At 43.4% G+C, this 144,179-nt stretch overlaps 1 protein-coding gene across 2 annotated transcripts; it reads left to right on the forward strand.

The window, feature by feature from the left end:
* Positions 1–30,615: 30,615 nt before the first annotated feature.
* LOC147455634 (Translation initiation factor SUI1 family protein) lies at positions 30,616–112,306 on the forward strand. 2 transcript variants are annotated; one of them, XM_086514369.1, is made up of 8 exons: positions 30,616–30,773; positions 64,314–64,418; positions 64,496–64,564; positions 111,253–111,320; positions 111,455–111,536; positions 111,613–111,680; positions 111,758–111,841; positions 112,026–112,306. In XM_086514369.1, exons 1-8 carry the CDS (start codon positions 30,731–30,733, stop codon positions 112,080–112,082), a joined length of 576 nt encoding a protein of 191 aa, XP_086370495.1. In that variant the 5' UTR covers positions 30,616–30,730; the 3' UTR covers positions 112,083–112,306. The 2 variants fall into 2 exon arrangements, with proteins under 2 accessions (XP_086370495.1, XP_086370496.1); XM_086514370.1 differs by having other exon boundaries at positions 64,499–64,564.
* Positions 112,307–144,179: the final 31,873 nt, after the last annotated feature.

The raw sequence follows: 144,179 nt of genomic DNA on the forward strand, positions 1-144,179 counted from the left end.
TTTTGTAGGATTAACATACTATGGATCTATTGCTTTTACAAAGTGTGAGGACTTAAAGTGGGGTGATTAACAGGTTTTGTAGGATTAACAGACTATGGATCTATTGCTTTTACAAAGTGTGAGGACTTAAAGTGGGGTGATTGAAAACATTTAAATAGTGTACAGAAGGATTTGAGGACCAATGGATTGATAGAAGTTGATGAATGCATTGCAGGTGTGTTTGATGAGTGTTCGTTTGTGGATGCTATGCAAGACTTGGAGTCTTTAGTGGATTGTAATTTGTATATGGGAAGTGACATTGAGGATTTCAAAAATGCTCAAGGTGTTGACATATGAGTAGAGACCAAGTACAAGTCTATGGCAAATAAAGTGAAATCAACGGCATTACCTCTACCAAAAGATTGCACAGATAAGATGGATCAAGCTGCTTTGCAACTAGTCTTCATTACCCAAGCAAGATTAGGCATAAGTTTACCTAGGATTCTTCGAAGGAGTTAAAGATTGGCTACCAGGACAGTTTGATAGAGGTTGAAAGAATATTCTTTGAAGAAATTCTTGCCAAACATGGAAAGGCTTTTGCATTTGAGCCGCATGGAATAGGGTTTGTTGATCCATCCATTGTTGCTCCTATGGTGATCTTCATTGTCCCTCATGTACCTTGGAGCTTGCAGCTTATTCCAGTTCCAAAGGCTCATTTGCCAAACTCATTGAGTTGCTTAATGAAAAGATCAAGATGGGTATTTTGGAGCCTTCTTGCTCTCCATATTCAAATAGATGGTTCAAAATTTCAAAGAAAAATGGTTCGTTACGCTTTATTCAGGATATGAAACCTGTGAATAAGGTGACAATCAAAAATGTGGTTGCAGTGCCAGTTGTAGATGAGTTTACACAAGCATTTGTAGGAAGGGCAATATATTCTATGGGGGATTTGTACTCAGGTTCCAACTAGCTATGGAAAGCACGGGCTTGACTACCATGAGAACACGTTTGGGCTTGGTAAGGATGTATACCTTACCTCAGGGAGAAACTAATTCAGTTGCACATATGATAAATGGTATGAACAAAGTCCTATGTGACTTCATACCTCAAACTACAATGCCCTTTCTTGGTGATGTGCCAATTAAAGGATGTGATGTAAGTTTTATAGATGTGGCTCTAGACTTGAGTGGGTGCCGCAAGTATGTGGAAAATCATATCAATGATTGTGATGAGATCTTGTCAAGGTTGGAAGAAGTGAACCTTACCTTGTCTAGGAAAAAGTCAGTGTTTGGTGTGAACAAAGTACTTATTGTGGGACATATGTGTGGGCCATATGGTAGAAGGCCTTGTCCAACAAAGATTGATGTGATTCAAAGAATGAAAGAGACATGTATTAATGTAAGTGAGGTTCGAAGGCTCTTGGGTGCATGCATGTTCTATGTTATCTAGATTCCACATTATGCGCATGTGGTAGAACATTTGTATCAACTTTTGAGAAAGAACCAGAAGTTTCAATGGGAATAAATGCATACCCATGCCATGAGAAAACTAAAGAAGTTGTTGTTTATGTCTCCAACTTTGAGGAAAGTAAACTATGAATGTGGAAGACATGTAAATGTGATAGTGGATACTATCCCCATAGGAATTGGATGAGCGAGTGGGCAAGATAAAGAATTTGTTGTTTCTCTAACTTTGAGGAAAGTAAACTATGAATGTGGAAGACATGTAAATGTGATAGTGGATATTAGCCCCAAAGGAATTGGATGGGCAAGTGGGAAAGATGATGATGATGGCAAGCGATATGTGGTGAGATTTGGAGCAAAGGTCCTAAGTGCTCATCAACGCAACTATTCACAGGTAAAACAGAGTTATGGGGAGTAGTCACAACATTGAAATGTGATAAAGAGTATATGATAGGAGAAAATGTAATAGTGGAGACAGATTGTCTACCCCTTCTTGGAATGATCACAAGCTGCTTAACTCCCGACATTACTATGTTGAGATGGATTTCCTACATAAAGTCCTTATATCCAAATTTTAAGTATCTTGCAGGGAAAGATAATCAAGTTGCAAATATGCTTTCAAGAGCAAGGTATGAAAATGAAGAAGACATGGTTGTCGAGGGCGATGATGTAAGCACAAGGTTCTATACTATCTTTCATGGCAAAGGTGATCACGTTTGCCTATAAAATGCACTTGAGTCATTTAAAGAGGGACTTATCAAGGTGATTGGTTGCTCATTGGACACTCTCTGAGCACTTTGAGAAGGCAAGAAGGGTGGATTGATCAAGAGTTCAAAAGAATACGGAGAAAGGCCTATGGATACCTTTTGAAAGATGGGTACTTATGGAAGTGTCCGAAACAAAGAAATGGAATGCCGTTGAGAGTCGTGAAGGATAAGGACTCTCAAAATGATCTTATGAAAAGTTTCATGAGAGTCTTTATGCTAGATATAGAGGTGTATGGTCCATCTTTACTAAAATGAAAGAGACGTATTGGTGGAAAGGTATGTATGTGGAGTCTTGTGAAACCTATCAAATGTATTCAAATGTACATCATCCTAATGAGTTGCACCCTACTTACCCATTGGCCATGCACTATAAGTGGGTAGTAGGTATGGCTACAATGCGATTGGGCTTATGGAAAATGAGATACATACTTCTTCCATGGGAAGATTTAACCAACCAAGTTGAAGGTCGTGCTCTAACAACAAAAAGCACAGAAGGGATATATAAGTTCCTCTTGGATGATGTAATTAGCCGTTATGGCTGTGTTGGAAAAATAACAGCGGACCAAGGTGAGTTGGATGATGACAAAGTAAGGGATTTTTACCCTAGATTGAGCATTAAACTTGTTCTCACCACTGCATACAATCCTGAGGAAAATGGTAAATCAGAGCGTGGGCATCCTCCTACCATTAAAGCTTTTGCAAGGTAAAATGGGAGAGTGGCCTAGGTTATTTCCTTATGCTTTATGGGCTGATTGTACAACTCATAGCTCAATTACCAGTTATATGCCTTTTCACTTGATATACGATCAAAAACCTATAATGCCAATTGAGGATGTAATTCCCACATGGAATGTATTGCCTTGGGAGGATGGAATGAGTAGGGATGACCTTCTTGCTTTGCACATATAGCAAATAGAAAGAAGGCCTCAAGATATTGAGATTGCAGTAGCACAATTGAAAGAAGCAAGGTTAAAGAATAAGGACCAATTTGGCAAGAGGCATAGGCTTAGACCTAGAGCTATTAAAGAAGGTGATTGGGTGTTGGTGTATGACAGTAGTCTTCACAACCAACATTCAACAATAAGAAAGCCTTCAAAGAGATGGTTTGGTCCCTATGTGGTTCAGCATGTACATGGGAATGCAACTTATACCTTGTATGAATTGGACGGGACATAAATGAAGATTCCCATTGCAAGGAAAAGAATCAAGTTGTTCAAAAGAGTAGGTGATGTAGATCCCTTTGATTCACAGGAAAGTCAAAATGAAGGCTCTAATGAAAATTTTACGGATGTGGATGAAGAAATAGAGGATGATGCGTTAGATTTAGTTGAAAGCAATGATGAAATTGACATGTATGTGGGCTTAAATGAAGCCTGAACATGTTTGCAAAAAGATATGTGTGGCACATGCCACGGACGATGGGCAAGTTTAGAGGGGGTGGATGTCCTGCCGTGGCATGTGCATAATTTGAAAATAAAAATATATACCTCATTCTTAATGTTTTTGATGTGTGGGACCAAATGCTACAATGTACATAGTGTGATATATGTGAAAACGCATGCCATGGTTGCAGGCGTGTACATACCTTGTCTGGCAGGCGACACCACGGATGTGGCATTGTTGCATGTTTTACCACATTAAAGCATGTTTATTTAGGAATGTACAAATGTCCATTGTTTTGAAGTGTCCCGCTTGTTTTGCCTAGAAAGTTCAATGCGGTCGATCTTGGCCAAAAATAGCAGGTTTCATGCAGCACATGCGTAAAAGACGTGTCCAAAGTGCTTTTCAAGTGGAAAAAATGAGTTTCAATATTAAATTTGAGCCTAATGGTATTTTTTCACAAAATTAGGGATTTTCCCCATCTCATTTGGGCATTTTATGGACAAAAAGGGGCATTTTTCGGCTAGAAAGGGCTAAAAATGGCCCTAAAATGGTCAAATACAGTTCAAAAATAGCAAAAAGGGATCCAAATTCCACATCAACAATGGTACCATCGTTTCCAAGCTGAGGGAAAAGTTTTAGATCCAAGAATGAGCTCATTTGGGCATATGAGCAAGGAGATACAGCCATTACAATCTAGGGTGTTAGTGCAGTCCCGTGCTGCTTCCACTACGTATTCGAGGTTCTTAGGCTACCAATCAGGGTTCCCCCTCATCAAATAACTATTTGGGCTTCTCCAATGAAGTTCTGAAGCTTCCATGAAATGGTCATGACGGAGAATCGAAGCGTCCATTTAGGGTTTTTAACAAGTCGAATGAGCACCGCATCTGTGCAATTGGAAGCAAGGGAACACCTAATCTTCACACACAAAAGAGTTTTGAGTTAATCTTTGATCTTTTCCAAAGTGAATCTTTCATGGCTGGAGTTTTGTTCTTTTTGAGTGCGTTTTTAGCTTCAAATCATCTAGGACTTGCTTGATTTTGCTACGAATCCTCAAAGTCAAACTAAAAGAAGGACATTTTGCAAATGGTTTTATTCAATCAATGGCAAAAAAGTAACCTACATGGAAGTGGTGGATAATGAATGGTGGTGAACATTACTCAACTCTACCTCCACTTGTAATGAAAGTTTTGGTGCAATGTGCAACAAATTTGAGCTCTGAGAGAAATTGGAGTATGTATAAGTATGTTCATAGCACAATTCAAAATCAGTTCTTAGCAAACAGAGCTGAAAAATTAGTATACATGTTTTGCAAATGAAAAGATACTCTATCATATCAAAAGTGTTGGCTAGGAGGAAGAAATGCCTACTTGGGTCTATGACTGTCAAGCAAAAGATGATTTGAGTTCACCGTTGGCATATCTCAATGTACAAAAGATGATTTGAGTTCACCGTTGGCATATCTCAATGTATAATAGTTGAGATTGAAGAGAATCTCATGATATATGTAGACAATTCAGGAAAGTATAATAGACAATTGGACAAACACAAGGCAAACAATGATTGCACAGACTCGGCATAAGATGTCACAAGTTTACAAGACGTGAAAGTATAATTGACTTTTATGTTCTTTAACAAGCTTTGAATGTTTACGGTTTTACTTTAAGTCAAAACTACAATGTCTATTTTTGTGAGGCTAATAGTGGCCACACACCAATGTGTAGAAACCACTCCATCCATAAAAAGTTTTGTAGCACATTGGGCATTGAGAGGATGAAGATGCATCTGAGTTTGATGTGGGGGCTAACTCTAGATGGACAACCATGTGACTCATGTGTGTCCCTTGGACAAGCGAGGAATTTACTCGCTATGTTAAGTTTTGAACATCTTGGCTTAGATAATCAAGACTTTTTTCCATTCTTGCTTCTGATGTTGGAGGTATTTGGGATACTTGAAGGAACCATATGAGTTGTGCATTCTTCTCCACCAATAGTGTTGTCAAAATTTCTTTCTCCTTTTTCAAGTTTATATTTGCACCTTCAACTATTAGCACCAACTCCTCTCGTGTGAATGTCACACAACTCTCCTCTTATATTGTGTGTGGCCACAATGGTCTCTTTTGAAGAGAATTCTACCAGACTTTGCTAGACAAATTGTGCATATAACATCTTTGAAAAATATAAAACATAATAAGTGTTGTTCAATGGACGTCCAAATACTTCCAGGTAGATCTTTTTGGCATTTTCTCTAATCTCTTGATGCTGACACTTCGACACTTTCCATTTTTCTTTCTTGATTTCTACGTCTTCACATGGCTATATTGTTTATATCGAATTTTTTGTTATTTTTTTATTGATATCCTTCCATTGCGCATGGTTTGGGTTTGCCCATTTGGATAGCCGATGAGTTGTGTGCATCAATTGTGCATTGAAATGCTTTAATAGCTGCCTGGTGATGATCTATTGGGACAGGTTATGCATCACATTCTTGTTCCTACTCAGCCATGGTGCCTCAAAATTTCAATCCACAAATATACAAATATTAAACATCTTGGCCGAATGTTGCTCTCTTGAACATGTACTATTTTACTCTTGAGTTCACAATGTTTATCAAACATGACAAGGCCACATCATACCAAAGAAATCAAAATGCTTAAATAGAGTAAGCAACACGATTATAGATAGGTTGTGTAGATTAAAAAACCATTCAAAAATAAAGTAATCAACACAATTATAGATAGTTGACACATATGACAAATTATTTACAATAGACATTGGTAATTTTAAGTGACTAAGGCAAATAAAAATCTGACGTAAGTTCATTGAGAGGCCGCTGAATAGGGCTAGGATCTACCTTGAAATTCTCTTTAAAAAATAGCAAAATATCATAAGCATTCCTTATGGCCATATGCTCTCTCATCCATGTGTCCACTTTTTTCTATATGTCTTCAAGAGTATCGTGGTCAGGGTGAAAAAACATTTCATCTTTAAAGAATACTCTTCTAGCTGTATTCCAGAAATCTATCATCATCCCATACTTAAAACCGAGAGCATATATGTCACTAGCCTTTGTGTATGTATCATTACATTGTGGATCATAGATTTCTAGAGTAATCTAGGGCTGCTTTGTTAGTTCCTATTATCCTGCACTCTTTGCTTCCTATGGAAAATTCAATTATATTATATATATAGTTATTTGGCACTCGCTTGGTTGGGGTACTGAGCATCATGCCCCAATTGATAATGTTGATGCAAGATTGATTTGCTCATGTAAAATCTAACATTACATTGTATGGATATAGGTCAAAATGTACAATGCCAGTTGAGTGAGCAGCTGCAATGCCCTCCACCAATGCATGCAAAATGTTTGTCATGCGTTGTATCACCATTGTGCAAGGATTTAATATTTACGTAATTACCTAAAATTCCATGTGATCACAAGGTTTTATTAACATATTTACATAATCGCACTTAAGATGATCACAAACAAGCCAGTTGAGAGCAACCTGGAAACCCACAAAAAGACCGTCTGGCTTTCAGTTTTTCCCTACGGGCCCATCGGGGAAACCCTAAAGCTAGGCGGGCTCGCAACTAAATATATTGAGGGCCCCGATTGGGCCCACTAGGTGTTATTTGTTGTTGAGCCACTGAGAGAGAGAGAGAGAGAGAGAGAGAGAGAGAGAGAGAGAGAGAGACACACACAGAGCCACCTTCATAGGTACATCAAGAGGAGAGAGGGAGAGAGGGGGTCATGTGAGAGCGTGCACTACGTCGCAGTGTGCAGCAGTAGTGGAGTACTTGACCACACGACCCGGGTGTGTGTGTTGTGTGTGTCTGTGTGTGTGCGCGCGCATACGTGCAGGGTATGGCAACGTGCCTTTTGTCGTATTGCAAGGAAGTCATAAGGTACCTTACCACACAATGTGAGTGTGTGTGTGTAAGCTATTCTATGGAATAGTGCTTACCACGGGGGCATCACCTCGGTGACGCGGGGAATATAGTGTCCTTGTGGTAAGTATTGGCTCATTGTTTAGGTACTACGTCAGTAACGTGTCGAAATTAGTATCCTCATGGTGAGTCAACTTCCCTTACCCTTGCCAAAAAAACATATGGGCATCGATCGATAACACGGCCATATGATGCTCGTATGCAAACCATTATTGCTCTTTAGATTTGGATAGCAGCCGGTCGGTAAAGCGGCTATAGAGTGTCGTTTGTTAAAAGCAGTTGTTTTTGCATAAATGTGGCCTTCAGGTTGTTAACTCGGTTGTATAAACGCCATATAATTTGTATGTGCATGTGTAGTTCATTTTTTTAAGTATTAAGTATATGAAATACTTGGTCGGTAACGCAGCCATGAAGAGTATTTCATATACAAATGATTGAACTATTTGAAATTGTCGCTTTTAAGTGTTCTTGTGAAAATATATACTATCTAATCATATTCAAAAGAAATTTTTATTCATCAATCATCATTGCTATTCTAAATGCTACATTTACAAAAGTCGTAAAAATTATAACATGTACGATATCACTTTTATACAACCTCAACAATGTCTACACTAATGAATAACATCCTTCCAAAATCAAATGCTATAATTTCACTAAAATTCACACTATGCTATTTCTCTATATCTACAAATAGCTAATATACTTTCAATTTAAAAAGGTATATGCACACATTTTGCATGTAAGACATTCTATTTAATCTTTTTAAAGAGCAAGATGTTCACCATATAAGTTAAAGACATGTAACACGTCAAAAAACTATGCTAAACCATAATACATTGGTTCAAATTTTGATTTCTAGCACTAGTTCTATCCAAAGTAGAAAAAATATGGTATAAAGCTAAGTAAAAGTATAAAGTTGTCTTTCCATGGTCATTTTTTACAGATAATTTGTAAAAACATACAATTTTTTTAAAATTTTATTTTAAAAAAGAATCAGATCTTTCAAAGGCTATTGATATTTTTAACTCCTCCAAGTTAATTAGTAAAGCTCAATTTTATAAATAATTTATCAAATTTAGAGAAGTAAAATTTTTATTTTTGAGCTTTTCATGTAAATTCTAAGATGTTTCATGAGCTTTTGATGTTATATACAAAAGTAGTGTCTCATTTACTAAAATCTATTATCTAAGCAATTTTTGTGGCTCAAGTCAGTTTTGTGAATCATTATAAGTTTTTGAGAGATCCCTATCCCCGAGAAAATACTTTCGAGCGAACAAGAAACCGAGAAAATATATACAATAGAAAAGGGCAGTTCAACATTGCAATACTTCATATATTGATTATAGAGTAGCAAAATGAACAGGTCACATCTTCATTTTTCCAAACAAAAGAACCTTACGCCCACATCTAATTCATTGGCACATACTCAGAAACCTACTCAAAACCTACAATATTCTTCCGCATAGTAGGGCTCATCATAGGACCAAAAAACACATAAAACCCAAAACCTTCACACCCAAAGGCATGGTTATAGGGGGGTCTATGCCCCCTGCGTGAACAAAAAACCCTTCTCCACAACGACAATTCGAACGGCATACAAAACCTTCACATAGAGCGTGTGAATTGTGAGGAGGGTTTTTCATTGTGCATGCGGGGGGCATAGACCCACAACGACCATTCACATGGCATACAAAAACTTCACGTAGAATGAAAAACTTGATGTCCTGCTGCATGTTTGGTCGTACTCCACCGAGAGCTTGAAAGAGCTCCACCTTTGTCAAAGTCACTTGGTGCATGAACTCATGAGCATGAGAGTCCAAACCCAGACTTAGAGAAACACATAGTATATATGCTTGCACGGCACATATGTTAGCATCTTGGACTCTCTCTTCTGAAAATCTTCACAAGTGCACCTTCAAAATTTTGATAATGTCATAGAGTATGAAACTCCGTTTGTCCTTGTGCCGTCTGTGCCAACATAAAAAACACGTGTTTCATTGCACACAATAATAACCACTTTAATTAATTATGCTACCAAGCATGTCCCTAAATCAATTCTCCTCGGAAATTCCTTTGTTAGTTTGGATTGCCACTTGACAACCTTGCCATCCCTATATCTTGGCTAAAAGGCACTCAAAACTCTGTTTGCATCTCAAATCACCCCATTCAGAACTACACCTCTTGCTCCATGTTGCTAATGAATCACAAATCCATTAGCTTGTAATTGTTCTACCTCATATGGTAGAAGATTAGTGCCCTTAACAACACTCCAGACGCGTTTTGCATTGCAAAACCAAACATAACCCTCTACTATCCCCCCAAGATTCACCTTGACGAGGGATATTTTCTCCTACCCCAAAACAAGGTGCAGCAACCCCTCTCTTAATGTCATTAGAGCCTTCATTAATGAATCTTCCACATCTCTTTTTTTGATCCTGCAGTTATCCTAATCACCCATACTTGTCTTTGCAACGTTCACCTCTAGCCAATATTTTGTATCCCCTTGTACGTTCGCACGCCTTTTTCCACTAATGTGTTCAATAATTCTCCCCAATGGAAAACTTTGACATCCCACCATATGAATCGGTTTGGGTTTTTTGGATAGTCGGGGATCAAGTGAATGATTCCATAGTCAAGACAGTAGGCATTTACTTGAGTGATCTCCATCTAAGGACATTGTTTGACCAAGCGGTTGTCACATCTTTTGTGACAATCTGTCTCTGGTTGAGGAGCTTTGTCTTCATTTCCTCTTGGCTGTAAGCAGGCTCTGACCTAGCTAAGCCGATGTTGCAATGAATCACAATGTCCTTTTTGTCCATCTCATACCTTCTTTGTACCAGCCTCATCAATCCATGTATATCTCTCATTTGTTGTTGCTTTCAAGGGTAATATTGGCTTTGGTAATTATAATACATTATAGTTGATACTAGTGTTTGTTTATTAGATGCTTCCATCATCTTTGTGTATCTCATGTCTTCAGGCATTCTAGCACCTGGCAACGGAGGTTGTTGTCCTAAGACAGGTTGTGGCCTTGAAACTCCTACTAGACCTGGTGCATTCTTTATACCGTATCTAGGTGGAGTAGGTGCTACTGGAACAGGTGTGCATACCTCTCCCTAGCTTATTCCTTTCTATAGTATCACACTTCCATTGTATGGTTCTTCCGTTTTCTCTCAATTTCACACCACTTAGGCTCCCTCGGATTAGACTTTACAAGAGGAGTTAACCTCTTGACTATGTCATTGATAAACTTTTCTTGATCGATAGGCGCCGCTGGTTTTGGATTGGACTCAGTCATTTGTGAATCCTTGTGTTGAGAGGATGTGTCGTTCTCTTGATTCTTACAATCCTTTTCTTTATATACCTCACAGTTATCCAATAGATAAAGAGCTTCTTTGATCAATTTGTTTAGTGTCAGGCTCCTTATCCTATGCAGATCCTTTTGAAGACCCGCGTGTCTCATACCCTAGATAAACATCAGCATCAATCATGCATGTGTAGGTAGTTTTGCTCTAGGATAGAACTTGACATATCTCTTGAGCTGTAATGCCGCCTTCTATACTGAATCACCCTCTTTCTGCTTGAATCTGTGAATTTGTGAAACCGTATTGTGAGCTATGCCTTTCTGCAAGAATTTTTTGATGAATTCTTCAAATAGCTCGTCTAGAATCTCAAAATTCATCTTTCCACAGAGTCAAACCCTGTAGCCGCGTCATTTTCTAGAGTCAATCCGAATCCTGCAAACTGTGTCGCAAAATGCAAAACTTCCTCTGCTTTGATCACTCTTGAGAATCCCGCCATGTGATCTCTCGGATCTTTATCTCCGATGTATTTTCTATTTACCCATTTCTGGACTTGGGACAGCCTAATCCATCAATAGTCCACTAAACTGTAGCATTTGGTCTTCAAGCCCTTATCTAGCTTGCGATCTATGGGCTGCTAAGGAATCTACTTCCACAAGATCTCCTAAGTTGTAGTCCCTATGATGTCGTACAACATGTAGATCTCCTAAGGGATCTTGTTTTGCTCTAGCTTTCTTCATCTCTAACATACCTCTGGCTGTTAGATCTGACATCCATACTTTATTCTCTCCCTTATGCCATTGTGAGAGTGAAGGTGGTGGTGTGTGTAGCCTTGTTTCGGCTTGATGTCACCCGTTACATAACCGTGTTCTATTGTTGTCTCTTTGTGAAACTCGGATGACATCCATACTTTATTCTAGCCCTTATGCCATTGTGAGAGTGAAGGTGGTGGTGTGTGTAGCCTTGTTTCGGCTTGATGTCACCCGTTACATAACCGTGTTCTAATGTTGTCTCTTTGTGAAACTCAGATTGCAATGTTCGTTGAGCTATGGTTTTTGTATTTATGGTTTTCCTCTAGAATGTTCTTGGCATAGCAACTTGTGCTACACCTCCTTTGGATCTATGGGTTTGTATTCACGTCCGTAGTTATCAACATATATTACATCACTTCCTAGGACTGTGTCAAATGTGAACAGATACAAGATCTTTTCAGTTTTCAACGTGCTTGAGTAGGGTTCCAAACACTGGAAGTAAGATGTAGCTCCTCCAAATGTGTGCTCATATATCCATAACTCACCATGATTCATTGCTATTTTCATTACCTTCTTGTTGTAGATACACATGGCTCAAGGAAGGTCTAGTTGCAGTGGTGCTTATACTATTTTGGAGACTATTTTCCTGCTCATTACATATTCACCATACTGATTATAATGTTTCGTATTTTGAACAATTAGGTAATTTGTACCTTCATTATCTTGAAATCTGTCTCCCTCATCATGCACTTGGACTAATTTTGATGGTTGAGCAGGTGTTTCCTTAATGCACGCACATTTTGTCCCTCACCCAAAGGAGGTAGCACAAGTTGCTATGCTAGGAACAAACCCTCCGTGAGAGTTTGTTCCCTCTAGATATATTGTCATGTATTTCCTAGTTGAGTACATGTCTTGTGTACCGCTTATGTTCTCGACACTGATAGTGTCATAATAATCAATATCTAATTCTCCTAAATGATTTTCTCATGTTAAACTAATCATTTAATATGGGGAAGTGCCAGGGGAGAAAAAGCTAGAATATTGGTTAAGCTAGCAGACCGGCCACAGTAGGGATCCAAAGGAGGGAAAATAGGGATCCAAAGGGGGGGCCATCTGCAAAAGAGCCATATGAAACAATGGGCTAAAAAGACCCTAAGGTTCATCCCATTAAGACTTCCAAAATGCTAAGGTTCCAAAATTCAAAGGTTGTGTCCAAAGGTCAACCTTAAGGGAATTGGATGCTTTGTGTGTGTACAAAAAAGTCTTTACAAATCCCTACATAGGAGGGGGCGAGCCTTGGGAGTAGGGGATGAGAGAGAAAGTCACACACACACACACAGAAGCTCCCTTTACACAAAGGGAATGAGGGACACATGTCAGCTCCCTAGCCCAGATGCCCACAAGGTGTACCCAATTCCTATTGGATGGCCTTGGAGGTGGACCAATGAGAATTAGGCTAGAGTAAATCTAGTTTAATTAATTTAAAAGCACTTAATAAAAAGAACCAATGAAAATTAAGTCTCGTGGAAGACTATTGGACAGTCTCCCAAGGGGTCCAATGAGCATTCAGCAGCCCAATGGCTTGCCTGATTCCTATTGGCCAGGAGGCAAAGGGGTCCAATGAGAGTTTAGTTGAATTATTAATTTACCTAAAGCTCTCACAAAAGGGGAAAGGGGGACACATGTCAGAAGGCTATCACTTATGCTGCTTGATTGTCATTGGCTTGACTTGGGGAGGTCCAATGAGGGTAGAGCAAGAGCAAATAGCAAGAGGGCTCGCCCAAGAGAGAGAGGGGGCTGATTTTTGCAAGGCATTATCACACACACACTCACACAATCTCATGTGTGAAGAAAGAGAAGACTATCTCTTCCCAAGCTTTAATGGAGAGCTCATCACCTACTCCAAGCTTGTGAGATAGAAGCCTACATCGACACACTCTTGGCATGTGGATGCAAATCCAACCAAGAGCCAAGCTTCAATGCATGCTCATCTCCTCTACCATGCTAATTACTAAGCTAAGGTATGCTAATATGAGTGATTATGTGAGGAGATGTACATCTTTCTCGTAAGATACTCCTTCTTCCTCTCAATCTACTCTCATACCTTGCTAGCTCTCACAATCTTCGAAGGTGTGTGAGGTCTTGGGTCTGATCGGGGATAATTGATGTTGTGTTTGCTAAGTGTTTTGCTTAGTGCATGAAGCTTTCATCTTCATTGCACTAGCTAGTCTTGAAGGAACACAAAGAATTGTATTGTACAATGTCTCTCTTGATGGGAGAAACCATAATACAGAGCCTTTTGGAGGGGGGATCGGCTCCATGAAAATCCGGTCCTCAACTGTTGTCAATAGTTTAATTTCTCTCTCTTTTGAAAGTATTGTTGATGCTATCTAACTAGGTGTTATGCTTTTTGTTGCTCTCTCCACCCAAGAACTCTTGTAATTCTCATTAGGAATCTATTCTAATGAAATGCCCACTATGTTCATCCTAATTTCCGCTACACACAAGTTTTTAGGCCATTAAATGTTACATTAGTATCAGAGCACAAGTTTTTCCGCTACACACAAGTTTTTCTGCTACACACAAGTTTTTAGGCCATTAAATGTTACATTGGTATCAGAGCACAAGGTTTCTCTTTTCTTGCTCAAGAAGGGAGGTCCTCAAGCTAGCTATAAATGGTTGGTATTATTAATTGCCTGTGAATAAGTAGAATAGGGATTTTTCAGCCTTATAGTGCGCCTGCCTTCGTGCAGTTAACGGGGCATCACCGTCAAGAGCTATGGTTTTAATAGTGGAGTCCTACGGGGCTTGCCTACGGCTTAACCACTATTGAGCTATTAAAAGCTTGACAGGAGCCGTTGCTGTTTTGGTGTTGAAAGACCCTCTCTTCTATTCCTTGCAATTAATGGTATTCGAGCCGCGGGTACAGTAGCTTGAGTGATTTTTCTAAAGGGGTAAAGAGGAGTAGCAACTAGGGCTTGAAGTGCCAAAGTACACCTAAAAAGTTTACACCTAAAAGTTGTTAGAATGGGTGACAATAGTAAAGAGAGTGAAATTAATGTTGATAACTTTGATTTTGCTAATGAGCAAGCTACTAATGATGCTTCCATGCTTGTTAACTATCTTGTTTCTAGGCTTCAACAAGCCATGGGCAATCCATCTCTCCAAAGTGAAGTGCAACGGTAGCTCCATGCTCACGGGATTCTCCAAGCTCATCACCATGACGAGAGAACACCTAGGAAGCCTCCTTGTGAGACTCCCAAAAGAGGTCTCTCTCCGATTCGGGAAGAAGAAGAGAATCCATACGAAGGGCTCAAGAATTTACATGCATCTCCTTCCCAAAGGAGAACTCAAGAGCCTCCACCGAAGGAACGAGAAAGAAGTGAGTCTCCCACCACCTCGACGGAGATGGCTCCACGAAGACGGCGGGCTAAACGCTCTCCATCACCACCAAAGCGGAGAAGACCATCGCACCCTTCTCCACATGGCTCAAGGAAGGTCTAGTTGCGGTGGTGCTTATACTATTTTGGAGACTATTTTCCTGCTCATTACATATTCACCATACTGATTATAATGTTTCGTATTTTGAACAATTAGGTAATTTGTACCTTCATTATCTTGAAATCTGTCTCCCTCATCATGCACTTGGACTAATTTTGATGGTTGAGCAGGTGTTTCCTTAATGCACGCACATTTTGTCCCTCACCCAAAGGAGGTAGCACAAGTTGCTATGCTAGGAACAAACCCTCCGTGAGCATGATGCCACATATCATGGTTGGTGACACTTATAGAATTTTTCTCATGTGAGTGTTGCCTGAGCTCCCCTATCACATGCATGTTCTTTTGATGCTATGTGCACTTCCAAATGATGGTTTTCTTGCAAGATATGGTCAATTGTGTCCTGAAAGACCTAGTCAAAGACGCACACACTTACCTAACCTGCAAAGCTCAAGTCATGTGACAACAAAAACACTGCAATCATCTTAAGTATGGTCTTGAGCAAGTGTATGACCAAAATTTTTGGATTTCCCGCTCTGATTCACTTAATAGAGTTCAAACATGTGTTCTTGGCAGTTTTTTTTGCCTTAAATTCAAAACACAGCAATATGGTCAATATTTGACACCCAAATCAGTACATATAACCTATCTAGTGCTAGTACAAGTGTATAAGCAAAAAATTGCAGATTTAGCACCTCAAATGATCACTTACACATCCATATATGCTCTAGGTCAACTCTGAATCTGAAAAACCACAATGCAAAAACCGCAAAGTCAAATCAAGCTCTCAAATGCAATCTTTTATGCATGCGACAACACTAAAACCATATTTTAAACTAGATTCTACTCCTAAAAGAAAATCAAAAGAAAAATCTACACTAAAAATTGAAAGAAATACTCAAAAAATAGATGAGTGAGGTGGGTGGTGATCTAACCTACTCTGCTCACTCTCTAACACCAAATCTAACTTAATTATGCTAAACCACAACAACTCAAGCATGGACTCGATGCCAAGCACCAAAACCATCAACTTGATATCCTAGCTAATAAGACCAAGGGGAACCCAAAAAGGTGACCAAAACTCAATTCTAAGAATCTGGCTGGGATGAGATACCGTGATCATCACCACTGCCCACCTGCACCAAAAGTGACGAATGAGGGGTCCTATGGATCCTCTCTAGTCCTAGCTACCTCTGTCCAAGCTTAGAAACACATGAATACTTATAATTACCTCTAAAAATCAAGATTAGTATACGGAGAAACCTCGAGCTAAAACCACTCGATGCGTCGCACATACACACTCATACACAGCACAAAAGACATGTACTTAAGCTAAGAGCATGTAGAAGCAACGCATGAAGTTTCATTGCAATTCCATAACCATACATGGAGATAAAAGTGCGCAAGCATAGGCCAAAATCGTATGTACACCTTTTAGTTCACAGTAATTGATCATTCTAATAACTACAACCTTTGGCTTATACACCTAGGGCTCTAAATAGGTATTTGGGCTAAAAGAGGTAATTATTACAACATTGGGTGCACCAAGCTCTGTGGCCTCTTTCATCATTACACAACTTTCTCAGGATTAGGAGCTACAAAGTCGTCTTCAAGTGAAAAAAGTGAAAGAATAATTAATGTGCCTTCGTTAACCCATCGGATTTGATGTGTGTTGGTCAACTGCTTCAACAAACCCTAGGAGAGGAGAACTAAAATCTCAAAATCCCCAGAATAGATTTGCTTTCCTATCTTAGCTAAGACCATAAAAACTTGCCAAAACCAATTAGAGCTTAACTTCCTAAAAGATCTAGACCTTTTGGCTAAAAGTGGCAAAACCTTCAGGGCAGGACATTCAAAATCTAAGCCATCAAAGAGAGACTGGCTGGACCAGATCTCTGGAAATTTTACGGAGATTCAAGGGCTGAAGCTTTTGACATAATAAGTCAAGACCCAAAGCCTGATCAAAGACCGTTGGTAAGTTAAGGTAAATCCCAGAGCCAGAATCATGGAGGAGACTCACTCTATCAGTGTAAAGAACATAAGCGGTACAGAAGACATGTACTCAACTAGGAAATACACGACAATCTATTTGGAAGGAACAAACTATCATGGAGCTTTAGTTTATGCCAATGCTCAGGGACAAAAATATGTGTGCATTGAGGAAACACCAGCTCAACCATCAGAATTAGTACAAGTGCATGATGACGGAGACAAATTTCGAGATAATGAAGGTACAACTTACCTAATTGTAAAAAATCCATAACACTATAATTGCTATGTGGTGAATATGTGATGAACGGGAAAATAATTTCTAAAATAGTAGAAACATTGCCTCAATTAGACCTTCCTAGAGAAATGTGTATCTACAACAAGACAATGATAAAAATAGTGACGAATCATGGTGAGTTAGGGATATATGAGCACATGGTTGGAGGAGTTACATCCTACTTCCAATGTTCAAAACCCTACTCAAGCGAGTTGAGTACTGAAAAGATCTTGTATCTGTTCACATTGACACAGTCCTAGGAAGTGATGTAATATATGCTGATAAGTATGGATGTGAATACAAACCCATAGATTCTGAGAAGGTAGCACAAGTTGCTATGTTGGGGACATTCTAGAGGCAAACCATAAATACAAAAATTGCAGCTCAACAGACATTGCAATTTGGGTTTCACAGAGAGACAACACCAGAACACAATTATGTAACGGGTGAACATCAAGCCATAACAGGGCTACCAACACCACCAGCATCACCCACACAATGACATACGGGAGAGAATAAAGTATGGTTGTCAAATCTGACAGCCAGAGAAATGCCAAACATTAAGAGAGTTAGAGCGGAACGAGATCCCTTAGGAGCTCTAAGGCTTACAACTCTTCCGCAAATACAACAAGCTTTCCACTTAGCAACAATCTAAGTCCATGGATTCTACAAGGACTTGAGTCATTCATTCAACCATCAAGAGTAGCAGTGGGCATTTCAACCTCTCCACAAGTCAGCAAGATCAACATCTCCACCCACCACAACTAAATAACCGAGACAAGGGAGGAGGGATGTACGTCAAGCCGCACGAAGGTAATTCACACACGCACGAGAGAAAAAAAGATACACAAACCAAATGATGGACCAAGAGATAAAGTGAATGCACAGGAAAAGCTTGGAAGCAAAGAAACAGAGGTCAACATATGGTCATCACTATGTTGGAAATCAAGATATGATCAGAGCTCAATATATGGAGTATCCGAAGTCCAAAAGTTGGAATAGGAGACCTGCATGGTATGGACTCTAGACACATCACAAAGACTTCTGATCACTACATACACATAAGGTGTCCAAATGAAGCATGCATAGTACCAAAATGACCATCAAAGGGCCATGAACCTAAAGATATGGTCACAACTCACCAAAGTGTCAAGTGGTAGCAACCATGGTTGGTGCCACCTAACTCCGAAACTCAGGCAAGTGATACCCATAGATAGCCCCAATGAAGAGGAGTCTAGGGACATTACCCAAAGTCAATTTGGACATGTAAATCACACTCAACCAAGCAGGGACGCCAGTGAGAGAAAAAGTCAGATCTACGAAGATCCATTAACCCAAATAACCGGTGCATAGGCTCAAAAGAATCAGTAAGACATAGTGAACACATCCATATGAAGATTTAAAAAAAAAAAACCACAAGTGGCAGCAACCATGGTTGGTGCCACCCATCACCAAGTACCTACATGTTCACCATGATGAGAGGAGTCCCCAAGTACCACCCAAAGTAAAAATGACAACCCAGAACTCACCCAATCATGCAAAAAGATCCCACAAGTTCTAGACTGAAAATCTCAAATCTACAAGGATCCAGAGCTTCAAATCAGGCATGCATAGGCTTAAAAGAACCAGAAAAGCAAGGGGAATCCAACCATGTAAAAAGTTTCCAAAAAAATCTCAAGATAGAAGCAACTGCGTTTGGTGCCCCCCCTACCAAACTGGGAAATAATGATATGGTTAGCTTCCCCTAGCCTAGAGCAATCCACAAGTACCACCCAAAGTCATAATGGATGAGAAAATAGGTCACATGAGCAAAGACAGTCAAGTTAGAGTACCAACTAAAAACAGGTTGAAACAACTAAAAAAGAATGGTTTCTTCAAGAATTTTGAGTCTTATAGTTCAATGATAATGAGATGAAGCTATCCTAACAAGAAACCATGCAAAAAAGCATCACAAATTTCAAGTTACGTCGAGATATGCAAAACCGCGGTATTTTTCACAAATACTCCTGTGAACACCTAAAAAGGAGTGCAAAATGCATGAATTTCCTCCTGGATAACTCAAAAATGTCCATATGAAGCTCTAGGGAAGATTTGGAGATGAACAAAAAACCATCACCGGACCATAACTAGTTGAAGGCTTGTTTGACAACATAAAAAAATTATGTATAATGTCCATGGAAGGCATAATGTCATGGAATGCATAATTGGACTCTACTCATCAAGGGGAACCCAACCATACCACTTTAACCAGTTTGGCCACAGTTGGCAGCAACCACAATTGGCGCCACACCTACAGACTTTCGTCTTTTCAAGCATAGAAGTCAATAAAGTGGATAAAAGTATGGAATGTGGGTACTCTACAAATCAAAAATTTGAAGAGGAACCCAAATGTAGTTTCAAATTCGGTAAAAAAGTGGCTGGATTAAAAAACTACCCTTGCAACCCAAGTTATCTGACAGGAGCCAACACTTTTTTGCCTAGGTTTGAAGATTTTGAGCTTCAAATTCATCAAGCATAGCCTAGATGGAAAGAGCATGAGATGAATATACAAGATATATGACCAAAATAAAAAATTGACACAGTTAGAAGCAACCACAAATGTTGTCACTCCAACAATAATTTTTCTTTTTCAAGCATAAAAGTCAGTACGATGGACAAAAGTATGGCATATGGATACTCTATAGGTCAAAAATCGAATGAGGAAGCCAAATATGGGGTCAAAGTGATAAAAACTGATCGGGATAAAAATTGACCATTGAAGATCCATGTCACCTGACCGGGACAAGATAGCTTTTGGGCATTAAATGAAGATTCAAGGATCCAAATGGACCAAGCATGACATAAAGAGAGGAGCATATACCAAATCTATGAACAAAAGCCAAAAATGATATCAATAGCAGTGACGGCGGTTACTGCCACCAAGCTCAGGTATATATATTGGTTGACAAGCAGAGAGCTCTTGTCAAGAGGATTCTACCAGGACTTTAAATGAGTCCCCAGGTACCAAACATGACAAATTTGGATCAAAAAATGTTCACATAGGGACAAATCTTGTCCATTTCAATCTGAAAAACAAAAAATTGACCCCAAAATTACAAAAAGCAGTGCAAAGTTGGGAATTTTCACATCTAAAGCTTAAACACACTTAGTAGGACCTAGTGTGACAGAAAGTTAAGCAAAAAGTTGATCAGATTTCAAGATAGGTTAAAATATGCGTTTTTGCGCGTTTTTTACCAAACAAGTCATGAACATGTGAATCTTAGGTCTGCGACTTTGAATTTTTCCACAAAAAGCTCAAGATAGACCACATAGACCTTCTAGAGCAGTTTCAAGCTCATCAGAAAACCCTAGATAACCATAACTTGGCCGAATGCCTTTTTACAGGAGTGATGTACTCATCAAGGGGAAGCTATAGGCACCACTCTTAGGTCAAACTGGCAAAAAAGCCACCAACCGCTTTTGCTGCCACCTGGCAAAAGCACTTTACCCAAGAGCTCAAATGACAAAATCGCCCTAGCATGTGGGCAGTCTATAGTAAGCTCTTGAAGAGTTGAGTCCAGAAATGAAGAGACATCAAGCAAAAAGTGCAAAGATTCAGGAGTCGATCATAAGTGACCCATCAAAACACAAAAATGGTCATAACTTGAGATTGAATGATCCAAATTGGACATAGCATAGATAGGATGAGGACATCATAAGGAACAAGATGGTATCAATAGATCTGGAAGAAGCCAAAAAAGTCACCAACCACTTCTGTTGCCACGACTACAGGCATTTTACCCAACAACCCAGATGGCAAAAACACCCTAACAAGTGGGCAGTCTACAGAAAGCTCTTGGAAAGGAGAAACCAAATATGGAGTCAAATCAAGAGAAAAGTGTACAAAGTTATGAGTTGACCCCAGGAAGCCCAACGAAATCGTAAAAGGGCCATAACAATATCCAAAATAACCAAACCACCAAAAGCAAGCCTAGGAAGCCACAATGCTATGCGGATGAGGACATCAAAACGAACAAGAAGAGATTTAAAGAGTAGAACTCAATGTTAAAGAAGTAGGAAAATCTAAAGTATGCTAAATTATTGGACAAAATGGTGGCATCTAATGATCAACACAATGGTAAAGGCCTAAATCTCCAGAACCTCAATGGGATTTTGGCCTTGAAATAGGTAATTCCAAGTCGCCATTAAAAATACATGGCACCAAATGAGCAAGGCATTAGTCCCAAAGCTTCAAGTAATATTTTATGTGGTCTAAGAGTCTTAGCTATCATAGGTACTGCTTGAGCTTGAAGAGTTGAGCATATTTACATTGTGTCGCTCATGCTGGTATAGGTGAGCATAGGTGTCAAAGTTCTTATCTATTTAAGTCAAGAGAAGAGAAAGAAGAAGTCCAAAAGACACTCACGCATTGAGCACAGTGAGGAATGAGTGGAGAAATTTCTACATCAAAAACCCTTCTAGGAAAGTGGAAGCTATTGAGATGTCATTGGATATCACATGTGCTATGTTCTTTCCTTGAAGTATCCATCAACTCCATTTCTCACACCGCATGCTTTTCTTGAAAAAATCTCTCATGTGCATATACAGTGTCCCATAATTGACACATGCATTTGGCACTCTTTCTTTGTTTCTCCAAGGCACTCACCTTGCATGAGCAGGTACTCAATTTCCAACAGCTCAACTCCAATAAGAGCATACACCAAAGGCATTTTTTCCCACTGGGTTTTTCCCTTTGCTCATTCAAGTTTCAGACCCTAATCTAGAAACGACATTAATAACATATTGTACATACTTCTTCTACAAGAGGAATCAGCAGCACAATGAAGAACATGCTACCCAATGTTCAAAATGGACAAAGCAAGGCCAATCTAATTGTACAAATGTGTTACCAAGAACAGTTTTTCAAAGATATCAACCAAAATACAAGCTTCAACAAAAATATCACAAGAAGCAAAGTACTTAAAGTTGCAGGTATCAACCACCATCAACATCTTCACTTGCAAAAGAGACAAAGCAGAAACTACAAATAGATACACACATGCTTCGCCATCAAAAGCTGATTTAAAAACCACACGAGACGGATCAGCTCCAACAAATGACTATGACCTTCCAACAAAGAAAGGGCAGTCCTACTAAAGACAATGAAGTCTTGTTGGGGACGATAAGAATACAGGAGGGGGGAGTGTTGAAGCGGTTGATAAACACATGTCGAATCCGACTGGTCAACAAAGGCACATTAATTATTCTTTCACTTTTTTGCCTAAAGCCTGCTTTGTAATAATGAAAAAGGCTAGAGAGCCTAGTGCACCCACTGTTGTAATAATTGTCTCTTTTTAGCCCAAATACCTACTTTAGAGCCCGAGGTATATAAGCGAAAGGTCATAATTAATAAGGGAGATCAATTATTGTGAGCAAAAGAGTATACGTTCGATATCGGCCTATGCTTGCATGCTCACATCTCCTTGTATGGGTGGCATTGTAATGAAACTTCAGGTGTTGCTTCTACATGCTCTTAGCTTCATGTACATGTATTTTGTGTTGTGTTTGAGTGTGTATGTGTGACGCATCGAGTGGTTTTAGCCCAAGGTTTCTCCGTGTACTAATCTAGATTTTCAAAGGTAATTAGAGGTTTAAACTTGTTTCTAAGCTTGGACAGAGGTAGCTAGGACTAGAGAGGATCCATAGGACCCCTCATTCTTCACTTTGTGTAGGTGGGTAGTGGTGACAATCGCGGTTACTCATCTTAGCTAGAATTTTGGAATTGAATTTTGGTCACATTTTTGGGTTCCCCTTGGTCTTATTAGCTAGGATATCAAGTTTCATCAAGTTTGGAGTCCATTTGGGTCCTCTACGGCCTTTAGGAGTCTTGGTTAACTCGCACGCAATTTCTCTATTTGCTAGATCTACCTTGTATAGAGAGCAGTGACACCTTTCTCCTTAGTGCATTGTTGCTTAGGGCATTGCATTTGAAGTTTCCATGCACCAATCGGGTCGGCTACGTCCTTGGATTGACATAATTATGTTTGTTTGAGTTCTATCATCCGATTGCGGCGATCTGCCAACATCCATCCCCCTCTACATCCCATCTGCAACCAAGCTCCCCTCTCTCTCTCTCTCTCTCTTACTATGTGCCTTGCATGGCCCTTTCTTGCATTCATCTAACCCTTGCATGTGTTGTTGTGGCTCTCTATCACCGTCTCTGCCCTAGCAAGAAACTATAACTAGTTGCTATGCTCTGCAATGTTGTGCCTTACATGCATATTAGAAGATGATGGTTCATAGAGGTGGAAACCTTAAGAATTGGCATGGTCCCTTTTGAGTGTGAAAGTAATGACCTCATACACCTCCTTTACTTTGCACAATTTCGTGATGTACCTCTACCAAATGCTTTGCCTTCCCTTATCTAGACTAAATTTCATGAGAGAAGCGCACATGACTCCTATGATGGAGTCAAGGAGAAGGATCCCAATAGGCCTTTGCAAGAAAGTGATTTGAATGTCAAAAGATAGGTGACTTTGATTGACAACAATGCCAGCATTGCGTAAGCTACATTAGGACTTGAATGACCGTTATCTATTAGGCTTCATTATCACGTTGGAGAGGGGGAAAGGGGAACACACCGGGCAAACAACACATTGCCTCACTATAGCCCAGGGTATACACAGCGCCCCAATCCACTAGAGTTCACCTTCAAAACTCGACACTACCTGCAAGCAAACCACCGCTTGCACACAACCATATGCACACACACCTTGCACTGCACTAGATAGACTGAATCACTCCGCTCCACTCAATTCATAGCCTTCCACACGCACACCGCCTCTCTCTATCTCTCTTTGCATGACAAACCTCGGGGGGGGCACACACGCCGACACACACCCGAAACCACACGCACACAAGCAGAGAAGAGAAAGGGGAAGGGGGAATGACACCCAGAGATAGCAATGAATGTCCTCTTGCAGAAACAACACCATGTACAACCAATACCGTCTCGGCACAACCCTCAACAGCAAGACAATGACTCAAAAGCCTATACAGGCCAAACAGCATAATGGCAAAAAGGCCCAAAAAAATCACGTTTACATCCTTTTATAGGGGTGTCTCTAGGAGACCTAAAGAAAAAATGGGTGAGCTCTTATCTCATACAGTTCTCTTTCTGCTCTTTTTAGAATTAGCTTTGCATTGCTTGCACTTGGCACATTTTAGTTTTGGTAATTTTTGCATGGTATCTTTCTCTGCCCAATTTGGCCCTTGTCCGCAAAACTCGGCATTTGAATTCACCCCTTTGGCCCGTCCTCAGAATGGCCTCTTGGTTCTAACCCTTTGGGTTCTCTCTTGCTCTTTCCCGGCTCCATTCACTGCGAGATCCCTCCCCTTGACATCTTTGAACTCTGTCTCTCACTCCTACTGTGGGATTCTCCCCTTGACTTGGCTTTGGGACTCTCGTTCCCTCTCTTCTGTCATTGGCCGCAGGATAAGCCCCTTGTATTGCCCTTGATTGGCCTCGGGCTGTTTCACACCATCGTGTTTCACTCCAACGCGGGACCCCTCCCCTAAGCAAGCAATAGCGACATCGCTATTGGGGGGGGTGGGGGGGTACCCCTTCAAAAGATTGGCTCATGGGCGCGGGCACGAGCCCTTACGGGATGCCACGTCATCACTACAACATCAACTGCGACTGCCGCCACGCCAGTGCGCACCACCAATGCAAGACGCCGACCTCCCTCGACCAAAACAGATGCAAGTCGCCGCCTGTACAGGCTCACACAGCGCCACCCGACATCCACCAGCGCCAGAGAGCTCACGCTCGCCTCACACATCTCCAAAGGGCACCACATTGCAGCCCTTATACCCCACGACACTGCTTCATGGCAACACATATGGGATTGCCCCCTTGCCACGTGGCGGCTCCCAGCTCATCCACCTCCAAAGCCTCCAAAAAAATCAATTTTATGAGAAAAAAAACCCCTTTTGTGGGTGCCCTTCAACTTCAAGTTCTGCCATCTCTGGCCCTGAGTTCCGGCTCCCAATCCGCAAAGCCTAGCTACAAACACACTATGTCAACTTGAAACCCCCCGGTCCTTTCCGCACTTTGAGAGTCTCCAAGACCCCGAACCGAGGTTGCAAAAACCGAGGAAATCATCTGTGGCCAACTCCGGACAAATGCACCCAATCTTCAGACTTCTGTAACTTCTTGCTCCAAGCTTCGTTTGACGTGCAATCAATTCCTGCTAGCTCCATACATTGCACAGCACCTCCTCGCACTCTGTCGCAGTCCAAAAAATGCCAGATGGCACACTGCCCCATGTGGCAGGTGGGCACCTACCTAGCCCCCGACAAAACTTCAACTGGCTATAAACTGCAATCCGTGGCTTGGATCTGCAATCTGCAAAGACAAGTAGGCTCCATAAATTGAGCACTACACACCTGTACTCTGACATCCACTTGGGCCACTTGTCCCCAGCTGCCCTGTCCGGCAAAAATCTGCAACACACTGAACCTTCATCCTTCAATATCTTGGGCTCCATAGCTCTGTTTGATGAGCCGTTTGGACCTACTCCTTCAGAACTTCAAGCTCTACATTCTTGGACCCAAAAGCTGCATCTCGCATCTCCTTCATCTGCTCCTCAACTTAGCCCCTTCTGGAGCCTTTCTTGGCCTAAAAACCGCATCAATCATACATCTCCCACTGCTACATATCAGCCCATGATCTTTATAGTTGCTCCAGCCCTTTGCCATGCTTCTGCTAGCATGCACATATCTGCCCACGCCATCTTCTATGGTCGACACACTTTGGTTGTACCAACGTCATGACCTCCCAATGCAAACCTCTCACATCAAGATGCCCTGTCAGCCAAGGGTAGCCGAGTAGGACCCAAATGAGAACGTGGCACCGAGGCTGAAGTCTAGCCAATGGGCTATATAGGGAAGAGGTAGGATGAGAAGATCATGGATGTTCCCAGTTTCCCTTGATCCTTTCATTAGTATAAAAGCCAACCGATTTTTTGGGAGGAGGGGGTCATGGACCCCATCACAAGTTTAACAAACTGAATCATGGCTTCTACCCCATGTCAAAGCCCTACTTTCTACATTTGGATCTACAACAAGGCACCAAGGGTTGGGGATTGGGCATTTTTGAGATACAAGTTGACATTTATGTACGACAAGGTTGAATTGCACTTGAGTGTATCAACTTCAGTTTTGGATAGTGCAAGGCACTTAAAGGTATCAGATAAAACCATTGAGGCAATCATTGTAGCCATGGGCTTATCAATCTATTTATTTTGAGTAATTGCATGCAAGGTGTGCCTATTACGATTTAATTCCACACAAGTTATTTTTACGCTTCCACTACGATGCAAGATACTCAATCAAAGATATTATACTCCAACTAATAGTCGATTATTTGCTTGATAATTGACAAGATGGATTTTATTTCAAATGGTATCCGTAGAATGGTCAATAGACATTGCGGCTAGTATACTTGCTTGTCTCCATTGCATAGGAATGCCCCTAGATGTTGTTGGTGCCTACTAGTCAGTTACTAAGATGGATTCAACTTAAGGTGGTATCCACATGCACTGGGGGTTCTATGCACATGGTGCATGCACTACATATGATTTTTTTTCTGTAGCAAAGTAGGCATGGCCTAACTGTCACTTAGCTTATTCATGTGACAACTTGGATCTTCTACACGAACCTCAAGGCATGCAAATTCTTATAATCAAAAGCATATCTTAAACAAAACACCAAAGAATACCTAGTAGGGCTACTTTCTTTTAGGTTTTTCGAATCTTTCTCTTCTTTCAATAGGGAAATATGATTGTTTAAATATCCGGTTGTGGAATAAGATTCTAGCTTGAGAGGATCTCTTGCTTAGTTTGTAAAATGGGTTGTGTCTATAAGAGCACCATTTTTTGGGTGTATGACTTAACTTATGAATGACAGCTCACTCAATGAGTGTTGATGATCACTTATTGGACTCTTCACACATGCTTTCAAGGAAAGGATCTCTCAACCACCAAGGGGTAGCATATAAGTTCACTACACTATTGGTAGCAAGGTAGCTTTGATGGTACCCATCTACCTACTGTTTAAGTGGTCTACTTTTGGAACCTGAATAAGGGTTTCAAGTTTCCAAGACATGACTAAGAGTTCTTAGACAAAATAAAACCAAGGGTCTTTTCCAGTTGCGCAACAATGTTTCACAACTTGTTTCGATGCAATTGACGGGGTCATGCATAGCCACATGGTAGTTGTTATGGGAAGGGTTAGAGGTAAGTGTATCGGGTACCTCCTTTGCTAGCCTTTTCTTGTCCATGTGAATTCTCCTTATGATGGAATCGGGGGTCCACTCTTGGCATTATATACTCTTTTAGTGGTCAAATCTCTTATGAAGGTCATCAACATGCAAGGTAGGGATTGTTTTTGGCACATGTTGTTAGTCACAAGGTGTACAACATGGTCTAAGAACTAATGAAGTTTGTTTTAGCCAATGTGGAGCAAGGTTTATGAGGGTCCCTCTCACTCATATCCCTAAGTGTTTCCAATTACCTCCAAAGCAGTTACCTCCACGCACAAGCTCTTCTTGTACTTGACGAATGTCACATCTACTAACATCACTTTATGAGACATATTCCACATGTGGAGAATATGAGTCTATGAGACTAACACTGGCACCTTCTATTAATTTTGTGTTGTGAGAGAGTTCCCACGTGCTAGTCAAATTTATTTCTTAGACCACTTCTAGCATGCGATATTGGGAACAATTTCAGAGACCAAAAATTGTTGGGTATTTAGTTAAACTTGTTAATGTCACAAGTACTGTAAAAAACATTAACAGATGGTTGTTTCAACTTTTTATGTTGCAATTTTGCATACCTATTATGCACACATAGCAAGGCTATTTCATGCTAATGAATATTTTTTATTTTTTGTACCTAGGTTGAGTTTCAAAAGCCTTAAATTCAACTCCCAGAACATCTAATTCATTATAGATAGCATACATCCCTTTGCCTCTTTCTGATAACCATGACTTGCTTACAAAACTTTAAGAGAAAGCAATAGCCTTATACCATGCTTTGGCAGGAGACCTATGTACTTTAAAGGCCTCTCTCCAAATGTAATCAAGTTTCTCTTTGCCTCGTGGAGGGCGAGTCCATATAGAAACATAGTCCATGTAGAAACATTTTTGGCTTTGAGGGGATGAGAAATTCCCTTGATATTCCTAGATAAAATTTTCATTTACTAGAGCGCTTGTCCTTTTTTCTTAAGATTGATCCGTTCGGGGGAGTTGACAACTTATTAGAGCGATTTCTCTTGTAGTCTTTTAATGCTTCTATTGGCGAGTGCCTTGTAGGCTCTTGGTCTAGGGGATTAGGGCATGTCGAATTGTTTTCTTTGTATAGATCGATCATCATTTTTGTATCCAGATTGTTTGTAATTCCCATCTAATGTCATTTGAAGGTAAATCTTTGATACTACAAGATCTAAACCCTTCACACAAATCGACTCAAATTTATTAGCTCTCACATTTTTCTATCAAGGATTACCTAATTACTACTTGTTTTTTCTTCTCTCTTATGGTGTTAGGGTTAGTTGAGGCTTAAGAATAAAAGAACAACCCCAATCAAGATACATTGATGTAAACTAATGCTCATAAAACACAAAAGAGAGTTTCACTACACAACAGATTGAGTCATAGTGTGTTTTCAAAGAACCATACCAAACCTTATATATAAGATAGGATATAAAAAAATTTCTTATTTTAAGTTTTATAAACGTAAGAAGGAGGGTCATAATAACCATATATTGTCATACAGAGGGGGGTTTTTGAAGACTCTTTGCTTGTAGGTGGCATGTCCTTTTTTTAATAGTGTGTTTTCAAAGAACCATACCAAACCTTATATATAAGATAGGATATAAGAATTTTTTTTATTTTAAGTTTTATAAACGTAAGAAGGAGGGTCATAATAACCATATACTAGTCATACAGAGGGGGTTTTTGAAGACTCTTTGCTTGTAGGTGGCATGCCCTTTTTTGTAAAGAGTTGATCCCCCAAGGACTAAGTATTAGGAGACCTTAAGATCCTTGTGTTGGGTCAAAAGAATACATTGCTATAAGATAGCAAACCTATTGCGGGTGTTAGGGGGAAAATTGTTCCAATTATCAAACCTCTTACTAGGAGGATCTTTGGGGGTGGCAATGTCTATTGAGCAAGACCTTCAGAAGAGGTCGCTTCCTGAGAAGAGGAGGAGGGGGGAAAAGGAGATGGAGGAGGGGAGGTTGAGGGACTAGAGGAGGAGGGGGGTTCCTGATGGGGCATCCTTTTACCAAATTCCCTTCTTTACCACAGAGAAAGAATGCTTGAGGAAAACATCTGTATTCTATTGGTTGCTCCATCAGCTCCCCGTCATTGATTGGCATGTCTATAGCCACATGCATATCTTAAGACATGTTCATTTCTACCAAAACTAGGCAGGGTTATAAAAGTCTCTTTTAGGTTGACCACCTAGCACCTTGCCGAGCTTGGCCAAGATGACCCCTAAATGTTAATAAAAGTGCATAGAAATCTTGGGAAGCTTAACCCATAATGGGTAGTTTTTAATAGCTAAGACTTCATGATTGAATTCTTTATTCCACCGAATAAACAAAGGGGAGTTCTGATAAGCCATTATCTTGCATTGAGGATGCTGAAAGCCATCTAAAGGGTCTTGAAGACAAACAAAAAGTGATTCTTTGGTATTGACCATATTGACTAAACCTTGGTCCCCTTAGGAAGCCATCTTGTCCTTGACTCGAGGGTAGAGAGAAGGATGAACGAAGAAAACCCTAAGTCATTACTATGAGCTTAGAGTATAGAGTTGCCAGCCCCATTTCTTTATGAGATGGTCTTGCAATGCTAAATCTTGAGATTGAAGAAATTAAGAATAGGTATATATTGTGCTTGAGGCTTGCACTCATTTCTTCAAACTTTCTCTCTCTCTCTCTCTCTCTCTCCCCCCTCCCTTAGAAAGAGCCGCTCCGTGTGTGGAGTCTGAACGTCACACTCCCAAGGGCGCAAAGATCTATAAAGTTTTTTTTTTTTGAAATGCTCATTTGAGCTAGATTGAATTACCTCAAAATCATACATGAAAAAACCCTGGCTTATCCTTTGCGCTGGGACATGATAAAGTTTTGACCTAAAGATTTACTCTCGTCTACATTTTTTTCTCTCTCTACACACGCACACGGATAATTTATTGCGTAGTTGCGGAGAGAGAGACGGAGGAGAAGAAGAAAAGTTTCGACGTTGAGTGAGTGAGAGAGAGAGAGAGAGAGAGAGAGAGTATTTTATAAACTTCACGAAATTGGAGTTTGCAAGAGCATTGGTATGGCAGAAAAGCTCAGACCTGCGGTGGTCCTGTACTGTGCTGGTATCTCTCTCTCTCTCTCTCTCTCTCTCTCTCTCTCTCTCTCAATCAACTGCTATGAGTAACAAGCGATTGACACAATGCGTAAGGACCTTAGGATCCTGAAATGAAAACCCACGAATGATTTATTGTCTTGAACCAGTATATATATATATGGGCGTATACGTTTGATTGAGAGCATGTACCGTTGCTAGTTCTACCCTGTAAGTGCTGGTGGCTATCAATGACCTTATGGGGATGTCTTAGCATAAGCTTTTTAGTCTTGTGGGATGCATTTTCTTCTAAAAAATGGGTCTGGCCATGATGCTCCAAACAGAGGGATAATTAGTAGCTCCAGAAATACAGACCCTTACTTGAATAAATGCAGATCTTCACATAATATTCGTGTATAAGTTACTAGTAGATCTTCATTGGTTCGTGCTGCGAATATTTTCCATCAATAAATTGCTTGTCGCTGAGACCCCAAGATCAAAGGACATTAGTAGGCTGGTTGCAAAGAAAGGGGTACGATGAAATACAATTAAAAAAACTATCCAAGCAAGCGCTTGGATTTTAATCCTTGAGACTTTCAAGGCTCAAACATTTTACACGAGTCAGTCCCTACTAGATGTGGTTTCTTATAAGAAGCCTTTGCTTGATTTATCAAAAGGACTTTTGTGGAGTTGATTGCATAAGAAATAGTGATTGCTCCACTTTTCTTGATGAAAAGATCTTCCAAACTCCTTTGGGTTTGACGTCTTAAGTTGGAGTATGGAATTTGTATGTATATCACTTCCTACATTTCTCATGTTGCTAAATAATGTGTATCTTGAGCTTGGTTATTACTTTGATCTAATAAATACACTTTTGTTGTTTAGTCTTGTCATTGTATTTCTTTACTTGTTGAAAAGGGTTCTTATTCAAGAGGATACTGGAAAGGGTTTGATCTTTTCTACAAAATAGTAACTTTAGTTTCAACGCTTCATCTTTTAGAATGATTAGCAATAAATGCAATTGGCACGTGCACATGGCTTTGTGTGACATGTGGACATTTAAGTTTCTATGTCTTTGAAGCGAAGGTTTATCTATCGCAGACGGAATATCCCTTGAGCCATCCTAGAAGATGTATTTTTAGTGCGTCATTCCAAGGGAATGGCCATAGCCTTGTGAAAGGGAATATCTGATAGGCCACCTGGAATGGGTACTTTTGATGCGTCAAATTGGATGGGTGACTCGTAGCGTTTAGAGGAAGTATGTGACCATTCATAACGGGCATTTCCTGTGCGCAGTTTGGTGTGTCACACGGTGGTTGACGAGAGCACCCATTTTTAGAGTTCAGGCAGCTCTTTGGATTCGTATAGTCGGTCCTTGCAGATCAGCCAACGTTTTCTGTTCTTTGTCACAAACTGCTGACGTGTCAAGCCACTGAAGAACGGAGCCAACTTACAGATCCCAGCCGAGGGGCCTAAGCCCTAAGTGAAGAAGTAGCAGCAAGTTTTACCAACTTTCAAAGTCTTGCCGAGTGGCATACTTTTTAAAGAAGAGTTTTCACCAACTTATGGGACCCTATCCGATGGGCCCAAGTGACCTAAAGAGATTAAATAAAACAGGACCAGCATACACTCTCTTGCGTATAGACTGATAACGTGGCAGAGCTCTATGGAATTCCGCATTTTACGTTGGCTGTGCTGACCTGACCTGTATGGATTTCCGCGTTTTGCGCTAACAGGTGCTGACGTGGTAGTGTACGGAATTCCTTATTTTGCACTGGCAGCTTTTGGGCAAAATGCTTTTGGACAAGATGCTTTCGAGTTTTGAAGCTTTTCATGTGACTGCTTTTCATAGGCCAAGGGCCTTTAAATATGTGCAGAGGGCTCAGTCTCTACACGCTTCCGAGTGAAGGTGCAGAGCGTGGAGTACCGACGTTGTACTGAGTTCAAGCAATAGAAAGAAATACCGAGAGGGGCGCCAAGGTTTGGGGCCAGCGCTCTCTTGGGGTGGAACTCCGCCACTCCCCGTCTCATGTCGGGCATCTCTTTCAATTCAGTTGTTATTTGAAGTGCTTAAAGTTGTTTAGTCTGTTCTTTCCTATTGGCACGTGGGTGCCCATTTTCGTGATAGTGGTATCAGAGCTTTAGGCGTGTGCTTTTTTGAAAGCATGCCGGTCCTACCAAAGAGCAGACGGAGCAAGATGGCGCTTTGAAGACGGAGCAAGATGGCGCTTCGAAAGCTCACTGGAAATTTTATTCAAGAATCTTTGTGTCCCAACCCCGAACTTATTAGCCACTCCCACCCTTACTCCATCGCGCATTGAGTGCGCTCCGGTCTTCATCGCTCTGTCTTACAGACAGTAACAGGGCATAAGCCATAAAGATCACTTGCACAAGAAGGATCATTTTTTTTTTTTGAGCCACCATTTTTTCTTAGAGGCAGTGCCATGAAGGCGTGGAAATCTATAGCTACCAAGCTGCACACTCCAAGGACTTGGCAAGCTTTCAGGAATTTTTTTTGCCCAAAGTTATATGCCTTCTAACATCTTCCTTCGGAGTACAGCTTCTGGTAGAGTGGGGTATCCTAAAATCCTTGCCAAGAAAACCCTAGCAGTTTATAAGTTGAAATTTCTCGACATCTTGCAATAGGTATTTCTTCTCGAGCTGATAACCTTGGGGTCCTGTGTGATTGCTATATCTTGGGACTACCATTACTGTTAGAGGAACACTGTCTACTGAGGCCTGTTTCGACTATTCAAGAGCTTATGGACCATGTTGCGGTCGGCTACAACCTTATGGACGAAATTTAATCCAATTTTGGTGCAGGTTTCAGGATGGAAGCCTCGTCGACTCTCGAGACCGACTTATGTCGAGAATGCTTTTTCAGCTTGATTTAGCAGTTTTTTGAGTTTTGTTTGAGAACTTGTTTGGTGATCCTATTTGCAATTTGTTTGAAATGGATGGTATCTGTTTTGAACCTGTCTTGATGCCGATTTGAATTGTTTGACTCTGCTTTTAATACTGGTTTCAATGATTAGTGATTTACTCTCGGGTGGAGTACTGAGAATTAATGTTTGAGAGTGCTTGCATATACTCATGGCTTGGACGCTTGTGGTTATTTGCGTGGGGAGTATTGGATGTTTTAAAAGTGCTGTCTTTACTCATGACCCGGACACTTGTGACTATTTGTGGGGGGAGTATTGAATGTTCGAAAAGTGTTGTTTTTACTCATGGTCCGAACCCTTGTGGTTATTTATGGGGGGGGGGGGGGTATTGTTGTTGTTACTTATGGCCCGGACCTGGATGGTATATTTATGGGGGGGTATTGAGAAGTCTGAGCAGTGGTTACTATCAACACCTCCAAAAAATGCAGGCTGCGGTCTAGGGGGCGTGTGGTTCTAATAGGCCTCTATATCTCATGGCGTGGACCGTTTTAGGTTATTTGTGGGAGGAGTGATGAGGCAGTAGTTGAACAGCTCATGGCCCGGACCTGAATGGTTATTTGCAGGGAAGGTGTTCATCGGCAACTTTATGTTTTTGTCTTGTAAACATGCAGCATTTGTGTGGCATTGTGATGTGCCAACCACTGAATACTCCTTATTGCATGAGACGTTTCTGGTAAACCAATGATCCAAGATATCAAGAGCTCCAATCTGGAATGAGACTCCTTATTGGATGAGATTTTTCTTGGAAGCCAACGATCCAGGATATCAAGAGCTCAATTTGGAACGAGAAAGCTGATTGTCCCTTGGAATGTTCCTCGAAACGACCCTCAGAAATTTTTTGAGCTAACTTGAGTTGTTTTGCAGATATGCTGTAATCGCGGATGATTACTTTCTTTCAAGAAGGGGGGATGTCGCAAACTACTGACGTGTCAAGCCACTGAAGAACAGAGCCAACCTATAGATCCCGGCCGAGGGGCCTAAACCCTAAGTGAAGAAGTAGCAGCAGAAGAAGTTTTACCAACTTGCAAAGTCTTGCCGTGAATGTGCGCACTACACTTGCGCCATATCGACAAGCTTCTTCTACAGTCTAGCGTCAATCTCAATCCTAGCTTAGGATCTAGCCTGGCACTTCGTGAGCCTCGAGCAGGACGTGCATGATCAGGAAGGTCATAGTTGCATACCCTCACTTGCACAATTAAGTCACTTAAGCATATAGGCACATGAACAGTCACTTAAGCCATTTATTAATAAATGACTTTGACACGACATCTATTGAAAGTAGGTAGGGCAAATGGCTAAAAAATCTATAAAAGAAGCCCTTTGGACGCTAGAGAAGGCATAGGAGGCAGCAACAGAAGTACCTGCGGCATCAGTACTCGCAGTGTCAGCACCCCAGCATTTTCAGCCTCTTCTCCCTTGCATTTTCAGCCTATTACCTCCAGTGATTTCAGCCATCAGCGTTTTCAGTTTTCAGCAGCCATATCAGCCAAGCATTTGTGGATTTCAGCCACCAGCGTTCAGTTTTTCAGCCATTGCCATCCTTGGCGATAGCAGATCAGCCCAGAGCCTCGTCGTCATCGTCCTCGTCGTCGTCGCAGTACCAAGCATCTCCAACAGTACCCATTAGCACCTCAACAACACCGCAACACAAGTACCCTTATGATCGTCGTCGGCGTCGTCATTGACGCATAACCCCATCATCTGGCACCCCTCAGCGTAGGGATCATCAGGACCTCCGTGTCCTTAGCACCCAGGTACCTTAAGTACCTTCAGTACCCCGCAAGTACCAAGTACCAAGTACCCACAATACCAAGCACCAAGTATCCGCAGTACCTAGTCCTTAGCCTCACAGTACCACAACGCCAACATCAGTAGCATCAAGTACCCATTAGCATCTCAACAACTGATTATTTAGCATCATTGTATCATCATTTTTGTGCTAGGCTTCATTATGGCTGTAATAGACTTGGACACTCCAAGTCGAGAATCTACCGCGACACCACAAGAATTCACTTCAAAACAGTTCAAGTTCACAATTGATTTGTCATTGGCCCGGCGGAGTTTTGTGCCTAGAGATATTGGCCCCAAAGACTGGCGCCCCTTTCGGTATTTCTTTTTATATTAATCTGCAACTCAAAGTACAAGGGAGTGGTCGGGACTCACTCTCAGACTCTACGTCGAGATGCTCTGCGAAATGAGAGCCCAAGCCACTATTAAATAGGTTCACAAGGGATGCTAAAAGCAGAGCCCCAAAAGCTGAAAATCAAAAGCTGGCAAAAAATAAAGCACTTTCTCTCACTAGCCCTCTTAGGGAATAAAAGCAAGGCTTTAAAAATTAAAAGCTCTCTCTCTCTCTCTCTTGTGTAGCTTCTGTGTAGCCAAAAAGCAAGACGTCCGTACATAGCTTTCCGTACGCTGCTGTCGTGAATCGTGCCGCGTTTTGCGGTGTTTCTCACTCTCATACTTTGCGTCTAGTTGCTCTGAGAAGTGAGAGCCGAAGCCACTATTAAATAGGTTTACAAGGGATGCTAAAAGCAGAGCCCCAAAAGCTGAAAATCAAAAGCTGTCTCTTGGGCTCTCACTCTCAGACTCTACGTCTAGATGCTCTGAGAAGTGAGAGCCCAAGCCACTATTAAATAGGTTTACAAGGGATGCTAAAAGCAGAGTCCCAAAAGCTGAAAATCAAAAGTTGGCCAAAAATAAAGCACTTTCTCTCACAAGCCCTCTTTGGAAATTAAAACAAGGCTTTAAAAATTAAAAGCTTTCTCTCTCTTGTGTAGCTTCTGTGTAGCCAAAAAGCAGGACATCCATACACAGCTTTCCGTACGCTGCTGTCGTGAATTGCGCCGCGTTTTGCGGGGGTTGCCGTACAGCCATGCCACGTCAGCACTTTACCGGACCTGCCACGTCAGCATTTCTGCCCGCCATGGAGTCCTTGCCAAGGGAGGGAGTGTGTATAGTGGGCAGCCATGTCACCAGTTTGTGACATACCACCCTCTTAAAAGCATTGTAATCGCCCTCGATTACGCATGCAAAACAGACAGAAGCCATAAACTGTCTTAGCAGACACTGACTGTTACTACCGATGCACTAGGAACACACATCTAGCACATGTACCAATCGACAATCACATCACACGACATCACATGACAAATCACATTCAACATTCATTCGGATCTTAGACCATGATTTATCGGCAATGCAATTAGCAATTGCATCTAGATCCACTCAAGACCTCATAGATGCCTGATTGACTAATCCCTATTGCAACCATGTCTATCGAGATCATTCAGACCGAAATGTTGCAGTCATTTTGTCTATCAGTTCCTGCCCTTAAACAAGTCAAGAACAAATTAGTATCATATTATCGGGAATTCCAGTTCATAAAGTCATTACAGCAAAATGCTGTTAGCTCACAGTATCCCTGAAACTCAAAGAGACATCAGTGACTTCAATATAAAAAATCGAGGCAATCCGTTGACAAAGGAGTGGAGCGACTCCCCTCTTGTGCATACCCGTTGCACCAGATTCCGCCCAAGCTGAATTCGTGGTTCCATTTAGAATAGACTATGCTAATCCAAATGCTTCGAGGTAAAGATTCACAATCTGAGGAGTATCTGCTAGGTCCTCCTCCTTCATCCACTTCGTATCCAATGCAGGATAGTTCTTGAATTTAACCAAGAACCGCCTTACCACTTTACCCTTAATTTTTCTGTCTTTATGTGCCAATATCTGTTCTGGAACAAGGATCTCCTCGTTTTCTTCCACTTCGGGTTGCTAATCAGGCTCCCCATCTTCGGGCACATCGCCTTTAAAAGGCCTCAAGAGACTCACATGAAAAGCATTGTGAATCCTCCAAGTTTTGGGCAGCTTCAGTCGGAAGGAGATATCATTTATCTTTTCGGAGATCTGGAAAGGTCCGTAGTATCGCATACTACGCTTTGGAAAAAGCCTCTCCTTTTTCTTTTTCTTTCTCAGTTGTGCCTTCTCAAAACGTAAGAGCACCCAATCGTTCTCCTTCAATTTCAAATCGCGACGATGGCGATCTGCTGCCTTTTTCTGTCTTTCTTGAGATTTTTGCAAAGCCTCGCGAACCTTGGCAAAAGCCGTGTCCAAGTCGTGCATGTACTCATCGGCTTCAAAAATCTTATCTTTCGTGCTTAGGAAGGGTGGAACCTTCGTAGCTTCCTCATACGGTTGGAGATGCTCTGAAGTCTCCCGAACTGACCCCTGAGAATATGGATCAACTCCAGCCAAAAGTCACGAACAGTCTTTGCCGGTGGTACAAGGTGAGCCTTGAAGATGCGGAAGAAACGGTCTCGCCAAATGAACCAGAGTTTTAGGCCACAGACGAGCTCCCAACACACCTCTCTCTCACTGCACCACTCTTGGGGGGTAAGCTCTGTAGCAGGCTGAAGTGTAGGTCGATCCCCCTGGATCACTATCATCCTGCTGGTGGAAGATAACTCAAACTAGAGCGCAGGGCCCGTGAGTGTGGGCCAGGCAGCAACACCCCAAGTGTACTGTTGTGCTGTGGAAAGAGCTGGCATCAGCCAAAGAACCCGAAGCCAAACCTGCTGTTGCCATGGGACAATCCCACAGACAGTGACGTTGACTCTCTAAAGGATGGTCGCAAGCTGCAAAGACTACCGAAATGCCACTATATACCAACCAGCTCCCCATTGCTGTAGCTCTGTGTGCAACTAGCCACGGGAACAAAGTGATTTGCCTCGGTTGTCTGGAGTTCCACAACCGCTCCCAAAAGCTCAACAAGAACTCAACTGTGAGACCTTCCTCCTGCCAATGAAGTGCTGCAACAAGACGAGCCTCTCTCCGTGCTCCCAGTATGTGACGCCCCAGTCAAACAGTGTATCGAAAGAAAGGGATCCTAGGGTGGTCGGCCGAAGAGAAGGGGTCTCTCCAAAACCACCCTCTTGGGTCCCACTGCACTCGTGCCAAGCCCAAAGACTCTAGTGGCCTGTCTCAAGGTCTGCTGGGTCAGGATCTGTGACAGATCCTCCCACAGATGCCCACTACTTGTATCCTCTGAAAATAACACTGCAACCTGTGGAGCCTCTACTGAGACTTTGTGGAGTCGACCCTCGCCCTGGATCTTTAAAGAACATGGGGGGTACTGACTCCGAGCAGGCCCGAACTACAATGAGGACCGCCAGTCGCGTGAAGGCCCTCATCCATCTGGGAGCTGTTGTCTCTAGAGGGGTGAGCCACTCAGCTGGTAAAGCCACTGTAATGTCTTGACACATGCTCTGCACCCCTCTCATGCCATGTAGCTGGATGCTCTGTACCTCCTCTGGCAAACCTGAAAACTGAAGCCAGTCGCCTAGAGTGAGGGTTGGGCCCTTTGCCATGGGACCCCAAGAAACATGAGGCCTACTACCAATCAAGTGGCCTCTGTGTGCGCAAACCATGGGGTTCCAAACAAGGGGCTGTCTCAGACGCTCCTCCATGCAAGTGGGCTGGTGCTGCTCGAGGCTACTCCGTAGCTGCTCCCTAGAGCGAAGCAGGCTCGTAGCAAATCGATCCTCCAGTCTCCTGCTCAGACCAACTCTGCGCATCTCTGTAAAGATCCACTTGATGGAAGGGCTCCAACGGCCTCCTGCATGAGGCACTCTAGCTCTAAGCCCTTGAAGCAACAACTCCTTCCAGGGCTTCTCCCCTGGAAGCAAACATCTGACAACAAACTTCCCAAGGAGGGCTTTGCTCTGTTTTGCTGGGTCTATGATCCCCAACCCCCCCTGAGAACACGGTAGAGTGATGACCTGCAAATTCCTAATCAGCCTCTCTAACTGGTTGATATAGGAGCTCGAGAAGATCCAGCAAGATGTAATGTACCACATGGTAGCCAACAACACCTGGTTGGCCACTACAACTTTGCCTGCCAAAGAGAGAGTCGACCAAAGAAAATTCCTAATCAGCCTCTCTAACTGGCTGATACAAGAGCTTGAGAAGACCCAGCCAAGATGTAATGTACCACATAGTAGCCAACAACACCTGGTTGGCCACTACAACTCTGCCTGCCAAAGAGAGCCGTGTCGAATTCCAATGTAGCAACTTCCTCCTGATGGAGAGGAGGGGGGTAGTCTGCTGCTCAGGAGACAAGTCCAAGCCACCTGGCAACGCAAGTAGCGAACTGTAGTCCCTGGGGGAATCCATCTGAAACCCACATCTGAAACCCTCACGTGGCGACCAATCAGGTGTAGGAGCACTGCCAACCCAGAAAGAAACTGTCTTCTTCCAGTTGATTAGTGCTTTTGACGCACAACAGAACACCTGAAGAGCCTGCTCACATCTGTGCAGATTGGCCTCTTGGCCCTCCAAGTACAAGGCTGAGTCGTCAGCAAACTCAGCGTCAAGAAGCTTATCTGCCCTAATAGGGAGCTCAAGACCACATAGGCAAACCTACTGAGAAGTCAAGAATTTGCTCATCGCCTCAGCATAGAACAAAAAGAGGAAGGGGGCAAGAGGGCAACGCTCTCTGACCGACCGTTGAGCAAGAAGCGCTCCCCTCGTCCCCCTGCCAAAAGCATCTGAATGTGTGCACGCCTGTAGAGAGCTGACACACCTCTGATCCAAGCATCTGTGAAACCCATCCTGCGTAGAGTGCCCTCCAGGAAGTCCCAGTCAACTTTGTCGTAGGCCTTCTCAAAGTCGCGAAGGAGCATCACCAAGTCCTCTCCTTGGAGACACGCGAGGGCCGACGCCTCCCAAAAAGTGAAGATGTTGTCAAGGATACTACGCTCCTTGAGAAAACTTGTGTGAGTCCCATGTATAATGCTCTCAAGTAGTGGTTGAATCCTCAAACTCAGAGCCTTTTCTAGAATTTTGTAGGATGAGTCGAGGATGGTAATGGGTCGCCAGTGTGGAATCTTAGCCAAGGAGCCTCTCTCCTTGGGAATCAGGTAGATCAAGCCCTCACTCATGCTATTATTCATCTCACGAGTGTGCAAAACATACTGGAATGCACTGCAAAGATCTGAACCAAGCAAGTCCCAGTACTCCAAGAAAAAGCTGGGAGTCAAACCATCCTCCCTTGGACAACTACCACGGAGGAGTGCTCTGAGGGCCTACATAGAGCTCCGCTAGCTAGAGGGGAAGCTCAAGTCTCTGTCGCATCTCCTCGGTAACAAGGCAAGGCATCTGTGTCCAAACCTGCTCTTTGCATGCATCCTGGCACTCTGACTGTGGCTCAGCTGACAACAAATTGTGGTAGAAGTCGGTAGCAATTGCACGTATATCCTCAGGCTCTGAAGCAACTGACCTGTCAGGTCTCCTCAACTGACTTAACATTGGTGTGTGCATGGCGTGGCCCCACTGTATCAAAGAACTCCCCAGTAACTCTGTCACCTACCTAGGTCCACTGAGATGCTTGTCGGTGGAAGGCAAACTCATGGCGCCGCTCCTCAATGCTAGTCAACTCCTGCCTAGCCCGCTACAACTGCTCCTCCAACCATGGACTGTCTGGATGCTGCTCCTGCATCCTTTGTAGGGAAACAATGCCCCGTCGAAGACGCTTTTCCTCCTCCTTGGCTGTAGCCAAGCGAGTTGCAGACTCCTAAAGGAAGAAGTGACTAAGCTTTGCCAGTTCAGAGGCCACTTGTCACGTGACACGTCCAACCCTATGTGTCCGTGGACAAGCTACAACATGACAAGGGTTCAGTTCAGTCAAGTCAGTCTAGAATAGGAAGTTTTATGGCACTTTTGTGAGTTTGTTCGCAGACCGCGCATGTCCAGACACTTAGATTAGATGCATATCCTCTGGTTGCACACAACATGATCATCAGCATTACCATCAGAATCCATCAGGATGATTTTCCAGTGCTTTAAACCTATTTTTCCTATTTTTGACATTTTTCACTTATTATTTTTAATTGACTTTTGTTGGGAAACTGGGTAGGGCAAATTCCATAAGATAATATATAAGGAAACCAAGGCTAGCATTCCACAACAGAAGAGGCAGCAGGAGCACTTGCTCAATAGGCAACTTCTCAAGCAAGACCAACCCCAAAGAGCCTTGGCGTTTTCTTCCAATAGCAAAGCCAGCGTTTTCAGCAAGGAACCACCAGCGTTTTCACCCCTTGAAGACTTGGCGATTTCAGGCCAATGAACCAGCATTTTACATCAGCATGAACCAACGTTTTTGCAGCAGTAATTTCAGCAACCATTAGCCAGCCTTCACAGCTTGGAAGGGCAGTGTTTTTTCAGCAAGCAGGACCAGCAAATACAGTCAGCAAATTCAGTGTTTTGTCAACAGCCAATCAGCGTTTTGGGGATAGCAAGGAGTCCATGTTTTTAGTATTCCAAGCAACACCTAGCAATTAGCAGTTCATCGCCATCGCCATCAAAACGAGATCCCCATCACATCATAGCCTTACAACTTGCATCAGCATCTTGTACTAGATTTATGCAATCAATAGCGTAGACCTCTCTCGCCATCGAGAGAGGGGCCCTTGGAGGAGGGTTTGACAACTCGTTTGGTGTCGTATTCTTCTCTCTCTATCTCTCAGTCTCAGCACCTTCACTCACAGTGTTTATCCACTTTGTTTGTGATCACTTGTACTCTCTCATTGAAGAACGGAAGGCTCTCCCTTCCCTAAGAAAAAGGAACTGTGAGCACAGTTCGGAGCACTCATCTTGAGCAAAGTTCAACATTCACTTTTGCTGCACCTTACACCACTCTACCAGGAGGGGTGTCCTGCATGTCGAGACTTTGTCCAAAGTGCCTTCACTCGCTCTCTATCCAGCAAGATCCTCTCGAGGATGCGTAACATCGCACCCCCCCTTCCCTGTCTATTTGTCATCGTGAAAATCATTGGTGCGTGGTCGGAAAAAGTAGTCCCTGCCAGGATGCAAACAGATCCCCCATTGTCACAGATGTGGTCACTGGCGTAGAAGCGATCTATCCTAGATAGATTCGCTCCTGCTACCCTGCGGTCAGAGCGAGAGAAAGACAAGTTGTTTGGGGGTCTCACAAAATCTGAGTGCTACCAAACATTAGAAACCCTCATAGTCATACATAGACACCCCCAAGCTGCCAACTCAGCCCTATGTACCATAGCATGGCCACCTCCAATCGTGTCAGAGGGGTCCTCCAACATGTTAAAGTCCCCCCCAACACACCACGGCTCTGCATGCGGCAAAGACTCAATGAGACCAAAACTCTGCTTGTGCACTTGCCACATTGGGCGCATATATGTTCAGGAAATCCATAAGGCAACCCTGAACCTGCATAGTAATCCACTAAGCTCTGCCTGGAACAATAATACCTCTGCCCACAATGGCCTGTTGCCAAGAATCCACAATAGTCATACATACCCCTCCCTGAACACCTCCAGGTCCAAATGCAGCTGACCAAAATGTCTCATAGTGACCACGCAAAATCTGACCATATCGTCTAATGCGGCTCTCACACTGATGATGCTCTTGTAGCATAAGAATATCAATTTCACCACCCACAAGGCACCGCTGAAGCTCCTGACGTAACCTATCCCTTTGACGCTGAAATTGGGGCCCTCCCAATCCATGCACATTCCATGAGATGATTCTCATGGAGTAGCCAACCTTGCTATCTTTGAGGCCGGTTTGGATGGGGAGTAGTCCGCATCTGAGCGACCTCTAGACAAGTGCGTCTGAAGTGACTTTCCCACCCAAGCCCAGGCCGAGCATGCAGCCCGTAGGGCTACATCCCCTGTCCAGGAATCCTTATATACAATTACATAGCAAGGGGATCTCTGAGTGTCAACAAACAAATGCACCACAATGTGCCTGCAACCTGCTGCATCCGCAATGTCACACTGAACTTGGCTAAAGGCCAAAGTGTCTGTACTAGATCTGTCATCCCTAGGTCCCCTGTGTGGTGTGAGAACTCAGTGGCCTGGACATGGAGCCAATCAAGAACCTTGTGCAGGGTGCACTCTGTAGGATTCCTGCTGCACAGCGGAAAGGAGAAACCTACCGCTGTGTCTAGAGCCTCATTGCCTCGAGCTGCTAGAAAGAGGACATGGACTCAAAAGCAAGCCTTCTCTAGGTCGGGAGAAGGATTACCTAGGAAACGTGTGAAGCTGTAGTCGGACAAGTCCCATTGTCTGCGAATGTCAAAGCTGGTCAAACCCCGAGGGACTGCTGCAAAAGAAGTCTGAACCAGAAGAGGCGTTCTCAGACGGGGCTGCCCCTCTTTAGCCATGCGGCTCGTAGCGAAAGCACCACCCAGAGATCGCCTCATTGCAGATGCGTGTCCAGACCCCTGCGTCTGAGGAGTGTGGGATGGGTCGGGAGATCAGGTCGAGGGCCCACCGCAGAGAGAGGAGCGAGAGATGGTGGTGAAGGTGGAGGAGGGAGAGGCGGAAAACGGAGGCGTCTGAGGGTGGCGGTGGAGGTGGCGGAGCTAAGGCGGAGGGAGCCTCCTTAGGGGGGTCCTCGTGAAGGGGGTCAAAACGGTTCTCTGTCGGAACCCAATGTTGCTAAGCTGCAGGGGAATCGGCCACCAGAGGGAGTAGTGTGGCGAGCCCGTCCTTGTCGGCGGTGTTGGGATACGAGGTTTTGTTGCATCTCTTGTGTGAACAAACTCTTCCACCTCATGTGTCAAGCCATGTGAAGAACCTCCTACAACCTTTGTGTAAAGAACAACCACTTGTATATGTGCATAGGCAGCCACATCTTGTGTTCATGTGTCAAAAGGCTGTCTATTTGTATAAGCCTATATAGAGACACATTCTGCTGAATAAATGTAACCTTTATCATTTGCAATATACTCTATTGTACCGTGTAATAGTCTCTCTCTCAAGCTCTACACTAACCTCTCCAAAGCATGCCATTAACATGAATTGCACACTAATCCACCCACCATAACCCTACAACTAGTATCAGAGCATTGCTTAGATTAGCATTTCCTAATCTATTTTAGATCCTAAGCATCCTTACTATGCTAGATTGCAGTGGCCCTCTCTCCCTTAGCCATTGCAATTGTTAATTGAATACCCCTTTGCATTGTATATTCATCATGGTGTTAATCACATCGTTAATTTTTCCTCTTTTGAAGTCTTTTGGTAATGGGATATGTACAATTCGTGCCACTACCCATACCAACTGATTACGAAGAGAATTTAACTATTGTTCATATTTACATCGTGATTGTCGCATCATTAGTATCAATAATTAAATCAATTTTACACATTTTGTGTGTATATTTGACTTCAGTCTATTGCAAATTTGAGAGCTTACTTTGATTGCTCAAGTGTGCAAGCTCATAGTGCATAATTTGAAGCCCTTAAGACATAATTGCAAAATATTAAAATTGTCCTCTCATTTGTGTGTGTGTGGCTATAGAGACGAAGTTGGTGGAATCCTCCACTTGAGGCCACGTTTTTTTCGGATTCAAGTTTGGCTCTGTGTGTAGTGGAAAGGCATTGTGTGAGTGTGTGTTGGACGCTCACTCTTTGGTATGCATGAGAGAGAGAGAGAGAGAGAGAGAGAGAGAGAGAGAGAGAGAGAGAGAGAGAGGTGTGGAGCCAAGTTTAACTTCGAGAAAAATCCAAAGTTCTCATCCGCCATAATCGGCAAGTGGCTCTTGTGCAAGTGGCCCTCCATTGCCATTGCTCACGGTGCTTATCCCACCGCCCTGGTTGCATCCTCTGCAACTTTCTCGCGGGTGCATCTCAAGACATAACCATAGTCAACCTCCCCAAGCTGCGGCAAGAGCTTCTCAAGTGCCTCGTTTGTAAGTTGACGGCTGTCACGGGGACGTGGCAACTGTTAACTATGTCACGAGGACGTGGCAATTGCTAACTTTAGTTGTTGGTTTCTTTCCAATGGGTTTTGTTTTATTTTTGAGACCCTCTTCTTGAAGTAGCAAACGGTCGGACATTGCATGGCCAATGTGAACGGTAGTTTCACCCGCAGATGGGTAGTGGTCGGCACTGGAATTCGTATGGTAAGAGGATGTCTTGCTTAGGTTCCCCCGTCGCACTTAGCAAGTTGGTGGATACTAGGAAGTGAACTCAATAAAGGCCTAAAGTCAAGGTGTGACTACCAACAGAAAAGTATCCGACAGTTGGGCCACATTGCATTTTTGGATGCGGTCCCAATGAGGATAGATGGTTAGAAGACCAGTGGGAGCCCAACGGAAGCATCTCCTAAAATTTAGGGAACTGCTATTTTAGGCCGAGAAATGTGTTCGCGTCATTACCTCCGGTATGACTAGGAGAACATTTTACAACTCTGCCGCGAAGTCAACTGGGCGATCAGTTGGGATATTTTTAAGCGGCGAACCCGAAACGGGAAAATGCTTGTAAATGCTAAGTGTCACATTTTTGTGCACTTTCCAATGCAAGGAAGAGTTGGCGCTGATTGTATAGCTGGGAGGCTCATTTGCAACTCTCTGTCTCACAGGTTAAGAGCTATGGAGTGCTTCCTTTCCCCCTTATGTACAGTGCAGTGCCAAGAGTGATGCCCTGCACGCTACGCACAGCTCTCTCTCTCTCTCTACGAGCAGTATGTTATGCCCCACTAGTGGGCTTTTCATTTGACCAATGTACAGTTATGTGGGTTCATGCGCGATTGCCGAGGCAAGAGCCTCTTGCACAGGTACTGGATTAGCTAGTGGCTAATCCCCCGCAGGTACAGGTGAATTCGGATAGGTTTCACGTCAGAAATCTCGTCCAATTCAAAGGGCAAGTAGCCCTACAGGTGCGGGAGCTCGAGGTCTTGCTACAGATGCGACCGGCACGCGGAACGGAGCCCAAAACAGGGAATTACAGCCTGCTCTGTATTTTTGCAGGTTTAGGGTTTCGGCCGTAAACGGACCCCAATACCCCCAGGAGGTTCGGGGACGCGAGGGGACTGCTGTACAGGTGAACTGGCGCATTTTCGAGGCAGAAAACAGAGAATTCAGCGTGCTACTGATTCTCGCCAGGTTTTGCAAAGTGTCCGTATGCGTCGGGAAAGTCACCTATTGCGTGGGGATACTGACTGTGAAGCGTCCTAGTACAGTTATGTTGCCGAAATCGGGCCAGAACAGGTGTTTCTTAGCCTAGATTGTGCGGGGCAGCTTGTAGGAGATCACAGGTTTTATTCCCTCTGTTAAAGAATAAAGAAATACCGAAAGGGGCGCCAATTTTGGGGCCTACAGGTTGTCGGTGTCTGCTCGGAGCATTCTAGCTTCCGAGCCGTGTGTGTACTTAGGTGTTAATCCCCGTTACAGGTTACCTTTGCAAAGTGCTGTGTGTGTGTGTGTCTAAAGTAAAGAATTTTGGGTGAAAGCCAACGCCTACCGCCCTACGGGCCGGTTTCAACGGCTCTTTCTGGTTGCATTCCGCTTGTCTCCAGCTCCTCGTGAGCATAACCATCCTGCCATTGGCTCCTGCCTACGAGCCTTAACCCTTCCAAGCGCTCATAGCACTCTGTTTCCTACCTGCCCGTTCTCGGCTTTCATGACACCTTCGGAGCTGTAGCCACTCCGAGCCTTGACATATGAGCCTCATCGTGCCGCTTTGCCCTGTCAGCCCCTCTCTCTGCTCGCCAACCTCCACCGACCACCGCCCCATCTCCTGTTGGCTAGCCCAGACCCCACATCACCCTAATGGTGAAAGCCTCATCATCACCTGCCCCAAACATCCCGCCCACCTGCTCCGGCCCGCAAAGCTGCTCCCGTCGTCATCAAAGGCTTCCACCCACTGTTGTCTTGCGAAGCTGCTCCTGCTTGCAAAGCTGCTACAGTCGGCCAGTTGTCGTGAGTCTAGATCTCAAACTTGCAACTCGCTGGCCCAGCCCCTACACTCGGTAGGCTCGGTGACCTCGTCGCTCAGTGCTCACAAGTCACAATAGCAATAGCTATTTAATGGTCGGCGCCAAACAAATCGACTCCCTGTTGCTCACTAGTCGCTGCGCGCTTGCACTTACTACCACAGATCTCATCCATTCCCCAAGCTCTCATTCCTGGGGCCTTGGACTTCAAAGCAATTGGGCCTTGTTCCCACAATTTTGCTACCTGCACGAGTAGTTTTCTCTTGGGGGATTGTTCCCATAGCTAGCGAGCAACAAAAATTCACAAGCTCTTTCCCGCACAACCTCGAATGCATCCTTACCGAAAGCATCAAGAGCTTAACTTGTGCAAAGGCTATCTTCCACTTTCCACAATCTTTCACACATTACCTTTTCTGCAAGCCTATGCACACAACTTAATATGTATGTCAACACTTATGTTATGACAAAAATATACTCAATATCTGTGCACCCGTCTAAGTAACATCCAACAATGTAATACTTGTGCACAAGAGTTCTATGCACACATGGGTTTATAGACACTGCCTATGCAATACGTGTATGGTAAGACCACCCATATTCATGCGCACCCACGTGAATACTACACATGATATGTATGTGTATTTTACTTCATTCGCCATGGAGGTTGCATCTTTGTCAAAACGGACCAACAACATGAATGAAGAAAATCAACATCAACATGCAGATGATGAAGAAAGAACGACACTAACGAAGCTCGGGACATCAAGACGAAGGGACAGATGTTGGGGGACATTCTCCAACATATTCTAAATAATTTAAAAATCCTTGTGCACATCATAAATAATGAGGGTTTTTTTCCCACGTGGTTTTCCCCTCCACTGTACATATATGTGCATTTATTTCCTTTGCATTTTCACATTCTGCATGTAAGGTGCAGCGGAATGAATGTTTGCGCTTTGCTCAAGATGAGTGCTTCGAACTGTGCTCAAGGTTCCTTTTGTTCTTATGGAAGGTAGAGCCTTCCGTTCTTAATGAGAGAGTGCTATGTTCACAAACAAGTGAATGGACACTATGCGTGAAAGTGCATGAGATTGAGAGATAGAGAGAGAAGAGAGATACGACACCAGAGACCTTGTAAAACCCTCCTCCGAAGGCCCAACTCTCGTCGGCGAGAGTGGTCTACTTATGATTGCACAATCTGGTATAAAGTGAATGCATGTGACTGATGCAAGTCTAGGCTATGTCGACGATGACGACGGGGATGACGAGGCCGACACTAGGGCTGAAATCTGCTATCTTTTATTTGTTGTCCAAAAATGCTATGGGCCGAAATCTGCTGCGGCTGAAAACTGATGCTCTTTAGGGTTGAATTTGCTACTCTTTTAGGGCTGAATCTGCAGGTCTTCATGGCTGAAATGGCAGGTCTTCATGGCTGAAAATCGCCAAGGCTGAATCTGTAAACGCTGAAAATCTGCAAGGCTTAGAACTCTCCAAAAACGCTAGGGCTGCAGATCTTCAAAAACGCTAGAAGTTGGGGTCTGTTGAAGCTTCTGGTGGCGATGATCTTCTTGCTGGAAACGCTAGGCTGAGGCTGTGGATGGCGATGGGTATCTGATGCAGAAATGCTAGGGAAGGGGGGTCTTTTGCTTGGAGGAATGTCCACCAAGGGTCTTGCTTGAGAAGTTGCCTGTTGAGCTTGGCTCCTGCTGCCTCTTCTGCCAAATAGTGCTAGTATAGGTTTGCTTATATACAAACTTACTCAATTTGCCCTACCTACTTTCCAACAAAAGTCACTTAAAAATAATAAGTGAAAAATGTCAAAAATAGGGAAAATAGGCTAAATGCACTGGAAAATTCCCCTGAAGGATTCTGATGGATTTTGATGGGAATGCTTATGATCATGTTGTGTGCAGCAACCAGAGGATATGCATCTACACTAAGTGAGTGGGCCTGCATGGTCTACGAATAGACTCACAAAAGTGCCAGATCACTTCTAATCTAGACTGACTCGACTGACTGAACTCTGATCATGCTGTAGCTTGTCCACAGACACATAGGGTTGGATGTGTCACATGACATCCCCTCCTTTTCAAAGTGAGGTATTGGTACCGAACTGTATTGCGTCGAGGGAGATCGTCAATAGCATCCGGAATCCTGGAAGGGACTCTTCGTCGGCCCACTCTGATGTGTGGGTCGTGCGGTACTTGAACTTCATAAAGGTCTGCAACGCTGGCTTCTTTGGGCCGCGCCGAAAGCGACACCAAGTCTTCTGTAGCTCCTTCAATGCTTCAACTTCGTCGAGAGTCATGCTTCTTTCTTCTTCAAGAATCTCCATGGCTGAAAATTCATGAAACCGTTTCCAACACAAAACCATGAACATACCTATTCCATGTAAGGCAATGTAGATGAACAAATAGACGGAGTGCCAAACCGTTCACCACACACACGCAAACAATGAGATTGAATCTTTCTCTTATGATCTAAAGCAATCAACTGTGCCAATTCACAACGGAAATGCCGATGCTTGGTGCTCATACTTTCATGTGCTCTTTCTACAACTGTGTCGTGCCAAGGAAGAGACACGGAATGTGACGTCTTTGAATGCATACTTTTCAGCTTTTCATGAACGATTCGCATACATTCGTGCTCATTCATGAGTGGAACGTACTCAACGTACAATATGTCATGCCTAGGAAAAGAGATCACATAAAGACGCCAACTAAGATACAGGAAACGATCACGAATGAAACACTCGAACAATGCGTGCGTATCAATCATGCGAACACATAATACTTCCTGTAAGGGTTCTTTGGACCTAGGCTCGAGAGCCAAGATCGCTGCTTCTTGAGGGGGTTCTTTGGACCTCGACTCGAGAGCCAAGATCGATCCTTCGTGATTGATCGAATCTGCAACGAGGTTAGCTTCGCTAGAAAAAGCATCCACTAACAGATCATCCTTGTGAACAATCACATCATTTTCATGAAAATCCTCATGCTTCTGAGAAATCATATCTTGATCATGCAAATCATCATGCTTGTCATTGTCATCCAAATCATCATGCTCATCATTGTCATTCAAATCAACATCATGCAAATCATGTGTGTCATGCTTTGGAGAAGAAGAGACTGAGAGTCTCCTTCTCTTGAATCCTTCCAATCTTGTCCTGCATATTAGCAATGAGAGAGGGAGAATGAACAACTTCCTCTCCACGAATGACAATGAGAGAGTCACTTTTGGCATAGAGAGTGAAAGTGTTAGCCTCCCAATCAATGAGAGGGTTGAGTTCACGAAACCATCTTATGCCCAAAATCATATCACATCCTGAGAGAGGAGAGACAAAAAATCTTCTACTGAAAGCAGCTTGTTGAATTGTAAACAACACACTAAGACACTCTTGCGTGATGAGAGAGTCCATACCGGGAACAAAGCCAGAGACCTCGAGAGGAGATTTCTGATTAACTTCTAGGCGGGCTCTCTCAACAAGAGAGGGACTGATCACATCATGCATTCTACCTGGGTCAAACAATATGACAAAACGTTGCCCCGATATATAACCATAACATTTAATGAGAGAATCATCAATGAGAGGGTCAAGAGAAACTTGGGGTACACTCGTGTTATCAGTAATTGCATTGACAGAGGAAGTGGGTTCTGTGGATTCTTTAGATTCATTCGATTAAAGCTTAGGACATGTTCTTTTTATGTGACACTTAATGTGACAATGAAAACAACGACCTTCCTTAGAACAAGTGCTTTGCTCTTCTGACGTGATATATCCTCCTACAATTCCTTGTGCTACCTTTTCATCTGGAGTAACCTTAGGTTTAGCAATTGTGCTAGCCTTACCCTTAGGTTCATTGGAAGAATTCTTTTCTGAGAGACTGTTGGAAGATTGGTTAGAACAGTTACCGTTCTTACCATTCTTACCGTTCTTAGGGTTCTGAGAAGTCTGCGAGGTACTTGTGGAAGTCTTGTTCTCCTTAGGCTTCCCTTGTTGTGCTTCATCTCCTGTGCGAGAGCAATCGCTACCGCCTTGTTGAGATCGATTGGATCGAGCACCTCGACATCGTACTTGATATACTCGTGCAATCCATAAAGGAATGCCTCTTTGCGTTCATCATCCGATTTGCGTAATTGGGTACCTAGCTGCAACGCACGATTAGAAAAAGACATAACCGGCATACCATTTTGCTTGAGAGCACGCCAATCGTCCTTCAATTGTGCGAGGTACCGAGGTGGCATAAACCGCGCCTTGAGCTTGCCTTGGAAATCAGCCCAATTGAAGGAAAGGGGCGTGAGTTCGTCGGCTTCCTCTAGGTGCGCGGCTAGCTGTGCCTCTTGCCATGCATGGTACCAATTGATGGCATCACCGGCAAGGTACATAGCTGTCGTCAATACCTTGCTATTCCCTGTCTTCTTAGTTGTCGCAAAACAAGCATTAAATCGATTCAACCAAGAATGAATAACCGTAGCATCCATCTTACCATCATACTTACTGAAAGTCAACTTCTCTGTGATTGGGTTGTTGGAATCCGCCTCGTGGCTTGCGCCACTTGAGGAACTTACATGATCTTTGGCTGGTTCGGACTTCGAGGCAGGTACTTGTCGAACCAATTCTTGAGTGCGTAGTTCTCTTTGAGCCTCACGCTCGGCCTCCCAAACCGCGCGTCTTGCTGCAGCTTCCTCCTTTCTTTGTGCTTTTCTTTCTTTTCGTTCGTCGCGTTTGCGTTCCAAGGCAATGTGAGTCTCTTCTTGTTTGGCCATCATGTCTATCATCGTCTTGACCTTTGCCTCCATAGGATTTGGTACACTTTGTGGCGTAGATGGCGAAGGGGGAGAGTCGGAAAAATCTCTTGGTGGGGAAAATTCTTCGTCGCCTCTCTCATGCTCATCACCTATATGCGAAGTATCCATTCCGCTTCGGGTGACGACCATGCACTATGATCTTTGGTTCTTAAGTTCACGAGGAACTTGGGTTCTTGAGGTTTTCTTTCGCTTGCAAACCGTGTTTGAGAAGGATCTTCTCTTCACCCGAGTTCTACTCCTTTCTGCGGGCGCACCCCTTGGCGGCCTTGCGCTCACACCAAGGTTGCTTTTCTCCACCTCACGTCGATTGGCCGGCCGCTAAGTGCACGGTCCGCTCTCAATGAGTGAAAAGAGGCACAAGGGGAGGTTGGACAAGCCCTTCTTTCTTGGGATCCCTGTCACTCTTCAAAAACACGATTATGAATCGACACGCCCAAGCGAACTTGGGTTCGTGCGACCGCAACAAGCAAAAAAGAATTCTTGTGATTCTTTCCTTGAGTGATACAAAACACTGCCAAAGCTTTGATACCAATGTAAGGTGCAACGGAATGAATGTTTGCGCTTTGCTCAAGATGAGTGCTCCGAACTGTGCTCAAGGTTCCTTTTGTTCTTATGGAAGGTAGAGCCTTCCGTTCTTAATGAGAGAGTGCTATGATCACAAACAAGTGAATGGACACTATGCGTGAAAGTGCATGAGATTGAGAGATAGAGAGATAGAGAGAGAAGAGAGATACGACACCAGAGACGTAAAACCCTCTTCCGAAGGCCCCACTCTCGTCGGCGAGAGTGGTCTACTTATGATTTCACAATCTGGTACAAAAGTGAATGCATGTGACTGATGCAAGTCTAGGCTATGTCGACGATGACGACGGGGATGACGAGGCCGACACTAGGGCTGAAATCTACAATCTTTTAACTGCTGTCCAAAAACGCTATGGGCTGAAATCTACTGCGGCTGAAAATTGATGCTCTTTAGGGCTGAATCTGCTACTCTTTTAGGGCTGAATCTGCAGGTCTTCATGGCTGAAATGGAAGGTCTTCATGGCTGAAAATCGCCAAGGCTGAAATCTGTAAACGCTGAAAATCTGCAAGGCTTAGAACTCTCCAAAAACGCTAGGGCTGCAGATCTTCAAAAACGCTAGAAGTTGGGGTCTGCTGAAGCTTTTGGTGGCGATGATCTTCTTGCTGGAAACGCTAGGTTGAGGTTGTGGATGGTGATGGGTATCTGATGCAGAAACGCTAGGGAAGTGGGGTCTTTTGCTTGGAGGAATGTCCACCAAGGGTCTTGCTTGAGAAGTTACTTGTTGCGCTTGGCTCTTGCTGCCTCTTCTGTCAAATAGTGCTAGTCTAGGTTTGCTTATATACAAACTTACTCAAGTTGCCCTACCTACTTTCCAACAAAAGTCACTTAAAAATAATAAGTAAAAAATGTCTAAAATAGGGAAAATAGGCTAAATGCACTAGAAAATTTCCCTGAAGGATTCTGATGGGAATGCTTCTGATCATACTGTGTGCAACCAGAGGATATGCATCTACACTAAGTGAGTGGGCATGCACGGTCTACGAATAGACTCACAAAAGTGCCAGATTACTTTTAATCTAGACTGACTGAACCCAACCCAACCCTGATCATGCTGTAGCTTGTCCACGGACACATAGGGTTGGATGTATCACGTGACACTGCATTGGATCAAAAGATAAAAAACAATAGCATTGGATCAAAATATCGACAACAACAAACATCAAATGTGGCAAAGACAACGACGACATTACAATAAGTTCTAAAGTATGTAAGGGAGAAAATCCTCCAACAAACAATAAACACGTAGTTAAGCATTCTCTCAATTGTACGTTACTCTCTATTTGTGCCCGGAGAGGTTTGTATGTGCCTACACCCTGATGTTTTGTATGCTTACACCCTTTGTGTTTAGGAGAGGCAACTTTGTGTTCAAGGGGAGATTTGTGAATTGTGTGCCTCGCCCTAGTGTGTTTTGGGGGGAGGATTGTGTGAGTGATATGCAATCAAAACGCACATAGGGGAGGATTGTGTGAGTGATATGCAATCAAAACGCACATAGGGGAGGATTGTTGGGATGCGAGGTTTTGTTGCATCTCTTGTGTGAACAAACTTTTACACTTCATGTGTCAAGCCATGTGAAGAAACTCTTACAACCTTTGTGTAAAGAACAACCACTTATATTTGTGCATAGGCAGTCACATCTTGTGTTCATGTGTCAAAAGGCTGTCTATTTGTATAAGCTTATATAGAGGCATATTCTGTTGAATAAATGTAACCTTTATCGTTTGCAATATACCTTATTGTATTGTGCAATAGTCTCTCTCTCAAGCTCTACACTAACCTCTCCAAAGCATGCCATGAGCATGAATGGCACACTAATCCACCCACCATAACTCTATAACTTGTTGTAGGGTTAAGGTGGATAGGTTAGTGTGTCATTCATACCAATGGCATGCTTTGGAGAGGTTAGTGTAGAGCTTGAGAGAGAGACTATTGCACAATACAATAGGGTAGATTGCAAATGATAAAGGTCACATTAATTTAGCAGAATGTGCCTCTATATAGGTTTATACTAATAGACAGCCTTTTGACACATGAGCACAAGATGTGGCTGCCTATGCACAAATACAAGTGGTTGTTCTTTTACACAAAGGTTGTAAGAGTTTCTTTACATGGCTTGACACATGAGGTGTAAGAGTTTGTTCACACAAGAGATGCAACAAAACTTAGCATCCCAACAATCCTCCCCTATGTGCGTTTTGATTGCATATGACTCACACAATCCTCCCCCTAAAACACACTAGGGTGAGGCATACAATTCACAAGTCTCCCCTTGAACACAAAGTTGCCTCTCCTAGACACAAAGGGTGTAAGCATACAAAACATCAGGATGTAGGCACATACAAGCCTCCCCGGGCACAAATAGAGGGTAAGGTACAATTGAGAGGATGCTAAACTACGTGTTTGTTGTTTGTTGGAGGATTTTTTCCCTTACATACTCCAGAACTTATTGTAATGTCGTCGCTGTCCTTGTCACATTTTGATGTTTGTTGTTGTCGATATTTTGATCCAATGCTATTGTTTTTTATCTTTTGATCCAATGCAGTGTCACGTGACACATCCAACCCTATGTGTCCGTGGACAAGCTACAACATGATCAGGATTGGGTTGGGTTCAGTTCAGTTCAATTAGCTTAGAAAGTGTTCTGGGCACTTTCGTGAGTGTGTTCGCAGACCGTGCATGTCCAGGCAGTTAGAGTAGATGCATATCCTTTGGTTGCAGACAACATGATCATCAGATTACAGTTAGAACCCATCAGGAGCATTTTTACAGTGCATAGACCTATTTTCCCTATTTTAGCCATTTTTCACTTATTATTATTAAGTGACTTGTTGGGAAACTGGGTAGGGCAATTTGACAAGCAGATATATAAGAAACCCTAGCGCTAGCACTTTCTGGCAGAAGAGGTAGCAAGACCGAGTGTTCAATAGGCACCTTCTCAGCAAGACTTCCCAACAAGACTTCCCTAACATTTTCATCAAGAACCAGCCCAACGTTTTCAGCTTTGCAAATCAGCCTAGCGCTTTGCATTTGCAGCAGCTTGGCGACAGTAGATCACAGATCAGCCCTAGCGTTAGCAGAACAGCAGAATCAGCCCTTGCGTGAGAGTAGCAACACCCTTAGTGTTTTTGCAGATTCTCTGCGGTAGAACACCCCTTGCATCAGCGTTTTGCATTTGCAGCAGTCAGACTCTACACTGCAAGTCCCAGACCTTGCAGATCTCACCTTCCCGCAGCACATCCTCGCCGCACGGTTAGGTCAGTCAAAGTTTGCAGATTCAGCCCGGAAAACACAGATTTCAGCATCTGTGTTTTCAGCGCGTCGTCGTCGCATCATCGTCACCGACATAGAGTCAGAATTCAACAGATACAAGATTTGTAGATCTCAGTCCTTAGCGTTTTCAGATTTCACTCCTCGTCGTTGTCCTCATCATCGGCAAGTCCAAAGCATTGTATAGGTTTATGTAATCAATAGTAGACCACTCTCGCCATAGAGAGTGGGGCCTTCGGAGGAGGGTTTGACAACATTCTGGTGTCGTATTCTTCTCTCTCTATCTCTCAGTCTCAGCACCTTCATTCACAGTTTATCCACTTTGTTTGTGATCATTTGCACTCTCTCACTAAAGGAACGGAAGGCTCTCCCTTTCGTAAGTAAAAGGAACCCTTGAGCACAGTTCGAAGCACTCATCTTAAGCAAAGTTTAACATTCACTTCCGCTGTACCTTATATTTGTATCATAGCTTTGGCAGTGTTCTGTATCACTCAAGGAAAGAACCACAAGAACTTTTTGGCTTGTTGCGGTCGCACGTAACCCAAGTCCTCTTGGGCGTGTCGATTCTTAATCGTGTTTTTGAAGAGTGACAGGAATCCCAAGAAAGAAGGGCTTGTCCAGTCTCTCCTTGTTTCTCTTTTCACTCATTGAGAGCGGACCGTGCACTTAGCAGCCGGCCACTCGACGTGAGGTGGGAAAAAGCAACCTTGGTGTGAGCGCAAGGCCGCCAAGGGGTGCACCCGCGGGAAAGAGAAGAGCTTGGGTAAGAGAAGATCCTTCTCTAACAAAGATTGCAAGCTAAAGAACCTCAAGAACTCAAGACTCAAGAACCCAAGAATCCAAGACCGACAAGAACCCAAGTTCCTCGTGAACTTAAGAACCCAAGACTTAAGTGCATGGTGATTACTCGAAGCGGAATGGATACTTCGCATGGAGGTGATGAGCATGGTACTGGCGAAGAAGAATTTTCCCCACCAGGAGGCTTTTCTGACCCTCCCCCTTTTCCATCTACTCCAAGGATTGCACCAAATCCTATGGAGGCTTTGGTCAAGTCGATGATGGACATGATTTCACAACAAGAAGCGAATCACGTTGTCTTGGAGTGTGAAGCGCGCTTGGCGGCCGAGGAACGAAAAGAAAGAAAAGCAGAAAGAAAGGCAGCTATTGAGCGTGAGCAAGCGCGCTAGGTGGCCGAAGAAAGACGAGTGGCCTTGGAGTCAGAGCGTGAGGTACAGAGAGACCTACGCATGCAAGAGTTGGTCCGACAGGTTCTCACCTCGAAACCCGAGCCGGCCAAAGATGTTGGTGGTTCTTCAAGTGACGCAAGCCGAGATTCGGACTCCAACAACCCCGTCACCGAGAAGTTGACTTTGAGTAAGTATGACGGTAAGATGGATGCTAGTGTTATTCATTCTTGGTTGCATCAATCTAATGCTTATTTTGCGACAACTAAGAAGATAGGGAATAGCAAGGTTCTTACGGTAGCCATGTATCTTGCCGGAGATGCCATTAATTGGTACCACGCATGGCAAGAGGCACAATTGACTGTGCACCTAGAGGAAACCGAGGAAGGCATGCCCCTTTCTACAATTGGGCCGACTTCCAAGACAAGCTAAAGGCGCGCTTTATGCCACCACAGTACCTAGTGCGATTGAAAGAGGATTGGCGCAACCTCAAGCAGAATGGTATGCTAGTCATGTCTTTTTCTAACCGTGTTTTGCAGCTTGGCACCCAATCACGCAAATCGGATGATGAGCGCAAAGAGGCTATCCTTTTTGGGTTGGACGAATATATCAAGTTTGATGTAGAAGTCTTCGATCCTGTGGATCTTAACAAGGCTGTAGCAATTGCTCTCTCCCAAGAGATGAAGCACAACAAAGAAAAGCCTAAGGAAAACAAGACCTCTCCTAGTACCACTCAGACTTCTCAGAATGGTAAGAACGGTAAGAATGGTAACACTTCTAACCAATCTTCTCCCAGAAAAGAACTCTCTAAATGAACCTAAGGGTAAAGCTAACACAATTGCTAAACCTAAGCTCACTCCAGATGAGAAGGCAGAAAAAGGAATTGTAGGAGGATACATTACGTCGGAAGAACAAAGCATTTATTCTAAGAAAGGTCGTTGTTATCATTGTTACATCAAGGGTCACATAAAAAGAACATGTCCTAAGCTTAACTCGAATGAATCTAAAGAACCCACAGAATCCACTTCCTCTGTCAATGCAATAAATGAGAACACGAGTGTGACCCAAGTTTCTCATGATCCTCCCATTGATAAGTCTCTTATTAAGTGTTATGGTCATGTGAAGGGTCAGCGTTTTGTCATATTGTTTACCCAGGCAGTATGCATGATGTGATTAAGTACTCTTGTTGAAAGAGCCCGCTTGAAGGTTAGCAAGACATCTCCCTTCGAGGTGTCGGGCTTTGTTGCCGGTATGGACTCTCTCATCACGCAAGAGTGCCTTGTTGTTTTGTTCACTATTCAGTAAGCGTCCTTCCGTAGAAAATTTGTAGTATCTCCTATTTCAGGATATGATATGCTTTTACGATGGTTCCGTGAGCATAACCCTCTCATTGATTGGGCAGCTAATACGTTCAATTTCCATGCTAAAATTGACTTTTCCATTGTCATTCGTGGGGAGCAAGTTGTTCATTCGTATCTCTCATTTCTAATGTGCAGACGAAGATTGAACAGAATCAGGAAAGGGAGACTCTCTGAGTCTCTTCTTCTCCAAAGCACGATACACATGATTTGCATGATAATGATAAGCATGATGATTTGCATGATCAAGATGCGATTATTCACAAGCATGATGATTTGCATGATAATGATGTGATTGTTCACAGTGATGATGGTTTAGTTGATGCTTTTTCTGTGAAGATAACCTCGTTGCAGATACGATAAATCACGAAAAACCGATCTTGGCTCTCAAGTCGAGGTCCAAAGAACCCCCATAGGAAGTATTATGTGTATGAATGATTAGTCAGCACGCATTGTTCGAGTGTTTCATTCGTGATGCTTTCTTGTATTTTTTCACCGTCCTTATGTGATCCCTTTTCATAGGCATGCCATATGGCACGATGAACACGATTCAGTCATGAATGAGTACCGATGTATGCGGAACTCTCATGAAAAGATGAAATGTTTGCACCCAAGGAATTCACATTCCATGTTTCTTTCTTGGCATGACATAGTATCAGAAAGAGCACAAGAAGGATTGAGCATCAAGCATGGGCATGTCCATTGTGATTTGCCTCAGTTGATAGATTTAGATAAGAAAGACAAGTTTCGATTCCATTGTTTGCGTGTATTTGATGAACGGTTTGGCACTCCGTCTATATGTTCATCTACATTGCATGCATAGTCTTTTAGGAAGACTATAATTTTTCCAGTCAATTTACATGGAATGGGTATGTTCATGTTTTTGTGCTGGAAGTGGTTTCTTGAATTTTCATCCTCCGAGATTCTTGAAGAAGGTAGACGTATGACTATAGACGAAGTTGCAACATTGAAGGAGCCACAATGACTTTGTCGCTTTTGGCGCGGCCCAAAGAAGCAAACGTTGCAGACTTTTCTGAAGTTCAAGTATCGCATGACCCACGCATCAGAGTGTGCCGGCGAAGAGTCCTTTCTAGGATTCCAGACGCTTTTGGCGATCTCCCTCAACGCCATACAGTTCGGTACCGGTACCTCACTTTGAAAAGGAGGGGATGTAACGTGCACATCTAATTCTATGTGTACGTGGACAAGCTACTTCATGACTAGGGTTTGGTTCAGTTCAGTTCAGTTAGCTTAGGAAGTGTTCTGGCACTTTTGTGAGTCTATTTGCAGACTGTGCATGTCCAGGCACTTAGAGTAGATGCATATCCTCTTGTTGCACACAACATGATCATCAGATTACAGTCAAAACCCATCAGGAGCATTTTTACAGTGCATAGACCTATTTTCCCTATTTTGGCCATTTTTCACTTATTATTATTAAGTGACTTTTGTTGGGAAACTGGGTAGGGCAATTTGACAAGCAAATATATAAGAAACCCTAGCACTAGCACACTTTCTGGCAGAAGAGGCAGCATGAACCGAGTGTTCAACAGACACCTTCTCAGCAAGACTCTCCAACAAGACTTCCCTAGCGTTTTCATCAAGAGCCAGCTCAACGTTTTCAGCTTTGCAAATCAGCCTAGCGTTTTGCATTTGCATCAGCCTGGTGACAACAGATCCCAGATCAGCCCTAGCATTAGTAGAACAACAGAATCAACCCTAGCGTTTTTGAGAGCAGCAGCACCCTTAGCGTTTTTGTAGAGTTCGGCCGGTAGAACACCCCTTGCATCAGCATTTTGCATTTGCAGCAGTCAGACTCCGCATCGCAAGTCCCAAACCTCGCTGATCTCACCTTCCTGCAGCACAGCCTCGCCACACGGTTAGATCAGCCCAAGTTTGCAGATTCAGCCCGGAAAACGCAGATTTCAGCATCTGGGTTTTCAGCGCGTCGTCGTCGCATCGTCGTCATCGCCGTCGTCACCGACATAGAGTCAGATTTCAGCCCTTAGCGTTTTCAGATTTCAGCCCGTCTCGTCGTCGTCCTCATCGTCGGCAAGTCCAAAGCATTGTAGAGATTTGTGCAATCAATAGTAGACCTCTCTCACCATAGAGAGTGGGGCCTTCGGAGGAGGGTTTGACAACATTCTGCTTCTCTCTCTATCTCTTAGTCTCAGCACGTTCATTCACAGTTTATCCACTTTGTTTGTGATCATTTGCACTCTCTCACTAAAGGAACGGAAGGCTCTCCCTTCCATAAGTAAAAGGAACCCTTGAGCACAATTCGGAGCACTCATCTTGAGCAAAGTCAACATTCACTTCCGCTGCACCTTACACATACATTGGTGGATGTTACTTAGATGGGTGCACATTGCATATATTTTTGTGATAACATAAGTGTTGACAAACATATTAATTGTGTGCATAGACTTGTAGAAAAGGTAATGTGTGAAAGATTGTGGGAAGTGGAAGATAGCCTTGCAGAAGTTAAGATCTTGATGCTTTCAGTAAGGATGCATTGGAGGGTGTGTGGGAAGGAGCTCGTGAATTTTTGTTGCTCGCTAGCTATGGGAACAATCTCCCAAGAGAAAACTACTCGTGTAGGTAGCAAAATTGTGGGAACAGGGACCAATTGCTTTGAAGTCCAAGCCCGCAAGAATGAGAGCTTGAGGAATGGACGAGATCTGTGGTAGTCAGTGCAGGCGCGCGTCGACTAGTGAGCAACAGGGAGTCGATTTGTTTGGCGCCGACCATTAACTATTGCTATTGTGACTTGTGAACACTGAGCGACGAGGTCACCGAGCCTACGATGTAGGGGCTGGGCAGCGAGTTGTAGGTTTGAGATCTAGACTCACGACAACTGGCCGACTGTAGCAGCTTTGCAGGCGGGAGCAGTTGCAAGACGACAGTGGGTGGAAGCCTTTGATGACGACGGGAGCAGCTTTGTGGGCCGGAGCAGGTGGACGGGATGTTTGGGGCAGGTGATGATGAGGCTTTCAACGTTAGGGTGATGTGGGGTCTGGGCTAGTTTGCAGGAAATGGGGCGATGGTCGGTGAAGGTTGGGGAGCAAAGAGCGGGGCTGATTGGGCAGAGCGGCAGGATGAGGCTCATATGTCAAGGCTCAGAGCGGCTACAACTACGAAGGTGTGATGGGAGCCGAGAACGGCAGGTAGGAAACAAAGGGCTATGAGCGCTTGGAAGGGTTAAGGTTCGTAGGCAGAAGCCAAGGGCGGGGATGGTTATGCTCACGAGGAGCAGGAGCCAAGCGGAATGCAACTAGAAAGAGCTGTCAGCTCATGAACGAGACAATTGAGAGCTCTGGCCGCAGCTTGGGGAGGTTGACTATGGTGATGTCTTGAGATGCACTGTGTGAGTGATGCAACCAAAACCTACATAGGGGGGCATTGTTGGGATGCGAGGGTTTGTTGCATCTCTTGTGTGAACAAACTCTTCTATCTCATGTGTCAAGCCATGTGAAGAACCTCTTACATCCTTTGTGTAAAGAACAACCACTTGTATTTGTGCATAGGCAACCACATCTTGTGCTCATGTTTCAAAATGCTGTCTATTTGTATAAGCCTATAGAGAGGCACATTTTGCTTAATAAATGTGACCTTTATGATTTGTAATATACCCTATTTTATTGTGCAATAGTCTCTTTCTCAAGCTCTACACTAATCTCTTCAAAACATGCCTTTAACATGAATGGCACACTAATCCACCCACCATAACTCTACAGGCGGCGGCCAGGCACCTGCTGCCAATCATAAATTGTTCGATCGCTGTCCTCTGTCGAGGTACCAGCCTGTGTGTTCTGGGTAGCTGTTTGCTGGGCATGCTTAGCCTTGGGAGGCTGCGCATGCGCTATGGGTCGGGTTTTCCTGCGAGGACAGGCCTTTGCTATGTGGCACATCTGTCTTCAAATGAAGCATTGATTCGGGAGACCCGAATACTCCATACTTTGTTTGATCCAACCCCTGCTCAGCCGAGGCAACAATATCACCTTGAGGAGGGAGTGTGTGTCTTGAATAAGAACCCGCATAGTAGGTAGACCTGTGGCCTTGGCCACAGTTGAAGCTGCAATGCGCGGAGACTCCACAAGCACATCTACAACACTGATTCGGGAGACCCGAATACTCCACACTTTGTTTGATCCAACCCCTGCTCAGCCGAGGCAACAATATCACCTTGAGGAGGGAGTGTGTGTCTCGAATAAGAACCCGCATAGTAGGTAGACATGTGGCCTTGGCCACAATTGAAGCTGCAATGCGCGGAGACTCCAGAAGCACATCTACAGCAGGGTCGAAACCATGATGCCATCGTCTGAAGTAAGCTCGAGCTGCTCGGATACCTAGCGGGCTCATCGAAATCACCTTGGCCGTCATCTTTGGAGACTCTAATTCTATCTGGTAATACCCTCTCCGAAGGATATGGACATCGGTGATCTTGCCCACAACATCGGAGAGGAGTCGGGCTTGAAGTAAGTCCCGAACCTCGTCTCGCTGGGATAATCTTGCAGATAACCAAGGAGGTTTGCAAGCGTTCCACCTCGGCCATCAAGCTCGCTTGCTGGTCTGGCGAAATTGCAAGTTGAAGGGTCGGCTCCGCGGGGTCAGGCGAGGGGGCTTCTGAGGAGTCCCTCTGTGGTGGAGCAGAGGCCACCATTCTGTGTCTGCTACTGAAGAAGAGAAGGGGGCGGGTGAGGACGTCGAAGAAGAGGCTACCGCTGCGAAATGCTCACGCAGAGCAGGCACAACCCAGCAGAAGAGGGGGCGGGGTAGCCAGGCAGCACGCTGTTTTCAACACACTGCACAGCAGGGGTGTAGGGGGTTCTACGCGGCAGTGGAGGGGGGCGTGCTGGGCTGCAGGGCAGCATGCTGAGGGTCAGCGCGCTGTGCAGCACGGGGGCGGGGGGGGAGGGGGGGGGGGAGTTGATGAGGCGACGCGAGAGAGAGGGGGGGGGGTTCAGCAGCAGCGAGCTCCGAAGTCCAGTCGGTCGGAAGAATATCCTAGTTAGGGCCTATAAATTAACCGCTAAAGTTTCAGTTGTAACTCAGATTGTGGTTAGTGGTCTCACTCTGCAATTGTACATAGTTTTTTTTTTTCCGAGAAAAAGATCCTTCTATTAGTTAGTGAAACTGCCCATAGGGCTAATTGTACATAGTTGTTAAATCAATGAAAACAAGAATTACCGCCGAGGGGGCCTATTTGGAGTTAACACTGTCCGAAGGGATCCCCCTCTCTTCCAGTTGTCTCTAAAATTCAAGTGTGAAGCAGTGCCACTCTTTTCCGATTGTTTTAAGCGTGTATCAGTGTTTTTCTTAAGTAAACATTGTTTTGGCTTTATCCAATGTTTTGTTTAGAAACAAATAGGTTGTTGAGTGATTTATTTCAATATTCTTTATCTATTTTCTTGCGTGCCTTGCTTATGTGTTTTGAGTAAGTGCTTTAATCTCTCTTTTAATCATTAAGTTCACACTTTTCTGACCTTATGAAGCTACATATATTCTTCCCGTGTCTGAGTTTAACTTGGGCTTCTGATAATTATTATTTTTTCCTTTAGTTAGAACTAAAAAGAAAATGAGTTTTTTTTTTTGTAATTAAAAGATCTCATAAACTGTCATAATTATAAGCTTTGGGATGTATTGGTTAATTTACTCAATTTTATTTCTCAGTCTGCAGTTTACCAGCTGAGTATTGCGAGTTTGGCCCAGATTTTGAAAAGTGTAAGCCTTGGTTAATAAAAAATGCTCCAGAACTTTATCCAGATTTGGTCAAGGGTAAGCAACTGCTTTTGGTGCTCCTTTTGTACATGTATGGCTGCTTCAGAAGCATTTGTTGGTTTTGGTCCTTACAGAAGAAGCTGACAGGACAGCAGAGCAGCTTGGTGGTCTAGAGATATTAGGCGGGCCAGCAAAGATTGGAGGTATTGCTATAAGTTTTGTAGAATGTTTATCGAGTCACATTGTTAGGTTTTTAAGGTTATTAATTTCTTTTTGCAGAGAAGAGAATCTTTGGTGTTATAAGTAACTTGTAAGTGAGAAATAGCTATAAAAGAAGCTCATGTATAAAACAACAGTAATAAAAATCAAAAGAGAACCAGCAGGCAACAAATTAGGCACTCTTGGCCCTCCAGCATACAAAACCACTAATTACTGCCCGAGGTTACAAATATAGGTTCAAACTACAAATCTTCAGTGTTCCAAATGAGTGACCAGCATCCAACAACCAACAAGGCTGCACAGACTGGGAGAAACAAAGGCAGTGACTATAATAGGACTAGGCTGCCAATACCGCACGGTAAAAAACAGAAGAAAAAGGGAAATTACAAGGAGTGTGGCTAGAAGCGTCTCTCTAATCTCCTTCATAGAAGAATGGTGTCACAAATTGCTAATGGGTGTCAAGCCACTGAAGAACGGAGCCAACCTACAGATCCCGGCCAAGGGGCCTAAGCCCTAAGAAGAAGCAGTATAAGAAGCAGAAGCAGCAGAAGACGTTTTACCAACTTGCAAAGTCTTGTTGAGTGGCATACTTTTAAAGAGGAGTTTCCACCAACTTACGAGACCCCGCCCAATGGGGCCCAAGGGACCCAAAGGCATAAAATAAAGCAGGACTACACGTACACACACTTAATCTCTTGCACAAAAGATGATGATGCGGCAGTTGTACGAATGCATGCGATTTGCGCCGATTATGCCACGTGGCAGTCTTTACGGATTTTCACGTTTTATGCTACTGCATGCTGACGTGGAAGTTGTACGGATATCCATGATCAACACTGAACTGCTTTTTGGAGGCAAAGTGCTTTTGAGTTTGAAGCTTTTCATCTAAATTGCTTTTCATAGGCCAATGGCCTGGAAATATGTGCAGAGGGCTTAGTTTCTGGGACTCTTTCGGGTGAAGGTGCAGAGGGCGAGTATCGCCATTGTACCGAGTTCAAGCAATATAAAGAAATACTGAAAGGGGCTCCAAGGTTTGGGGCCAATGCTCTCTTGGGGTGGAACTCCACCACTCCTCGTCTCGTGTTGTGCATCTCTTTTAGTTCAGTTGTTATTTGAAGTGCTTAAAGATGTTTAGTCTGTTCTTTTTCCTTTGGCACCCCGTGCCCATCCCTGTGACAGTGGTATTAGAGCTTTAGGCGTGTGCTTTTCTGAAAGCATTCCGGTCCTATCAAAGAGCAGAAAGAGCAAGGTGGAGCTTCCAAAGTTTACTAAAGAATCTTCGTGTTCCGACCCCGGACTTATTAGCCACTTCCACCCTTACTCCATTGCGCATCGGGCGCACTCCCGTCAAGGATAAGGACTCAACCGGGACTTCTGGAGCGCAAGCAAAGAAACAGAAAACGAAGCCTTTTCTGCGTAAGTCGCTCGAGGAAAAGAAGGTCTTGATGGCTGAGAATAAATGCTTTATATGCGAGTAGCCTGGTCACTTTGCTATAGATTGTCCATAAAGGAAAAGACCAGCTGACTCAGATTATAAAGAGGACAAGAAAGGAAAGAAGCCTGAGCCCACGACAGGTTTGGTGCCAGATATGGTGGGTCACAGGCCAAGTACATATGCCAGCAAGTTATGCAGAGCATGGGGTAAAGTCAAAGATCAGACGACACTCATCTTCTTTGATCCAGGTGCCAAAGCAAACTTTATCTCACCAGAGTTAGCTTTGAAACTGGGCATTAGAGCTGAAGAGATGGGGTACACGGCAGAGGCAGGGTTGGCATGTCCTGGCCACTGAGAGTGTGTTACTCCCATTATTGGAAAGCTGCGTCTGCATATTCAATCGTATGTGGACACTGATCATGCCATTGGAAGGGTGTGATACGCTACTGGGAGTCCCGTGGATGTTCAAAGTACATGGTGTGCTGGATGTCTTCGGCAAAACGATCACCTTTCAACATAGGGGCAAAACTCATGTTTTGGATGTAAAGCTCAAAGGGGAGTCTGTCCCTATTGTATTTGCTTCGGCTATCACTTCTGTAATTAAAAATCATCTTTCTACGTAGTTGATTTTTGTACGTGATGTTTCAGATAATTGCCAGTCAAATTTATATATGTTAGATAAAGAAAGGTCAACATTTTTGCAAGAGTTTAATGACTGTTTTTCTGATTCATTACCGTCATGGCTGCCGTTGGAGAGGCCTGAGGACCATGTGATAGATTTGGTGCCAGTGTGTAGCCCACCAAACAGACCTCCCTACAGGGTTAGTGCGGCGCAGCAGAAAGAGATTATGGGCCAGGTAGAGGAGCTTTTAGAGAAGGGGCTGATTCAGCATAGTTCTTCACCTTTTTGCTCCCAAGTGCTCCTAGTGCAAAAGAAGGATGTCTCTTGGCGCATGTGTATTGACTACCGTGCGTTGAATAAGAATACCAACAAGAACAGGTTTCCTATCCCAAGGATTGATAATATTCTTGACCGATTAGAGGGTTCTGCAATTTTCAGTAGGATAGACTTTAGGAGTGGGTACCATCAGATTCGCATACAGCCAGAGGATGAGCACAAGACTGTGTTTAGGACGACGTTTGGTCTTTATGAGTTCCTAGTGATTCCATTTGGTCTTACAAATGCTCCTGTTACGTTCAATAGGATGATGAACCGGATTTTCCGCTCCCATCAAAAGTTTGTTGACACATTCTTTGATGACATGATAGTCTACTCGAAGAATGAAGAGGAGCATAGGCCTCACTCGACCATTGTGTTCAAAGAGTTGCACAGTCACATGACACTTGTCAATCCTAAGAAAAGTGAATTCTTCTTGGAAGAGATCCACTTTCTTGGCCACATAGTGTCAAAGGATGGTGTCCAAATGGATCCCACAAAGGCTAAAGCTATTAAGACATGGCTAGACTTAAAGACTGTGCATGATGTCCGAAGCTTCTTGGGATTGTGCTCATACTATAGAAGGTTTATCAAGAATTTTGCAGAGATAGCTGTGCCTCTTCAAGCTTTGCAAAAGAAAGAGGTCACTTTCAGATGGACCCAAAGAGAGATTTCAGCTTTCAGTCTCTAAAAGGAAAAGTTGGCTTCAAATCCCGTGATTGTTTTACCAAATCTCAGGAAGTCATTTGTGGTCCAGTGTGATGCGTGTGGCAATAGCATCGGAGCAGTGCAAATGCAAGATGGTCGGGTAGTAGCTTATGAGAGCAGAATCCTACAAGGGCCAGAAAAGACTATGCAAATCTACAAGAAAGAGTTATTGGCCGTGATTCATGCGCTCTCTAGCTGGAAGCACTACTTGTTAGGTGTGCTAATTTTGTTGTCCAGACGGATCATCAGACCTTGCGATACTTCTTGACACAGTCAAAGTTATCCGAAAAGCATATGCGATGGGCAAACATTCTTTCTATGTTCCACTTCCAGATTATGCATGTGGAAGGCAAGAAGAATGTGGTGACTGATGCGTTATCAAGAAAGCCACAAATTTCAGTTGTGTTAATTCCTTATCATCATGAGCTTGTATGCTACTGATGAAGATTTTGCAAGGATCTTTGAACAATTGCAAGATGGGCAACGCCATGAGCACTACCTCCTCAAAGACGGTTTTATGATGATGCATGGCAGACTATGTGTCACTAGGCCATTGTGACATAAGGTTATGGTAGAAAGCCATGTTCCACTGTATGCAGGGCATCGTGGAATTGATGCAACAGCGAAAGCGGTTAAGACACTCTTTTATTGGCCTACTTTGAGGAGAGATGTGGAAGCCTTTGTGCGAGCATGCGTGATTTGCCAAAAGGTCAAGTTTGACCGGCAAAAGGCACTAGGGTTATTATAGACACTGCCAATTCCGGACAAGCTATGGGAAAGCATTGCCATGGACTTTATCTTTGATCTTCCAAGAACGCCGACAGGGAAATATGGACCATTATTTGCAGGTTCAGCAAGCAGGCCCATTTTATTCCTGTTAGGAAGAAGATAAGATCTGACCAGATGGCACAGTTGTTCATGTCAATATGTTTAGAGTACCATGGTATGCCACAATCGATTGTCAGTGATCGCGATCCTTGCATGACAAGTTTGTTTTGGAGAGGATTGTTTGAGAACATGGGCACTACGCTCAAGTTCTTGTCTTCATTTCATCCACAAACTAATGGACAGTCAGAAGAGGCTAATTCTGTTGTCTTGGATCTACTGAAATGTTATGTGTCAGATAATAAGGGTAAGTGGGAACAGTATTTGCCTATGCTTGAGTATGCGTACAACAATACGGTGCATTCGTCCACAGGCAAGGCACCCTTTGAGATTGTTGAAGGTGGCAAAAAGGTTCCTCCCATTTTGCATACAAAGGACAAGATCTTTGAGGCAGATCGATATGTTGAGAACATGGATGAAATGTATAAGGAAATCAAAGTTGCCTTGGAGAAGACTCACGCAAAACAGAAAAGGGCTGCTGATTATCACCGTCGTGAATTGTTGTTTTCACCTGGTGATTAGGTACTCTTATGGTTTGATAAGGCAAGGTTAAAGAAAATGAGAGGCAAGGAACGCCTATTTCCTAAACTCAACATGCGTTACTATGGGCCTTTTCAAGTGCTTGATAAGATCAACGATGTTGCTTATAGGCTGAAATTGCCTGATACCTGGAAGATTCATAATGCGTTTCACGTGAGTCAAAAGATATGCCATAGGAGGATCAACCAGGAGTTGAGGAACTTGATGAGATCTTGGTACCTGAGCAGATTTTGGCACATAAGGAAAGAAAAGTTAAGGGACAAGTTGCAAGACGCTATTTGGTGAAGTTCAAGAACTATCCACCGGTGGATGCAAAGTGGATGGAAGAGCACGAACTGTCAGAGTTACCAATTGTATTGCAACTTTACCTTGAGGCCTTTAGGTTACAGCCTACATATGCCCCAACTCAACGTGCTCATAGGAGAGGTAATGATAGAGCTAGCACATCAACTGTACATATGGATTCAGTGTAATAGAAGTGTGCATCGCTCTTCAAGTGTTAAATGTATTATGCCCACTTCTATCATAGATGGAAATGACAAAAGTATGAAGGTCTCATTAAGTCATTTGTATCTATGTGCTATGACCTTTCTTGCGGGTACATGCGATGATAAAAGCGTGCTAACAACACAAGATCATCGATGGCATGTAATCTAGGACGTTTGCGATTTCATGAGGGGGGTTCATGAGGGGGGTATGTCACGAGGACGTGGCAATGGCTAATTACTAACACGAAGACGTGGCAACTGCTAACCTTAGTTGTTGGTTTCTTTTCGATGATTTTTTTTTTTTTTTTTGGAGACCCTCTTTTTGAAGTTGCAAATGGTCGGACATTGTATGGCCAGTGTGAAACGACTGACGGCCAAGAGTTTCACCCGCAGTGGGGAAGGGCAGGTCGCCACGAGATGTCAGGCCAATCGGCATTGGAATCCGAGCAGTAAAAGGGTGTCTAGGCTCAGTTCAAAGTCATTTAGGCCCTCTTGCTACACTTATAAGTCGGTGGGTACTGGGAATTAACCCTAGAGAGGCAAACTGGACACATGCTAGCTCCATAGCAACTATCCTAGCCTGCATGAAGAGGGGGCACCCATTTCAAGAGGGGAGGCTGATTTTGGCTCATTAAGTGACTACAGAGTGTGTGAGAGTAGTGGGTGCAAGTGATCACAGCTTTAATGGAAAGCTTGCCTTCTCCCTTGCTCTATGTCGTGCGACGATTTGCTCTTGCGCCTCTCTCCCCCCTTTGGCACTAGATGCGCTACTCAGTTGACCATGTACAGTTTTGAGGGTTTATGCACGTTTGCCAAGGCAAGAGCCTTCTAAACACGATTTTCTCGTGTGAAAACTCATCCGTTTCGAAGGGGAACTGTACCATTGCGTGCGGGAGCACCTGAGACACGCGTAGGCGTGCTTGCTCCGCCCAATTCGATCCAAAACAGGGAATTACAGCCTGCTGTGTTTTTCTGCAGGTTTAGGGTTTCGCACCTAAATTGCAGGGCAATGCCAGGGGAGCCTCGAGAAAGCCTTGGTATGCATAAACAGGGCTTTGAGCACCTGACAGTGACAAAACAGGGAATTACAGCACGCTGAAATTGACCTGCAGCTCACTGGAAAGCTTCCTAACCGCAAGGGAAAGTGTCCTTGACGTGTACTGTTGACCTACAGAGGGTTTTGCGCCGTTATGCAGTTAAAATTGGGTCATAAACCTGCAATGACAGCCATGGACAGGTTTGGACAGCTTATTGAGAGATAGGTGAAAGTGTTCGGGTCGTCTATTTGCAATAAGAATAAAGAAACACCGAAAGGGGCGCCAGTCTTTGGGGCCAACAAGTGTCAGCGTCTGCTTGGTAGCGCTCTAGCTTCCAAGTTGTGTTGTTTGGAGTGTCAATTCCCGTTACAGGTTTTTATTTGCAAAGTTTCTCTGTGTCCTAAAGTCTAAAGTAAAGTTTCGGGTGAAAGCTTACATCTACTGCCCTACGGGCCGGTTTCAGCTAGCTCAAAACTTTGTACCATCTCTGCATCAAGCACTTGATGCATCTCCATCTCCTTTACATACCCACAAAGATACTTTGTTACATCTTTACCATCAAATTGGTCCATTTTCTTCACCATTGCTTGAAGGGCTTTGGTTGAAAGCTCCCTTCTTTCAGCACCTTGTGGCTGCTGCATAAACACAGCCAGGCTTGAAACATTTTCATTGTGACATTTGCTTGAACTACAACCCTAAACCCCTTGTATTTTTAGGCCACTGAGCAAGAATCTGTAAGTTGGTGAGAACTTCAGTTTCTTTTGCTTCTGCTAGGGTTTAGGCCCCTCTACGGAACTCCAAGTTGGCTAGGGTTAAGGCTAGGGTGCCCAACCCCAGTTGACTTCAGTGACATTGACACGTCAACAGTTTGTGACATTTGTGCAGTCTAGACAAACACAAGGTGGCATGGCAAGGCATATACCTTCATAAGTTCAGAATAGTTTGAACTCACGAATTATAAGAGGGAATAAAGCACTCATAAAACAATAAAAGCAAGGGACACAAGAAAAGAAAAGAAAAACAAAAACAAACAAACAAACAAACTAAATCACTTACTTTGCTACGAACCAAAACTAAATAAAACAAAACATTATTAACTTAAAAATGTTCTTAGAAAAGGCATGTGTAAAATAAGATTACGCAACTTACTTGGCTTAAAACAAGTACTCAACTTTAAGCAAAAGAAGGATAAGACATCTTAAAGACTTAATCCTAGAAATCAAACTTCACACAACAACTTCTAACGGAACACATTCTTAAGTCCTCAGGTAAGCTAAATACGAAATCGAAAAATCAATACTCTACAAACCTACGAAGAGCAAAGAACCAAACTTACTTGACAATATGTGATCGCAACTTCGCTGCTTGTCCAAACAGGAAGAATAAGATTATCACCTTTATCATGCATAGCTTGGACAACAGCTATGACATCCCTACTCACGTCGTTAGTGCCCAAGAGTAGGTACAGGTTTGTATAGAGGTCATTCATGTTTTGAACGTACTCTACAAAACCAACGAGCTGAGTTTCTATCACCCTCCAGAGGTGATGGGCATACTCAGCCATGATAAAGGCTAGCATTTGTCAAGCTATAGTAAAAATACTGGACGCGCTAAAGATCAAAACAACAACATAAGGTGATATTAAGTCAAACAATAAGTGGGCTTTTTAGCTCCCCACTTCTATTGAATTGACAACTGATTATCTTGAACATTCCAAAGGAAGAAACATTAAAAATAAACTTACTACGATGCAAAAATGAACGAACGTTTTTCATGATTCTCTTGAATGAGTATCCTTTTTCAACTAGTAAAGAACTAAGATGGCAAGATTGAAAAACAAAAGTAGATTTACTAGAACAAAGACGAGAAAATCTAAATAGTTGAGAGCAAATGACACTGTACTTAGCTAAAAGAGAAATGTTCGAAGAAATGTGAGGCATACGGATGATTTTAAGATTGGCATATTCTGGTTCAAGGCGCTTATCATAGATATCTACTTCTAATCCCAAGGGAGTCTGAAAAATCTTACTATTTGTGGTACAGTTAAGTTCACAAAACGCCTTGGGATAAATTCCTCCGCCTACAGAACTCGAATTCAAGTACATAAAATCTTGAAAAGAAGGAACGTCAGGGACAAAAAGATCATCTACAAAGCGTCTTGCATTGCATAACTTGTGCAAAAATATTGGGCAAGTGTTAGCAAGGACAAGACGCTCCATAAAATCAAACTCATAAGTAAAAAGATAGAAATTAACAAGAAAAACAACACAATTGGTGCCCATAGGGATACCAATTGTTTGCTTGAAAAGAGAGTCGCCGATGGTTATATATAAAACGTTTCTAGCTATTTCTTTTGTAAGATTCTTTTAAGCAACAAGAGCTCTCAATTCAAGGGACCTATGGAAGTTGCACTCAATTTGCAAGAGTGGTCTCTCCAAGCAATTGAACAGTTGAACTATGTATTGCTCGACTTTAATACAAGAAATACCACTAGGGCGCTTGTCTTAGGGATCATTGCTTCTCAAAGGTGGACTCCACCCCTCTTGTGTCTCTTGCAAGTGTTCATGTTTGCAATGTTCTTAGTTTTCACTTGTGTTTCAAGTCTGTTCAATTGTCTACCATCTGTGTTGAACTGTCAATCTGTTTGAAAAAGGCCTTGAGAAGGGGTTTGTGTGGGTGATTCTTTATTTTATTTTATTTTTTGGGGTGGGGGGGTTGGAGGGAAGAAAGCACGAGAGAGAGAGAGAGAGAGAGAGAGAGAGAGAGAGAGAGAGAGAGAGAGAGAGAGAGAGAGAGAGAGAGTCACAAACTGCTGACATGTCAAAGCCTAAAGAATGGGGCCAACTTACATATGCCGGTCGAGGGACCTAAACCCTAAGAAGAACAAGTAGCAGAAGAAGAAGAAGTCCTACCAACTTATGGGGACCCCGTCTGATAGGGCCCTAGTGACATAAAGGGATTAAAATAAAGCAGGATTGACACACACACACGCAAAGCTGATGACATGGCAACTGTACGGCAGATTTTTGAAAATTGCGCTGGCACGATGACGTGGCAAGCTGTACGGAATTTCGTGTTTAGTGCTGGCTGATGACGTGGCAGGTTGTACGGATTTTCGTAAATTACGCTGACAGTTTTTTGGCTTTTCTTTTGGACCAGATGCTTTTGAGTTTAAAGGCTTTTCACTGTAATTGCTTTTTAGGCCAAGGGCCTTTGAATATGAGGTTAGGGCTCATTCTTTGGCATGCTTCCTAGAGAAGGTGCAGAGTCTAGAGTACCGGCTTGTACCGTGTTGATGCAAATACAAAGAAATACCGAAAGGGGCGCCAAGGTTTGGGGCCACTACTCTCTGGGGTGGAATTCCGCCACTTCCTGTCGCGTGTCGTCTCTCTCTCTCTAAGTTCAGTTGTTATTGAAGTGCTAAAAGTCTGTTCAGCCTGTTCTTTCTATTGGCACGTGGTGCTCGTAGAGAGAGAGAGAGAGAGAGAGAGAGAGAGAGAGAGAGAGAGAGAGAGAGAGAGAGAGAGAGAGAGAGAGAGAGAGAGAGAGAGAGAGAGAGAGAGAGAGAGTGTCTCATGAACCAACCAACCTTGGCAATGAAATGATGATACAATGGGGGCTTAGGGTTGCTTATATATCAATCCCAGTGAATTGCCCTACCTAGACTTTGACAAATAAGTAAAATAAATACCTAAAAGCCAAACTAAATAATAAGATCACATTGGGCAATTCACTTGAGATGCTAAAACTCCAACACCCTCTTTGCAGCTCATAGTGGACATCAATAGTGAGACCAAGTCGATGAAGAAGCTACCATGGACACCCCAACAACAGCTCCTTGCTGGATACACCTCGGATTTGCTACCCTCAACTTTGTACCTTCGAAGAATGCCATCTTGAGCATTGGTTGCCTTTTAGAAACTTCAAACTGTAGAACACACTACGTCCAAGAATCCCCATTCGTGAACTGTGAACACATCACGTACTTTCCAAAAAATGAACTTTGAAACACTACCTGTCCATAATCCGACCAACAACAATGGATTGGTGCACTCATCCATAGTGTTTTAGATACGTCTGATTGGTACCCTACAAGATGTATGTGCCTTGAACTCTGACCTACGGGTTCAAACATTGATAACTTGAACTCCAACACAAGGGTCCAAATTAATTATACGGAGCACTGTTTGCCCCTCTCTGCCACTCACAAGCCTCTCTCTAGCTGAAGCTAGTGGTGACACTTGCACTTTGACTAGAGATCTGACGTCGAGGCCACCGTGGCCGCCGCCACGTGTACCATGCCGATCTCCTCTCTCAAATCTTTAATACCGTAATCTTTGTTAAGCTTGCCTTTGTCTTTGTCTATCTACGAGTTCCTACTTTTGCTTTTGGCTTCAAACTCCCGAGCCAAACAAAGCGTCATGTCACATTATAACAATGGGTGTCTGACCTTGTGGGTACCGAGACGGCTAACTGAGTGCGGGTACTGCCATCCTTGTGAAGCTTACCTTTGCCATTGTCCTCTAGCGAACTCGTCCATTTGCTTTTGGCTTCACAATCTCGAGTCAAACAATCTGTCGGTTTCCTTGAGAGCTTCAGTTGAGCATAGGCTGCTAACTCGATGGTTGCTCTGCTATCCATAGCTAATAGTTGGTTTTGGCCGATATCGTCGCAGGCGCTCAAGCAAGGGAGGGCCATGTTGAAGTTGCAAGATCTGGTAATCTGGTAATCCTTCTCACACTCCAAGGGTGGCCGCACTACATAAGCCACATCTACTTCTCTGCTACTCCCAAACGGCTCTGCCAAATCCATTGTCCGGCTCTTCAGCTCCAAACTCCAAAAATCCCTACTTCCAAGCAAAGACTTTCTCCCTCTCTTTTGTCCAAAAGTGCTTCTCCCCAATCGCCACAAAGCACTTTGGAAATGGCCACAAGGTTGGCACAAAGCCACTCCCAAATGGCTCCTCAAAAGGACCTTTTCCGCCCCACTTTGGGATCCAATCTCCTCGCCCCGCTTTTCCGCCCCAACCCTCTCTGTGGCCCAAATGTACAAGCTACCCCTACTAGCTCATAGCGTTTTGAAACGTTGGAGCACCAAGGAAGTAGAGAGCGGTCGATGAGGGGAAGGAGCTTTTAAACACAGCGTTTCGAAACGCTATACTTGGAGTGGAAGATAGGTCGCTAGCGTTTCAGGTTGGTGTCGCAAAGGGTAGTGTTGTCGTCGCGCCAAGCAAGGGAGTTGCTGCCAAGGCGTTTCGAAGCGCTGCAAGTTAGGGGAGAGGGCAGCACCGATGAGTGCATAGATACTAGCATTTCGAAACGCTACGGGAATGCACGCCGGTGAACTACAGTTGCAGTAGCGTTTTAGAAAGTTGCAGAGAGCTACGGAGGGCGTCGACCTGCTTGCGTTTTAGAACGCCGATGCCTTTAGGTCCTCCTCCTTTGCTGCGCGTTGATATGCGACCAAAAACGTTGCAAGGCCTCTTCGAATCCTCTTCTCCTCCAGGCCATCTTGTTTGCCCAAGGTCATCGAGCACTTAGCTCTGATACCATGTCAAAGTCAACGATGCAGAAGCGTAGAGACCAAGGAGAGAGAGAGAGAGAGAGAGAGAGAGAGAGAGAGAGAGAGAGAGAGAGAGAGAGAGAGAGAGAGAGAGAGTCTCCTGAACCAACCAACCTTGGCAATGAAATGATGATAATACAATGGGGGCTAAGGGTTGCTTATATAGAAATCTCAGTAAATTGCCCTACCCAGACTTTGATAAATAAGTAAAATAAATACCTAAAAGCTAATGAGATCACATTGGGCAGTTCACTTGAGATGCCAAAACTCCAACAGGAGGGGGGGGGGTGATGCCTTGGTACTCTTGTATGAATGATTGAGAACAGTGTGGACATTGGTTGATGACATGGCACTATTGTGTAGACTCTAAGAGCATTAATTGACATGACAAGGCACTTGTTTTAACTAAAAAGATGTTTCTATTATCTAACTATTGCTTAAACTTTTAAGCAACAAGAGCTATAAATTGCAAGGGCCATGTGCGAGTTGTACTCAAATTGTGAGAGTGGTATCTCCAAGCAGTTGAACAGTTGAAGCATGTATTGCTCGATTTTAATATAGGGAATACCACCATGGCGCTTATCTTAGGTGTCAACGCTTCTCAAGGCAGAACTTCGCCCATCTTGTGTCTCTTGCAGGTGTTCATGTTTGCAATGTTCTTAACTTTCAGTTGTGTTTCAAGTAGGTTCAATTGTCAACCACTTGTGTTGGAAGTGTGAGTCGGTTTCAAAAAAGCACCAAACTATGACCTTGGACATCGAAGCATGACACTACATCTCTAAGTCCATAATCCCCAATCCATCCTCATCTCAGGGCCATTGGTTATGAGAGATGTTTTATATTGGCATAGCATGGACTGCACAGCTTATGCTGGAAGTGCAACGCTAGAAAACGTACAAATAGAATGTTGATACACCACTAAGGTAGGTGTAATGTATCCTAGTTAATAGCTTGAGACTACACTCAAACGTGATGCTTTTGCAAGATCTTCCAGTTGCCCACTAGGGTAGATTCCAAATTGTCAGATTATGGGGCCGTTTGTCAAGGGGACGAGCACCACGTGCCAACGGAAAAAGAACAGATTGAACAACGTTAAGCACTTCAAATAGCAACTCAACTGAAAGAGATGCACGACATGAGACGAGGAGTGGTGGAGCTCCACCCCAAGAGAGCATTGGCCCCAAACCTTGGCGCCCCTTTCAGTATTTCTTTATATTGCTTGAACTCAGTACAATGCCGGTACTCACGCTTCGCACCTTCACCCGGAAGAGTCCCAGAGACTGAGCCCTCTGCACATATTTAAAGGCCATTGGTCTATGAAAAGCAGTTTACATGAAAAGCTTCAAACTCAAAAGCACTTGGCCTCCAAAAAGCAGTTCAGTGTTGATCATGGAAATCCGTACAATTGCCACGTCAGCATGTAGCAACGTAAAACGGGGAAATCTGTGCAGGTTGCCACGTGGCACTGTCAACGCAAATCGCGGGTGTCCGTACAACTGCCACATCATCATCTTTTGCGCAAGAGATTGAGTGTATGTGCGTGGTCCTACTTTATTTTAATGCCTTTCGGTCCCTTGGGCCCCATCGGACGGGGTCCCATAAGTTGGTGGGAACTCCTCTTTAAAAGTAGGCCGCTCGACAAGACTTTGCAAGTTGGTAAAACTTCTTCTACTGCTTCTACTTCTTCTACTTCTCCTCGGCTGGGATATGCAAGTTGGCTCTGTTCTTCAGTGCTATAGACTTCCTCCATTGCATGGCTCTGCCTCTGAGAAAAATGGTGGCTTGATAAAAAAAATTGATCCTTCTCGTGCAAGTGATCTTTATGGCTTATGCCCTGTAAAACAGAGCGACCTTTTCTGACCCCTGTGACACTTCAGGAACTGTTTTCACAAAGGGCTTCTTCACTGAATTTTTCTTTTGCGGCCCTCCTTTCACGTTGCTTGGAAACCCACTGTCCTCTCCCTTCAACAAAGAAAAAGGACGAGTGTTGGCAACTTCCATAAGCTGAGTGAGGGTAGCCACTCTGTTCTTTGTACAGTGTAATCTCGAAGCCCTTTAGGCAGCCCACAACAATACTTCTCAATCTGCTCTTTCAGTGGCACAAACCTGTAGGAGGTTACTGAGAGCAATGCTTTGCAAAACCTCCGATTGTACTCCTGTAGGCTCTGCAAGTAGCCGCAGTGAGTTGGTGCCAATCCGTCATGACATCAGCTTCAGATTTATTTGACAGCCATGTAGATGCAAACATTTGTTTAAAGTATACCCATGTGGCGGATGCGTGTCCTTGCATTAACAATGTCGTCCACCATGTAAGCGCATTGTCTTTCAAGAAAGTGGCAGCTTTCCTGACCTTAGAGGACTTTGTAAAATTCCCTCCTGCATAAGCTGGATTAAACTGCTGGAGGAAAGTAAGAGCCTTTGCCTTATCCTCAAAGCCGCTGAAAGTGCTAAAGTTTACAATTGCACCACCTTCTTTGTAAGCTTTGGCTTTTCTAATCCCCCAAATTGTCATAAGGAATTTTGTTTGCAACATGGGCACTGTAATAGGGGTTATCGGCATTCCTTGGCCATTGACATTTTGCGTCATAAATGCCAGGCTGTCCAGAAAAACCAGCCATGCCAAAATTGCCCTATGGCACCCCAAACTGGTCCTGATTGCTCTGAAAGCCTTGTTGCATGTCGATATTACCATACATGGGGTTTGGCATCATGCCTTGCATACCTCCAAACCCTGTTCCTGGCATATACTGCTGGTTTCTAGACGCATAACCAATCATACTTTTGAACACAGATCCACCCCCAAAATACCCAGGATGTACCGTGGGTGGTGGAAAAACCTGATGCATTGCCTGGAAACTGGTTTCCTGTACATTTAATGCAACTTGTGGACCCTGAAAGATGGCGGGCGACCTGGCAAAACCTGTGGAATTGGCGTCCTAACCATCTGTTCATGGAAGGAAGGAACCTATCTTGGAGCCCCTGACTCCGCGACACGCGAGTGCTCCCTCTCTTGCTGAGAAGCATGAAGTACCTCAGCTTGAGCCTCATCGGGCTCTATTGGCCGTGTGAGTTGCCTTGTCTGCTGTGGCACTGGTGGTGCTTGCAGAAACTCCATAAACCTTGGGTTCTGCACCGGTCGAGAAAACACATTCACAACGGCAACCAACTGAGTCCTGAACGCATCGTCTTCAAGTTGCCCTGTCATAAAGCCCTGCATTGGTGGAGCATTCAGATCAACAAAAGGAACAGACAGGCGTGGCTGTGAACTCTTGTCAACCTCAAACACTGTAGGAATTGCCTGCCAGTCCTACGAAGAGGAACCCTTTTCCATAATGCCTTTCCCTTTGTCAGCCATAGTGTAATCCCGCGTTCCCGTACTCTGTGTCTTCGCCGCAAACCAACCGAGGCTCACTTCTTGAGGAAAAAGTGATTCTGTCCCGCCAACGGAACCATGAAATTGGCCCGTAGGGCGGTAAGACGTAGGCTTTCACCCAAAACTTCACTCTAGACTCTAGGGGACAGAGAAACTTTGCAAATCAAAACCTGTAACGGGAATTGACACTTCAAACACACACGGCTTGGCAGCTAGAGCGCTACCAAATAGATGCCGACACCTGTTGGCCCCAAAGACTGGGGCCCCTCCCGGTATTTCTTTGTTCTTATTGCAAATAGACGACCCGAACACTTTCACCTATCTCTCACCAAGCTGTCCATGGCTGTAATTGCAGGTTATTGACACAATTTTTCCAGCATAACGGGACAAAACCCTTTGTAGGTCAAAAGTACACATCAAGGACACTTTCCCATGCGGTTAGGAAGCTTTCTAGTGAGCTGTAGGTCAATTTCATCGTGCTGTAATCCCCTGTTTTGTCACTGTCAGGTTGTACCAGACTTGGACACTCCAAGTCAAGAATCAATCGCGACAGCACCAAATAACCACTTCAAAACAATTCACAGATCACAATAGATTTGCACTGGCCCGACGGAGTTCCGTGCCTAGAGATATTGGCCCCAAAGACTGGCGTCCCTTTCGGTATTTCTTTTTATATTAATCATCAAAGTACAAGAGAGTGGTTAGGGTTTCACTCTCAGACTCTGCGTCTAGATGCTCTGAGAAGTGAGGCCCTCACGACTAATTTAAAGATTACAAGGGATGCCCAAAAGCAGAGCCCCAAAAGCTTCAAATCAAAAGCAATTGCTCTCTCTCTCTCTCTCTCTCAGAGAGAGTCAAAACTTGAGAGCAAAAGCATTCTCTCTCTCTTTCTCATTAAGTAGAGAAAAAGCGAAATTTGCGTCGCTCATCCTTTTCAAAAAAATAAAATAAAAATATTTTGTTTTTCAGCCTTCGTGATTTCCGGAAATTAGGGTTTCTAGCAGAAATTAGGGTTTGCAGGAATTTTAGAATTTCTGGCAGAAATTAGGGTTTTTGGCAGAAATTAGGGTTTTTGCTGTCCGCCACGTCATCACTTTGTGACATACCCCCCTCTTGAAAGCATTGTAATCGACCGCGATTACGCCTGCAAAACCGACAAAAGCCATAAACCGTCTTAGCAGACACCGATTGTTAGTACCTACGTACTAGGAACACACATCTAGCACCTGTACAAAATCGACAGTCACATCACCCGACATCACAGGACATCATATGACATTCAACATTCATTCGGATCTTAGACCATGATTTATCGGCAATGTAGCTAGCAATCGCATCTAGGTCCAATCGGGACCTCATCGATGTCCGATTGAGTAACCCCTATTGCAACCATGTCTATTCGAGATCAATCAGACCAAAATGCTGCAGTCATTTCGTCTATTAGTTCCTGCACTCACAAGAAGTCAAGAACAAATCAGTATCATTATCAGGAATTCCATTTCATAAAGTCATCGAGCAGAATACTGTCAGCTCTCAGTATCCCTGAAGCTCAAAGAGACATCAGTGACTTTAGTATCAAAATCAAGGCATCTGTTGACAAGGGAGCGGAGTGACTCCCCTCTTGTGCATCCCACTGCACCAGATCTCCGGCCAAGCTGAATTCTGGGTTCCGTTTGGAGTAGACTATGCTAAACCAAAACATCGAGGTAAAGTTTCACAATCCGAGGAGTATCTGCTAGGTCCTCCTCCTCCATCCACTTCGCATCAAATGTAGGAAAGTTCTTGAACTTAACCAAGAACCGCCTTCGGACTTTACCTTTCTTCGTATCGTTATGTGCCAAAATCTGTTCATGAACAAGGATCTCCTCGTTTTCTTCCACTTCGGGTTGCTCATCAGCCTCCCCATCATCAGACACATCACCCTTAACAGGTTTCAAGAGACTCACATGCAATGCATTGTAAATCCTCCAAGTATCTGGTAGTTTCAATCGGAAGGAGACATCATTTATCTTGTCAGTGATCTGGAAAGGTCCGTAGTATCCCATACTAAGCTTTGGAAAAAGCCTCTCCTTTCCCTTTTTCTTTCTTAGGCGTGCCTTCTCAAAAGTAAGAGCACCCAATCATCCTCCTTCAGTTTCAAGTCGCGACGATGGAAATCCGCTGCCTTTTTCTGTCGTTCTTGAGACTCTTGCAAAGTCTCGCGAACCTTGGCAAAAGCCGTATCCAAATCTCGTGAATATTCATCCGCTTCAAATATCTAATCTTTCGTGCTCAGGAAGGATGAAACCTTCGCAGCACTTTCAACAATCTCACATGGTGTCTTCCCCGTCGAAGAGTGTATCGTGTTATTGTAGGCAAATTCCACCAAAGGTAATTTCTTTTCCCATTGAGTCTTCTGATCCGAGATATAAGACTTCAATAAATCTAAAACCACTGAATTGGCAACCTCAAATTGCCTGTCAATCTGCAAGTGGAACGATGACGAGAACTGCAACCGCGTGCCAATGTTCTCCCAAATTGCCTTCCAAAACAAACTCATAAATCTGGGGTCTCTGTCGGAGACAATCGTCTCAGACGTGCCATGTAATCGGAAAATCATCGTGATCATTCTGTGTTCTCGGGAGATCAGAAATGAAATCCATTGCAATACTTTCCCAGGGGCGGGTGGGTATGGATAAAGGCTGTAACGATCCATGTGCTTTATGCCTATCAAACTTGACCTTCTGGCATACTAAGCAACTGCACACAAACTCTTCCACATCCTTTTTGAGTCTCGGCCAAAAGAAGTATCTCTCTACCCCTTTCATGGTGGTAGCAATGCCGCGGTGACCCGTAAAAGGTGGATAGTGGCATTCAGTCATAACCTTTTCCCTCAACGGCTGTGTAACGCACAACATGGTCTTTCTCATCAAGTAGCCATCCCGAATGGAATATCCTGCTACTGTCTCCCCATCCCATATCCGTGTGAAAACGTCGACAAAATCTGTATCTGTGGCATACTGGTCGACCATATCCTCGAAGCTCCTATGATGTATCGCAGAAATAGCCAAAACCAACGGCTTCCGAGACAAAGCATCTGCCACCACATTCTTCTGTCCCTGCACATGGACAATCTGGAAGTGAAACTGTGACAAGATGTTCGCCCACTGCATCTGCTTTTCCGAAAGCTGCTTCTGTGACAAGAAGTAGCGCAAACTCTGATGGTCTGTAAAGACAGTAAAATCCGCTCCGAGTAGGTAATGCCGCCACTGAGTAAGAGCATGGATAACCGCCAAAAGCTCTTCCTCATAAATCTGTGCTGTCATCTCCGGCCTAGAGAACAAACGGCTCTCGTAAGCTATGACATGGCCTTCTTGCATCAAGACCGTACCCAGACTACGACCACAAGCATCACAATATACTTCAAATGACTTCTGCAAATCCGGCAAAGTCAAAATATGTCCCGTAGTCAATTTCTCTTTCAATGTCCGAAAGGCAGTCACCTCTGTGGGTCCCCACGAAAAAGGTACTCCTTTCTTTGTCAAGGTATGCAAAGGGGAAGCAACCTCTGCAAACTTTCGTATGAACCGCCTGTAGTACGAACACAGTCCCAAGAAGCTTATAACTTCATGGATATTCCTCAAATCTGGCCAATCACGGATAGTCTCTATCTTGGCCGGGTCCATTTGCACTCCTGCTGCTGACACAATGTGTCCCAAAAAGTGTATCTCTGGTAGGAAAAATTCACTTTTCTTTGCATTAATCACTAACGTGTGATCTCGTAATGCTTGAAAGACTTGAAGCAGATGATCTTTGTGTTCTGCCTCATTCTTGGAGAAAACAATGATGTCGTCAAAGAAAGTGCCAACAAATAGCGTGTACTCTCGAAAAATGTCCATCATCCGGTTAAATGTCGCAGGAGCATTGGTTAAGCCAAAAGGCATCACCAAAAACTCAAATAAACCAAAAGTCGTCCGAAAAGCTGTCTTGTAGACATCTCTTGGCGCTATCCTGATCTGATGATATCCACTCTTCAAGTCAATCCTGCTAAAGCATGAGGATCCCTGTAACCTGTCAAGTATATCATTGATCCTAGGAATCGGAAATCTGTTCTTGATGGTGATTTTGTTGAGAGCGCTATAATTGATGGACATTCTCCAAGATCCGTCTTTCTTCAAAAAGTAACAACACTGGAGAGCAATACGGTGAAGTACTAGGCTGGACAAGACCCTTTTCCAAGAGGTCTTTCATTGGGTTCATAATCATTTCATTCTGTACTCGGCTCACACGATAAGGTGGCCGATTCGGTGGCGTGCTTCCAGGTATCAGATCAATGGTTTGATCTTCAGGCCCTTTGAAAAGCAATCGGCATGAGTGTGGAGAAAAATCTTGGCGTTCTTTTGATCAGGTCAAAACATATTCAACCTTTATCCAGCGTTCAATTCTCTCCCAAAAGAATGAGTAAGAAACTGAAGTTCATCAAGTACAATCTCTAAGCCCTTCATTTATCAAAGTCGCTTTCTCGGCCCGGTAGTCAACCACGGCGTAGTTCTTGTGGTACCAAGGGATCCTGAGTAGAACGTCACTCGCGTGCCCTGAACACCCCTGTCATTGCAAACAAAGTTTGCCAATGCTCGGAGGAGCCCCCTACGCTAGCCTCCACCTCCGCTTCACCCTCGCCAGCCGCTCCGTCTTCCGATCTCCCCTCCTCCTCCTCATGCCCTCCCCCGCCCTCTGCTACCGCTCACTCCCCACCTCGCCCCCCCCATGTCTCTGCCGCCCCACCCCGCTTCTCCTCTCCCCCGCCCCCCCCAGCTCCTTCTCCCCCTCCTCCTGCTTCAGTACCACAGTCGGCTCAGGAGACTGGACCCTTGCCGGCGGCCAGGAGATCTCTTGGCAGCGCCTTCGCCATGAGTCACCTAGCGAGAGAGGGTCAGCCCTTCATGCGGCCCCCACTGCAGATTCAGACATCTCCTCTTGCAGCTATCCCTCGTGGTTTGACGAGCTTTGATCTCCAACGCCGCTGGGATTTCTTCGATTACGGGTTTACTCGTTTTCTTGGCGATTCCGCAGCAGACCACGAGGCAGCCTGCTTCAGAGTCCACGCTTTGTTCCTCGCCGCTAGGGGGACAGAGGCCTTGGACTCAGTAGTTGGTTTCTCCTTCCCCCTCTGTGGCAGGACTGAGACAGAGTGGTCCCTCGACTCAGTGGTGGGATGGTTGCATACACAGGTTCTCGAGTTCTCTCACCACATGGGAGAACTTGGCGTTACAGATTTGCTACAGACTTTGTGGCCACTGGCCAAGTTTGCGGTGACACCCCTAGACTCAGCAGGATGTAGACACATTGTGGTGTACTTTTTTGCTGATACGCAGTGTTTGCCTTGCTATGTATTCATTCATGAGGACTCCTGGACAGAGGAGGTTGCTATACGCACGGCTCGCTCTACTTGGGCTTGGACCAGGCACTCACTGCAGTCTCGCCTATCTAGAGGACGCTCGGATGCGGATTACTCCCCATCCAAGCCTGCTTCGAAGATAGCTCGTCTTGCTGCTGCGGCAGCATCTGTTCTCTCTCGCTCCCCATGAGGATCGTCTCGTGGAACGTGCAGGGACTCGGTGGGCCCCAGTTTCAGCGACAGCGGGGCCGATTGCGTCAGGAGCTTCAACGATGCCTTGTGGGAGGAGAGATTGATCTCCTTATGCTTCAGGAGCACCATTTGTCTGAGAGCCGCATTCGGCGATGTGGTCAGATCTTGCGTGGACGCTATGATACCTTTTGGTCAGCTGCTTTTGGACCTGGAGGCATCCAGGGTGGGGTATGTATGACTATTGCGGACTCATTACAGCAGGCCATTGTGGGCAGAGGGATTATTGTACCAGGCAGGGCTCAGTGGATTACTATGCAGGTTCAGGGTAGCCTTGTGGGTTTCCTGAACATCTATGCGCCCAATGTGGCGAGTGCTCGTGCAGAGTTTTGGTCACAGATTGTTGAGTCTTTGCCACAGGTTGACCAGTGGTGTGTAGGAGGGGACTTCAACATGTTGGAGGACCCTTCTGACAGAATCGGAGGCAGCCATGCTACTTTGCATGGAGTCGAGTTAGCAGCTTGGGAGAGGTTTTGTATGACGTTGAGGGTCTCGGATACATGGCAGCATTCTGGCTTTGTGAGGCCTCCAGAGAGTCTTGCCTTCTCTAGATCGGACCGCAGAGTGGGAGGAGTGAATCTATCGCGCATAGATCGCTTCTACACTAGTGACCACTTCAGTGACTTGGGGGGATCAATGGGCATCTTGGCAGGGACATCCTTCTCGGACCATGCACCAGTGATCCTCACAGTGGCAGACAGGCAGAGGAGTGGGAGCACGATGCTTCGCATCCCAGAGCGGGTCTTGTTGGACTCAGCACTCAGAGAGAGGGTCGAGGCTCTATGGACAGAGGGCATGGACAGCCAGGCTCCACCTGCAGACAGAGTGGCCTCAGGCCTAGCTCAGCTCAGCCATTTCTTTCTCCAGGAGTCTTTGGCTCGACGGGCTGCAGCGAGAGAGGAGGAGCAGCGTCTCAGACGAGGCATTGCTTCACTACAGAGGATGCAGGAGCAGCATCCAGACAGTCCATGGTTGGAGGAGCAGCTACAGCAGGCTCGTCAGGAGCTTGCTTGCACAGAGGAGAGGCGCCATGAGTTTGCCTTCCACCGACAGGCATCTCAGTGGACTCAGGTGGGTGACAGAGTGACAGGTGTTTTTTTTGAGACAGTGGGACCTCGGCACTCGCATGCCAAGGTCAATCAGTTGAGGAGACCCGATGGGTCAGTTGTTTGCGAGCCATAGGATATGCGTGCAGTTGCTACTGACTTTTACCGTGAGCTACTGTCGGCTGAGCCCGAGTCAGAGAGACAGGATGCATGCAGGGAGCAGGTTTGGGCACAGATGCCTTGTCTTGTGACTGAGGAGATGCGGCAGAGGCTTGAGTTACCTCTTCAGCTTGAGGAGCTGCACACGGCTCTTAGGGCCCTCCCTCGTGGTAGCTGTCCAGGTGAGGATGGGCTGACTTTCAGCTTCTTCTTGGAGTACTGGGACCTGCTTGGCCCAGATCTTTGTAGTGCCTTTCAGTACATTCTGCACACAGGAGTGATGCCTGATAGCATGAGTGAGGGCCTGATTTACCTCATTCCAAAGGAGGGTGGCTCCTTGGATGAGATTCGACAGTGGCGTCCCATCACCATTCTCAACTCAGCCTACAAAATTCTTGCCAAGGCTCTGAGTTTGAGGATTCAACCACTTTTGGAGAGCCTTATACATGGGACTCAGACAGGTTTTGTCAAGGAACGCAGTATCCTTGACAACATCTTCACTTTTTGGGAGGCTTCTGCCCTTGCACGGCTCCGTGGGGAGGACCTTGTGATTCTTCTTCTCGATTTTGAGAAGGCATACGACAGAGTTGACTGGGACTTTCTAGAGGGCACGCTACGCAGGATGGGCTTCTCAGAGGCTTGGATCAGAGGGGTGTCAGCTTTGTACAGACAGGCCCACAGTCAGGTGCTTTTGGCAGGAGGTAGAGGTGAGCGCTTCATGCTCACACGATCGGTCAGACAGGGTTGTCCTCTTGCCCCCTTTCTCTTTCTGTTCTATGCGGAGGCGATGAGCAGATTTTTGGTGTCACAGCAGGTTGGTTTGAGGGGCTTAGCACTCCCTATATGGGGAGATGAGCTTCTGGACGCTGAGTTTGCCGACGACTCAGCCTTGTACTTAGAGGGCCAGGAGGCCAATTTACACAGATGTGGGCAGGCTTTGGAGACCTTCTGCTGTGCATCGGGCGCACTGATCAATTGGAGAAAGACAGTGGCTTTCTCAGTTGGTAGTGCTCCTGTGCCAGATTGGATGCCAGGAGAGGGTTTCAAGTGGATTCCTCCAGGGACTGCAGTTCGGTACTTGGGTTGTCAGGTTGGTTTGGATTTGTCCCCCGAGCAGCAGATTGCTCCTCTTCTCCTGTCCATTAGGAGAAAGCTGTTACATTGGAGCTCAGCACGGCTTTCGCTGGCTGGTAGAGTAGTAGTTGCCAACCAGGTGTTGTTGGCGACTATGTGGTACATCACTTCTTGCTGGATCTTCTCGAGTTCTTGCATCAGCCAGGTAGAGAGGCTGATCAGGAACTTCCTTTGGTCTGGTCGCGACACTCAGATTGCCCGAGCCAAGGTGGCTTGGTCGGTCATCACACTTCCTTGTTCTCAGGGAGGGCTTGGGATCATTGATCCAGCACAGCAGAGCAGAGCCCTTCTTGGGAAGTTCGTCGTCAGAGGACTTCTTCCAGGCGAGGAGCCCTGGAAGGAGTTTTTGTTGCAGAGGCTTCGTGCCAGGGTGCCTCAGGCAGGAGGCCCTTGGCAACCTTCGACCAGATGGATCTTTACAGAGCTACGTCGAGTTGGTTTGAGCAGGAGACTGGAGGACCGATTCGCTGTGAGTTTGCTTCGGTCTTGGGAGCTATTGCGGCGTGGCCTAGAGTAGCGGCAGCCGACGTGCACGGAGGAGCGCCTACGGCAGCCCCTCGTCTGGAACCCCATGGTTAGCACTCAGAGAGGCCACTTGGTTGGGAGTAGGCCTCATGTTTCTTGGGGTCCCATGGCAGCAAGTCCAGCGCGCTCTCTAGGTGACTGGCTAGAGTTCACAGGTTTGTCAGAGGAGGTGCAGGTTGTCCAACTACAGGGCATGAGAGGGGTTCAGAGCATGTGTCAGGACATCTCAGAGTCAGTTCCAGCTGATTGGCTCACGCCTCTCGAGCCAGTAGCACCCCGGTGGATGGGAGCCTTCACACGACTGGAGGTTCTCATTTCAGTCAGGGCTTGCTCAGAGACTGTCCCAGCCCTGTTCTTCGAGCTTTAGGGTGGGGGACGATTACAGAGAGTTGCAGTAGAGGCCCCGCAGGTAGCAGAGTGTTGTTTCCAGAGGATCCGAGTTGTGGGCATCTGTGGGAGGACTTGCGTCATAGACCCTGACCCAACAGCTCTTGAGACAGGACACTGGAGGCTATGGGCTTGGGAGTGCTGTCCACTGGCACGAGTACAGTGGGATCCTGGTAAGTGGCTATGGAGGGACCCATTCTCTTCTGCAGACCGCCCAGGAGTCCCTTTCTTTCAGTACACTGTTCGGCTTGGACGTCATATACTTGCAGCACAGAGAGAGGCCCGCCCCGCTGCAGCACGTCATTGGCAGGAGGAGGGTCTCACAGTTGAGTTCTTGGCAGCTTTTTGGCAGAGGCTGTGGGACTCCAGACAGCCGAGGCGCGTCACCTTGTTCCAGTGGTTGGTTGCACACAGAGCCACAGCAGTAGGGAGCTGGCTTGTACATAGTGGTCTCTCGGCCGCATGCACAGCCTGTGACCAGTTGGTGGAGAGTCAGCGACACTGTCTTTGGGACTGTCCCTCGGCCCAACAGGTGTGGCTACGAGTTCTTCGGCTGATGCCTGCCCTCTCCACGGCTCGACAGTACACTTGGGGGGCGGCGGCTTGGTCCACCCTCACGAGCCCGTAGCGCCGCGAGGCTTTCCTTTGTCTCTGGCGCCCTGGGCCGTTTTACTCCATGGTCCAGGGGGTGCTCAGATGGCACTACTGTCCACCTGTGTGGCTTTTCCCTCCTCCCATCTCTTGATTTAGCCCCATTGTATATATGCTGTTTTTTCATTGGGAGAGTCTCCCCATCATGTTTGTTGTAGCCCTCTCTTGCAGAGGTGGATGTAGCCCTATGGGCAGCTTTCATTAACTAATAGAAGGATCTTTTTCTAGGAAAAAAAAAAAAAGTTTGCCAATGCTCGGTGTAATGGCAACATCCCATCCGAGTGCCAGTCGAACTACCTCTGCCTGTGGCGTCAGTCTGTCGGGCGTAATTCCAAATCGAGCGGCCAATTCCAAGTGAAAAGAAGTTGGCCTTGGCTCCTTCAAACGAGCTTTCTGATCCTTCACTTTGCCCCAAAAGCGGCAAAGTTTGTACTTTCATTCATTAGATTCGGTGCAGGTCCCACGCCATGTGGTACCAGTTCTGCTTTTCTATCTGCCTTTTCTGCCACATTCCTCAGCTGCTCTCGAACTCTCAGACCTGTCGTCGTCTTTATCATTCTGTTCTTTCTGTGCCTTATTAGGGCACTTCGCGGAGATATGTCCCTGTTCCCCGCATCCAAAGCACTTCCCCTCTCTGATGAAGCAAGCTCTCTCCTCAGGAGTAAGCTTGGGTTGTGCATCATTTTTCTCTGGGTTGCTCTTTTTCTTTCTACTTTCATTCCCAGAAGTCTGTTCGGCTCGTTGTGTCATGGCCTCATCTGTGGGGTAGGTTAGACTGCCAGAGTGAATGGCAAAGCCCCGCTTCACATGACTCATCAACTCCTAAATAGAACCTGACTTCTATTCTAAGCAATGATCTCGGATCTCTGTTGGTAGACCCAAGGTAAACCGCTCAATCTGTTTTCTGAACGAGATCTTCACGAATGAAGAGGCGGGTAGAAAAGAGCTCCAGCATCTTTCACAGTAAGCATTGATTGTATCTTTCTTGGTCCTCCGAAGATGGTTCCAAGCAGCTCGTACATCTCGTTCATATTCTTGCGTCAACCAAGAAGAAATAAAAAGCTTCTTAAATTTCAGCCATTTAACTGGCGCACTCTTGTTAAAAGAAGTGTGGACCACCAAGTACGAGCATTCCCCTTAAGGTAAGAGGTAGCTCTCCGAATCTTGGAGTGCTCTGAATAGCGTCCTCCCGCGAAAGCGATGTCAAACTGCTGTATAAAAGACAAAGCCTTCGAAGCATCTGAGTATCCTGAAAAGTATCAAACTTGATCGAGTGGCCACCTTCCTTAAACTCTCGGACTTTCTTGCTTTTATCTTCGAGAAAGTCATACTGGTTGGCTTTGTAAAAATTCTTCTTGTTCGCATAAAACTTTCCGTCATCAGAATTTTGAGCTGTCTGTAGACGAGTCCTCAGTAGAACTGTCACTCTTTGGGCGAGATGTAGCCTTCTTCTTGCCCTTTCCGAAGTTCTGTTTCTTGCTTCGCTTTTTACGTTTTCTGTCTTCTTCGCTCGAATCTGAAGAGCTAGAAGAACTGTAAGAAGAAGAACTGGGTACTCCTTCAAATCGAACACTCTTCTTCTGTTTCTTTGCCTTGTCAAATGTTGACCGACGACCCAAATATCCCGGGAAGTCAGTTCCTTTCTTCTGCTTTTTGTCGTGCTTTTTGCCGTTCTTTTGCACGTCGAAAAGCTGAGCAATCCGTGCATCAACCACATTCTCTAGTTCCTTCTCCGTATATTTCTTGGAGACAGAAGGTTTCTTGAGAGCGGGTTTCGGGAGTGGTGTTGTGGTTCTTTGCCACTCCATCTGTACCTCTTCCAAAGAGGTCTGGTTCATATATTTTGCCATCTTCGGGTCCTTGGAAAAATTGAGCATCATCTTTGTTGCATCGCCAATCAATTGACGACGCTCCATCTCTCTTTGCTCCGCTTGAGTAGGCCGAGGCGGGCCATACTCTCTGTCTGAATCTTCGTTGTGATCCCAGCCCGCATCTCCAGATGCAGAGGGAGTCGATTGATCATTGCTTGAAGCCATAGGTGCCGCGGAATTTTTTTTTTCGGGGATCGGATTTCCCGTAGAAGAAAAATCGGCCGTGCTCTGATACCACTATAACAGACTTGGACACTCCAAGTCAAGAATCAATCGCGACAACACCAAATAACCACTTCAAAACAATTCACACATCACAATAGATTTGCACTGGCCTGGCGGAGTTCCGTGCCTAGAGATATTGGCCCCAAAGACTGGCGCCCCTTTCGGTATTTCTTTTTATATTAATCAGATCAAAGTACAAGAGAGTGGTTTGGGTTTCACTCTCAGACTCTGCATCCAGATGCTCTGAGAAGTGAGGCCCTCACCACTAATTTAAAGATTACAAGGGATGCCCAAAAGCAGAGCCCCAAAAGCTTCAAATCAAAAGCAATTGCTCTCTCTCTCTCTCACAGAGAGTCAAAACTTGAAAGCAAAAGCATTCTCTCTCTCTCTTTCTCATTAAGTAGAGAAAAAGCGAAATCTGCGTCACTCATCATTTTCCAAAAAAAATAAATAAAAATATTTTGTTTTTCAGCCTCCGCGATTTCCGGAAATTAGGGTTTGCAGGAATTTTAGGGTTTTTGGCAGAAATTAGGGTTTCTGCTGTCCGCCACGTCATCACTTTGTGACACAGGTGCTCAAATCCCTGTTTATGTATCCCAAGGCTTTCCCAAGGCTCCCCTGGCATTGCCCTGTAGTTTAGGTGCAGAACCCTAAACCTGCAAAAAAACACAGCAAGCTGTAATTCTCTGTTTTGGATCGTTTTGGGCGGAGCGAGCACGCCTACGCATGTCTCAGGTGCTTCCGCACGCAATGGGACAGTTCCCCTTTGCATGGACGAGTTTTCATGCGAGAAAACTCTCCGTTTTCGCAATCCTTCGCGATGGAATTGTGTGTACCTGTGGGGGATTAGCATTTAGCTAATCCGGTTCTTGTTCAGAAGGCTCTTGCCTTGGCAAACGTGCATAAACCCTCAGAACTGTACATGGTCAACTGAGTAGCCCATCTAGTGGGACATTACCATATGTGCCAAATGGGGGAGAGAGATGCGCGAGAGCAAATTGTCGCGCTACATAGAGCAAGGGAGAAGGCAAGCTCGTTATTAAAGGTGTGATCACCTGCACCCACTACATCCTCTGTAGTCACTTCATGAGCCAAAATCAGCCTCCCCTCTTGAAATGGGCGCCCCCTCTTCATGCAAGCTGGGAAACTTGCTATGGAGCCGCCATAGGTCTAGTTTGCCTCTTTAGTGTTAATTCGTAGTTCCCACCGACTTGGAAGTGTAGCGAGGGGGCCTAAATGACTTTGAACTAAGCCTAGACACCCTTTTACTTCTCGGATTCCAGTGCCGATTGGCCCGACCATCTCGTGGCGACTTGCCCTGCCTGACTGCAAGTGAAACTCTTGGCGGTCGGCCATTTCACATTGGCCACACAATGTTCGGCCATTTGCAACTTCAAAAACAGGGTTCCAAAAATTAAATAAAAATCATTGAAAAGAAACCAACAACTAAGGTTATGAGCTGCCATGTCCTCGTGACAATAATTAGCCATTGCCACGTTCTCGTGACACTAGCTGTGGTTCTCGAGATCAGAGAGCATGTAAGGGGCATTAGAAATGAACATGGGGGAACTTGGGAAGCATTCAAATTAGCCTTGAAGGAAGAGTATTTTGTGGAGGATTGTGAAAGGGTGACAAAGAGAACAATTTTAGAGTGGGTAGTTCGGCCAAAAGAGGGACTTTTACCTACCGAACTTCTAAGGGAATTTGAAAGGCGCTATGATCAAGATTCAACTGTCAAGGATTGAAAAGGCTACTCTAAACTCAGAGCAAACAAAGCTCTTTTTGCAGGTTGTAGGGACAGAGATTCAAGAGAAGTCGGAGTTACTACTTGAGGACAAGGATTCTGAAGAGGACTTAAAGACCGTTTGGAATTAGGTCGAAGATGCGGTATTACTTCTAGCTAAGCGACAACGACGAAGAGATAAGATGATAGTTAATCCTCCTCATGCCCCAAGTGTTCCTGAGAGTTGCATAAAGCTTGTTATTGTGGTTTCAACGAGTGACAAATCCATATGAGATGATATTGTTAAAGGAATGCAAGAGTTGAAGTTAAAGCTTACAAGGCTAGAAGAAAAGGAGCAATCGTCGGGTTGATCTACAAGGCAAAGACCTCAAGCTCGAGAAGGCTTTGTACATAGATGCATATGGTGTGACAGTACTGACCATGCAAGGAGGGATTGTGAAAGCATTAAAGATGCTTTGATGAAGGAGCTTGTTTTCTCTAAAGATGGAAGGATTCACTAAGTGAAACAGGTCAGCCCGGAACAAACTTTGGCAAGGGAGGGATGAGGAAGCTAGTTGAGGACAAGCCATGCCATCTCAATGGTTGAGGGGGCTACCTGTGGGCTCAAGGTAGATCCTATTAGCCAGAAGGGAGTCAAGGTTCAAGCACACGTATCTTATGATATTGGAGAATTGTGGCCATGCGTAATATAATCTGCCATGAAGGTCAAAATGACTAAAGAAGTTTTGCATGAAGATGGAGATTGCATTCGGCTAGAAACAGGTTGGGAAACAACTAGCTCAACCTAGCTCATGGGGTTACGATTAGAGAAATGTAGTCATAAATCCTTATCTACACACTAACCTCATCATGCACACAACACCATAACCAAACGCACAATAAGTATTCAAGCAGTTAGAGGGCGATTAGTTCTTAATACACACAAATCAAGACACCAATACACAACTTGAAGGAAAAGCAAAGAGAGAAGCAATAGGACTCAAAGGGAGACCCCGTATATTCTTTGTCATTGCATGCATACATCGCCAAATGTCAAGCCAGTGAGGCCATTGTTGAAGAGAAACGCAAGCGTGAGAATGGGGATGAAGGGCCCTCAAAAAGGGCCACAAGGAGTGGAGGTAGAAATGACAGTGCCTCCTAGATCAACTTCTCCACAAGAGATGCCTATTTTTGAAGTGCCTATGCAAGAAGATTCTAAAGAAAAGAAGGAAGCAATGCAAGCTAAAGCAAAGGGTCCCCGGCCTACAAGCTCCAATCCGATATAATAGAGACATTGACAGATCTCAAAAAGGTTTTAGAAGAGAGGATTTTGAATAGTAAGGTTGAATTTACCTTGGGTGAGGTCCTTGGCATAGCAAAGCAGGAGTTCCATGAAGAAATCATTGACATTATCAAGAGAAAGCGACAGTCTCTAATTGAAGCCATCCATGTACCGAGTGAGGAAGAGACTTTAAATGCACAAGGAGTACAAGTTGATGGTGAGCAAGGCAATGGAACCATTGTTGGATGCTATAAGTCTAGAGGAGTAAAACAGGTTCGCTTCTTGGATGATAAAGATGAAGTTGAGACAACTCACAAGAGTTATTACTCCAAGAGTCATTGGGCAAGAGCGACTACCGAGACCCTAGTAAAAGTGGGAGACTTAGAAGAGCCATACATTGCACTGAGAGATCATGGGTGAGAGATTAACCTCATGTCAGAGTCTTTATCAAAAGGGCAAATGGCCAATTGATATAAATCATGGATGATTCACGCAACAAACAACTCATCAGGGAGCTATATGGTTGTCTGAATGTAAGGGTGACTATAGGGGATGTGAAAGATGACCAAAATTTCTTTGTCCAAGACATGTGCACATACCCTTATACATTATTGATACTCGCATGGAAACAAAGGTGATTTGACGATGGATTAGCTTATGCTAGGATAAGGAGCAGGGATGGGAAGCGTGCGGTCCAATTCCTTATTGTTTGTGTGGACCATGAAAGGAATCGTGACACTCTTAGAGGGAAACCCTTGCCAATGACAAATAAAGAATTCAAGGACTACGAGAATATGAGGGGTTTTGGCCATGTACCATTGTAGAGCGGGATTGCAGTGGTGCAAGAAGAGAAAAGTTCTTGCATGATATATATGAAAAGGAGACATTTTCTACAGGTTTTGTAGGATTAACAGACTATGGATCTATCACTTCTACAAAGTGTGAGGACTTGAAGCGGGGTGAAAGACAACATGTAAATAGTGTACAGAAAGGTTTGAGGACCAATGGTTTGCTTGAAGATGATGAATGCATTATAGGTGTGTCCGATGAGTGTTCATTTGTGGATACTATACAAGACTTGAAGTCTTGTTCCTGTAGCATAAGAAGGTCAATCTCTCCTCCTGCAAGGCATCTCTGAAGCTCCTGAGGGAGTCGGCCCCTCTGATGCTGAAACTGGGGCCCACCTAATCCCTGAATGTTCCATGAGACAATCCTCATGGGGAGCGAGAGAGAACTGATGTTGCAGCAACAACTAACCGTGCCATCTTCGAGACGGGCTTAGATGGGGAGTAATCCGCATCCGAGCGTCTCCGAGATAGGCGTGACTGCAAAGAGTGTCTAGTAGAGCGAGCCGTGTGCAAAGCAACCTCCTTTGTCCAAGAGTGCTCATGTATGTGTACATAACATGACATGCTCTGCTTGTTAGCAAAAAAATGAACCACAATGTGTCTACATCCTGCTGAATCTGGAGTTGTCACAAACTTGGCCAACGGCCATAGAGTTTGAACCAAGTCTGTAACCCCTAGGTCCCCCATGTGATGAGAGAACTCGAGGGCCTGTGCCTGCAGCCACTCCAACACTGAGTCTAGAGCCACTCAGACTGGTCCATGCGGCATAGGGGAAAAGAGAAGCCAACCGCTGAGTCCAAGGCCTCTATTCCTCTAGTTGCAAGGAACAATACATGAACTCTGAAGCAAGCTGCCTCAAGGTTTGGTGAGGGGTCGTTGAGAAACCGTGTAAAGTCGTAGGCAAAGAAATCCCAATGAAGGCGAATGTTGAAGCTCGTCAAACCACGAGGAACTGTTGCAAAGGGGGACGTCTGCACCAAAAGGGGGGTTCGCAAGAAAGGCTGTCCCTCTCTCGCCAAGAGACTCGTGGAAAAAGTGCTGCCAAGAGATCTCCTAGCAGCCGAGGAAGGTCCTGCCCCCTAGGACGGCTGCAGGGAAGGAGCGGGAGGAGATGTGGAAGTAGGGGGGCTTGTGGGAGAAGGAGGAGAGGGGGGTCATGGGGGAGCGGTAGAGGGAGGAGGGCGAGGTGGAGAGGCAAAAGAAGGAGGTGGAGGTGGAGGGGTGGAGGGGAACTCGGGGGAAGTACGGGCTGTCGGAGGTGAGGCTGAGGTGGAGGGTAGAGCAGAGATCTCGTCTTGCTGAAGAGGGTCGAATTGGTTTCCCGTGGGAACCCACTGCTGTTGGACTGGAATCTGGGGACCACTTTGAGTGCCGGGCTGGTGTGGTGGCCCCTGTCGACGTCGACCACGAACTTGCTGCCAGCCCTACTCTGCTTGAGCCCCAGGCTCGGAGGGTGGCTCTGCCTACGTATTATGTGACTTTGTCTTGTTGGCCACCGGACTTGCAGAATTCATTGGAAGTGTATTGTGATGCTTGTGGTCGTAGTCTGGGTGCGGTCTTAATGCAAGAAGGCCATGTCATTGCTTACGAGAGCCGATTGTTTTCAAGGCCGGAGATGACAGCAGAGATTTATGAGAAAGAGCTTTTGGCGGTTATCCATGCTCTTACTCAATGGCGGCATCACCTACTCGGAGCGGATTTTACTGTCTTTATAGACCATTAGAGTTTGCGCTACTTCTTGTCACAGAAGCAGCTATCGGAAAAGCAGATGCGGTGGGCGAACATCTTGTCCCAGTTTCACTTCCAGATTGTCCATGTTTAGGGACAAAAGAATGTGGTGGCAGATGCTTTGTCTCGGAAGCCGTTGGTTTTGGCTATTTCTGCGATACATCATAGGAGCTTCGAGAATATGGTCGACCAGTATGCCACAGATACAGATTTTGCCGACGTTTTCACACGGATACGGGATGGGGAGACAGTAGCGGGATATTCCATTCGGGATGGCTACTTGATGAGAAAGACCATGTTGTGCGTTACACAGCCGTTGAGGGAAAAGGTTATGACTGAATGCCACTGTCCACCTTTTACGGGTCACCGCGGCATTGCTACCACCATGAAAGGGGTAGAGAGATACTTCTTTTGGCCGAGACTCAAAAAGGATGTGGAAGAGTTTGTGTGCAGTTGCTTAGTATGCCAGAAGGTCAAGTTTGATAGGCATAAAGCACATGGATCGTTACAGCCTTTATCCATACCCACTCGCCCCTGGGAAAGTATTGCAATGGATTTCATTTTTGATCTCCCGAGAACACAGAGTGGTCACGATGGTATCTGGATTGTTATTGACAGATTTAGCAAACAGGCTCATTTCATTCCAATGGAGAAAATAGTAAAGCCGGATCACTTAGTGAGACTGTTTGTGGCCCAGATCTTCAGATTACATGGCATGCCTAAGACGATTGTCTCCGACAGAGACCCCAGATTTACGAGTTTGTTTTGCAAGGCAATTTGGGAGAACATTGGTATGCGGTTGCAGTTCTCGTCATTGTTTCACCCGCAGTCTGACGGGCAATCTGAGATTGCCAATTCAGTGGTTCTAGATTTGTTGAAGTCTTATATCTCGGATCAGAAGACTCAATGGGAAAAGTACTTACCTTTGGTGGAATTTGCCTACAATAACACGATACACTCTTCGACGGGGAAGGCGCCATTTGCGATTGTTGAAGGTGCTACGAAGGTTCCACCCTTCCGAAGCACGAAAGATAAGATTTTTGAAGTGGATGAATATACGCGAGACTTAGATACGGCTTTTGCCAAGGTTCGCGAGACTTTGTAGAAATCTCAAGAACGATAGAAAAAGGGAGCGGATCGCCATCGTCGCGACTTGAAATTGAAGGAGAATGATTGGGTGCTCTTACGTTTTGAGAAGGTACTCCTGAGAAAGAAAAAGGGAAAGGAGAGGCTTTTTCCAAAGCTTAGTATGCGATACTACGGACCTTTCCAGATCACTGAAAAGATAAATGATGTCTCCTTCTGACTAAACTGCTTGATACTTGGAGGATTCACAATGCATTCCATGTGAGTCTCTTGAAACCTTTAAAAGGTGATGTGCCTGATGAGCAACCCGAAGTGCAAGAAAATGAGGAGATTCTTGTTCCTGAACCGATTTTGGCACATAAGGATACGAAGAATAAAGGTAAAGTCCGAAGGCGGTTGTTGGTTAAGTTCAAGAACTATCCTGCATTAGATGCGAAGTGGATGGAGGAGGAGGACCCGGTAGATACTCCTCAGATTGTGAAACTTTAACTCGATGCTTTTGGTTTAGCATAGTCTACTCCAAATGGAACCCAAAATTCAGCTTGGCCGGAGATCTGATGCAGTGGGATGCACAAGAGGGGAGTCACTTCGCTCCTTTGTCAACAGATGCCTTGATTTAGATACTAGAGTCATTGATGTCTCTTTGAGCTTCAGGGATACTGAAAGCTGATTGGAGCAAGCTGCTTTGCAACCTAGTCTTCGTGACCCAAGCCAGATTGGGCATAAGTTTACGCAAGATTCTCTGAAGGAGTTAAAGGTGGTTGCGAGGATAGTTTGACAGAAGCTGAAAAGATATGCTTTGAAGAGATGCTTGCCAAACATGGAAAGGCTTTTGCATTTGAGCCGCTTGAGATAGGGTGTGTTGATCCTTTCATTGTTGCTCCTATGGTAAACTTCACTATCTCTCATGTACCTTGGAACTTGTGGCCTACTCCAGTTCCAAAGGCTCATTTGCCAAAACTCATTGAGTTGCTTAATGAAAAGATCAAGATGGGTATTTTGGAGCCTTCTTGTGTAGCTTCCTATTCAAACAGGTGATTCACAGTTCCAAAGAAAACTGGTTCTTTATGCTTTATCCAGAATATGCAACCTGTGAACAAGGTTACAATTAGTAATGTGGGTACGTGGCCAATTGTAGATGAGTTTGCAAAGGCATTTGTAGGAAGGGCGATATATTTTATGGGGGATTTGTACTGAGGGTATGATAAGTTCCAACTAGCAATGGAAAGTAGGGACTTGATTACCATGAGGATGAGGACACCTTGGGGTTTGGTAAGGATGTGCACCTTACCTGAGGGAGCAACTAATTGAGTTGCGGGCCACAAGGGCGCCCTCTTGGGTTGAATGCAATGCCTCAAGGTTATATATAGGTCTCTCTTGGCTGCTGTCGACCCAGCATTTGGGACCCCACGACAGAGGAGGAAAATCCCTCGGAGGGAGAACTGCCAGAACACGGACATGGGAAGGCAGGAAGCAACTGGGAAAAGAAACCTAGAGTTGCAAGAACATACATGGCGTGGAAACTGAGCCAAAACCCTAAGCTAAACATAATTGTAGGATCTCGACGTGAGAAAACAACCTCACACTGGCCTTGCACAGCCACAAAACAGTCGTCACTTGCTAGCACGTGTCCCTTGGAGAAACTGGGACCAACTATACGAATCCAGAGGGATGCATGAACTCTAAAACTCTCTCTCAGCTCCTGGAAAGGCAGTCGGAGTAGGGAGCTGGAGTGAGCAATCTGCAACTTTAAAGAGAGGGTTTTATGGATGAGGATATCTGCTTCAGAACTCCGAGGCTGAAAAATACAAGGAGCCATAGTATCATCCAACCACTACCCCAGAAAGACATTCGGGAAGTAACAATGCTGTCCGCTGAAAGTGAATCCAAGAATCTTCTCAACCCAATTGACTCACAAGTCGCACAACTAGCATTTGCAGAGGGTACTTGTTACGAGACAGTCACCACATGCCAATAGAAAAGAACAGATTGAATAGACTTTTAGAACTTCAATAACAATTGAATTGAAAGAGAGAGAGAGAGAGAGAGAGAGAGAGAGAGAGAGCACACGCGACACGGAGTGGTGGAATTCCACCCCAGAGAGTATTGGCCCCAAGTTGTGGCGCCCCTTTCGGTATTTCTTTATATTGCTCAAACAAGGTACACTCTATGGCTCTTGCTTTGTATCTTCCCACAGTAGAATGCCAGAGTGAGCCCACAATTCATAATAAAGGCCCTTGGCCATTCAAAAGCAATTACATGGAAAGCTTAAAGTTCTAAAAGCATGTACTGTCCAAAAACTGTCAGCCCGCCAATTAGGGAAATTCGTACAGTTGCCACGTCAGCACCTACAATGTAAAATGCGGAATTCCGTACAGTCTACCATGTCAGCATGTCAGTGCAAATCGCGGAATTTTGTACAGCCTGTCAACGCGTTTTACGGAGCGTCCCTACAGTTGTTGCCACGTCATCGGATGAATTCGCAAGTCTTTTGGATGCTTTATTTTAATGCATTTGTCACTTGGGCCCCATCGAACGGTGTCCCATAAGTTGGTGGGAACTCTTCTTTACAAATAGGCCACTTGACAAGACTTTGCAAGTTGGTAAAACTTCTTCTGTTGTTTCTGCTTCTTCACTTAGGGTTTAGGCCCCTCGGCTGGGATCCGCAGGTTGGCTCCGTTCTTCAGTGACTTGACACGTCAGCAGTTTGTGACAATCGTTATAAAAGAATGCATCAAAACTGATGGTAAAGGCATAAACTACTGAATCATTTTCCAACTCTAAAGTGCTCTACCCTCGAGGAAAGAGTCGGAAACCTGCACCTCCGGTCACATACCGCATGCCAGAATCTCCAAGTTGCTATGGGAAGTCCAGAGAATGGGACAACCAAAGCTATTGAGGAATCAATTGTTTGATGATGACGAACCAAAGAACTGCACCAACCACCATATAGAATGATGAACTGCAAACTGTATTTGGAGGAACTTCATCAGAAGTGAGAGTGAAAGCTGCGATTAATCTTCATCTGTCTTGAACTCCGCCTGAGAGAATATCACCCCACTCTTAGAGTACATCTAACAGAAAGGAACACACATCAATATTGAGACTATAGCTAACACGACAAGATCAAGGGATCTTGCACCCAAGCTCTGCGAGAGAAGACCAAGGTGCTATAGAAAGGCACCAAATAGACTTTCAATCTTGCCCGTTGCACATGGAACCACTAAACGTGTAACAAGTAGTCCTGGAAACCAACTTCCAAGTTGACTCAACATCCCTCTAAAGGGAGAACACCCGAACCATGGATAACTGGCATAACTCTCCAATAGTCTCTGCGTGTGTAAGTGGATCACCCGAGGTAGATGCATCTGGAAGAAAATATACTTGTGGAACTTGGAACCAAATTTGGGAGAACCAAGAAGATTGTCTCCCCATTGTAAAGAATCCATGGCTAGTTATAATCGGTTTCTACTGCGAGAAGGACCACTATCCACTTGTAGAATATAGTATGCCAGTTTAAGGATAAGGAAAGTAGGTGTGTCCTGAAAGGTACAGTCTCTAGGGATCAATTTCGAAGACGAGGCAAAGGAGCTATTAATCGGATGCACTAGGAAGAGCAACCATCACACCACAAATGCATTGAAATGGCTAAAGAAAACCTGGCAGTAGTCGCCCAATGTATCTTTCTTAGTCATTCTCAAGTGATGCCAAGTAATGATGACATCTCTTTCATATTCGTCAGATATCCAAGTTGACATGAAAATTTTCTTGAATTTTAACCACGTCGCAGGTGCTTCTTTGCGTAACAACAGAGTAGACCACCATGTCTGTGCAATTCTTTTCAAAAGTAAGATTCCTCCTTTGAATTGCTAGATGGCCTTCCATGCCTTCTAGACTTTTTCAAAAATTTGCTTTCTTGCTTTTTCTCCGCTTCTTCTGCCTTTTCTCATCCTCTCTGGAACTCGAGGACGACGAATTGTCGGAACTTTCTGAAGGCAAAGACAAATCCAAGTCATCCTCGAAACGAGCACGCTTCTTTGGTCTGCTTGTCACCTCTAAACTCGACTTTTGGCCCAAATAACCAGAGAAATCCACCGATTTCTTCTTCTTTCGAGAGTGCTTCAAGCCTTTTATTATTTGGTTCATCTTTTGGTCAACAACTCTGTCTAGCTCTTCGTGCGAGTACAGCTTTTGCTTTTCTGCACTCGTTTGTCCTTTCAGCTTTCTTCACGACCTGGAAGGAGAATCAATGGCCTCTCGCCATCTCACGTGAATCTCATCCATTGGGCAATTCTTCAGGTGTTTCACAAATCTTGGGTCTCTAGAGTACTTGATCAATCTTTTCATGCACGTGTCAACCTGCAGTTGACGTCTGTACTCCGCTCTGGCAAACTTTCCTTTCGAAAATTTCCCCAAATCTTCATTCTTTTCTTCAGTTCCTACGCCCGGTTTCACATTTTCTTTGCCTTCCTTGTGAGAGGTGTTATCTTTGTCAGATTCTCCACGAGAAACCATGTGTAATCTGGGGTTCTTTATGGCTTATGCCCTTTAAGACAGAGCAATGAAGATGGGAGCGTGCCCGATGCACGATGAACGAAGGGTGGGAGTGGCTAATAAGTCCGCGGTGGGGTCACAAAGATTCTTTAACAAAAATCGTGTCCGCTTTGTCAGATTCTCTTCGAGAATCTGCGTGTGCTGCTAATAAGTCTATGATCGGGACACGAAGATTCTTTCACAAAAATCGTGTCTGCTCTGTCAGATTCTCTTCGAGAACCTGCGTGTACTAGAAGGGATCGGATCCTCCGTAGAAGAAGAATCTTTCTGAGCTCTAATACCACTTTTACAGGCTTGGATACTCCAAGCGAGAAATCAATAGCAACACACGAACAGAAACTTCAAAATCAGAGAGAGAGAGAGAGAGAGAGAGAGAGAGAGAGAGAGAGAGAGAGAGAGAGAGAGAGAGAGAGAGAGAGAGAGAGAGAGAGAGAGAGAGATTGATTGATTGATTGATTTGATATTTACGTCCTCGGGGGGCCAAAATGACCCATGGGACCCTCGAAAACTCTAAGCAAACTCCCCTTGCGGGGGTGTGTGGTGTGTAGCACCCTTTGCCTTTTCCATGAGTAGTGTGTGATGTTCTAGAATATTGGCTAGGTATATGCCTAGAGCTGTAGGAGATGGGTCAGTTTTAGAGAGCAATTCCTCAAGAGTAGTGCATCCCCTTGTAAGCTGCTGAAAATCAGCGCGTATGTCGGTGTATGCGGGGCATTCTAGAGTCACATGTGTCTCATCCTCAATCTTTTGTAAACTGCATTGGGTGCATTCCTCTTTGGCTTGCATCAATTTTCAGCCATCCTCCTGTCTCTACTTTCAGCCTGTGAGCTCTCATACGCATCATAGTGATGGCTCTTCTTGCTTGGTGACACATAGGAGTTCTTATGTGAACTTGTGTTTCTGACATTTTGTATGCCTCCCAATACTTTGTGTGTACATGTTTGCAGTAGTATTCAAATTTAGATTTGTGTGTAGCCGTCTTCCATTTGTTGCGGAGATTGTCTAGCGCTGTCAGCTCAAAATTCAGCATATAATCTCCTTCTTTTCCTTCTTCGATAGGCATGTCTACATATGCTTCCACATTCCATCTTGCAAACCATCTCTTGATGTCTTGTACCAGACTTGAGGAGAGGATTTTTCTCTTGTTGGTTTTTTGTGGTGCACAACCGACTCCCCATGCCACTTGTGGTATTCTATTGGGAGACATCTTCTTCACTTTCATAATGTATTTGTACATTCTCTGCAATGCTTTCATTTCTAATGGCCCGTTGCCTGTTTCCAACATCATCACGGAGTATGGTGTCGTCGTTTTGACCCCAAGATGTCTACATAAGAACTTCTTTTGTATCTTTTCTATTTCGTTCCATGTACTGGCCGATATGCTAGCACCCCAAACTTCCACCCCGTATAGTATGGTCTGTACTACGCATGTTTCAAATACCATTGCTTTGATGTCCCATCTTCGGATATTGCTTTGTGTACACATATTCTCAAATTGGTAGTATTTGGCCTTGCCCGCATCAAGTCTGCTTCTTACACAACTTCCCCATGCATGATTGGAAGGAATATCCACTCCCAAATATTTAAAACTATCCACCACTTCGATTGCTTGGTCTAGGTACATCACCTTGGGCTGATTTTCTATTTTGTGTGTTCTTATGGACATAATCTTAGTCTTTTTCACATTGACAGCTAAGCCCGTAGCTTCACAGAAAGCATGCACGGAATCCATTGATCTTTGTAATGACCTGAGGTTATGTGCAAAAAGGACTACATCATCCGCATATATGAGAAGCCAAAGTATGAAAGCTCCAATACTTGGTCTATCTTCTTCTTGTGCGAGTGCTTGTTGTATGAAGTCCTCAAGTTGATCTATGCGTAATCCAAAAAGTGTTGGGGACAGAGGGCAGCCTTGTTTCACTCCCATGTTACTTTCGAACTCTTGGGAGAAACCCGTTTGCATTTTCAACATGCATCTCACCTTTTTGTAGAGACGAGCCACCGCCGCTCTAAGGTGTATCGGTACTCCAATGTTTTCCATTCTTTTCCACAAACCATCTCTGCAAACTGTGTCTAACGCTTTTTTGAAGTCCGCAAAACAACAATACAAAGTTTTGCCTTTCAATCGGCTTTCTTCCATCAATACTCTGAGCGACATGAGGTGATCTATAGTGCTGTATTGACATCTAAAGCCTGCTTGACCAATTGCACGTTTGTCATTACATTCAGCCCATACACTGATCTCTTTTTCCAAAATGCTACCCAAGAGTTTTGCCATGCATGAACCAACCATAATAGTGCGATAGTTTTCTTGCTGATTTCTGTCCCCACTTTTGAATAAGGCCTTAATCCAATTTTCTTGCCAATCTGCGGGTAGATCTTGCGTGGCTGCTTGATTTAGGAGTCTATGGATCCATTCCTTGGACACCTTGCCTGACCATTTCAGCATTTCCGAGCTCATGTTATTGGTGTCTAGTGCTTTCCCATTCTCAAGCTTTTGTATACCTTTTAGAGTTGCCTTCATAGTCAAGGGTTCTTTCGTTTGCAACTCGGGTTGATTTCCAATCATTTCCTTAGCATCTTTGTGTACATAAAGTTGTTCCACACAAGCATACATGTCTTCTTGGCTGATGTCTCCCATGATATCCTGTCGTTTCCCTTTCATTTTCCGCCATGCCCCTTTCGGGTTCTCTTTGAAATGCTTGATCTCTTTTTGTTCTTTTTCCAGCTCATATCTTCTTCTTCTCTTTCGTAGGAGTGCATCATATTCTTTGACTAAAGGTGTCCATTCCTCCTCTGACTTGAGTGTCATTCTCAACCTGTGTTTGGCTGCCTTACATTCTTCATCAAACCATGAATTATGTGGCATGCCTTTTGCATCTTTCTTCTGTTTGCGAGCTCTACCCATTACAACTTCAAGGGTTGTGATCATTGCTTGTTTGAAAATTAGCCACGTGTCTTCAACATTGCAGGGCATGTCATGTGCCATGAGTATGCTATCAAGAAAAGTTGCATACTCCTTTTTCTTTTCTATTTGCATTTTGTATGACCAAGTCGGCTCTGCTGCTATCTTTTCCTTCCTTTGTGTGGGCACTCGTAACCATACGTGAATGGGTGTGTGGTCCGAGATTGGGGATCGTTCTCCCACCGCAAAATCATGTATTATGTGTGATCCATCGTAACTAACCAACATGTAGTCAATGGTGCTCATCCCTTTATTGGCCGTGTAGCATGTATATTTACCCGAGTTTGCAAATTTCCGCGATCCATTTATGACTAACATTTGCATGGAGTTCATCATGCTAATCAAGGCTGATCCTTGTGGATTTGTTATTTGGTCATGAGAGCACCTCTCCCACATAGGATCGGGGGTGTCATATCCCTCCTTATTGGCAGGATTTAGTGTGAAATCCACAACTTGCATTTGAGTTTGTGCTATACGAGCATTCAAGTCTCCCATAAGCATGACTATGCCCTCTTGTGTGTAGGTTTCAATATCTGCATATCCGGCTAGATACTACCTGATTTGGCCAAATTTCGGCAGCATAACAGCCCCAAGACTTGTGCGAAACCAATTCCCCTGTTGGAACTCACTTTCACTGGCGTATACCTCTGATTCCAGCCCAAAAATAGTAAATTCAGCTCGCTGTATTTACTGGTTTTTGCCCTGTTTTCAGCCCCAAACAGTCCCCTAGTTGTCCTCTGCCAATGGGGCACGATTCCCAAGGGTTCTGGCGTCCGTATGGCTGAAAAACAGTCAATTTTCTGCGCATACACATCGCTGAATTTGCACCTGTACGGTGAGGTTATGACCCTCACCGGTGCCTGCTTTGGATTAGTAGCTAGCTACCCCTGTACCTGCTCAAGGAGGCTCTTGCCTCAGCACAAAAGCATGAAACCACACAACTGTACATCAATCAAATGAAGAGCCCTCTTGTGGGGCATCACATAACTGCATGTAGGGGAGAGAGAGAGCAATGTGTAGCGTGCAGGGCATCACTCCTAGCACCACACTGTACATAAGAGGGAAAGAAAGCACTCCATAGCTTTTAATCTGTGACAAAAACCAAATGAGGCCTCCTCCCAGCTTAAAATTCAACGCCTAATTTTCTGTAAGAGGCAAGTCCATGAAAAACTGCCACTTGGCGCATTTACAAGCATTTGCCCGTTTCGGGGTTGCCGCCTAAAAATCTCCCGAGTGTTTGTCAGTTGACTTCGCGGCAGAGTTGTTAAATGTTCCCCTGGTCATACCGAAGGTAATGACGCGAGCACATTTCACGGCCCAAAATAGCAGCTCCCTAAATTTTAGGAAATGATTCCGTTGGGCTCCCACGGGTCATCTGACCATCTATCCTCATTGGGACCGCATCCAAAAGTGCAATGTGGCCCAACTGTCGGATACTTTTTGTTGGTAGTCCCACCTTGACTTTATGCCTTTATTGAGTTCACTTCCTAGTATCCACCAACTTGCTAAGTGCGACAAGGGGACCTACATGATCTTGCTCTGAGCCTAGACATCCTCTTATTATACGATTCCAGTGTCGACCACTTCCCGTCTGCGGGTGGAACTACCGTTCACATTGGCCATACAATGTCCGACCGTTTGCTACTTCGAAAAGAGGGTTTCAAAAATAAAACAAAAATCATTGGAAAGAAACCAACAACTAAGGTTAGCAGTTGCCACGTCCTCGTGACATAGTTAACAGCTGCCACGTCCTCGCGAAATTGACCACCTCCGTCATGAGAATTCGGCATGGTTACGTCTCAAAGGGAACTGTCGAACAGGTGTAAGTTCTGGGACGAGTACTCCGGGAGCGGAAATTGTCTCTGGAATAAGTTTGCGCTCTGGAGTCGGGGAATCGGGAATAATTATCACTTCCGGCGCTGAGCAAGAGAATCCGGAATCACGATCATTGCATGCGTAGTGGAATTTTCGGTCAAGATTTCGTCGAGGAATTTTGTCTAACAAATTATCCAATTGCTCTCGTCGGCAAAAGGGACTGCGCGTAGAGTGCGCATACTAAGCCAGCACCGGGAGGAGAAGCTAGAGGAGAACCTTTGAAAAGAACGGCTTCGCTGGCTTTCTTGCATGTTTTTTTTTGTGTGAGTTAAATTGAAAGTCTGAGTCCACATTGGGTTTTAATTTAGGAATTTGGGCGGCCACTTAGTATTTTAATAAGTTAAGTTCTCCAACTTATAAGGGGTGCTGCTAGCGTAAACAAAGACCCAGCGTAAAATTTCAGCCAAGCATAAAAACTCAGCCAGCGTTTCAGAAATTGCAGCCCATCGTTTGCAGATTTCAGCCAATTGTTTGCAGAGTTCAGCCCTTCGTTTGCAGATTTCAGCCCTTCAGGGTGTGGGGGAAAGGGTGTCGTGAAGGGACACACTGCCTCGGGAAAAGGTGCGAGCACACCCGTGTGAAGGGGCACAATTTGATGGAAGGGCACACGAAGAGTCACCAGCAGAGGGTTTCCAGAAATTCACCGGGTACTCCAGCCACACATCTGTGTTTCTGTTCTATATTTATGTAATTGGAACATAAAAGTTCATGTTACCTCATGATTGTTTGTGTGTGTGTACCACCTTTCTTTTGCTTCCATGCAACTCTGGGAAAGGGGAGGAAGAGGGTAGTGGCGAGGGTGAGAGGCTCACAACCTTCGGGTCTTGGGAAATTTTTTTGCTTTGATACCACTGTAAGGATTCTAGGTACTAATCCTTAATCAAGTACTTAAACTCATGATTAAGACTTAAGAAACTTGAACTGTACTCATAAACAAGACTTAGAACACTCTGTGTTGATTAATTGAATGTGTGATACAAGGGCTCCTTATATAGGAGGGGAATAGACACAAATGAAAAGACACGTCTCATGGTGAAGAGACGCGACTTTAGACGTAAAGACACATCCTTTCGACGTAGAGCTGCAACCATTGGGCGAAGAGTCGCACCCGTAGAGCGAAGGGGTGTGACCAGTCGTCGAAGGAGTGTGGCTTTTGGCGAAGAGGCATGTCTCTTGGGCGAAGGGGTGTGACCATCCAAGCGCAGGGGTCCTTCTTGGCATGGCACTTTGCGTATCTGCAACTAGGAGTAGATGTATTGCTGTTAACATAGTCACAATCGTGACACGACCGGCTAGCCTTGTAGTCATCCGGATAGCTAGCACTGCAAGGTGACACAGCATGTTGATATGGGCAGATGGCTTCATGGTTTCAGTCACATGGTTTCAGCATGCATAGATTGCCTCTGTTCCAGACTCCAGTTCTCCTTAGATGCACCCTCCCTATCTCTCACACGGACAGAGATCACCAAACTCATACGTTAGGATCTGATTTAGCTAGATACCAGGAGCACATGGATACAACTGGCATAGGAGTTGGTCACGAAGATGGATTTCTTTAGATCCAACTCACGGAGGACGGCTTTGTGACTAGGTCTTCATACATGGATACACACTTATCTTATGGGATACGGTGTGCTATTAGGCAGATGCGCACATTCTCACATCAGCTTCATATTGAGATTGGCGGATTTTGAGGGGTACAAGCAGAGGCGATGATATGTCATTTATGTCGCCTAGAGCCAGAGACAGAGCTCTACACTACACATGTCACTGCCTGGTGTACTATGAGGTACGAGGCCGCTTGCACTGTCTGTTCAGAGAGGGTTTTGGACCATTGTCTAGAGTCATGAGATACGAGGATCAGAGATGTCTTGGACTGTTTCTACTAGAGCTACACAGACATAGAGAGAGCTTGCTGAGGACATCATGGGAGAGCCAATCTTAGAGACAGATCACAGACTTATTTACATCAGCCAGAGGACAGCCAGGGGAGCAGTCATCACAGCAAATCTAAGATCCCACCCACACCAGAGTTACGCTGATTGATCGAGCCATTGAGCAGGTAGATCTAGGCGCCCACGACCACCGAGAGCCTCACATCATCGACGGAGGTGACAACAGAGGATCGAGATCATCCTAGCTTGACATACGAGACAACCAGTTAGAGTATTGACCATGGAGGATATTGATGAGATTCGGTAGCGACCCATGAGGGATCTCATCTGAGCTTGACCCGCCTACCTCTGATGATTTGTATCCATCAGCTAACCCATTATAACAGCCCTCACCCCATCACTCCTCCCTGCCTATTTCGTTTCAGCTTCAGTTTTTTCAGCTCTTTGTATTTTTTGTGTCGAGACATTGTGTCAGATTCACCAATTGTAACTTTTTGGTCTCATAGGTCATTTTGGCCTCTTGAAGACGTTAATATAACATTTTTACATTTCTCTCTCTCTTCCCCCCCCCCCCCCCCCCCCCCCCCCCCCCGGTGTGTGCGTGTGTGTCAAATTCTATTTATTTTCAGCCTATTCATTGTTCGTGTGCGCTTCCATTTGTGAAAATTCTCATCCTATACCCTGGATATATACCTATTACCTGCTCATCAAATTCAATCCTCTTCTCACACAGACACATTTGAGCTTTGGTCATGGGCACCCAATCAGGTCATGTGAGTGGAAATGCACACTAGATTGTTTTTAACCATAGTGGTAAATGTGACAACTCATTTGTGGCCATTTTTAATACACTTTTCCTTATGGTTCACAGAAAAACACAGTGCAGAGATTAAATTGATGTTTTTTTTTTTTTTTGAAAGGATACAAATTCTTTTACGTAGGTTGGATTGATTAGTGGCCAATTTTAATACACTTTTCCTTATGGTTTAGAGAAAAACAGTGCAGAGATTAAATTGATATATAATTTTTTTGAAAGGATACAAATTCTTTTACTTAGGTCAGATTGATGACCATTGGGTGCCAATTTGTACTTACCCCATGACATGATGTGCTTTGTGTGATTCCAGAGCAAGCTAAACTTAGTTACAGGGAATGGCCATTTTTAGGTCTCTGTTCGCTGTTCCATTCCAGCTTCCCGTTCAGTGTTTCAGATGTGAGTAATCTGTAACAGGGAATGGCATTCCATGCCAGTTGCCGTTCCCTGTTCCCCGCTCTGATTTCTCGTTCAGGGTAACTATGAGGCTAAAGCCATCAAGTTCATAAGATTCTCCACCATGGAACTTCCATCTTGTATTCGCTCAATTGCCCTTTGCTCCTAAATTGTATTGAGCCCCCCTTTTCTCAGCCCTTCATGGTAGTTGTTGTTTGGGCTGTTTGGGTATGTTCTACCTAGGTTGTTGCTGCTGAAGTGGCTGGAACTCTTGTCTTCACGAAGAAAAAGAGACTTTTTAACATCGTAGGAACAAGCCCCAAGCCTAGACCTAAAAAATCTGTCCAGCAAGACTTGGACTCAAGATGTGGTACTCAGGAAGAATTGGGAGAACAGGCTTTAGACACTGCCAATCACTTTGCTTTTTGCCCTTACATTAGCAAAATAGATGTGAGAAATCAGAATTCACTTGGCTTTGCAGAGGGCCAACAGATGCCTTTCTTCTCTTTATGTTTTGGAGATTACTGGTTTTTTTATTCAGTGTTTTCTATGTAGTGGTACACATACGAGTCACTATTTTATGCAGTTAAAAGAAAAGTCTCCCATTCTCCTGTAGCTTCTACCTAAAGTAGAATTCACGGTTGTGGTAGCACTCTAGCAGGACTTCATTACTTTGAAAGTACTCCAAAGAAAACTCTCCCATTCTCCTATAGCTTCTACCTACAGTAGAATTCACGCTTGTGATAGCACTCTAGCAGGGCTTCATTACTTTGAAAGTCCTTCAACAAGCTCGATTTGTACATGATATATTTTATCTCTACGCCACATTATGGAAGCAAACACCTAATTAAGATGCTGATAATGCTATTTGAAATACATCTCAGAATCAGCTTAAAATTTTGCAAATTGACTGGCAGGTAGCACATCAGAACTCAAAGTAGATGAGGAAGTCAAGACTTTGCCAGGAGGCAAAGTGAAAAAGAAGGTAATGGCTATTATAGCAAATTCAATTATGAAGCTAAAAATCACACGTCATAGATCTGTAATGTTTTATTCTTATGTATTCCCCTTATGCCTTCCAGCTCTGTTCAAACTCCATGCTTGATTGTCTTCTTTTAGGAAAAGCCAGAGGTGTTAGTCGAAAAAGTTGTTCGTAACAAGCGCAAGTGTGTTACGATTGTCAGAGGTCTTGACATGTTTGGTGAGGCTCCTGTGAACTCTTTTGAGACAATGCTTCTAGAAATTCTACAAAGTTTTACAGCGAAATGAGATTGCAGGGATTAAATTAACTGATGCTTCAAAAAAATTTGGAAAGAAGTTTGCAAGCGGAGCATCAGTTGTCAAGGTGAAATGTGGATAACTTTATTTTCCAAAAATCGTCATTGAAGTTCATGCACTCATTATGTGTGTCATATATTCCAGGGCCCAACTGAGAAAGAACAGATTGATGTTCAAGGGGACTTTATGTATGAGATCGTTGACTTTATCACAGAAACCTGGAAGAATGTAAGTTTTTTTGTCAATGACCAGAATCTAGCTTTGTTAGTCTCAAAAAAAGCTGAAGCTTTGGTTCATGAGATTCTTATCTTGAACCTTTGGCTTTACATTGTGATTTGGTGGAAAAAAGGAGATACTCTGCAACTTGTTCTGCAACTTGTTTTACTTGAGAAGGGTTTTTTTTCGTTGTCAGGTACCTGGATCTTCTGTATATTTTCTCGAAGATGGAAAGAAGGTCTCTGCAGTCTAACATATGGAACCTAGGGTGCTAGAGACATCAGTCTTGTAAGAATTTTGAAGAAGAAATTGATAGGGCAGAATATACGGGCAACTGGTATCACAACCAAAAGTTCAGTCTCAACATCTCAGAAATAGTGACCTCTCCTGTTTTTGGGAGTGTAATCCTGCATTTGATGATGCATCAAGTAAGATTATAAATGCTGTTCCTCCACTAAAATGATGTCTCTTTTCAAATTTCGTCAGATGCTGACAAGGGGGTAGGCTAGTTCGTATAAGTGGTGTGTAAGCTGAACACCTACAAAAGCCTTGCAAAAATGTTCTCAAGATGTATTTAGAATCCTATTTATACAAGTAGTTGCTGTGTGGGAAAAACAACGATTAGATTTGTTAATACGAGACATAATTTTTTAGTCCAGCAACCAGGGGTTTTACCGGTACTTATTGGACATATTTTAATTTCAGACATGTGATCTTAATGTAAAGAGGTATCTTTGAATGTAACTTCTTGGGATGAGGATGGTAGTTAGTTCTTGAGCGTTTCTGTATTCTGTGCTCTGATAATCATTTCCTCTACAGGCGTACTTTTCCCTCGAAGGAAATGTCCTGTATGGTTTTGCAGTTTCCAGTTCCCTTAAGTTGAAGATGTTTTCTGTGTGTAATTCTGATATGAGAAGTTAACAGGAAATGCATCTCTGGTATTTGACGAAAAGTCTCTATCGGTATGAGGAGAAGTAACGAAGTTATTGTTGAGATTGCTTGATTTACTCTTTAACACTTTGGCGATCATGCTTTGATCATTACCCATGTTCTTGTCCATTGGAAGAGTGCATATGTGATTATGGATGAATGCCAAATGGTTGTAGGAGTTTGGAAATTGGTTAATAAAAGTGGGCCTCTCGCACATGTAGATGATCAAGGAAGAAGAGGAGTTTCAGCTTCCTAGACACAAATATGTTACTCGCTTCCAAATCCGAGCAGGGAGCAGACATCATTTTTTTCCTCCAAGAAACAGATCCTTATATTAGTTAATAAAACTGCCCATTGGGCTAGAAACTGCCCCAACAAGAGGGGGGGTGTGGGCGGGGCTACATCAGCGTGAGGGGAGACTCTCCCAATGAAAAACTAAGATATGTACAATATAGGCTAAATCAAGGTATGGGAGGGGGATACAACCATACAGGTGGCCGGTAGTGCCATCTAGGTAGAAAGGCTCTGGATGCCTTAGTCGCAGAAACTCCTCGTGGCGCTCCCGCATGCGGTCGGAGCTGCCTTGTAGCCTCTTGAACTGACCTCGAAGTGTGTGGATCAGCTCCAGCCATATATCTCGTACAGTCTCCGCCGGGGGATGGGGTGAACCTTGAAGATGCGAAAGCAACGGGTTCTCCATATGAACCAGAGAGTCAGGCTGCAGATAAGCTCCCAACATAGCTCTCTATCACTGCTCCACTCTTGGGACGTATGCTCTGTGACGGGCTGAAGTGTGGGCCGGCCCTCCTGTATCACAATCATCCTGCTAGCTGAGGACAGCTCAAACTGAAGTGCTGGGCCCGTGAGGGTGGACCAAGCAGCAGCACCCCAAGTGTATTGACTCGTTGATGACAGGGCTGGCATCAAGCAGCCGGAGAATCCGAAGCCAAACCTGCTGGGCCATGGGCCAACCAACTTTCCATTGCGGTAGCTCGATGAGCGACAAGCCACTGGAACATGGTAACTCTCCTCGGCTGTGTGCTGTCCAAGTATGCCAGGAATTCAACTGTGAGACTCTCCTCCTGCCAGTGACGCTGCAGCAGGGCGGGCCTCTCTCCGAGCAGCCAGAATGTGACGCCCCAGTTGTGCTGTGTACTAGAAGAAAGGGGTCCCTGGGTGATCTGCTGAAGCGAAAGGTTCCCGCCAAAATCACTCCCCAAGGTCCCACTGCACTATACCCAGTCCCCCCTGAGAGCAAGGTAAGGTGATGACCTGCCAGGAGACTTTGGCCCGAGCTGACTGCATGTCTCTGCCTGTCCACAAAAAGTTCCTGATCAGCCTCTCTAGCTGGCTGATACAAGAGCTCGAGAAGATCCAGCAAGATGTGATGTACCACATGGTGGCCAAAAGCACCTGGTTGGCCACACAGCCCTGCCAGCAAGAGAGAGCCTCGCCGAGCTCCATTGTAAAAGCTTCTTCCTAATGGCTAGGAGGAGGGGGGCAGTCTGTTGCTTTGGTGACAAGTCGAAGCCAATCTGGCAGCCCAAGTAGCGAACAGGCATCCCTGGAGGGATCCAACGAAAGCCTTCACCAAGCATCCAGTCGGATGTGGGAGCATCACCAACCCAAAAAGCGACTGTCTATCGCCAGTTGATCAATGGGAAGCAGAAAGTATTTGTACCAGGATATGAGAGCAGGAGAAGTGAATCCTCTCAACTCTGGTCAGAGATGCTGGTGAAAATTTAAACTAACTGGAGACAATTGAGGCCTTGGAACAGAAGTACTTCAACTTTCCAGGAGGGTAGCTAAAAGATTGTTCATTTCGCTGCTGCGAGATACTCGGGACATCATTGCAGCAAGGATTATGGTAATTCAGTTGAGAAATGTAAAGAGTAGGTTGTTCAACTCATTACCAAAGAATCTAGCCCCATTGAGGAAACCTCCTCCTAGGATGGCGCAACCTCCACCTCGTCCGGTAGCACCTGTTAACCCAATGGTTTGCGTGGCTAAATTTACGGCGACCAAAAAAAGCTCTGATAGTCACGTGAGTTAATTCAAAACTCGATGGCAGGCTAGTGATTCCGGGGCATTTTTCGGATGATGTGAAGGAGCATTTTGTAGCCACATTTGAGGGGAAGGCAATAAGCACAGTATGGGCTTGGACACGTTCCTGATTATGATCCACTGGATGAGCTCGATAAAAATATTGCTGCCACAATCAAATTGTTGGGCCTCTCCAGAGCTCTTGGAGAGCCCCCAAGGCCTTTGTGTGAAATATGTGGCAAATTGGGACATGTGAACCCAGTTGTTGGTATCATCCTCAGAATAGAGGGAGAGGCTAGAGCTCCTCCTAACGTCCTCCAAATGAATCAGCAGTTACCCCAACAACCAAAGCATCCTCATGCAAATCAGGTGAGAATCAAAAATGTCCGACGACCTGGTGGAGGCCAATGTAGAGGAGTTATGTAGGGGTAAAATCAGTTCCAACCTATGAACGAGGCAATGAATGCTTGGGGGCCATGTCCAAGGAATTTTCAAAACAATCAAAATCGAAATTTTATTAATCCTAATCCCAATCCCAATCTTCCTTGCAGGTATTGTGGATTGAATGGACATAGATAGGGTCCAACTTGTAAGCGTTGGTGTTAACAGAGAACCGAGAGGGGTATACCTATTTGTACGGCATAATGATCAACCATTTGTAAATCAGAATGAGGAGAATCAGGCTCCGGCTCAGCTTAATACAGTGCTTTTGGAGGACTTCATGGAAAAATTCATGTTACCTGCAACAGTGGAGAAATAGTTTTTGACTATTACATTGATTATGATTGTTGGAAATGTATACAGGTTCAGCAAGAAAATGCTTCGGCTTTGGCGGTTATGCGATCAATGAAAAAGCAAATGAAGCCGTGGTTTGAGGAATCAGTTAAGAAGTAGGATCCCATTGGACAGAAGGAAATTAGAACAAGAGCGGTTTAGGAATTGAATAGATTGCAAGGGAATGAGGAGGAAGTACAGGTGGTACTAGTTTTCCCTTCTCAGGATATAAAAAATCCACCCATATTTCAGGAGAGGAAAAGTCAAAAGCAGTTGGACAGCCAAGCGGATAAAGATACTTTTAGGCTTGGTTCCCCTTTTGAGAGAATTTGTTGCGCAAGCTAAACATCGGACATGTTTTCCAAATTGACAGGGGAGTAATTTCGGAACCTCCTAACGAGCAGAATTAAGATGTGGATTATCAGGTTCTAGTGGTTGAAGTAAAACTTGCAAATAATGTCATTAAAGGAGCTTGAATTGATGGTGGTTCTGAAGTTTATATCCTTCTAGGGGTAGTTTTCCATAAATTGGGTATTTTATGATTATGCTGAAGCACCATTTCAAGTCAAAATGTTGGTCAGATGATTGTTAGAAGATAACATTTGGAAGTGGTTGGCTTGACTTTTGCAGTAAATATTGTGGTGCTCAATTGGAGCAATCAAGGAATCACTATCTCATGATCTTGGGCAGCCTATGGCTGAGACTTGCAAGGGTAAACAGCATTGGGGTTTGCATTAGATTGTGTTGAGTAAAGGGAAGAAAAAAGTAACTTTGGATTTGGTTTCAAGGACCAAGGTGCCAAAGAATTTGAGGCCAGTTTATATGATCCCTTAGATGTTGGAGGATGAGGAGGAAAAGTTTTTGTAGGAAATCCATTGGACATTTTCTAAGCGATAGACATGCGATTTTGAAAGTCTTCTGATTAATTGTAAAAAGGGATCTTCAAGTGTAACCAATAGTACCAAAATTGGTACTGAATGCAGCTGAAAGTCAAGAGGAAGACTGAAGTATGGGAAGTCGGAAGCAAGATTGACATACCCAAGTAGCAAAACTTGGTTTTTGCCACTATGGCCAAAAGTTAGAAGGTAGATTGAAATACAGGGGAAGCATGACATTTTCTGATGTTTTTTGTGAGCTTATGGACTAAGCATTAGTACCAAATGAGTTACTATACAATATAAGTCTTGCTACTGTACGCAACAAAAATTGAGAAGCAATGAAATTATATGGTATCTTATCATTGTCATCATCAAATAGCATGCTATTGTATACACTCATGAACCTTAGTAGATAACTTGCACTAATTATGGGATTCATGGATACGTTCGAGGGGAAGTGTATAGCTCTCATAAGGTGTGAGTAGGTCATAACCCCGGTGTATGATCTATAAGGCTACACATATCCACTTTGCCATCAACTTGGCCATAACACAAGCCTTTTACTACTTTCGCTCCACCGATGATTTTGTTGTCACTTACTCATTTGTGCTCAACCATCTTGTATATTTCCCGGTGCATTTGAGAAGGTAGAAGTTCTCTTTGACCTATTCTTTTTTAATTATAAAGTTATCTCTAATTGCCAGCATTTCACACAAAACTTTAGGGTTTTTTTTCGTACATGGGTAGGTTAGAAATTGTACTCATTGACATATCATTAACACTACTAACATTCTCCTCGATGACAATTGGATCTATCTAACTCTTGCAATTGTTCATTCTTTGATGTGTTGTCGGTTGTTGCGTCTTCTTCATTGCCTACCCTCACATGGATCACACAAGCCTGAGAATGCTTGAAAACGCAAAACACATGGGTTCCTCTTTCAACATCCATCATCAAAGTCCAAGAAGCGAGACTTGACTGACATCATCTTTGAAACCTAGCCAAAAAACCTTCTTATGTTCTGTAGCCCTGGTTCTTTTTGTTGAAATGTTGCATTAAGAAAAGCAACCACATTAGTTGCACTCTTCATAGGCCAAACGTTTGGTTTAATTCATTATGTGAGAGAGTTCTCTTTATGATTGCCCCTACACTCTCATGCTCTCCTTTCGATGCCAAAAGTTATGTATCGTGTGCAAACTTGTCAACTAATAGTACCTTGGCACAAACTGGAATGGTCCTCGTGCCTTCATTTGGAAAGTAGCACCGTTTGACCACAAATATGGAAGTATGCTTGATGAAGCTTTTGGGATGAGCTAAAAACGAGTCAAGAAAAGCATTCTCTACACAATCGAAGTCCTTTCTTTTCTTCTCGTTGCCAATTATATCAACGTGTCCTTTCCCAACATATGAAGATCTTCATAGTCGTGCCTCACCTTTTATTGAAATGGCGATGTGAAATCATGTCAACTTTGCTCCATCGTATCTAGAGCCATCCCCAAACATGCATTTCTTTGCATGGTATTCACTCTCAAAAGTCTTTAGACACACAATGGATTCCTACATACTAGTGATGTGCTTGCATACTGCTTGATTTGTAGAACACCAATTGGAATCATTACTCCTACACCAAATCTTGCATGTGCAGAAATGGCCTTTTCCTACAATGCCCAAACTTGTTTTGATTCACTTCAAACGCCTCTTTCAAGTGCATTGATATGGACATAATATACATAGACAAATGTATACTATTCTCTCAATTTGTGTAAAAACCATGGCTTTAATGCTGAAAGCATCTAAGAGGCAACTGCACCCTAGGATAAGTCCTCTTGAGACTCTCTTTAGTATAGCTTAACCTATGACATTGAAATAACACTGAGGTTGCAATCATAGTACATAGTGTTGTTAATGACCTTTCTTTAAACCTTGCAACCTCATGAAGGTGGTTGAAGAAAGTTCATTAACAATACACTATGTACTGTGATTGCAACATTAGCAAACTAGGTAGTAAATAGTATTAAATATAGTATTGTTTCAAAATATGCATTTAAGACCACTCCCTTTCGCACTAGCGATCCTAAGCTTGGTACTTGACCATCTGAAAAATGGTACTCGATAGTGTGCCTTGGGTACTAAACGAAAATCCAATGGTGCAAAGTGCCAAAATATTACTATTGAGTTCCAAAACTGTCTCATATGTAGCCCCTTGCTTTTGAGGGAAATTTCGGCTCTCTTTGACCTCTAGGTAGACTAGTACTTTAAAGTACCACTCTACACCAAACAATATAGTACCAATTTGAATTAGTATAGTGCCATTACACAACAATAGAGAATGAAATTTGGTGTTGCCAAAGACGTTGAAACTAGAAAGGATAATAATACATATTGTATACAACCATTGGTATCAGACAAAATACGAAATTGGGTACTTCAAGTAAGCTTTAATACTGCACAAGAAAGAGAAGATCTAGTTTTGCTTGTAAGAGGTTTTTGGTAGTGAAGAGGACAATTTACATAACAAAATAGCATACTTTGTACTTTTCAAGTGGCTTTTGGTGTTCTTGAGGATCGATATCATCTACAAGAGTACCCTTGTTAGTACTTTGTTTAGGCTTATGTACTTTGACATGCACTAAAGGTCAATATGCTAAATAGTAAGATAAACATAAGGAAAATAATTGTGTCACTGAATGGAAAAATCATTAGCCTCTTCTTCCTCTATTTCTTGACCAATAAAAAAATTGCGTAAGTAAACTACATACCTTACGAGAAGTATGTTCAATTTACCTACAAAACGTTAAATTCTAGAAGGTAAACTAAGTCTCATAAGGAAGACAAGATCCCTATGCTAGCATGTTATAGTATGTGAAAATTATTTGGTATTTGGGAAATACTCACATGCATTTGGTGATTCCCGAAATCAAAACTTATATCCCAAGAACATGATTCACTAAAGACAATAAGTCATACCAAAATAGTGAATGTCATCATTAACTTTTAAAATGACAAGAAACTAATAAATTATTATAAATTTCCTTAGAGGAACATCACATGCAATTGTATTTTTTTTGCATTAAAAGTACATGCCTCAAGTGATGCACCAACGTAAGAGATGGGTAGAAGGATTCCTTGAATCCTTTATTTCGATACATCCTATGACGCTTGTGTCTCCAAGCGCTAGACGAGTTACCGATCCACAGAATGATAATTTTGTGTGGTTTGAGATAAAGCCGTTGCTCCAACGCCTCCCAACATTTGATGCCATTTCCGGAGCACAAAATTCTAAGCTAGTGAGAAGAGGAGTTTAACATAGAGTAATTTCACTACTAATTTCATCGGTTTTTGAGTGTGTAACTCAAATTAGTGTGATTTGATGATGTGTCTGCAAGTAACTGAAGCTAATTTTTGAGCTATGAATACCCCAAACCCTCAATTCTACCCCCAATTTCACTATCTTCTCACTAACCATTACTAATTTCGCTTCATTTCCAAGCTAATTGTACTAATTTCATGCTAATTTTTACTAATTCTTTGTTAGCTTTACTAACCTAACGGCTAACAATGATGTGTGATGTACGTTTAATCCCCTTATAAGAGGTGGGATCAACAATTTTATCAAGTTTATTTGTGCTGATCCATGCTTAATCTATTGATTTGAGTGGTTGATTTTTGGCCTACAATGGTCAATTTTTGGGCCAAAATTGGAAGAGGCACACATGTGTGTGCAAGGTGGAATCATTGCATGGAGCAAAGAATAGCTTCGAATGCGTTGATAATGTAAGTGTATTAGCTTGCTCAATCAGATTCTTGATTGCTTAATGTTATTCCAATGTGTGCTAATCACTTTGTAAAACTAGGTGTGTAAATCAAGTCACCTACATTTTGTGTTTAATTTGAATGAATTGAAGTGAAATTGATGGTCAATTTTGACTAGATTAAGATTGATTTGCAACAAGAATTCATGTGTGTGCATAAAGATCATTGTGTGTGTAATGCACCAAAGAGAAAAAAAAACTGCCATAAATATCAAGTCTGTGTGCACCTAATCTTGAATGTGTGCATGCATAGAAATTGAGGAGTTGTGTGTGTCCACCTAATCTTGAATGTGTGCATGCATAGAATTGAGGAATTGATGATATGTGAATGTGCATTATGTCACTGATGTGTATGTTAGGTTAATTCCAATCATTGGATATGTCTAATTGCCAAAAATTGAGTAAAAATTGAGTGTGTGTGTCCAATTGAAGACCATTTGATGTAATGGTTGATGGTCAACTGGTACACCTAAATGATCCTTGATTGTGAAAATCCATGAAATGTGTTTTCAAGCATTAGGTGTAAGCGTAATTGAATTGCCAAAAATTGAGACAAATTTGAACTTTTGTGCTTAATTTTAGAGTGTGTGCATTGCTTGATTATGTCAAATTAGGGCTAATTTTTGAAAATTGAGCATGTATGCATTTACTTATGCTTAATCAAGTGTAAAAGTTAAGCATTGCAATCTGAAATTGATGGATTAATTGCAAAATTTTTTGGCCTAAATTTGGGTGTGTACGCCAATCAATGGCATGAGAAATCCAATGTGTGAATGAGTAATTGTGGTACCTTTTACCAATTATGATGATTAATTTGGACAAATAGTTGATGTGTGTAACACAAATTGCCTTCAAAGATTGAAATAGATCACTCAATGTACGTTCAATTGTGGAATTTTTTTATTTATTTGCATGGTAATAATTGATCAATGTGATGAACATGGCAATGTTGCATTCTTTTGTGTGTGATAGTGACCAAAATTCATTCGTGTGTAGCCTCACAAACCAAAATGAATTGGATTTGAGTGATCGAGGTTTGGAAAATCAACAATAAAAGATTGAAACGATTACACATTTGATTTAGGTTTAATGAGAAGATTTGTGCATTCGTTGAGCATGTGTGCATCGCCCATTTGATTGTAGATTGAGTAAATTTTGAATTGGGTTTTACGTATATAGGGATTTCCAATGCATGTATTAAAAAAAAACATCAAATTGAAGCAATACGGTTGAGAGTGTGAGTGATAATGTGTATGAAATTTGACCTATTGTTTAGGGTGTGTGTCATTGAATTGCATGAATGATTGATTGAGCATGATTGTGTGAAGGTCATCTGGTAAGAGGGAGATGCTACACTATGCGTGTGCACTAGTGAAAATGATCACGATGCAATGGCATTAAAAACCAAGAGGTGCTATAACTCCAAATTGTTAAAATTCAAGCTATCGCAAGTTGAATCTTGGTATGCCTTGATTGAAAGAATTGGACATGCAATGCTAAATTAATTAAGTAGCTCTTGATCAATGAAAATAAAAATTATTTCACATTCGATTGTAGGTATTCTTTTCCAATTTGTATTAAGATCATTGATTGCTAAATGAATATGTCCGTTCTTGTTGTTGACACAATGCGTTAGTATTCGACCATTTAGTGGGTCTGTAAAGACCATCCCATACACACCTGACACTCTTTCTCGCTCATTGTCGTGTGGGAAAGACACCCTAATAGGATTCTTGTTTTGGCGGCACAATATGCTACATGCTAATCTGTAATCAACTCACGCTTCTGTTGTGTCAGCACACACAAACCTTGACCTAGCTATAACTCACGCTTTTACTGAGTCGGCACACACAAACCTGACCTAGCCATTGCCATGTTTATTAGCTGATCCTAAACACTCATGCAGTATGCCGAGTGCAGACTCCATGGCCAATCACCCAACTCGGCGACCTTGTCCACCATGGCCCCACACACGCTGCTGCAAACTCAAGATGACCATGACTTGTTCGCATTTGCCCATTGCCTGCTGATTGGAGCACGACTCACTGCAGAGTTGGAGTCCTGAGTCTTGTTGTTGGAATTAGGGTTGCAGAGAAACACACACAGCTTGGAGAAGACGAAGGAAGCTCAAGGCACACAATAGAGAGTGTGTTACTTAGTGTGCAATAGAAAGATGGATAGCCCTAGAGTGATGGGCGTATATACAATGCACGGGGGAAAAAACCTCCTAAAGAGGGAAAAAATGCCCCGGCGGTCCTAGTGTGTTCACACACATCACTACCACATGTATATGGTAACACTTGTTGGAGCCCTCTTTTGAAGCCTTGAAGACCACCACAAGCTCAATAACTAACACACACACACACACACACACACACACACACACACACACACACACACACACACACACACACACACACACACACACACACACACACACACACACACACACACACACACACACACACACACACACACGCATGCTATATACCACTTGCAGATTTCTCGCCCGATCAGGTGGTTCACGTCACATACACACACTTGCATCCTCTTGTCCACTCTCCTTGGTTATCAATAGAACCCTGCAACCCCTTACAAGGTTGGCGCTACTTTCTCATGGCACACCCTGCGGATTCTATATTTTGCAACTCATCATAACATGCCCCACCAAAAATACAAGGGGTACCCTTGACTATGACGCCTGGCCAAATACCAAATCACACACAAATCTTCTTTAGGGACCTGGGCCCGCTTCACTAACTATCACCAAAGGGGGTCTCACACCTTGTGCCTTCACTAGGCTCTGGATCCTTTGATGACACACTATTTGAAAAAGGTGTAAAAACCTACAAATACAATTTTTCCATGCGCGTCCCAATGAAGATCATCACTGCTCAACTCAATCGAGTGTCCTTCATAGCCGAGGGAGACAAGAAAACGTGATGCAGCTTGTGCAGTTTTTGCAATTTGTGTGCAGGTCAAATTTTGTAGGCAGCCCATACGTCATGAGAATGAGGAAATCTTTGCTTGGGCTCAGCTCCTGCCTGATGCTCTGCCCTTGCCGAGTTTCTGGCGATGGTGCTACACACAATGCATCTGCTCATGCTGCCGATTTCTACCATGCATCAGGAGACATCAATAATAAAGGAAAATAATATATTTTGTTTGCGAAGAGGTGCTTCTCACCCCTCTCGCTCATTGAAACTAGGAAACAGAGCGACATATCTAGGGCTTAACTTTGAACAGGAGGTGTCAACTATGCAAGGGTTTAGAAAGAACACGTTTCCAATGAGTTTTTCAACTCAGTTGAAATTCAAGAGCTTCAATTGGGCAATGATTCTAGCAGAAAGTTGATTGTTATGAAAAGAGCCTATGGATTGATCATTGGCATCAAAGTTAGATTCATGGTGGAAGCAAGCAAGCTATTTTATGACCATATTTTGTGGTTTCGAGAACTTTGCTAGCACTTAAAAGGAGCTAGCCTTGATTACTAGAAAAGAGGTTACAACTGCAAATAACTCTACATGTAAAGTCTCCCACTCTTTTCTGCTATGAATGTCTATATGTTAAGGGAGAGCACTAGTTATTTGGTAAGTTATATTGTCCATTACTAACAATTGAGCTTTATTGTGAGGGACGAGAGACATTTGAGCTTCATTATTGAGTGGTCGGACTTGTAATGCATTGTAAAATTTGGCTTATAAGAGCCAATTCATTTTCATTTTTATCAGAGGTTGCAATCATCTCTAGTATTCTAATTTGATTGAGCTAGTGCTTAGCGAAACTTTGTACATTTAAAGTGAGTTTTAAAATTGACGTTTTCACTATGGTAAACTCTCTATTGTGCTATGTATGGCATACTTGCTACATGAGAGCAAATAGGCAAGCATCACTTATGTGCACGTTGCTTGCTATGATTGTGTGAATAAGTGAGGTTCCTTGCACAAAGTTTTTTTGCCTTGTGCATGGTTTAGTGCTTGGTTTAATTGAAGTTTTCATTGTACTAAATGAAAAAATCTTTTGGGCATGTACATGGGCTTTATTTGAGATGTACATTGATGCTGCATTCATGCCTAGTTGAGAGTGTGCACTAAAATTTGGGTGTAACACTCTTTTCAGTGCTTGATTTGAATGCCAAAACCTTGCATATCACTAAAAATGAGCTTTTTCTTGAATGGCCATAAGGTATTATTTTGGGTTTGTGATTGAGCATGACATTTTTAGTGCTTGTGTTGAATCACCATATGCTTAAGAGCACTAATGATTGGTCCTTTTTGAAGGACAGATTAGTGGAAAAGCGAGATTCCATTGCAAATGTCGGTGTTAATATTGCAAAATTTGGCTATTTAGAGCCATTCCTTTTCATTCCATCAAAAGCTGCATTTATTTCTAGCTCATAGCTTTGTCTAAATTGAAACTTTTCCCGTTTGATGAACTAGGGTTTAGCCAACGTTTTAGGAGCTTTAAACTGCAAAATTTGCTTATGAGGAAGTGCATTTTCTCTCTCATTTTTGATGTGTATGCATATATTTTCTACTAAAGAGCATCATGTGCGTAATCAAAGGCACTTGCTCAAGGATGCTCAAAAGAGCACGAACATGTGAAATCCTTCCATGCTATGCTCTTTTTTTATCTCTTCACTCCTCGCATGCTTGGATTAAGTGAATTTGCTTCTAAGCTATGGTTTCTTTCATTTTCAAAAGTTAGGTATACGTGAAAGTTTCAACACTACTTTGTGAATATTAAACTTGTTAAAAATTTAGTTTTATGTATGTTAATCATAGGTAATTGGCCTTGACCTTAGGTTAATGTAGGATCATTGCTTGTTAGTCCTAGATTCTTAGTGATTGAATTAATATGCCACTCATTTCTAACATGACCTAGGGCTATGATTCGGCTTTTAGTCTCTTAGTCCATTTGCCATAAGTACTCTTATTATGGAAGAAATAAACAATGCAAAAATTGAACAAATGAAGCAAAAATAGTGTCAAAAAAAAGTAGCACAAATGCTACTAGACACATGAAAATGAAATTTCTATGTTATGTTGTGTCTATGTGAGGCCTAGTGCCTTATTGGAACTTGGTAGGCGAGGGGAACCACTTTGGCTTTCTTGGTCAAGGACCTAAACTGATCCCTTGGGCCGATAGGAGTTAGTTGTTGCCTTGGTAGGCTAGTATATTCTTGAAATACCTTCTTGAGTGTTCAAGGAAACGAGTCGTAGCTAGAATTTCCTTGGGGTGGTAGCCTTGTGATGTGTTTTACTTTTTCTATCAAAAGTTTAAAAACAAATCTTCCATGACCTTCAAAAAGATAGATGTGATAGTGTACTAGTAGGCCGTGCCACTTTTACGTGAGGAGCTAATTAGTGGGTATCTACTTAGATGCCTAGAGGGTCTTTGAGGAGAAAAATGGCACGGATGACACATGTAGAGAGAGAGAGAGAGAGAGAGAGAGAGAGAGAGAGAGAGAGAGAGAGAGAGAGAGAGAGAGAGAGAGAGAGAGAGAGATGTTTTTCATTGGTTACATAAAATGTATTTTTTTTTGGGCTTGGACGAGATAGGTGGACCAAGAGTCGGCGGACGACTAGGGGAAGTTGTAGGAGAGAATGAGGAGGGGGTCTGCATCAAGTTCCGAGGGGTAGGATGAGAGATTTTTTTGGCTTGGCTCTGATAGCGGATGTCACATCTTACTGGTATTGCGAAGCAGCACTACAAAGTGTGAGATACCAAGCTACCCCTGCGCATACCAAACATGAGGGCAGGGAGATGTAGCGATGCTGACGAGACAGAGAGAGGGACAGAGGCAAAGATGTTCTCCAAGTGAAGGCAGAGAGAGAGAGAGAGAGAGAGAGAGAGAGAGAGAGAGAGAGAGAGAGAGAGGTTTCCTTAATGGAACTTTTCTCTCTCTGTTCCATCTGTGAGCCTGCAAGGGCCAAAGCTCGTTGCAGGGTTTGGTGTTGGATCTACGACAAACAATGTGTGTGTGTGTGTGTATCTTTCTCTCTATGTAAAATCGGCCATGGAGCTATTCCCTCGACGGATTTCTTAGTTGCAGACAGATCGATGTTCATGGTTTTACTGAAGCAAAGCAGCAATAGCGTCACTTAGTTGCAGGAGATAGAGTGAGCGATGGCATTGTGCCTAGGAGAAGGCACAAAGGAAAAGAGGGGGTTTTCTCTGCAGACGGTGTTGGGGGGAAGGTGCAAAGCAAGGATAGAATATCATCTCAAAGCAAGGAAGCACTGGGATTTGCAAGGGTGCAACTCAGAGAGGAGGGCATAGAGTGGGATTGCATGAGCATGGTGCTATAGGTAACGGGATTGAATTAATTGCAGAGGTAGTTGCTCTCTTTCTCTCTTTGGTGTATCTGTACCTGTTGTGGATGCAACGATCGTCATGTTCTCCAAGCCTAGAGAGTCCTCCAAGTGAGCAGGCTCGAATGGGCTGAGCGCGAGACAGGGTGCACAAGGATTCATGCGCATGAATCGAGATGCAAGGCATTTTCTTTTCAAATACATAAGATTCGGGCGAATCTTGATCGTTAATTAATCGAGCTTTGAGAAGTAGACCCGGTAGGTGAGAATAAAATTAAAATGATCAATATCAATAGATTAGGAGCTTCTTTGTGGCCATAGACATGATAAACTTGGATGCTTTATTAAGATTGATCACATGGTTTTTAGGCTAGAAGGTTTATGACCTTGAATTAACCTAGGGTGTTAATTAATTGCTTGTGTTACATCCATAAATCTAAAATTTTTAGTGGTTTAATCTTCATGATAGTTTATGTGTTTTTTTGCTTTATGTTGTTTAGTTTTTGGCGATGATGAAACCATCTTTTGGAAGCAAAAATTCACTTTGCATGATTGTTCATTGTACTTCATGTTGGATTCATCTTTGTCGGCCTTTGATACTCATGACTTGTTTTATGTTTCGCAACTCAACACTCCTCCATGGATGTACTTTCTACAATGTCACCGTGCTTTGCTCTAGCGGCACACGAGGACGTGCGCCAAATTAGGAGGGGGAATTGGCCATGGTGTGTGAAGGCTATGCCTTCTTTCTCTGTCCCTCTCTCTACAAGGTGTGTGGTTAATGTGTGTGCATAGGTAGTAGCATTGAGGGGTTGGACCGGAATGGTCACACTAATGCAAAGAAGGTATGTTAATTGCATGCTTGTGTAGCTGTGTGATTAGGGTGATTGGTGTGAGAGGTTAATTTCAATCACTTCATTGTGTGAAAAGTGATTAGTAAGTAGGATTGTGTGGTTGATTAGAGTAAGCCCTTTCCATGGCTTCTCTCTTTGATGGGTAGAAGGATCCCTTGAATCCTTTATTTTGATACATCCTATGACGCTTGTGTCTCCAAGCGCTAGCTAGGTTACCGATCCACAAAATGATAATTTTGTGTGGCTTGAGATTAGACCATTTCTCCACAACTCCCAACATTTGGCGCCATTGCTGGGGCACAATATCCTAAGCTAGTGAGAGGAGGATGTTTAACATAGAGTAATTTCAGTAACTAATTTCATCGGTCTTTGAGTGTGTAGCTCCAATTAGTGTGATTTGATGATGTGTGTGCAAGTAATTGAAGCTAATTTTTAAGTTATGAATACCCCAAACCCCCAATTCTACCCCCAATTTCACTAACTTCTCAGTAACCACTACTAATTTTGCTTCATTTCCATGCTAATTTTTACTAATTTTTGACTAACTTTACTAACCTAACTTCTAACATTAATGTGTAATGTATGTTCAATCCCCTTATAAGAGGTGGAATCAACACTTTTATAAAGTTTCTTTGTGCTAATCCATGCCTAATCTATTGACTTGAGTGGTTGATTTTTGGCCTACAATGGTCAATTTCTGGGCCAAAATTGGAAGAGCCACACGTGTGTGCAAGGTGGAATCATTGCGTGGAGCAAAGAATAGCTCGGAATGCGTTGATAATGTAAGTGAATTAACTTGATCAATTGAATTCTTGATTGCTTAATGTTACTCCAATGTGTGCTAATCACTTTTTAAAATTAGATGTGTAAATCAAGTCACCTACATTTTGTGCCTAATTTGAATGAATTGAAGTGAAATTGATGGTCAATTTTGACTAATGAATGATGTGTGTGTCAAGATTAAGCTTGATTTGCAACAAGAATTCATGTGTCTGCATAAAGATCATTGCGTGTGTAATGCACCAAAGAGGAAAATAAAACTGCCATAAAATTCAAGTGTGTGCACCTAATCTTGAATGTGTGCATGCATAGAAATTGGGGAATTGATGATATGTGAATATGCAATTATGTAATTGATGTGTATGTTAGGCTATTTCCAATCATTGGATATGTCTAATCGCCAAAAATTGGATAAAAATTGAGTGTGTGTGTCCGATTGAAGACCATTTGATAAAATGATTGATGGTCAATTGGTACACCTAAATGATCCTTGATTGTGAAATATGCATGAAATGTGTTTTCAAGCATTAGGTGTAAGCCTAATTGCATTGCTAACTGAGCCAAATTTGAATTTTTGTGCTTCATTTTTGAGTGTGTGCATTGCTTGCTTGGTTCTGTCAAATTAGGGCCAATTTTTGAAAAATTCAGCATGCACGCATTCACTTATGCTTGATCAAGTGTAAAAGTTAAGCATTGCAGTCTGAAATTGATGGATTAATTGCAAAAGTTTTTGGCCTAAATTTGGTTGTGTACGCCAATCAATGGCATGAGAAATCCAATGTGTGAATGAGTAATTGTGGTATATTTTACCAGTATGATGATTAATTTGGACAAATAGTTGATGTGTGTAACACAAATTGTCTTTAAGGATTGAAATAGATCACTCAATGGACGTTCAATTGTGGAAATTTTTAATGTATTGCCATGGTAATGATTGATCAATGTGATGAACATGGCAATGTTGCATTCTTTTGTGTGTGATTGTGACCGAAATTCATCCGTGTGTAGCTTCACAAACCAAAATGAAAAATCCAATTGGATTTGAGTGATTGAGATTTGGAAAATCAACAGTAAAAGATTGAAACGTTTACAAATCTGACGTGGGTTAATGAGAAGATTTGTGCATTCATTGAGCATGTGTGCATCACCCATTGAGTCAATTTTAAATTGGGTTTAATGCATATAGGGATTTCCAATGCATGTGTTTACAAGAAAATCATCAAATTGAAGCAATAGGGTTGAGAGTTTGAGTGATAATGTGTATGAAATTTGACCGATTGTTTAAGGTGTGTATCATTGAATTGCATGATTGATTGATTGAGCATGATGGTGTGAAGGTCATCTGGTAAGAGGGAGCGCTAACTATGCATATGCACTAGTGAAAATTATCACGATACAATGGCATTAAAAACCAAGAGGTGCTATAACTTCAAATTGTTAAAATTCAAGCTATTTCAAGTTGAATTTTGGTATGCCTTTGGGCATGATTGAAAAAATTCGACATGCAATGCTAAATAAATTAAGTAGCTCTTGATCAATGGAAAAAAATATATTTCACATTTGATTGTAGTTATCCTTTTCCGATTTGCATTAAGATCATTGATTGCTAAATGAATGTGTCTGTTCTTGTTGTTGACACAATGCGTTAGTATTCGACCATTTAGTGGGTCTGCAAAGACCATCCTATACACACCTCACACTCTTTCTCTCTCATTGCCTTGTGGGAAAGACCCCCTAATGGGATTCTTTTTTTTAAGGCACAATATACTACATGCTAAGATGTAATCAACTCACGCTTTTGTGGAGTCGGCCCACACAAACCTTGACCTAGCCGTTACCACCTTTATTAGCCGACCCTAACACTCATGCAGTATGCCGAGTGCGGATTCCATGACCAATCACCCAACTTGGCGACCTGGTCCACCATGGCCCCACACACGTTGCTGCAAACTCACGATGATCATGACTTGTATGCATGTGCCCGTTGCCTGCTGATTGGAGAATGATTCATTGTAGAGTTGGAGTCCTGAATCCTGTTGGAGCCCGCTTTTAAAGCCTTGAAGACCACCACAAGATCAATAACTAACACACACACACACACGCACGCACGCACGCGCGCACACACACACACACACACACACATGCTATACACGCTTGCAATTTTCCCGCCCTCTCAGCTGGCTCACGTCTCATAGAGACGCTTGCATCCTCTCGCCCATGCTCCTTGGTAATTAATAGAACCGTGAAACCCTTACAAGGTTGGCGTTACCTGCTCATGACATGAGATCCACACCCTGTAGGTTCTCTATTTTGCAACTCAGCATAACATGCCCCACCAAAGCTGCAAGGGGTGCCCTTGACTTTGTCGCCTATCCAAATACCAAATAACACACAAAACTGCTTTAGGGACCCGTGCCCGCTTCACTGACTATCACCAAGGGGGGGGGGGGGGTTTGCACCCTGTGGCTTCATTGGGCTCTGAATCCTCTGATGACACACTATTTGAAAAAGATGTAAAAACCTCAACAACCAGTTTGTCCATGCGCGTCTTAGTGAAGATCAGCACTGCTCAACTCATTCAAGGGTCCTTCATAGCCGAGGGAGACAAGAAAACGCGGTGCAGCTTGTGCAGTTTTTGCAATCCGTGTGCAGGTCAAGTTTTGCAGGTAGCCCCTACGTCATGAGAATGAGGAAATCTTTGCTTTGGCTCAGCTCCTGCCTGATGCTCTGCCCTTGCCGAGTTTCTGGCAATGGTGCTACACACACACAGGCACACAATGCATATGCTCATGCACCTGAATTTCAAATGACTTCTACGAGACTTGACCCCACATTTCTTACCCTCATGACCCATCTCAGTTCTCGCTACCGATAGTGCCGTTCACCCCTCGTCCCATTCCTTTCTTGAATGACCTGCCAATTTCTACCATGCGTCTCGAGAAATCAATAATAAGGAAAAATAATATATTCTGTTTGGGAAGAGGTGGTTTTCACCCCGCTCGCTCATCAAAACTAGGAAACAGAGTGACATATCTAGGGATTAACTTTGAACTGCAGGTGTCACCTAAGCAAGGGTTAAAAAAGAACACATTTACAATGAGTTTCTGAACGCACTTGAAATTCAAGAGCTTCAATTGGGCAATGATTCTAGCAAAAAATTGATTGTCATGAAAAGAGCCTGTGGATTGATCATTGGCATCGAGATTAGATGTTAGGAATTATGAAGTAGCTTAGTAGATAATTGAGTAGATTACTTAATGGAGAGAGATAATTTTAACAGACAAGAGATTATAGAGTAGAGAGAGAGAGAGAGAGAGCACACACGATATACATGGTTCACTCAATGTGGGCTACGTCTACGGGAAAGCAGCCACTCAATAGCTTTAGTACTTCAAAACAAGTAGATTACAAAGGGATTATACCCTTTCGGAGCTCCCACCTTGCTTCACTGTCACCACCTCACACTCACCTTGTTGCATCAACTTCACACTATGAAATGTGTGTAGAAATGACCTCCTTTTATAGGCCAAAAGGGCTGTCCTCTCTCATGAGAGGCAGTCGTGTGTAGCCGCTCTTGTGAAGACACGTCCAAATCGGACCCTCCAATCCGCCCATGTGTGGCCGCCCTTGAGAAGACAAGTCCTCCTTTGATCTCGGTCACCGGCCATTGAATTCGGTCATCGGCCACCGGCCATTGACTTCTGACCACCGTCACCGGCCATTGACTATCGAACACCAGCCAACCGGCCAAATGACCGGCCATTTTCGGTCCACTTTTCGACCGCCGTCCGTCCATAATATGCCGACGAAGCCAGTCTCGAGCTTTGCTCGAGATTGGCTGTGAAAATTTTGGTTTTCGGTGAGTGATTTTAGTTTTCGACGAGTGATTTTTCTTTACGCACGATGGTTTCTCCTCATAATGGGGGCCTTACCAAATGTGTGCGTTTTTAACACAAAAATTTACAAGGGGTAAATCAAGCTCCGTACTTAACAATCTCCCACTTAGAGACTGAACTCCAAACCAAACTTGTGAATGCTTTCCATCCTGCCTTCTTATTCTTGAATGCTGATTGAAGATGAGCAAAAGCTCAACTTCTCCTTGTTGACCACCTTTGTAAACATGTCTGCAGGATTCTCACTTGTATGTACCTTTCCTAGCTTTAGCTGTCCCTCTTCCAAAAGAGTGCCTATGAAGTGATATCTCACCTCAATGTACTTTGTCCTTGAATGAAATGCTGAGTTCTTTCCCAGATGGATAGCACTTTGGCTATTTCTGTACAAGACACAATTGTCTTGTTTGAATCCAAGCTCTTCTAAAAATCTGTGAAGCCACATAATTTCTTTGCTTACCTCTGTCATTGATACATACTCTGCTTCCATGGTAGAAAGTGAGACCACTTTCTACAACTTTGAAGGCTAGCTTACTACTGTGCTTTCAACCGTGAATACATATGATCCAATAGTTCTCCTTCGAGTATCTTTGTCACCTGCCATATCTGCATTAGCATATCCTTGAAGAAAAATATTAGTTCCTCCAAAATACAAAGCATTTGTTGCTGTCCCTTTTAGATACCTAAGTATCCACTTCACAGCTTGCCAGTGCTCTTTACCTGGGTAGTCCATGAACCTACTTACAACTCCCACTGCATGTGCAATGTCTGACCTTGTCCAAACCATAGCATACATAAGAGAACCTACCGCTATAGCCAATGAAGAAAACCTTTTTGGACTTTGCATCTAGCTTTGACCTTAGGCTTCTATCTATGTGCATGAAAGTCTCACACCCAAACACTTTGAGAAATGCATAATTCATTGTTTTACGTGTCCATGCCTCTTCTGGAACTCCCCCATCCAATGCCGGTGAGGGTGAACGGTTGATTAAGTACAAAAACAAACTTACAGCTTCCGCCCAAAGCTCAAGTAGTAGGCTGTGAAAATTTTGGTTTTTGGCGAGTGATTTTTGTTCACGCACGATGGCTTCTCGAACAGGGTTTTTACAAATGTGCGTTTTTTAAAACAGAAAATTACAAGGGGTAAATCAGGCTCCATACTTAACATTAGATGCATGGTGGAAGCAAGCTAGCTATGTTTTGACCATGTTTTGTGGCGTCGAGAATTTTGCTTGCACTTAAAAGGAGATATCCTTGATTACTAGGAAAGAAGTTACAATTGCAAATAACTCTATATGAAAAGTCTCCCACTTTTTTTGCTATGAATGTCTACATTTTAAGAGAGAGCACTAGTTAATTGGTACTTGATATTCTCCATTACTAACAATTGAGCTTTATTATGAAGGATGGCAGACAATTGAACTTCAATATCGAGTGGTCGGACTCGTAATGCATTGTAAAATTTGGCTAATAAGAGCCAATTCATTTTTGTTTTTATCAAAGGTTGCACTCATCTCTAGTATTCTTATTAGATTGAGCTAGTGCCTAGCCAAACTTTGTACATTTAAAGAGAGTTTTAAAATTGACATTTTCACTATGGTAAACTCTCTATTGTGCTATGTATGGCATACTTGCTACATGAGAGCAAATAGGCAACCATTGCTTATGTGCATGTTGCTTGCTATGATTGTGTGATAAGTGAGTTTCCTTGCACAAAGTTTTTTTTGGCTTGTGCATGGTTTAGTGCTAGGTTTAATTGAAGTTTTCATTGTACTAGATGAAAAAATATTTTGGCATGTACATGGGTCATTCAAAACACACGTTTTTCCTCCAACATTTATTTAGCTAGGTGTGGATCGGCCCAACAAAAATTCCCTTTGATAATTACGCTTTGCTTGGACTCAACCCCTTTGTCTTGCTTGACCATGCCCATCTTAAGACTTTGTGGTACATAAGGGAAGTGATGGGATGAGTGGCAACAAATCTCTTATGTGTGTATCTTGAGGCCTGTACATTAGATAAAAAGATTATGGGCTTAGGTCACCATGATTTTCCTACTAGAGAGTCAGCTACTATAATGATGCATTTGTGCATCACATATTGAGATGGGAGTGAAAACACTAAAAAATCGTACACATTTGGGACATGCTCGGGTTTATCTCAGTAGTACCCTCTTATCCTTGATAGTTCATAAGACTCCTAAATTTACTCTGTTTGTAAAGTTTTAAGCACATACCTTATGGGTTTCATAGCTTTGGATATGCAAATGAGTTTGACATAGCAAGGCCTAGCTTGTAGGTGTGGAGAGGCCTAGCTTCACGACATGGATGTAAATGTAAAATTTCACTTAAGTAGGCCATATGCCGTAGAGATGGAGTTGGATTTGGGATCAAAAATTGTGGTTGAAGAGGGCGGCATTGAGGAGGTGATGGCTACAAATTTTGGTGTGTTGGGAAATTGTAATGAGGATGAGTAGTTGTGCTTGTGGCAATTTCACCCTAGCTCATCAGCGACACCAACACCGTTTGATGTGTCTCAACCCAAAGCTTGATGTGTGTGCGTGCGCGCGCGCGTGTGTGTGTGTGTGTGTGTGTGTGTGTGAGAGAGAGAGAGAGAGAGAGAGAGAGAGAGAGAGAGAGAGTAAATAAAAAGGATTGTTAAGGATCTAGAAACATGTCACACACACACACACATACACACACACATAATATAGTGTACATATATCACTATTTGTGAATCTCACACACACACACACACACACACACACACTCAAGTAGACAAGTACCACAGTCAACCCATATTATCAAGCACATACACACACGCACATGCACAAAATATCACACTAATTGTTTTTTAAGAAGGACACAAGTATTGACGACATGACACCAAAAATGTACTATTTGTTTTCAGGCAACTACATCATTAGCAGAGGACTGATGGACAAAAGTGAAGACAAAGTATGGCACAATACACATGATAAATTTGTAATAAGTAAACAAACAAGACGGTTTTTTTTGGATTGGAACAATTTCTTTTGTACTTTTTATGCTTTAGTGTAAGACAACAAAATAATGTGCAAACTCTTGATTAAATAGAGTTCTCAATTTGCAGTAACAATAGCAGGGTATTTTTTAATCAGTGGACATAATACCCATAAGAAAAAGACTTGCAAAGTCTGAGTTAATATATAGTAATCGGATTTTCAAAATTCAATAAGGAATTTTTAGTATAAAAATTCAAATGAGACGATTTGCCCTGAGTAATTTTTTAAATATCTGTCCATAGGTTCAAAGATATTATATCTTCTTTAGATACTAGTCTGATAAGGTGAAGCCAAAAAATCAAGGCAAACCCAGTGAGCGGTGCCACTTGCCCGTAATAAACAAAAAAATCCATCAAGAAACATAACTGCTCCGAACCTACTGTGGCTATATAATTAGCCTACGTTGAGGCTTTCTAACGCAAGGCTGTAGCGCATGCACTCACGGTGAGAGTCTATACTATGCAGTCTGTTGATATTTCTACACACCATCTACACCTAGAGCTACGATAAGCAATACAGTGCAGTATTATTGCTATTTAGAGCTTATAGTAACTTGCAACATTACTATCTAAAGCTGATAATAGTGCTACAGTAACACTATTTAAGTGTGTAGCAATCCAAGCCTGCTCTCCAATGCTAGGAGTAGCATACAAAGCAACAAAGGCAAGGCGTGTACACATCCAGCATATGGAAACGCCATCGCAAGGACTGGGTTGCACATTACCAATCCACTCGAAAAGCTTTGCAACTGGTGGAAACACCAACCGAGAAGGCAAAGAGAAAACATCTGTGTTACTCCTCTTGTATATGCTTAGTATCCAAGGTAGTGCACCTTGCTTGTTTCTTCCTTCAAGTGACATATTTTTTTGCACAGATATTAGTCTTATGATACAGTTTTTTAACTATGCATGTAAACTGTTTGTATGCCGATGTGAAGTCTTTCAAGTGTGTTTATGTGCTTATATAAATACCTTTATATGTGGATCACAAAACCAAGCATCTCATATGTATGAGTATGACTATAATCAAACCCATTTTTGCCTTTGTGTTATCCTTGTGCTCGTTATCCACTACTTATTGTTTTCAACACTTACATGCATGTCCGTGCATACGGAGCTACCTCTTTTGTTAACCCGACTATGGATGAGATTCTATAACCTGACTCTATGTATGTTTATGCAAGTGGAAATCCCCTAATCTACATATAATGTTTATCAATCAATTGGGTAATTGGTTAACTCAAAAATGCCTTACCGTTCGTGTACTCAGTGCTATCGTTTCTCAGTTTGGTGTTGACACAAGTTGCAGACCGTTTGCAGTCGTTGGCGTATTATGCATATTATGCAAATATAAATTACATATATTAAGCATCCATATGCTTTATGTGCTTTGTGTACTGATAAAACCCGGATTATTGTATGTGATTATGAAGGATTCTGTCACTAATCCTTATGCGTTTATGCAAAATAGAAGTCACCTATACTACGCATGCATATGTTGTATGTGCTTCATTCAATTGTGCATGTGAAAAAAGACTTGAAGTACAGTTTAGCGAACAATAACCAGGTGAATTGGTACAAAAAGCTTTGCTTACAATTGTTTTGTATATACTTAAACACTCATGTTAAGAGCAAAGTTTCTTCTTTGTTTTCTTTCCTTCAAGTTTACTATGTGGCATAAAAATGCATCAAGATTTGAAAGAGGGTGTATGACAACCTCCTGTGAGGGCGTATGTCATTGTGTACAACTGGTTTTTTTGAAAAAAGGAAGATTTTACAAACAAAATGATGTCGAAATTTTCACAAAAAATAGGTTTGAAAGATGACTGTACATACTGTAGAAGTAGGGATGCTTTTGAGGCAACAGTCAAGTATAGTACGTAAGAATATTAACCACATGTGTATAACCATTGCTGACAAACAGGGGTACAGGCAGACAACTAGGATGAGCATCACTCGGGACATTTCTAAGCTGCAACAGATTCGAGACAAGCTCATGGGTTCACATAATGGGCTAAAGAAAACCAGGACAATAGCAATTAGGGACCCTACTCAAAACCATGTAAACCCATTAAATGGTTCAAAGACCGCAATAGACCTTACTTACATAGACGAGAAAAAAAAAACATAATATATGTTTAGGAGTAAGGCTGGGGTATGGGGTGTGACAACAATAACAAGCAGTGGGGATTGCTTGATATACATGTCACCCATGTAGTACACATTAATTCTAATTAATTGTACTTATGGTTGGTTGGCAGGTAAAGATCCATGCTCTCATCTGATAGGAGTTCCAACGTAAGCTCCTAATTTGTCATGTATCAGAGTATTTTGTAATGAATTTTACATCAAGAAATTCTTCTTTGTTTTGTTCTTTACACAAAAGAATATTGCAAATAGTATTCAAGTCTCTCAGTATATGATTCTAACGATGGGATTTTAAATTCAAACACACGCACACGCGCGCGCGCGCACACACACACACACACACACACACACACACACACATATTTGATTATTTTCCTCGGAGGTCAAATATGACCTATGGGACCAAAGTTACATGTGATGTAGTATGCGTATGGCTGATGAGAGTAATTGCTGATGCTCTAAAATTGTGGTGATGAGAGTCTCAATGGAGAGACCATACTCTAGATGGGAGAGGAAAGTGTGTAGGTGTAAGTCATGGCTAAAAATGTGAGGAAGCAAGTTCAAACGTGACCAAAAGTTGAACACTCTAGTAATGTGTGGTACTCAAATTAAAGGGAGTGGGAGCTAAGCCAAATGGTTGCGATAGTGCATATTGCTCACAAGGGGATAGGCTCAATTATGTAAGGATGAGTACAGTTTCCTCTTTCAGTAAAGAACATGGTTTTATAGTTGGGGGAGATATGGGTGGTGTAATGTATGAAGCATGGCCCACCAGATTCCTCCCAAGACGTATTACATAGGCATTGTAGAAAAGCTTCATTCAATTATTGAGGAATCATGTAGCAAGTGTAATACATTCCATCTCACAAACCACTTATTTCTGTCTTGCATCCATCCTGTACTCAAGATCTTGCTTTTATGCATCTTTTGAACTTTTTTTTTTGCTTCCCATGCAATTGTAGCAAGTTGATGTGAGGGGTTTTGATGCATCTTATCATGTACTCCAGAACCCTTTCCATGCCCATAACCTCAATTGGAAGAGATCTCAACTCACAAGAAGTAGGAGCATATTTGGTGTTTCTATCTTACCTTGGAGAAACTTTGTAAGAAAACACTTTTGGGAATTCTCAAAATCTTTAGAAGTTGATTTTGAGATGCTCCCACCCCACACTTCAACTCCATAAAGAAGAACCGATGTCACCAATGTGTCAAAAAGGTACTCCTTGAGAACCAAACTTTTGATGTTTCTCGCATTACACATGTTCTCAAATGCATAGTATGCTCTCTTTCCCGCTTCCAAGTGACACATAACACATTCATGCCACTTGTGATTGGCCAAAACTTGAAGGACAAGGTACTTAAAGTGCTCTCAACAACTTCAAGTATATCATTGTTGTATACAATGCATGGCTTCTTCTTATGGTTGGGTTTTCACAAGTATAAACTTTGTGTTGGATTCAATCACAATCAACCCACTATGCAAGCAAAAGGAACCAAGGACAACCAAAAGATTTTGTGCATCCTCTAAAGTGTCTGCTAGAATCACTATATCATCTGCATAGAACAAAATCATGATTACCACATTGAAAACAGTCACCTCTTCAATGCGTTCTTCTTGCACAAAGTCAAGTAACATTTTTTCCAACTTATTGAAAGATAGACCAAAGAGAGTTGGTGACAACGCGTTTAACCCCAATAGTGCTTGCCAATTTTTTTGAAATTTCTCCTCATGCGCAATTGACACACCACCTTCTCATAGATTTAAGAAATTGCAAGCATAAGCTCACTTGGCACTTGGAGTTCTTCCATCCTTCTCCAAAAATTGCTACAAGGAATCATATCAAAGACTTTGTTAAAGTCCACAAAGCAACAATACAATTTCTTGCATTTGTACCGACATTCCTCTTGAGAACACGAAGAGTGGTAAGATGATCAATGGTTCTATGGCGTTGATAAAAACCCGCTTGTGCTTTTTCACACTTGCCATTATCTTCAACTCAATTACTCACTTTCCACTCCACATGCAAGGTCATTACATAAGGTCCGATGGTCTAATTCTGGGGTTCATTGGTCAGGCATAAAACTCTTTATACAATACAGGATGGCTTCGGAGTAGCATTTAGTCAATCACACTATTCTCATTATTTTTTCTACATGTAAATCAATTGACAATGAGTATACCCGTGCTATTGCACATGTATAAAACGGTAAAAGTATGTTAACATGGCACACTTTTTCATGTCCCGAACAATGCTAACTAGCACAATTTGACATATGCTAACTAGTACAATAACATGAGCTACATATCCAAGATCTATGCCGTATGAGAAAGCTCTTGAAACAAGGAATCCGAATGTACAACCTCCGACAAATTTTGATATTATTTGTAAAAATTTTGCTGGATGCCAAATTTTTTACAGATGTGCTAGCTTGAAAATGCTAACTAGCACCAAAAGTGCAACACGTTAGCATGCTTTCACCTAGAAGGAACTCTCCATAGTGATCCGGGTCTTTCTCATCCATTGAAGGACGATCTTACAAGTGAATTTCCTCCAACTCTCTTGAAATGTATTGTTCGAATTAGGGTTGCAAAGAAACACACACAACTTGGAGAAGATGAAGGAAGCTCAATGCACACAACTAAGAGTGTATTACTTAGTGTGAAGTGGAAAGATAGATATCCCTAGAGTGATGGACGTATATACAATGCACGGGAAAAAAAACCTCCTAAAGAGGGAAAAAATGCCCCGGTGGTCCTAGTGTCTTCACAAACATCACTACCACATGTATATGGTAACAAATCCCCCTTGGAGTGATGCGGTGAACTGGAGCTGTCACATGAGTAAAGGGAAGTGCCATGCTCTGAGGACATGATCAGTCCACAAAGGGGAGTAAGCCCAAAGCTTTGGGAAAGCTTCTCACTTCTCACGAGACAATGCCTTTGTGCAGAAATCTGCAAGGTTGTCCTGTGTTGGCACATAAGCCAAGCTGATCTCTCCTGCTGAGAGCCTCTCCCTAACATAGTGGTAATGCACCTCAATGTGCTTTGTGCAAGCATGAAAAATTGGGGGTTCCTCGCAGCAACTGCCAATGTGCTTTGACTGTCAGTGTAGATAGTTTTGACAGTGTCCTGTCCAACACCCAAATCATCCATAAGGCGTCTGAGCCATACACACTCAACCGTAGCTGTGAACACTGCCCTGTACTCAGCCTCACAACTCAAAGTGGCCACAGTAGGTTGCTTCTTGCTCAACCATGATATACATGAACTGCCAAGCATGAAACAAAAACCACTTGTGGACACTTGCGTGTTAAAACAACCAACCCAATCTGAGTCCAAAAAAGCATGTAAGTCTGGCAGCAATGATCTCCTCTTGGGATAAAAAGCCAAGATGTAAAGTGCCACTAAGGTAGCGGAAAATCCTCTTGACAACCTGCTAATGCTTAGACCCTGGACTATGCATAAATCTGCTGACCTGTGAGACTGCAAACTGAATATCTGGCCTTGTGCTGCATACATAAATGAGGCATCCAACAACAGTTTGGTAAAGAGTGACATAAGCGGGATCACCAACATCATGAAGATTCAATTTCAAACCTGTTTCCATGGGAGTGGCGATAGGTTGCAATCCTCAAGTCCAAACTTACATAACAATGTCTCTATGTAACTTTTCTGACACAAGGCAATACCATCATCACAATGCTTAAATTGTATACCCAAGTAATGATGCAACAGCCCCAAATCTTTCATCTTGAAAGTAGCATTCAAATCAGACTTAAATTTAGCAATATGTCTCTCATTTGGTCCAATGATTAGCAAATCATCTACATAAAGAATCACAATCAGAAGTACATCACCCTCATGCTTTACATACAATGTGCTTTCTGTTGGACTATTTATGAAAGCCTTGTTTGACCAAATGAGTGTCAACTTTCTCACACAAAGCAGGAGGAGATTGCTTCAACCCATACAAAGCCTTCTTACATCTGCACACTTTGTCCTCTTGTCCTTTCTTGACAAAACTGCGAGGCTGTGTTACATAAACTTCCTCAAATATGTCACCATTCAAGAAAGCAATAACAATGTCTGATTGATGTACATCTCAACCAAAATGAGCTGCCAATGCACATAGAAAACGCGCAGTAGTCATACGACAAGTGGGAGCAAAAGTCTCTTCATAATCTATGCCTTTTTGTTGTGCATAACGCTTGGCAACAAGTCGAGCCTTATGGCAATCAATCTCACCATCCGGCTTGCGTTTCAACTTTTAAACCCACTTCATATCAATGGCCTTTTTTCCAAGAGGAAAATCACATAAAGTCCATGTGTCATTTTCTATAAGTGCATCAAATTCTAATTGCATGGCAACCATCCAATTTTTTGAATTCTGTGCTTCATCAAGTGACAGAGGTTCCTCAACATCATGTAAGCTAGACACAACCAAAGCATAACAATCTGATGCATAAGATGCATGACGAGAGCCTGAACGAGTACGACTAGACAAAGGTACATCCAATTTACTGTCACGTAATGTATGCACCAGCCATTTTGGCATACCTCTAGCCTGCTCATTTTCATACCTTTCCTCATCAAGTATATCATGTACATCTGCATCAGTAATAGGATGATCTGTAACATTTTCAAAAATTCCTATATACTATACATTTGCCTCATTGGAATTTATATTCGTATTTCCACCACTGAAAAGAGGCAACAAAGTGTCATAAATGTCCTGTGAGCTTATAGTACTATCTCTAGTACATAACAACAAGGGCTAAACAGAATCTTCCACAAACACTACATCCCATGAATCAGAATACACTTTGTTTGCAGATGATACAACCTGTAACCTTTGCTTTCAACACTATAACCAACAAAAATAAGTTGGACAGCCTTATCATCCAATTTTCTGCGCTGTGTTTGTGGGACCAAAGCATATGCCAAATAGCCAAAAACAGGCATGTGCTCAATAGTAGGCTTTCTATCATGCCATGCTTCATATGGAGTAATAGAATGCAAAGCTTTTGTAGGACACCTGTTTAGTACATAAGTGGCACACATGATGGTCTCAAGCCAAAAAGAATGCGGCAAAGCTTGACTTTTGACCATATATCGTGTCATTTCCGTACGTGACCTGTTTTTCCTCTCAGCAACACCATTTTGCTGAGGTGTATAAGGCACTATACATTGGTGTTTTATCCCACTCTAGCCAAAAATGCATTAAATTCATGAGACATATACTCCCCCCCCCAATCGGAACGGAGGGTGCCCATAGCACACTTCGAGACATTCTCAACCATAGCCAAAAATTGTTTGAAGCTCATAAAAACTTTGGAATTTGGTTTAAGCAGCAATACCCATGTATGCCTGGAGTAATCGTCAATGAAAGTCACGAATTATAGGTAATTGCTCAAGGACGGAGTTTGCATTGGCCCACAAACATCACTATGCACAAGCTGGAACGTGCATGTGGCCCTAACTGAACTATCCTTTGGAAACTTAGAACGCTGCATTATTTTACCCAAAATATAGCCTTCATAAACATGTTTGACAGGTGCTTGAAGAGGCGGCAAGGAAGCAACCATATCAAATTTCTGCAAACGCAGCAAACTGGCAAAATTCAGATGACCAAAATGTGCATGCCAAAGTTTTGCGTCTGAAATAGCCCTTGAATCTGTAACTGCACTTGCAAAATTTTGTCCACACTTCTCATACAAAGTGAGCTTATACAACCCACGGCACAAAATCCCATATGCAACAATTTCATCCTCAAAATTGAGATCATGAACTGTACATCTGTCATCCATAAATTTGACTACAAGTCCAAGTCTAGCAAGTGCAGATACACACAAAAGTTTCTTCTTAATCCTAGGTACATAAAGTGCATCAACAAGTGTGAAAGAACTACCATTTGCAGCAGTAAGCACAATGTTTTCAACTCCTTGAACCGGATAAGAGGCATTGTTGGTGCAAGTGACTGAATTCCCATGAGAGACATACTCAAGAGAGGTGAAACAATTCACGATGTGAGGTAATGGCCTCTCAAGGGGTCCAATGATAAATTAGTTAATTTAATTAATTGTTTTAGCATTTATCAAGTCCTCTCTCTCAAAGGGGAAAGGGGGACACTTGTCCCAAGGCCACTCTTGTGATTGGCTAGGCCTAGAGAGGTCCAATGATCTTCAATCATGAGCTACAAGGGAGGGTCTACCAAAGCAATCTAGGGGGTTGCTTGAGGGGTATACTCTCCCACACACACTCACACACTCTCATTGTGTGAAGTGCAAAGTGCAAGAGCTCCATCTCCTCCTCCAAGCTAGTAGAGAAGTTGAGAGTCTACACCAACACTCTTGGCTATGGAATGCAAATCCAACCAAGAGCCATGCTTCAATGCTTAAGCTTTCCATCTTCTCCATATTCATTACTATGCTATTATGTATGCTAAAAAGAAGAGTGATGATAAGTGATGTTGACAGGCATATCAGAGTGTCAATTTAGTAGTTAGTCGGAAGTGCTTCATCGGATGTAGTCAGTTGGATCATAGTTAGTCGGATTATTGCCGAGTCTGATATTGGTCAGTCGGAATCTCTGATTATCTGATTATCTGATGTCAGATCTGATGTCAAATGTCTGATTCTGGTAAGTCGGATTTTGGTAGGTTGGATATTGTTAGTAAGTCGGATTTTAGTAAGTCGGATATTGTAGTGTGCCAAGATTCAGGTGGTTACAACTGTATTCAGGCCGAGCAGTTCATAACTATGGTTTGGTGTCTTTGTGAGAGAGAGATCACGACTTGTAACGAAAAAAAACTGATGTTGTAACCTCTTCTTGATGATGAATACGAGCTCTATGTTTTGCCCTATTCTACTTCTTTGTTTTGTCT

This window comes from Adiantum capillus-veneris, chromosome 6, assembly GCF_014529385.1.
Source record: "Adiantum capillus-veneris isolate H3 chromosome 6, ASM1452938v2, whole genome shotgun sequence".
Classification (NCBI taxonomy): domain Eukaryota; kingdom Viridiplantae; phylum Streptophyta; class Polypodiopsida; order Polypodiales; family Pteridaceae; genus Adiantum; species Adiantum capillus-veneris.

Excerpts from the sequence above, each read along its gene's own strand:
- LOC147455634 (XM_086514369.1), top strand. The coding sequence starts at position 30,731 with ATGGCAGAAAAGCTCAGACCTGCGGTGGTCCTGTACTGTGCTG. Across the intron at positions 64,419-64,495 it reads TTATCCAGATTTGGTCAAGG|AAGAAGCTGACAGGACAGCA; the intron begins GTAAGCAACTGC and ends TGGTCCTTACAG. Across the intron at positions 111,681-111,757 it reads GCGGAGCATCAGTTGTCAAG|GGCCCAACTGAGAAAGAACA; the intron begins GTGAAATGTGGA and ends CATATATTCCAG.